Source organism: Oncorhynchus gorbuscha, linkage group LG01 (assembly GCF_021184085.1).
Source record: "Oncorhynchus gorbuscha isolate QuinsamMale2020 ecotype Even-year linkage group LG01, OgorEven_v1.0, whole genome shotgun sequence".
Taxonomy (NCBI): Eukaryota; Metazoa; Chordata; class Actinopteri; order Salmoniformes; family Salmonidae; genus Oncorhynchus; species Oncorhynchus gorbuscha.
This window is the reverse complement of record NC_060173.1, coordinates 65,876,779-66,020,957: the sequence shown is the minus strand read 5'-3', so window position 1 is coordinate 66,020,957 and position 144,179 is coordinate 65,876,779. Positions and strand designations below refer to the sequence as shown.

Below are 144,179 nucleotides of genomic sequence, written 5' to 3'. Positions count from 1 at the left end.
TCAAAGAGAATAGACTCAATGTTATTATTGTACTGTATTATTATTGTTTCATTTCTGACAATGCAACTGTTTGGTAGTGGTGGAACTACTTAGAGATACTACGGTATATGTAACAAATTATTTTCAAGTGGTGTTATATATTTGAGTCCCCAATATTTTGATAACACTACTTAAACTATCATTTATTATGGTGTGGCATAACAAGAAGGGAGGAATCATACCTGCTTATAAAGAATACTAGTGCATTACTATGGGTTTAAGTAAAGTGTTAGCAACATTTCCACTTCAATTTTGATACCATTCAATAGTACTTATGATTTATATACTGTAAACCCTGGATTGCTGATGCTATGTAATGGCCATTGAGTCTTTGAAGGCACCGGTCAGCCATATTGGCACTCCCCGGTAAGGAGTAGTCCTGCCTAGGAATGCATTGAATTATACAGTGTTTCAATTCAATGTTTCATGGACAAAATTACATGCATCTCTAAAAATGATACTTCAAAGAACATTTTTAAATATTTTTTAAATTTAAAATGTTTATGTTCATCTCATATAATATAATTTAAAGTTTGCATTAAAGTGTCTGAAAGAGTAAATATGGCAAAAACGAATGTATATATTAATAAATGCATATATATGCATAAAACATATATATATGATGGTGGGGGACTGCAAGATTGAGGCACAGTGTGTGCATGGCTTCAACACAGCACCCCAATTAGTCATCTAGTGTATATATAAATTATTGAATAGTACACACTAGCATGTTGATGAAAGAACATAAAACTAATGTGGAACACCAGTCACTTTAATAACGTTTACATACTGCTTTACCCATCTCATATGCACAGTTGAAGTCGCAAGTTTACAGACGCTTAGAGTCATTAAAACTCGTTTTTCAACCACTCCACAAGTTTCTTGTTAACAAACTATAATTTCAGCAAGTCGGTTAGGACATCTACTTTCTGCATGACACAAGTCATTTTTCCAACAATTGTTTACAGAAACATTATTTAACTTATAATTCACTGCATCACTATTCCAGTGGGTCAGAAGATTACATACACTAAGCTGACTGTGCCTTTAAACAGCTTGGAAAATTCCAGAAAGTGATGTCATGGCTTTAGAAGCTTCTGATAGGCTAATTGACATCATTTGAGTCAATTGGAGGTGTACATGTGGATGTATTTCAAGGCCTACTCAGTGACTCTTCGCTTGACATCATGGGAAAATCAAAATAAATCAGCCAAGACCTCATAAAAACAATTGTAGACCTCCACAAGTCTGGTTCATCCTTGGGAGCAATTTCCAAACGCCTGAAGGTACAACATTCATCTGTACAAACAATAGTACGCAAGTATAAACACCATGGGACCACACAACCACCATACCGCTCAGGAAGGAGACGTGTTCTGTGGCCTGGAGAGGAACGTACGTTGGTGCAAAAAGTGCAAATAAATCCCAGAACAACAGCAAAGGACATTGTGAAGATGCTGGAGGAAACAGGTATAAAAGTATCTCTATCTACTGTAAAAGGAGTCCTATTTCGACATAACCTGAAAGGCCGTTCATCAAGGAAGGAGCCACTGCTTCAAAACCGGCATAAAAAAGCCAGACTACAGTTTGCAGCTGCAAATGGGGACAAAGATTGTACTTTTTGAAGAAACATCCTCTGGTCTGATGAAACAAAAATATAACTGTTTGGCCATAATGACCATCGTATTGTTTGGAGGAAAAAGGGGGAGGCTTGCAAGCCAAGGGACACCATCCCAAACGTGAAGCACGGGGGTGGCAGCATCATGTTGTGGGGGTGCTTTGCTGCAGGAGGGACTGGTGCACTTCACAAAATAGATGCCATCATGAGGAGGAAAATGTGTATTATGTGGATATGTTGAAGCAACATCTCAAGACATCAATCAGGAAGGTAAAGCTTGGATGCAAATGGGTCTTCTAAATGTATAATGACCCCAAGCATACTTCCAAAGTTGTGGCAAAATGGCTTAAGGACAACAAAGTCAAGGTATTGGTGTGGCCATCACAAAGCCCCAACCTCATTCCTATAGAAAATTTGTGGGCAGAACTGAAAAAGCGTGTGCGAACAAGGAGGCCTACAAACCTGACTCAGTTACAGCAGCTCTGTCAGGAGGAATGGGCCAAAATTCACCCAACTTTGTGGGAAGCTTGTGGAAGGCTACCCAAACCGTTTGACCCAAGTTAAACAATTTAAAGGCAATGCTACCAGATACTAATTGAGTGTATGTAAACTTCTGACCCACTGGGAATGTGATGAAAGAAATAAAAGCTGAAATAAATAATTCTCTCTACTATTATTCTGACATTTCACATACTTAAAATAAAGTGGTGATCGTAACTTACCTAAGACAGGGTATTTTTACTAGGATAAATGTCAGGAATTGTGAAAAACAGAGTTTTAATGTATTTGGCTAAGGTGTATGTAAACTTCCGACTTCAACTCTATATACTGTATTCTATTCTGCTGTATTTTATTCAATGCCACTCCAACATTGCTCAATCTAATATTTATATATTTCTTAATTATTGTTGTGAATTATTAGATACTACTGCACTGTTGGAGCTAAGAACAAAAGCATTTCACTACACCTGCAATAACATCTGCTAAATATGTGTATGTAACCAATAAAATGTGATCTTTATTTAACTAGGCAAGTCATTTAAGAACAAATTCTTATTTGCAAAGATGGCCTGCACAGCCAAACCTAGACGACGCTGGCCAATTGTGCGCCGCCCAATGGGACTCCCAATCACGACCGGTTGTGATACAGCCTGGATTTTAACCAGGGTGGCTGTCGTGACGCCTCTAGCACTGAGATGCAGTTGCCTTAGATCGCTGCGCCACACGGGAGCCCCAAAGCCTCTTTTAAGTTTCAAATTTTGACTATTGTTCCCCTTCAATTAATGATAGATGCCCATTAGTTCTTGAATAATATAACATAGAAGTGCCTTATAAACTGATCTTGGGTGTTTCTGATTGGATAAGACAATTGTACTAAGATTATGGAGGCTAGGATTGCAATTGGCATGATAGTTTTAAGCATTTTGAATAGAGTTTGCTTACAATACTAACAGCCTTTGATCTTGGGTGTTTCTGATTGGATTAGACAATTGTACTAAAAGGCTGTTAGTATTGTAAACAAACTCTATTCAAAATGCTTAAAAATATCATGCCAATTGCAATCCTAGCCTCCGTAACTCTGTCAAGGAATATGACACTAGTTACAATTCCCCAGCCCCATTCTTTGGATTACCAAAAACATGTTCTTATTTGAACTTTAACCTCTGACACACCACAACTCCTTATAAAGAGTAGAAAAGAGAAGAGAGAGAGAGATAAAGAAAGAGGAGAAGCCAGGTCACCCATGATACAAGTCAGTATTCAACGTCCATCCATGTCTGAGGACATCGGGAGATGACGTGGAAACCGGCCACTTATTCCTAACCTTAAACATTTGACATTTCTGCCATATTGCAGACACCTATTTAAGTGGGGGGGGGGGAAACATTTCAAAAGCTTAGCAGAAATGTCGAGAGCCACTTTCACTTGATCCTGCCTTCGGCACAGAGCCAGCTCGGCTTCATAGGAATATCGGTGTAAATGAAGACACCTGTTCTTCTCTCTGAAAAATCCACACAACTAATCTACGCCTCATCACTTCTCACTGACACTCAACTTCAATAACAGCTATATGCAACTGCAGTCATTGACACAGAGGTACTGTATGTTTCTCTCAGACTAAATTAACCAATGTTGTTTAAAGTAGAAAGGACAAAAGTCATTGTTGTCTCAAGGGGCCCTCACAGTACTTTCATAGTCCATTGTAATTGTACAGAACACACCAGAACAATCTCAGCAAGGGCTGTTACCTCCCAAGAGGGTTGCTCTCTCTTGAAGGCCCCATACTCCCAGCAGGCTTTAGCAGAGATGCATTTTTCAGAGCAAATTAAAAAATCATTATCACAACTATAAAGGTCACCCTTCACACAGGGGAAGCCCCTTTGAAATAGCCAAGCATCAGAGGCTGAGTTAAATTTGTTGAAACCTCCGGGGGCCCAGTTGTATTGACATCTAAAAATCACTTTAGTATCGCACAACATCCCCTTCCTGGCAAAACACAGGATGTGTGGAGTCTGTGTGGAGGACAAACAAGCTTTTTTCTTTCTTCTGCTGTTGCCAGAAATGCTTTATAGAGCATGCTAATGTTGGAACTGCTTGCTGGAGAAAGATAGATTGCTCGATTCAATCAAGGGAGTAGCGAACGTTGTAAAGTCATTACCGTTTGTGCAATGTCATGCGTTCTGGTTTCTGGTGGACCTGCGTATTCTCCATTTGGGGAAGTAGCTAGCGCATGCTGACACTGACATCTATAAATAGTTATTGCAAACAACAGTAAATAGTGTAAATCAATTAAGGATGCAACCAAAATATGGTGCGCTGTCACAGACCGGAACAGCTTGAGTTATACCAAGAACAGTTTGAGTAGGAGAGCTAATTTCCTTCTCTCTGTGTTAGTTTCCGCTCGAACCCTGAGGGCCCGAGATTGTAAAGGCAGATGGGAAAGATGAAGATATATGACTGTGGAGAAAAGGTAAGATCTCTGTGTGATATCAGTTGGAGGGAGAAAAGACTGTGACCTCCCAGGTTTAATCTCCCTTTACCTTCCACTTTCAAAACATGTCTAATTCTGACGGGAACTGCTGGAGGGAGAACTTGAAACCTAGAAAGGCAGTGAAAGAGAGAGAGAGAGATAGCGAGAGAGAGGGAAAGAGATAGGGAGTAAGGAAGAGAGAGAGATCCAAAGGAGGAAGGAAAAAGGGGGAGATAAGGAGAGTCGCAGCAGTATGAGCATCTTACCTGCTCAGTTGACAAAGCGGGTCGGAGAAGTGAGGAGAGTCAAAGGGGTGATGGGAGGGGGGTCCTGGGGAGGTCCAGGGTCTATCCGACTGGAGGCAGGGTGGTCCGGGAGGGAGGAAGAACGGAATGACAGGGAGCAGGGAGACGGGGAGGCTAGAGGGGGAAAAGAAACACTGCTCGCCTCACTCTCTCTTTTTATCTCTTTCCCTCTCCAACACACACACTCCCAGACACACACACACGCGCGCGCGTTCAGAGGCAGACACCAATACCTGCAGTCACTCAAACAATGAGAGAAAGGAGTACTTGCATTCACACACTTTACCAAAGAAGAAGGAAAGGGAGAGCTACCCTCCCACTCTCTCCTAGGAGCCAATAGCGAGCAGCCAATAGACACCCCTGGCAGCAAATCAGAAACCCGGCAGCCAGTGCCGTGCACCAGCCAATAAGTGCAATTGCTCATATCCAATTGGAATTATTACTCAGGGAGCAGTGTGAAGGAAGCTTCCCTCCGAAGGACAGACAAACCAGTGCACTTAGCCATTAAGTGTGATTTAAGATGGCAACAGACATTAGAGTAATTAGATTTTGAGGCACTTAACCCAGCACAATAACACTGCATGCTCCACTGCAGACCTGGCAAAGGCTGCCTCCAGAAGAAAGAGCAGGTTTGTCGAAGTGGAGTGGAGTTAGGGAATGGATATCTCTGCACACTGACACACATGCACACTGACACACATGCATGGAAGCGCATGCATGCAGATATGTGCAGATGTACAGGCATGCATGCGCATGCGCATGCACATAGATGTATAAACACACACACTTGACCCATGCACTCTGTATGTCGGGGCTTATTTTATTTCTCCAGATCGATACCCCTACCGAGTTCTCAGCTTTATAAAATGATCAATGGCTTTGTCAAGCTTAATTTTCCATTAAACGCATGCAAAGTGAACTTTGATAGCGTTTTTGTATGTGAGCACCGATGTGTTGAAAGGTAGATTTTCTCTCTGTGGGAGAGAATTCTCGTGAGACTTCCCAGCTAGCCCCAGCTGTGAATGTCTGTGTCCAAAATGGTACCCTATTCCCTACAGTGCACTATTTTTTACTAAAGCCATATGGACAGCCCATGCACTTATTAGGGAATAGGTGTCATTTGGAACATTACCTATGTCTCAGGATTTAGGAAAGTTTCAGTGCATGGACTACCTCTGGACTCCCCTGTGTTGTCTGAGAGCTTCTCTAAAGATAATTATCTTCTAAATACTACACAGGGGGCCAGAATCGATGCCTGTGCCAATAGGGAGTGCACTATAACATGGTCTGATATGCATAGCCAAAGTACCATGTCCAGTGGTCAGTGCCAGACTTAAGTCCCCAGAGTTAGTCTTCCTCTGGAAACGATATCCACAGATATATCGGAAAATAACACCTTGTCTTAATGAAATTAGTTCTACCGTGTCTTGTTGAATTGCCACTGACTCAAAAGATTAAGATTACAGCACTATCAGGGGCAGTTTCCCGGACACAGATTAAGCCTAGTCCTAAAAAGCAAACTCAATGGAGAATCAAAACTATTTTTAGTCTGGGATTGGCTTAAATCGAACATAAAATGTTTAAAACATTGTTCAGACATTTCTGTTTTCTACCTGGTATTACTCAATCTGCGCAAATATTTGAATTGCATTCCATCGCAGATAACAAAATGTATATGGGCCGGACCTGGCACAGATCAGCCAATTTCTTCTGGCCCACATTTGGTTTGGAATTACGCTCCTGAAGTGGCCCAGAGGCAGCTACCGCAAATCAGCCAGAAATGACCCACTGTGTAACTGCATGTCAGCCAACAATTCAGGAAAGGTTCCCTAAATCTAGCCAGAACTAGATTAAATTAGTTTAATAGTCACATGTACAGGGTTACAGATATAATTATAGGGTACAGTGAGCTCAATTCTTGAGTTCCAAGCTTCCACATTGTAGGATAAAGTGAAAGATAACAATACAAATCAAATACAAATAATGATGTAATACATATTAACAACTGTGGCAATGATAAATATCCATTGAGGTGGGGGCAGAGTAAGCAGAGGGGGGTAGGAAGCCCGGGGGTCAGGAGGGGGACAAGGGGAGCATATCTCCCTCATTCAGCAGCCTGATGGTCTGGGGGTAAAGCTATTGGCCAGTCTTACAGTTTTTGCTTTGATGCTCCTATACTGCCTGTGTCTGAGTGTTGAAAAAGGAGAGAACAGGCCATGGCTTGGGTGTGTTGTTTTCCTGGAAGTGAGCATAAAAGACATTTAGCTTTTTGGGAGTTATTTGTCACTTGGCATCTCACAGCTGGGTTTCCCTTTATAATCAGTTATCATCTGCAAGCATTTAACATTTACATTTAAGTCATTTAGCAGACGCTCTTATCCAGAGCGACTTACAAATTGGGCCCTGCCACATCCCACGAGCATCGGTGACGGTGTAACAGGACTCCACCTTCCTCCAATATTGTCCTTTTGCATGTCTGATTTCTCGTCAGAGGTCGTAGCGGGCTTTCTTATATGCGTCCATGTCCGTGTCCCATTCTTTGTTAGCAGTAGCTTTAGCCTTTAGCCCAGCACGGATATAGCCTGTAATCCATGTTTTTTGGTTTGGATAAGTATAGTCACTGTGGGGACAACATCATCTATGGACATATTGATGAAGCCTCTGACTGATGTGGTAACATATCCCAGTTTGTACTAGCAAAACAGTCTTGTAGCCTCGCGTCAATTTAATCGGACCACATCTGTATTGAGCGCGTCACTGGTACTTCCTGGTACTTGAGCGCGTCATTGGTACCTAAGCGCATCACTGGTACTTGAGAACATCACTGGTACTGAGCTTTTGGTTGTAAACAGGAAGCAGGAAGATTCATGGTCTGATTTGCCAAAAGGAGGGTGAGGGAGGGCCTTGTATGAGTTTTATGCATCTGTGGGTAGAATAAATGTGGTTGACTTTTAGCATCCCTAGTGACGCAGAATAATTGTTGGTAGAAGTGAGGTAGAACAATTTCAAGTCTCCCTGCAGTAAAGTCTCTACCCACCAGAAACGATGCATTTGATTGTGCAGTTTCTTGTTTGTTTATGGCTCCATACAGTTTGTTGAGTTCCAAAGTGGTGCTGGCTTGTGGAGGGATGTAGACAGCCATGATCAATACAAATGAGAACTCGACTGGTAGATAAAAGGGTCTGCAGCTTACCATGAGGTGTTATATATCAGGTGAGCAAATGCTCGAGATTTCCTTCACACTGGAAGCAGTGCACCACTTGTTTCTTGAAAAGGCACACACCTCCGCCTTTGGATTTGCCCAAGGCTGCCGTCATCTGATCGTACCGCTGCAAGGTTTTTCAAGTCTATCTGAAAGGAGACTCTCGAACGAAGCTCATCCATCTTATTCTCGAGTAACTGGACATTTGCCAATAAAATAGAGGGAGTACCAGTCGATTTTCTCTACGTCTCAGTCTCACAATGATGCCAGTAATTCCAAGTCTATGCCTGCGGCGTTTTGGTAGCCCACGAAACAAAGGAATTGTTTAGGAATAGTGATCAGGAGAACAGCTGAGTCAGTGGTTGAAGTCGGATTTGATGTCGAAATCAATGTTAGTAATTCGCAATCTTATGTCCAAAAGTGCTTGGCGGTCATATGTGATAATAGTATGTGCTAACTTTTTTTGTTTGTTACAGTCTTGTCCCATCGCTGCAAGTCCCCTACGGACTCGGGAGAGGTGAAGGTCTAGAGCCACGCGTCCTCCAAAACACAACCCTGCCAAGTCGCACTGCTTCTTGACACACTGTTCACTTAATCCAGAAGGCAGGCACACCAATGTGTCGGAGGAAATACTGTCTAGCTGGGGACCGGAGTCAGCTTGCAGGCACCAGGGCCCGCCACAAAGAGTCGCTAGAGCACGATCAGACAAGGAAATCCCTGCCGGTCAAACCCTTCCCTAACCCGGATGACGCTGGGCCAATTGTGCTCCTACTCATGGATCTCCCGGTCACAGTCGGATGTGACAGAGCTTGGGATCGAACCTGGGTCTGTAGTGACACCTCAATCACCGTGATGCAGTGCCTTAGACCGCTGTGTCACTCGGGAGGCCATGTGATAACTTTCTGTACAAAAAAGTAAAGTTAAACACTATTTTTTAAATTAAATGGCAAAGTCGGGTTTGAATTTGTCAGATGTTGGCCTTGTCCATCGGCATCATCTTTATCAAAATTAGGTTGCTACTTAGCTTGACTACACACATGAATGGGAAAAAAACTCGGTTGTTTTTCACTCGGTCAAAACACTTAAATTATACATCAAAATGACTAGAAAACTCGGAGTCTAGGTAAACATGTTATCTCTAGATTTTGAAAAGGAAACAATGTGTACAAACCTGAAAACAGGATAAATAAGGAGACAGAGAGCTAGTTAGCTTCTCTCAGTATCTCTGGCTTTTCTTCCAACGGTTACAAACCAACATGAAGAAGAGAAAGTAACACTCCGAATGTCTCCCCCTAGTTGTAGCCTCAACGCCATAATAATGCAGGGGGTGGCTTATAAATCAGAAATAAATATATAGGTACATTTTACACACAAAAACAAGACTTGTTCTAATAAACAGACCGAGTTACACCTTTACAGAAGGGCATTACAGAATTGGCAAGTCCACATTTGGAAACATTGCTTCTGCAACATGTTAACACCACCTTTTCATATGTGAGGAGAATAAAATTATTAAACCCCCACATGTGAAACTGAAAATTCATTTCAATCTGCAATTCAAATGAAAACATGTTGTGATGTGCAAAAGACAGAATTCCTCTTTGATATTGTGACCAAAAATCTCAATTTGATCCATTTTAAATTCGGACTGTAACAACAAAATGTAGAAAAAGTAAGTGGTGTAAATACTTTCGGAAGGCAGTATACAGTGGCTTGCAAAATAATTCACCCCCTTGGCATTTTTCCTATTTTGTTGCCTTACAACCTGGAATTAAAATAGATTTTTGGGGGGTTTGATTTACACAACAGGCCTACCACTTTGAAGTCGCAAAATATATTTTATTGTGAAACAAACAAGAAATAAGACAAAGAACAGAAACCTTGAGCATGCATAACTTTTCACCCCCCCTCCCAAAAGGCAATACTTTGTAGAGACAACTATTACAGCAATTACAGCTGCAAGTCTTTTTGGGTATGTCTCTATAAGCTTGGCACATCAAGTCACTGGGATCTTTGCACATTTTTCAAGGCAAAATTGCTCCAGCTCCTTCAAGTTGTATGGGTTCCACTGGTGTACAGCACTATTTAAGTCATACACAGATTCTCAAATGGATTGAGGTCTGGGCTTTGACTAGGCCATTCCAAGACATTTAAATGTTTCCCCTTAAACCACTCAAGTGTTGCTTTAGCAGAATGCTTAGTGCCATTGTCCTGCTGGAAGGTGAACCTCCATCCCAGTCTTAGTTTTCTGGAAGACAGAAACAGGTTTCCCTCAAGAATTTCCCTGTGTTTAGCTCAATCCATCATTCCTTCAAATCTGACCAGTTTCAGATGAAAAACATCCCCACAGGATGATGCTGGCATGGTGTTCTCGGGGTGATGAGAGGTCTTTGGTTTGTGTCAGACATAATTTGTTTTTTGAAACAAGTCATTTTTTTTAATTTCACTTCACCAATTTGGACTATTATGTGTATGTCCATTGCATGAAATCCAAATAAAAATCTATTTAAATTACAGGTTGTGATTCAACAAAATAGGAAAAACGCCAAGGGGGATGAATACTTTCGCAAGGCACTGTACTTGTTCAGTGGTTGACTGACTAGAATAAACTGTAGTACTATGGATCCACCAGGAGGTGTTGTCGTAAACAATTATTAATGTTAATGCACTGTCGTGCCTAGAACATTACAACAATACAGTTGTAGTTCTAGTACTGTCAAATATTTCTGTGTATTTAAACAAACATTTTAACTTGACTATTACTCTGCATTTAATAACCAACTGTCTATTTTGCTTCTGAACAGCCTTTTGTTTTTAACAGTCTCTGGTTTTGGAACAGTCTTAATTTTTTTGTCTGTGAGACTACCCATTGTCATGGAGGTATGAGGCTGTCTCAAATCAAATCAAATTTTATTGGTTACATACACATGGTTAGCAGATGTTATTGCGAGTGTAGCGAAATGCTTATGCTTCTAGATCCGATATCCAACAAGTAATATCTAACAATTCCACAACAAAACCTAATACCTAACAAATTCCATAGCAAAACCTAATAAACACAATCTGGTAAAGGAATGGGATAAGAATATATAAATATATGGATGAGTAGTGACAGAGCGGCTAAGATGCAATAGATAGTGTAGTATACAATATACACATATGAGATAGGTAAAGCATGATATGTAAACATTCTTAAAGTGGCAATATTAAAGTGACTATGTTCCATTTATTAAAGTGGCCAATGATATCAAGTCTGTAGATAGGCCGCCACCTCTCTGTGCTTGTGATTGCTGTTTAACAATCTGATGGCCTTGAGATAAAATATTTGTTTTCAATTGCTGTCCCAGCTTTGATGCACCTGTACTGACCTCACCTTCTGGATGGAAGTGGGGTGAACAGGCAGTGGCTTGGGTAGTTATTGTTCTTGATCATTTTTCTTCCTTCCTGTGACATCATGTGTTGTTGGTCTGGAGGGCAGGTAGTTTGCCCCCGGTGATGCGTTGTGCAAACTGCACCAACCACCGGAGAGCCTTGCGGTTGTGGGTGGTGCAATTGCCGTACCAGGCGGTGATACAGCCCGACAGGATGCTATCAATTGAACACCTGTAAAAGTTAGTGACGGTTTTTGGTGACAAGCCACATTTTTTCACTCTCTTGAGGTTGAAGAGGCGCTGTTGCGCCTTCTTCACCACACTGTCTGTATGTGTCGACCATATCAGTTTGTCTGTGATATGTACACCGAGGAACTTTCCACCTTCTACACTGCTGTCGAGTCGATGTGGATACGGGGTGCTCCCTTTGCTTTTTCCTGAGTCCACAATCATCTCTTTTGTTTAGCTGACATTGAGTGAGAGGTTATTTTCCTGACACCACACTCCAAGGGCCCTCACCTCCTCCCTGTAGGCTGTCTCAGTGCCCCAGTGTTGTCGAACAGCAGAGTGAAGATGTTGTTTCCTACCTTCACCACCTGGGGGCGGCCCAGGGCCTCGAGCTTAATGATGAGTTTGGAGGGTACTATGGTGTTGAATGCTGAGCTGTAGTCAATGAACAGCATTCTTACATAGGTATTCCTCTTGTCCAGATGGGATAGGGCAGTATGCAGTGTGATGCCGATTGCATCATCTGTGGACCTATTGGGGCGGAAAGCAAATTGAAGTGGGTCTAGTGTGACAGGTAGGGTGGAGGTGACATGATCCTTGACTAGTCTCTCAAAGCACTTCATGATGACAGGAGTGCTACGGGGCGATAGTCATTTAGTTTAGTTACCTTGGCTTTCTTGAGAACAGGGAAAATGGTAGCCATCTTGAAGCATGTGGGGACAGCAGACTGGAATAGGGATTGATTGAATATGTCTGCAAACACACCGGCAAGCTGGTCTCTGCATGCTCTCAGGATGCGGCTAGGGATGTCGTCTGGGCCGGCAGCCTTGCGAGGGTTAACGCGTTTAAATGTTTTACTCATGTCGGCCACGGAGAAGGAGAGCCCACAGTCTTTGGTAGCTGTTCGTGTCGGTGGCACTGTATTGTCCTCAAAGCACGCAAAGAAGTTGTTTAATTTGTCTGGAAGCAAGACAACGATGTCCACGACAGGGCTGGTTTTCTTTACGTAATCAGTGATTGTCTGTAGACCCTGCCATATACGTCTCGTGTTTCAGCCGTTAAATTGCGACTCCACTTTGTCTCTATACTGACACTTTGCTTGTTTAATTGCCTTACAAAGGGAATAAATACACTGTTTGTATTTGTCCATATTCCCAGTTGCCTTGCCAAGATTAAATGCGGTGGTACGTGCTTTCAGTTTTGCACAATTTAAAAAAATGTTTTTACCTTTATTTTACTAGGCAAGTCGGTTAAGAACAAATTCTTATTTTCAATGAAGGCCTAGGAACAGTGGGTTAAATGCCTGTTCAGGGGCAGAACGACAGATTTGTACCTTGTCAGCTCGGGGATTTGAACTTGCAACCTTTCAGTTACTAGTCCAACGCTCTAACCACTAGGCTACCCTACCATCAATCCATGGTTTCTGATTAGGGAAGGTTTTAATAGTCACAGTGGGTACAACATCTCTTATACACTTCCTTATAAACTCGCTCACTGAGTCAGCGTATACGTCAATGTTGTTATCAGAATCTACGCAGAACATATCCCAGTCCACGTGATCAACGCAATCTTGAAGCGCGGAATCCGATTGGTCGGACCAGCCTTAGACAGACCTAAGCATGAGCACTTCCTGTTTTAGTTTCTGCCTATAGGAGAGGAGCAACAAGGTGGAGTCATGGTCAGATTTGCCAAAAGGATGGTGGGGGAGGGCCTTGTATGCATCGCAGAAGTTTGAGTAGCAATGGTCGAGCGTGTTACTTGCTTGTGTACTGCTGATAGAATTTAGGTAGCCTTGTTCTCAAATTAGCTTTGTTAAATTCCCCAGTTACAGTAAAAGCAGCCTGAGGGTATATGGTTTCCAGTTTGCATAAAGTCAAGTGAAGTTCCTTGATGGCCGTCTTGGTATCCGCTTGCGGGTGTGTATACACGGCTGTGACAATAACGGAGGAGAGTTCTCTTGGGAGATAATACGTTTGGCGTTTGACTGTGAGGAATTCTAGGTCAGGTGAACAAAAGGACTGTTTGTTGTCATAATTACGCAATGAGTCGTTAATCAGGAGGTTTTTTCCTGTCGGCGCGATGCACTGAAAATCCAGTTGGCTCTACTGACTCCTACAGCAGGTCCCAAGCTAAACCATGTTTCCGTGAAACAGTATATTACAATCCCGGATATCTCCTTGGAAAGCAACTCTTAACCTAATGTTGTCGACTTTGTTAACTAGGGACTAGACATTAGCGAGTAATATACTTGGAAGCGGTATGTGGTGTGCGCACATCCGAAACCTGTTTACTACTCACCTTCACAGAACAGCGCAACCAGAATAGAAAGAGGAGTGGGAGGCCCCAGTGCACAACTGAGCAAGAGGACAAGTACATTAGAGTGTCTAGTTTGAGAAACAGACACCTCACAAGTCCTCAACTGGCAGCTTCATTATATAGTACCTGTAAAACTCCAGTCTCAACATCAACAGTGAAGAGGCGACTTTGGGATGCTGGCCTATGGCACATATGCTGATCAGCATACTCCAGATACTCAACTTGTCTAAAGATGGATAGTTTTATTGCTTCTTTAATCAGGACAGCATTTTTCAGCTGTGCTAACATAATTGCAAAAGGGTTTTCTAATGATCAATTAGCCTTTTAAAACGATACATTTGAACTTGGAATAGCTAACACAACGTGGCATTGGAAAACAGGTGTGATGGTTGCTGATAATGGGCTTCTGTATGCCTATGTAGATATTTCATAAAGAATCTGCCGTTTCTAGCTACAATAGTCATTTACAACAGTAATGATGTCTACACTGTATTTCTGATCAATATGACGTTATTTTAATGGACAAAAACCATGCTTTTCTTTTAAGAACCAGGACATTTCTAAGTGACCCCAAAATTTTGAATGGTAGTGTATATGAAACGTTCCAATTTTAGACTACGTCACTGAGACCGCACTCGTGAAGGTGGTAAATGACCTTTTAATGGCATCAGGCCAATGCTCTGCGTCTGTCCTCATGCTCCTAGACCTTAGTGCCACTTTTGACACCATCAATCACCACATTCATTTGGAGAGATTGGAAACCCTAATTGGTCTACACACGGACAAGTTCTTGCCTGGTTTAAATCTTATCTGTCAGAAATATATACTTTCATCTCTGGATGGTTTGTCCTCTGAGAAATCTATAGCAAGTTTTGGTGTTCCTCAAGGTTCTGTTTGAGGACCATTATTGGTTTCAACTCAGTGTCCGCCCTGAGATGGGAGGGTTGGGAGTTCGATCCTCGGCCAAGTCATACCAAAGACTGTAAAAATGGGACCTGATGCGTCTCTGCTTGGCACTCAGTATTAAGGAGATAATTTGGGGGTAAGGCCCTGTCATATACTAGCATTCTGTCCAGAGGCTGTACTTGTACATGGAACTGCCTCATACTACAAAAACAGGAGATTGGCTCCTGCTCCTATGAGCTTTTACAGCTTGCACAACCCAAGGCTCATGCAAAGCTACTTATTGATTTCATCATATATTCTACCTCTTGGGGATGTCGTTCGGAAACACAATGCTATGCAGATGACACACAGCTGTACATTTTGATGAAACATGGTGAAGAAATGCCTCCTTGGAATCCTGCGTTTCAGACATAAGAAAGTGGATGGTTGCAGCTTTTGAACTCAAAACAGAGATGCTTGTTCTAGGTCTCAAGAAACAAAGAAATCTGCTGTTGGATCTGATAATTAATCTTGATTGTTGTACAGTTGTCTCAAATAAAACTGTGAAGGACCTCAATGTTACTCTGGGGCCTGATCTCTCTTTTGACGAATATATCACATTTTTTTCAAGAGCATATTTTTCCATCTTCGTAACATTGCAAAAATATGAAACCTTTTGCCAAAAAAGTATGTAGAAAAGCAAATCCATGCTTTTGTCCCTTCAAGATTAGACTACTGCAATGCTCTACTCTCCGGCTACACAGATAAAGCACCTAATTAACTTTAGCTACTGCTTAATACACCTGCTAGAATCTTGACTACAACCCAAAAATGTGATCATATTACTCCAGTGCAAGCCTCTCTGCACTGGGTTCATTTTAAGGCTAGGGCCGATTTCAAGGTTTCACTGCTAACCTACAAAGCATTACATGCACTTGCTCCTACCTATCTCCCAGATTTGGCCCTTCCATTACATACCTACACATACTCTACGGTCACAAGACGCAGGCCTCCTTATTGTTCCTAGAATTTCTAAGCAAACAGCTGTTGGCAGTGCTTTCTCCTATAGAGCTCAATTTTTAAAGAATGGTCTGCCGATCCATGTGAGAGACAAACTCGCTCTTGACCTTTGTCTTTATTGAAGACTCGTGTCTTCAGTAGGTCCAATAGCACTGGAGTGACAAACCGCTCTTGCTGTCTCTGCCTGGTGGGTTCCCATCTCTCCACTGGGATTCTCTGCCTCTGACCCGATTACCTGGGCTGAAGTACTGGCTTGCAGGTGCTCTCTCATGCCATCCCTAGGAGGAGTGAATGATGTCGTGCCAGACTTTTTCGCTATACTCGAACTTGAGTGTATTGAGTCACTGACGTGATCTTCCTGTCTGGCATTGTGCCACCTCGGTCTCGTGTGGAGGGGTAGATCTTTGTGGGCTATAGTCCACCTTGTCTCAGGGTAGTAAGTTGATGACCTGTTGAGATCCCTCTGGTGGTGTGGGGGCTGTGCTTGGAAAAGTGGGCGGGGTTATATCCTGCCTGGTTGGCCCTGTCCTGGGATATTGTCGGACTGGGCTACAGTCTCCAGTATTTATGCTGTAATAGTCTACTGTATGTGCGGGGGGGCTAGGGTCAGTCTGCCCTATCTGGTGTATTTATACTGTCTTATCTGGTATCCTGTGTGATATTAAGTATGCTCCCTCTAATTCTCCCATCTCTCTCTCTCCTCTTTTGGAACACCTGAACCCTAGGACCATGCCTCAGGAATACCTGGCTGTCCCCATCCCCAGTCCACCTAGTTGTGCTGCTGCTCCAGTTTATGCTGTTCTGCCTGCGGCTATGGAACCCTGACCTGTTCACTGGACGTGCTACTTTGTCCCAGACCTGCTGTTTTCAACTTTCCTTATCTCCCTCCCTCTCATGCACCTGCTGTCGTGACCGCTGAATGCTCCGCTATGAAAAGCCAAGACATTTACTCCTGAGGTGCTGACCTATTTCACCCTCTACATCCACTGTGATTATTATTTGACCCTGCTGGTCATCTATGAAGGTTTGAACATCTTGAAGAACGATCTGGCCTTGACGGCCATCTACTCTTATAGTTTTGATTTCCTCCAGTGTCATTGCTTTGGGTGTGGCGTGTGCTGTGCCATGAAGTTGACATATTCCTCTGCCACTTTCGCTGCTTGTGTGCTTTCAGCTCTTTGCTGGGAGTGGGTGACGGAACATTTAGTCTGCTGGGTTGTCGGCTCCACACCATTCGTTCCAAGCTTTGACCTTGGATTATTCCAGATCCTCTTCAGTGGTTTGTGATCTGTCACCAGATTGAATGGGTTTCCATATACTGTATGTACAAATGGAAGTGTATGATGGATAGTGGATATGATGGATAGTGGTTCACGTTCTGTTTGCGAGTAGCGTGTCTTTACATCACTGAGCATGCAGCTGGAGAATGGCACCCAGTCTCAAAGGGCTGGCGTCCACGATGAGTTCGGATTCCTTTTGTGGATTGAAGTATGACATGGTGGTGTCACTGCTTAGTCTGTCTTTTAGCTTCTTCAGCCCTGTTTCCTGTTCCTCACCCCACTGCCACAGAACGTCCTTCTTTGTGAGCTCCTGTAGTGGTGGTGCAGTGATGGTGGCATAATCCTGGATGAAATGTGAGCAGCAGTTGGTCATGCCCAGAAGACTCTTGATGTCACTTGCATTTTGGAGATTACTGGCCTGGTGAATGGCTGTGACTTTTTTCTGGTCAGCTAAGATACTGCCAGCAGAGAAGATGAAACCAAGGAACTTCAGTCTGGATTTGTTGTATTCACATTTCTTGCAGTTGAGAGTCGGTCCACTCTCCTTGAGCGTCTGAAACACTGCTCTGTTATCGTGGTCAGCTTGTGTTGCTCGATACACAATGATGTTGTCACTCAGGTTTTTCACAACTGCAATGCCTTGGGGTGTCTGACAGATAGCATTCTGGAACCCCTCTGCAATTGAGGTAGTGATGAGTGATTTAACTAATTGACCAACGTTGGTAAAATTATTTGAACTACATTTTGTTCGTTTTTTTCTGAGCTCAATGCATACATTGCGCTGCAGTTTCTCTTGAGAAAATGAGATCATGCCTGAACTGTATGATGTTGTAGGGCATAAAAAGTGATAATTAATTACAATGACCCTAATGCATTGCGTGACTCCTTGTTGGGTATGTGTTTATTTTATGCCTGCTACATAAGGGGAAAGAAAAAACATGATCAAGAGGGGATACATAGAGAGCAGTTTCTTTGAGGTATCTCTGCCTAAAATACATGATCTAAGTGATACATAGTTGTTATTCATCTGTCATAAAAGTATGCCTTATTTACGTCGAACTACTAAAATAGTGATTTTCGTCAGACAGCATAGACAGCAGCTCTATAGAGAGGAAGACTTGAAATGAAATTATAAAGTCATCAAATAAAACAAATGGATTATACACAACAATTTAAATATTTTATTATTTTTAAAGTAGTGTAAAATAACTGATGGTTAATAAGTGATAGGAGTAATGGGCAGTCACTACCATCATGGGACTTTTATTAATTGGTTTATTCTGTGTTTTTACAGTGTTCCCCCATACAATGTTCCCCAATCACTGCCCTGGAATCTTTTTTTCAGACCAGGTGAAAGAGTGCCTCCTATTGGCCCTACTACACCACTTCCAGCAGCACCTAATCTCCCATCCCACCAGGACCGACCCTGCTTAGTTTCAACAGCAAGCCAGCAGTGAGATGCAGGGTGGTATGCTGCCAGCCAAAATACTGGGCGACGACTTGTGGGCAGTGGGTTTTAAACAACAATGACAAAACATTTATTTTAAAAAATGACATTTTTTGGGGGAAATTATACCACCACCCAAAAGGGCACTTCGGAGATTGGAAGGGCAAAGGGGCATGTGCTCTGCACAGGTAGAGCCCTATCTTTGCACATGTCAAATGTAATTAAGTTCAAACCTGAGATATGAGTGTCTGTACATCTATCGTCAGAAGGCCTTTTCACATAAAAACTAAGATACATTTTATTGGAATAAAAAATGCTAGTCTCGGCCTCCTGAGTGGTACAGCGGTCTAAGACACTGCAGTGTTGCAGTGTCACTATAGCCTGGGGTTCAGTCATAAGGCGGTGCACAATTGGTCCAGCGTTGTCCGGGTTAGGGGAGAGTTTTGGCCGGGGTGGCTTTACTTGGTTCATTGGGCTCTAGTGACTCCTTGTGGCAGGCCAGGTGCCTGCAGGCTGACCGCTGTTGTTCAAACTTTGTTCCCTAGAAGCGCAGCTTGGTGGGTCATATTTCGGAGGACGCATGACTTGACCATCGCGTCTCCCGAGCCCGTTTGGGAGTTGCAGCAATGAGACAAGATCGTTATCATGAAATTGGGAAGAAAAAAAGGGGGGTAAAAATAATTTACAAAAAAAATACTAGTCTCACAAAATCAAAACTGAGGTGCATGATAAAGCTGAAATCCTTGATAGGTGCATTTGTTTTTGTTTTGAGGAAATCCAGCATTTAGTATCGTGGCAAAAATATATAATTGTACTCTGCTGTTCTATTGTCAGTGCAATGATGTCCGAGGTGGAAAAAAACTGTGTTGGTTGTTTGAAGTAACATCTTTGTTGTAATATTGCGGATGTGACAGTTGCACAGCTATGGATTCCAGTTTTAAGGAAACCTAAACCAGTTATGTTACTACATCTTTTTCACATGTTCTGAAAACAAAATTATTCAGCCCCTTTACTTTCAGTGCAGCAAACTCTCTCCAGAAGTTCAGTGAGGATCTCTGAATGATTCAATGTTGACCTAAATGACTAATGATGATAAATACAATCCACCTGTGTGTAATCAAGTCTCCGTATAAATGCACCTGCACTGCGATAGTCTCAGAGGTCCGTTAAAAGTGCAGAGAGCATCATGAACAACAAGGAACACACCAGGCAAGTCCGAGATACTGTTGTGAAGAAGTTTAAAGCCAGATTTGGATACAAAAAGATTTCCCAAGCTTTAAACATCCCAAGGAGCACTGTGCAAGCGATAATATTGAAATGGAAGGAGTATCAGACCACTGCAAATCTACCAAGACCTGGCCGTCCCTCTAAACTTTCAGCTCATACAAGGAGAAGACTGATCAGAGATGCAGCCAAGAGGCCCATGATCACTCTGGATGAACTGCAGATATCTACAGCTGAGGTGGGAGACTCTGTCCATAGGACAACAATCAGTCGTATATTGCACAAATCTGGCCTTTATGGAAGAGTGGCAAGAAGAAAGCCATTTCTTAAAGATATCCATAAAAAGTGTTGTTTAAAGTTTGCCACAAGCCACCTGGGAGACACACCAAACATGTGGAAGAAGGTGCTCTGGTCAGATGAAACCAAAATTGAACTTTTTGGCAACAATACAAAACGTTATGTTTGGCGTAAAAGCAACACAGCTCATTACCCTGAACACACCACCCCCACTGTCAAACATGGTGGTGGCAGCATCATGGTTTGGGCCTGCTTTTCTTCAGGAGGGACAGGGAAGATGGTTAAAATTGATGGGAAGATGGATGGAGCCAAATACAGGACCATTCTGGAAGAAAATCTGATGGAGTCTGCAAAAGACCTGAGACTGGGACGGAGATTTGTCTTCCAACAAGACAATGATCCAAAACATAAAGCAAAATCTACAATGGAATGGTTAAAAAATAAACATATCCAGGTGTTAGAATAGCCAAGTCAAAGTCCAGACCTGAATCCAATCGAGAATCTGTGGAAAGAACTGAAAACTGCTGTTCACAAATGCTCTCCATCCAACCTCACTGAGCTCGAGCTGTTTTGCAAGGAGGAATGGGAAAAAATGTCAGTCTCTCGATGTGCAAAACTGATAGAGACATACCCCATGCGACTTACAGCTGTAATCGCAGCAAAAGGTGGCGCTACAAAGTATTAACTTTAGGGGGCTGAATAATTTTGCACGGCCAATTTTTCAGTTTTTGATTTGTTAAAAAAGTTTGAAATATCCAATAAATGTCATTCCACTTCATGATTGTGTCCCACTTGTTGTTGATTCTTCACAAAAAAAACAGTTTTATATCTTTATGTTTGAAGCCTGAAATGTGGCAAAAGTTCAAGGGGGCCGAATACTTTCGCAAGGCACTGTATTTGTTTTATTTTTCAATTTTGTTTTATTATATGAAATGTTAAACATTTTCTTCCACTTTGACATTACATACTATTTTGTGTAGATCGGTGACAAACAAATTACAATTCATTCAATTTGAATCCCACCTTGTATCAAAATGTGGAAAAAGTCAAGGGGTGTGAATACTTTCTGAAGGCACTGTAATTTATTGACTTCCACTGAAACAGAAAAATTGAGAGTGGGATGTCTCGCTTTCCCTTCCATCTCTGGTGATACCATAGGGATACGAGGAGGAGTCACCCATTCCAAAGGAGAACTGGCAGTTACAACAGCATGCTTTCATAGAATGGGTCTGATATGCTGTACATGATCCTCTCTATGTGAGAGGGGTGGGATGAGAGGCCCATAAAAAATTCATGGGAGATGGAAGGAGATGTCACATTGGATATCCAGCCAGCTGGCTTTGCAGAGACAGGAGAGGGTAGTGAGCTATGTATGCAAGGTAACCGTGAACCGGGCCTGGGTAAATTATGGATTGACAGTACTTTAAGGGGTAGCTCACCCACGATGTGATGTTCTTAAAGGGATAATTCACTCAAAATGAAATTGGTTTCTTTACCTTTGTTTAGTCTACTGACAATGACAGAGTACAATCCATGCTTAGGTTGTTTTTACCTATCCACTTTCACCAACTGCTAACCTTAGCATCTAGCACCTATTTTAACTTGCCAATTCAAGGCTTTTTAACCACAACTATGGTACGTTTTGGATGGTCTGTCCTATACGTTTAAACTCTTATTGCATTCCTAGAGTGCCACTTTTGCCTTTGTCCCATTTTATATTGGTTTTGGCAGTTGTCCATTGGAAATCAGTGGAGCATCCGTTCTAAGTCAGAGTGGGAGAGAGAGAGTTGGAGTGATCAAGCAATAGCTGTGTATGCCAGGAGGAGCCACTCAAGATAACCTCATCCTCATCAAATATTTAAAGAATAAAGGAGTACTTAAATGTCAGATGGATCACTGTGGGATTTACTGTAAAGAGTAGGAAATTGTTGCTCATTATCTAACTAAATGAAAGGAAAAGTTAATAGTCAAACGTGTATTTACTGTTTAAGGGATGCCCCTCTTCAGATTTCTTAAAAATATAAAATACATTTATATAAGAGTAGCAAAAATTTATGTCCTCAACCATCCAGTAGATACACTAACTCCTCTCAGATTATGGAAAATAAACTGTGCCTCAGACCCGGCCAGAACATGCTTTACAATGATGCTATCCCACTTTTGATACCAATGGGTTCTTGACGAGGTCGCTGTTTTGAAATCGGGTTGATTTAGTATTTTTACACATTTTTAAATTTTATTAATTTAATAATAAAAATAATTAATTTTATTAATTTGCTTTTCAAATAATCAAATTCATTGAACATTGAATGAAGTTTGTATGGCATAAGTTTCAGATTAGACTATTAGACACTCCAATTTCATCGACACTGCCAGCATGGATTACACAATATGTCAATAAAATATATGATTACATAAACTGAATCTATAGTTTAATGTCTCTCCTTATGAACAGCTTTTGGTCAAGCTGAAAGAAAACCCTGCTTGTTAGCCGGGATATTGTTGAAATCGGTCGCGGGTGAGTCAATCGGTTAGTATAAACAGAGGCAGATCTTCTGACAGACATGGCTTTCGCTTCCGCCCCAAATGTAATTAAGCCCAATATCTAGTCATCTCGCTCTTGTATTATTACCGTCCGTGTGAATCATTTGGATGTGCTTAGTTATTACTTACCAGCTCCTAAATATAGCTCTCCCATGACAGCTGGGCTGTTGAGATGGTCAACAGGCATTTCAGAGCAGCCAGCTGCATGTTGTTCTAACACACCACTCTGTCAGGGAGACTTACGTGGATACTACATCACTCAGCAAATTATGTTCTTTTCCCTGAAATATTTACTCAATCGAAGACCTTGAAGTATAGCGAACAGCATGTAATGCTGGTTATTTCTCTTTCAACCAAAGACAGCCTCGACGACATTGAGCCCCCAGTCAATTAATATTAGCCCCATACAAGTCACACTACTGAAGCACGATGGGTTGAGACGCTTAAGAGAAAGCTGTGGATGAGATAAAATTTAGTAGGGTGCTATGTTTTTTTCTCCCGCTACTTTATTTAGAGGTTGGTTTGTATATATGAGCTGCACCCTCTGGCATCTTTTTGTTTTGAGCACTTAGCCGCTAGCAAATTGGCTTTCATAGTCATTATCAAAAAATGATGTCATCGTGGTAACTCAATGTTACCAATGAAGCCTTTTCCTATATTTTAGCAGAATCACCTGACAACCAGACACACCACTTTCAGCATCAGGAGCCCTCCTCTTTTCCAATTCCATCCTTCTCCATTGCCTCCGAATGGTCTTTTTGTTGTAATTTTGAACAAATCCAGTCTTGTCCGGGATGGCTCAAGAGGCCAGCGAGAGTCCCACCTTGTATGAATGTCAATCAAAGGTCACTGGAGCAACACATACCACACCATATCACTACAACTTCATTGTAGTGAACAAAATCATACAGATACACAGGACAGATACTCATCCATCTTTCACAACAATGTGTCGTTCTATAGAAAAATGTATCTAATTGAACAGAATGCACACATCACAATGACCAACAACAATGTGGAGGACCTGGACCACCAATCTGTATTGTGTGATTGTTCACTTTACAATCATCTGGACCTATGTGCCAATAGCTTTGGCACGGACCATCATCCTGTATATGCACTGAGGGCACATAATGCAGTATGCTTGAGCCCTACTCCAACGGCCTTATTTAAGGGACCACCTACAAGGAACCTTGAGCACCGTTCTCTGTCACCAAGGACATTGATTTGTGTTAAGAAGGTGCTTGCAAGGCCACACACAGCTAAATCCCATTGAGTGGGCCATAAAACAGTGCTGTTGGAGTAAAAGGTGCTGAGGTGGGATTGCAATCTCATCAAAAGGTGGTTGTCTGTGACAACCATGAATCTGGATAGGGAACTAGTTTCCTGGGGCACGGGTTAAAAATCTACTTTGGAGAAAACATAGAAGAGAAATTCCAAACAGATTAATATTCCAGTCATTACATTGAACAAATCCAATCTCAATTCATGGGACTATTAGTTCTATTCCTAGAACAGACAAATTATAATAACCACGTAATTGGATAAGAATATAAACTTTTGTATTTCTATCCATGTGATAGTAAGCAGAATATATTTCATGTCCAAGTGTTGGTAGAAATGGGTTTACATATTTTAAACCTACCGGCTCAGCACATACATTTTCCACAACAAAACCAGTCATAATGTAACACTACATTGAAATATTGGCCGCAAAAAACGTTGTATCCACAGTGTCATGAATTAAAAAACAATAACATTTATTTAGTGCCTCTGAGAAATGATACAGCACATACTGGTTACAAAAATAATGAATATCCACAGGTTCATACTGGTTCAGTCAAGACACAACAGTAGCACTATAGCCAAGATAGTCTCAGAAGTTAATTAACACAAGGCTGCTCTGGGTTTCCTCAACCAATACAGTCAGCAGTCACTCCAATAGAGATTAGCACCAAATTGAACTCAAAACATTTTCAAACCCCAATGGCAGGTTATTATCAACAGGATTATATATTTTTTGATTAAAAGCAAAATTGACCCTTACATCAAATTTGTCTCAGCATCTGCTTTACGGTTACCAAAGACATTGTAACTTGCGTCTTGGATATGAGTATGGTGAATTTAGTGTAGGCTATGCCCAATGAGGACATATAAAACAATGTTCACCAAATGTAAAATGGCAAGGAGACATTTACAGTAAACTTCTACAGATGTAGGAATTAGTCATATATATTCTAAGAGTCATCACATCTTACCTTAGTTTTATTTACTTATTTTTAAAAGTATCTTGACATCAAAGCATAATCTCTTTTGACATGCATTTCTAAAACCACACACTCCTTTTCGCAACGTACAGTTTTCCATATTAGGTTAGAAACACCCTCACCTGTGTAAATGTAGGAAATAGTCTGTGAAAAAGTGCTGACTACAATATGGATTAAGGCATTTTTCATGTGTTACTATTCCAAATCAAATTGTGTGTTCTAACATAACTTCATTTAAAAATAAATATCTATTATCTTCTTTAATTCTTAAAATATCATTTAAAAATGTTGCTGTACCCTACAAGCCTTAAATGGAATGAAAATAAAATGAAAATGTGGAAAATGGTACATTAAAATGGTTGAATATACCAAATTTAAAGACCACTTCAAAAGTAACATCAAATCAGGAATAAAATAAAACTCAAACAGACATATCATATACAAACAGATTTTTTTACGCACACAATTTTAAAAATGCTGCCGCAGTTAGCTTCTCTTCTCTTGTTCCACCCCTTGGAAAATATGTGCCAATGCCCCGAGAAAAAGGCAAACACCTCTCTGTTCGACCCGTCTCTTTGGCATTATGGAGGGGATAGAGAAGACAATGGGAAACTTCTCTGCCAGGCAAGTGCTGCAGACCCAGTTCGAAAGACGTCATATTTCTAGGGGCGGAGGGAGGAGGAATGGGCCTGTTTGGACACTTGTAATGCGTTTACTTGGACCAAAGTGACAGGGATGTTTTTGTAAATTATTTTTTGGAGTGTGAGAGAGAGCTGTTCTCGATACACAGCACTATGTAGGAGCTAGAGCAACTGCTGGGCAATTGTTGTAGGAGCTGGCCGGTCTGCAGTGAGGACGCTAGGCCTGTCACCTCACGGTCTCCGGCCCTCCATGTCTCGCAGTAGTTGTCAGTCTGGCGGTGACCCTCGTTGCTAGAGCCGTGCCAGACCATTTTTTCAGGCCTGAAAAAAAAAATTGATCCAGTTAACAGTGATAATACAGTGCCTTCATGTCAGTATGGCATAAGCCCTGGCATATCATACATATATAGACTACCACTTAAGCTACCACTCTTTATAAAACATTATTTTTGCTTATGGCGACACTCATTATGACTAATGAGAAAGTAACTATTTGCCATAATAAGAACGATACTGCACGGAAGATACAAAAAAAAGGCAAATTCTCTATAGCAGTCAAAAAGAGAATGTCCCATCGATTAAGGTACATTGATAAATTAAGCAGCTTTACATGTGCATAATTTAAGGTTAGACCATACAGTGTTGAAAGGTATTCAACTCTATTAGAGTAAAACTTTTCACAGAGAGTGTTGATATTCTAAAATTAAAGATAACACTCTACAGTGTTAAAAGGTGGTCAACTATTAGAATAAAATGATTTTTAACACGTTACACCATTGCGAATGAATGCAACAATGACAAGTGTTGGCAAACACTTTCGAAAGTGTAACATTTACTCTGTGTAGCATAATAATATAGATTTTTTTTTGCTAGCTAGCTTCAGGGACTTTAATAAACTTTGTAGATTTAACACTATTAGAGTTGATTCAACACTGGAGATGTTACTGTGTAGCTGTGTCTGAGAGGCAACCACTCACCATGCACTGTCCCTAAGGATATCTCTGCCATCAAAGGAGTAGATTGGTGCATTTTCCTTCATCCTGACCCCAGTCTTACTGAACATAGACTCCCAGCTATTAAACAGCACTTGGTCCTAAAGGGAGAGAGCATATATGTTCGTCAGCAAGAGAAACAAGGTTAAAATGAAAACCCATGGCAGCATTTCATTACTTATTTGATGCTGAACAGTGTTGGATTGAAACGATCTCTAGAATTTCATGAAATGCTAATGAATAGGTTACTTCACTAAATGCAATGTCAATTTGGTATCAGAAGTGGGATCCCACAGTCTAGACTTGTGTTTTCAGTAGTATGTTTACACACCTTCAGGTTTATGATGGGAATGCTGTCTCTGTCGGACTTGCGAACAATGCTGTAGAGGTCCTGGAGCTTGGAGGACAAGAAAGCCCTGAAGGTGCCCTTCAGGCCCACAGCACGAGCCTGCTGGAAACACAGGAAGTCTGACCCACGAATGCCCCGCATGTTGCCCACTTGGGGCATGTTTAGGGCGATCAGGTGGAGCTGATCAGAAAAGAGAGATGAGTTATAAAAACAGCTCAGGTCTACACACACTATTTACACACACCTTCTGTAGCTCAGTTGGTAGAGCATGGCGCTTGTAACGCCAGGGTAGTGGGTTCAATTCCCGGGACCACCCATACGTAGAATGTATGCACACATGACTGTAAGTCGCTTTGGATAAAAGCGTCTGCTAAATGGCATATATATATAGATGAAAACATTTGAACAATACATACTTTCTGGGAAGGCACATTAAATGATGATAAAGGTACTCACTCCTGGCCCTGATGTATGCAAGTGACCGCCAGGCTGGGGAACAGGAAGGGGAACGGGTCTTCTCTGGGGGGGTGACTGGGAATCGGCTTTCGGGCTGGTTGGGATACCTGTTCTCAGGCTGCACATGGCTGTAGCGGCCATCTGTCTGAGGGGGGTACCTAGCGTCAGTCTGAGAGGGGTATCTGGGGTCATACTGAGGGGGATATCTGGGGTCGAGGTTGCGGTTGTCGGGTCTGGCAGGCCTGGGGATCTCCACCGGCTTGTGAGGAGGAGGCTTGATGGGGTGGGTGGCGGTACCGCCTTGGGAGAAGTGTTCAGCTCCATTGTTGGCTGAGTGATCCTGGGACTGGGGATAGTTGACGACGGGGGGGGGCTGGACAGCCGCTACTTCATTGTCCTGAAGATTAAGAGCATTATTTATTTGACATGAAAAGTCATACTTGATTTTATGACCATGACCTTGTTTCCTCAAATATATCAATAGCTATTCATTAAATAAGTTGATACATTTTCTCTCTTTTATTTACACATTTGTACATTGATAGAACAACTTACCAGATCTCTGTAGAAGGGACTGTAGTCACCGAGCTGAAAAACAATAAGCATATGAAAAAAAGTACATTCATTCTTTGCTGAGTTGTGTTTTTCTAAGTTTCTTTTAGTCTGCACTTCAACTTTTTGAATGTGCATCTCCAGCTCCTTCCTACCTTACGAACCCATTTCTCATATGAAATACAAATGTATGACTGTACCAGGACTTGTTTAAATCCATTGCGGACTCGAATGTAGAGATCTGTTTTGTCGACAATGTAGATGAGGGTGCCCTCCGACTGGCGTCTTGCAGTAGCAATCATCGTGTCGTATGACCTCAAAACTGTCACCTGTGGAGACCAGTACCTATTATAGTACATTTACAAGACGACATATGTCAATCAGCCAAACAACCAGTGAATCATATTAGTTATGATGAATACATTCACTTTTGACCAATGCAAAATACAGTACACCTTTACAATCTTTGAATCTGCTTTTTTTCTGAGATTCTTCCACTTAACTGAATACATCAATCTCTGGTTTATGGTACATATACAGAGCCTTCAGAAAGTATTCCTACCCCTGGATTTATTCCACATGTTGTTGTGTTACAGCCTGATGCTAATGTTTTGAAAATGAAATACAGAAATATCCAATTTACTTAAGTATTCACACCCCTGAGTCAATAGTTTGTAGAAGCACCTTTGGCAGCGATTACACCTGTGAGTCTTTCTGGGTAAGTCTCTAAGAGCTTTCCACACCTGGATTGTGCAACTATTATTATTATTTTTTTTTTTCAAGCTCTGTCAAATTGGTTGTTGATCATTGCTAGACAAAAAAAATTTACGTCAAAACTGTAACTCGTCTAAACTGTTCATTGGTAAGCAAGTCCAGTGTAGGTTTGGCCTTGTGTTTTAGGATATTGTCCTGCTGAAAGGTGAATTCATCTCCCATTGTCTGGTGTAAAGCAGACTGAACCAGGTTTTCTTCAAGGATTTTGCCTGTGCTTAGCTCCATTCCGTTTATTTTTTATCATGAAAAACTCGCCAGTCCTTAACGATTACAAGCATACCCATAACATGATGCAGTCACCACTATGCTCAGTAATGGGTTGTATTGGATTTGCCCCAAACATAACACTTTGTGACATAACACTATAATAAAGTTAATTGCTTTGCCACATTTTTTTGCAAACAGGACGTATGTTTTGGAATATTTGTATTCTGTACAGGCTTTCCTCTTTTCACTCTGTTAATTAGGTTAGTATTGTTGAGTAGCTACAATGTTGTTGATCCATCCTCAGCTTTTGTCACGACTTCCACCAAAGTCGGTTCCTCTCCTTGTTCGGGCGGCATTCGGCGTCACTGGTCTTCTAGCCATAGTCGATACACTTTTAATTTTCCATTTGTTTTGTCTTGTTTTCCTACACACCTGATTTTAATTTCTCTCATTAATTGTTGTTCCCCCCATATCTTTGTGTGGAATTGTCTGTTGTAAGTGCTTGTGCATATGTTTACTGGTGCATGTCGGGTTTTGTACCCATGTTTGTTATTTATTTATGCCGTTGGATTTTAAATTAAACTGCTCCGGCTATTACCTAGTTCTGCTCTCCTGCATCTGACTTCCCTGCCACCAGTTACGCACCCCTTACAGAATTCCACACTTAACATATGGAGTCAGCAGGAGCAGGTGCCCCTGGTATAGGGGTCGAGGAGCGCGTCCAGGAGCAAGCGGCGATGATCCACCATCTCGGCGCCGCCATGGACCACATCGTCCAAACCATGGACCGCTGGGAGAGACAGGGAGTTCCTCCAGCGCCTCCACCAGCACAACCAGGGCCTCCACTACTCGCCTCCCATTCACCCGGTCCCAGTGGGATTCGCCCTTCCCCGGAGTACGACGGGACGGCTGCACGTTGCCAGGGTTTCCTATTGCAGTTAGATCTCTACCTGGCAGCCATACACCCGACTCCTTCGGGCCTTGAGAGGGTGTCCGCGATTGAGTCAATGCATGGGGCGCGCTTGCTTCTTCACCAAACTAGATCTCAGGAGCGCTTAGAACCTGGTGTGTATCCGGGAGGGAGACGAGTGGAAGACAGCTTTCAGTACTACCTCAGGGCATTATGAGTACCTTGTCATGCCGTACGGGTTGATGAATGCTCCACCAGTCTTCCAAGTCAATGTAGACAAGATTTTCAGGGACCTGCACGTGTGTAGTGGTGTATATTGATGACATTCTCATATACTCCGCTACACGCACTGAGCATGTGTCCCTGGTGTGCAGGGTGCTTGGTCATCTGTTGGAGCATGACCTGTACGTCAAGGCTGAGAAATGCCTGTTCTTCAAACAGTCCGTCTCCTTCCTAGGGTACCACATTTCCACCTCAGGGGTGGAGATGGAGAGTGACCGCATTTCAGCCGCGCGTAATTGGCCGACTCCCACCACGGTAAAGGAGGTGCCGCGGGTTCTAGTTTTTGCCAATTACTATTGCAGGTTTATCCGGGGTTTTGGTGTGTAACCACCAAGACTCTTCCTTGAGTTGGCCGCCTGGCCAAACTGAGCAATTGGGTGAGAAGGGCCTTGGTCAGGGAGGTGACCAAGAACCCGATGGTCACTCTGACAGAGCTTCAGAGTTCCTCTGGGAAGATGGGAGAACCTTCCAAAAGGACAACCATCTCTGCAGCACTCCACTAATCAGGCCTTTATGGTAGAGTGGCCAGACAGAAGCCCCTCAGTAAAATGCAAATGACAGCCCTCTTGGAGTTTGCCAAAAGGCACCTAAAGGACTCTCAGACCACAAGAAACAAGATTATCTCATCTGATGAAAACAAGATTGAACTCTTTGGCCTGAATTCCAAGCGTCACATCTGGAGGAAATCTGGCACCATCCCTACGGTGAAGCATGATGGTGGCAGAATCATGCTGTGGGGATGTTTTTCAGTGGCAGACTGGGAGACTAGTCAGGATCGAGGCAAAAATGAATGCAGCAAAGTACAGAGAGATCCTTGGTGAAAACCTGCTCCAGAGCTCTCAGGACCTCAGACTGGGGCAAAGGTTCACCTTCCAACAGGACAATGACCTTAAGCACACAGTCAAGACAACGCAGGAGTGGCTTGGGGACAAGTCTCCGAATGTCCTTGAGTGGCCCAGCCAGAGCATGGAATTAAACCTGATCAATCATCTCTGGAGAGACCTGAAAATAGCTGTGCAGCAATGCTCCCCATCCAACCTGCCAGAGTTTGAGAGGATCTGCAGAGAAGAATGGGCGAAACTTCCCAAATACAAGTGTATCAACAAAGTACGGAGTGAAGGGTCTCAATACTTATGTAAATATAATATATATTTTTTATATCAATTAGCAAAAATGATAAAAACCTGCTTTGCTTTGTCATTATGGGTATTGTGTGTATATTGAAAAGGGGAAAAAAAACGATTTAATCAATTATAGAATAAGGCTGTAACCTAACAAAATTTTGAAATGTGAAGGGGTCTGAATACTTTCCGAAGGCACTGTAGATTGCTAAATAGTTGGGAAGAGATTCCCATACCGATTCAATGGCATATGGTTAATGAGCTGATACACAAAACGACACCAAATTCAAATGTGTAATTATACAAAATTCTTGCAACCAATAGAACCTACTGTCAAGTTATCATGTTAGCTAGCTATGTAACATGATTAAAAAATAAACCAATAATTAGCGACTCGGGATTAGTTTAAAAAGTTTTGTCAAATAAAATAAAATTAGTGTGAATCCCAATAGAAAGAAAAAAAGGCATCTATGGAAATATGGGTCTTTTCTTCAAAACCATTTAGGCTAGAGACGAGTTCTCAAGAATTTTATATAATTTGACAAACCATGTGGCGGGAAGTGTCGCAGGCCGTTTTAAACTAATCCCAGGTTGCTACTTATTGGTTTGATAAACAACTTTGTTCAGTCATGTTACCTAGCTAGCTAACCTGGTAACTTGACAGTAGGTCTAGGCAAATTTGATTGCCACAGGAATATAGGAAAAGGGTCTTGTAGCGTGCCTGACTCAAAACATTGCCCCATTTTCACTCTCTGGCACTCAGAGGCTGCATGACAATGAACTTGGACAGTCTACTCAGATTGGCATGTACTCTTGGTTATAAAAGGTGATTAAATTACACAATGTACAAACATTACTCGCTGTGCGCGGTAATCCGATGTAACAAATGTAGAAATCTAACCACAGGAGATGCATCTGGGTCTACATTTCCCGCTGGCTGATTACAGCTGCCACACCTCATACGCGCATGAAAATGAAAAGGATATTATTGGACCTGCGCATACAAGAGACTAGTGGCTGTTGCTTAAATTCAACTGAATTTATAAACAACACTGTCTTTTTAAATTTTTTATAGCAAACGCCAGCGGGTTCTTTAGATCGGTAAGGGCTGAAAAATGTGGTAGTATCATTTGGAACAGTACTACCGCATTGGTATCATAAGTATCATGACGTTTTGGTACTGTGATGTTACCATGGTACTGGTTATACCGTGCAACACTAATAGAAAATTGTTATTTGTTCACTCGTGTTCCCTTAATCCAATATTAGGTTTTGGGTTGACGATCTGATAACGTTCAGTGTGAAAGATAAACAAATATAAAGACATTCAAATACTGTATGACAGACTGTGGGATGACCCCTTACCCCTGACGTGTGACCAGGAGTTCCAGGTGGTCCAGCAGGTCCGGGGGGGCCAGGAATATTGATGGCTGTGATGAAGAAAAAAATTAATGATGACGATACGATATGATATACACTGGGTGTACAAAACATTAGGAACAACTTCCTAATATCGAGTTGCACCCCCGTTTTGCTCTCAGAACAGCATACAAGGTGTCGAAAGCATTTCACAGGGATGCTGGCCCATGTTGATTCCAATGCTTCCCACAGTTGTGTCAAGTTGGCTGGATGTCCTTTGGGTGGTGGACCATTCTTGATACACACGGGAAACTGTTGAGTGTGAAAAACCCAGCAGCGTCGCAGTTCTTGACGTAAACCGGTGCACCTGGCACCTACTACCATACACTGTTCAAAGGCACTTAAATATTTTGTCTCGTCCATTCACCCTCTGAATGGCAAACATACACAATCCATGTCTCAATTGCATCAAGGCTTAAAAATCCTTCTTTAACCTGTCTCCTCCCCTCTTCATCTACACTGACTGAAGTGGACTTAACAGGTGACATACATAAGGGATCATAGCTTTCACCTGGTCAGTCTATGTCATGGAAAGAGCAGGTGATCCTAATGTTTTGTATACTCTGTGTAGTTGCTTGTACCTCACTCCAAACCACCACCAATGTAAAATTTACCTTGGGAGTATACCCTATTGAAGACTATTGTGTTTGTCACTGGTTAGGAAACTCACAGTGGTTAGGTCTATAGGCCCCTGGTTGTGAGGGGGACCCTGGGGGCCCGGGAGGACCTGGTGGGCCTGGGATTCCTGGACGACCATCGTAGCCGTTCCCTGGGGAGCCTGGTGGGCCCTGGGGACCAGGGAGGCCCATGATTGAATCTCCCTTTGGACCCTGTGATAAAAAAAAATGGACAATAACATTTAACTTTACTTGTGCCACATTCACCATAAGGCCCTCTTTCCATTTTTGTTAGCAAGACATGACAGATATTGTAAGGTGTCTTAATGACTGATATCAGGTTGTGACAAGTTCATTTTATGTCCTCTCAATTTCGTACCATAAGTCCTGGGTTTCCAGGGGGTCCTGGTGGGCCTTGTTGTCCTCTAAAATGGGGGTCATCATAGCCACCACTTGGCTCTCCCTTCTCCCCCTTCACGCCAGAATCCCCGCGCTCTCCTTTCAGGTCATTCTGCAAAGACAACCATCTATTAAATGCTCTGTCCTGTCAAACGTAGCCATCTTCTTAAGGATGATAGGATTATGTAGGTATAGGATAATAGCATTTCACTTTTTGTTAGGTTTTAGGTTAATTGAAGATGAGTGTGCAGAATCTGGACTGGCAGTAGAGAGCTCTTTACACCAAATCAGAGTGGGGAGAGAAATAGAAGGGCAAAATACAAAGAGATGAGTGAAATCCAGATACATTTTTATTGGAGAACTCTCTAAGGCCAGATTAAAAAATAAACAGTGATGTAGTGGAGGTTAAATGTTTGTAAACGCTGTTTATGCACCTCTTTATTCTGTGAATATCTTTTAACCACCTGTTCCGCCAAATTAGTGCTTTTTGCATAACTGTTTACGCCATCTCAACCAGTGTTCCAAATTGTACAAACCTACTATTTTAGCTACTAAATCCCTGTATGTAATGCATACTGTAGTACTATTAATGATAATACTGTACCTTGAATGCGAATATGTCTAAGTTAGAGGCCACACCTGGAAATTAAAATGTAAAAAAATCACTAAAAGCATATAGGTTGAATTGTAGCCTTAAGATAAATCCAAGTTGGTTGTTGTTATCCCCTATGCTGTATTGAGACATAAACGTCTTACCTGGCGTTCCTGGGAGACCTTGAGCTCCGTGATCACCTTTCTCCCCCTTTGTCGCTACAAAAAAACAGAAAACATGTGAAGAATATACACAGTTTAGAAAATAAATATGGAAACATTTCTATTAGTTTTAAATATAATTTGTATCACTGTATTGTAATGGTTGTTTGCACTACCATGCCCAATGGCAGTCAAATTAAACTTTTTTTTATGGGCTAATTGAATGGTTTTAAAACAGAATGGATTTCGAAGTCTAAATTAAACCTTGACAGCATTATTTGATGTTCCAGTTTTTTGACTGCTGGGTATGCTCATGTGCCAAATGTAATCCTCTGTCTTCAAGATGTATTATGTTTGAAGTAAAAACAACAAATCATTGTCAGCATACCTGGATAATTCCTTGAGGCGTCATATCCCTGCAACAAATGGGAAATTAAACATAAAATTATTCTCCAGTATGTTGCACACAAACATGATATCATATTTCTTATTCCTAGGTGAAGATGGCATTATAGACTTTTCTTGTGGCCAATGGCATCGATGGTACAGTTGAAGTCGGAAGTTTACATACACCTTTGGCCAAATACATTTAAACTCAGTTTTTCAAAATTCCTGACATTTAATCCTAGTAAAAGTTCCCTGTTTTAGGTCAGTTAGGATCACCACTTTATTTTAAGAATGTGAAATGTCAGAATCATAGGAGAGCGAATGATTTATTTCAGCTTTTCTTTCTTTCATCACATTCCCAGTGGGTCAGAAGTTTACATACACTCCATTAGTATTTTGTAGCATTGCCTTTAAATTATTTAACTTGGGTCAAAAGTTTCGGGTAGCCTTCCACAAGCTTCCCACAATAAGTTGGGTGAATTTTGGCCTATTCATCCTGACAGAGCTGGTGTAACTGAGTCAGGTGTGTAGGCCTCCTTGCTCACACACGCCTTTTCAGTTCTGCCCACAAATGTTCTATAAGATTGAGGTCAGGGCTTTGTGATGATCACTCCAATGCCTTGACTTTGTTGTCCTTAAGCCATTTTGCCACAACTTTGGAAGTATGCTTGAGGTCATTGTCCATTGGAAGACCCATTTGCGATCAAGCTTTAACTTCCTGATGTCTTGTGATGTTGCTTCAATATATCCACATCATTTCTTTCGTCATGATGGCATCTATTTTGTGAAGTGCACCAGTCCCTCCTGCAGGAAAGCACCCCCACAACATGATGCTACCACCCCTGTGCTTCACGGTTGGGATGGTGTTCCTCCAATTGACTCAAAAGATGTCAATTAGCCTATCAGAAGCTTCTAAAGCCATAACATCATTTTATGGAATTTTCTTAGCTGTTTAAAGGCATAGTCATCTTAGTGTATGTAAACTTGATATAAGTGAAATAATCTGTCTGTAAACAATTGTCGGAAAATGTCCTAACAACGCGTCATCCGGGTTAGGGAGGGTTTGGCCGGTAGGGATATCCTTGTCTCATCGCGCGGTGCCTGTAGCGGGCCGGGCGCAGTGCACGCTGACCAAGGTTGCCAGGTGCACGGTGTTCATTAGGGCATGCACTGGAAAATGAAAGTGATTGTTGCTTATGAGACAAGTCAAAGTTGTCAGTCTTCCATTTGGTGCTGAATGAACAAAACCCTGGTTGTGGGAATAAGGATTCTGATAAACTCACGTTGAAGCGGTCCACAGGCACAGCTGGTCCGGGTGGTCCTGGGGGTCCGGGTGGGCCTGGGACACCCTGAAAAGAGATGACATTAGTCAGTGCCCTTCCAGTGGATTGTAAACCGGCCCAGTGCAATGTTATATGCACATGTCACACTTACTGGGTAGCCAAATCCGGCACCTGTGGATGGCTCTCCTTTTTCACCCTTGTATCCGTTTACACCAGGACGACCCTGTAGGAAACAGACATGGACAGTTAGACACTACACAGGCCTTACAAAAGGAGCATTCACTAGAAATAATAATAGAGATAATACTAGTAGTAGTAGTATAAGTAGTAGTAGTTGTTGTAGCAGTCCGTACTTACTTTCCATAATAACACTCAAACTGGCAATAGATGTTATGTACATTTTGACTTATTCCACACCTGCTCAACAAAAGGAAACATCTGTATCTCTTAAATTGATGTCACACGAAGCAATCTGGATGCAATTTATGTTGCTTGCAACAAAGTTGCATCTAGGTAGCTCTATGTCTCCCTTCCAAAATTGCCTTCCAACTTAGCTGCATTGCAAGAGACAGAAATCAATCCTTTTTCGTGCAACTGACTGTATTCAATATCCAATCAGTGAGCAGAAAAGAGTTTACATGATTCGTTGATATCGTTCCAATCGGAAATCCGTCCAAGTTGCCATGTCAACACAGCTGTCAGACCTGCACCAATAGCAACAAAAAATACATGCCAAATGGAAAATGTATGCATCAGGGTTGTCAAACATAGGGCCCGCGGGTGGTTTGAATAAAAAAATATACAGTACCAGTCAAGAGTTTGGACACACCTACTCACTCAAGGGTTTTTCTTGAATTTTACTATTTTCTACATTGTAGAATAATAGCGAAGACATCAAAACTATGCAATAACACATACGGAACCATGTAGTAACCAAAAAAGTGTTAAACAAATCATAATATATTTTAGATTTTACATTCTTCAAAGCCACCCTTTGCCTTGATGACATCTTTGTGCACCCTTGGTATTCTCTCAAACAGCTTCATGAGGTAGTCACCTGGAATGCATTTCAATTAACAGGTGTGCCTTGTTAAAAGTTATTTTGTGGAATTTATTTATTTCTTAATGCATTTGAGCCAATCAGTTGTGACAAGGTAGGGGTTGTATACAGAAGACAGCCCTTCTTTAACTTGCACTGTATATATACAGTGGGTCAAAAAGGTATTTAGTCAGCCATCAATTGTGCAAGTTCTCCCACTTAAAAAGATGAGAGAGGCCTGTAATTTTCATCATAGGTACACTTCAACTATGACAGACAAAATTAGAAAAAGAAATCAAGAAAATCACATTGTAGGATTTTTAATGAATTGATTTGCAAATTATGGTGGAAAATAAGTATTTGGTCACCTACAAACAAGCAAGATTTCTGGCTCCTCACAGACCTGTAACTTATTCTTTAAGAGGCTCCTCTGTCCTCCACTCGTTACCTGTATTAATGGCAGCTGTTTGAACTTGTTATCAGTATAAAAGACACCTGTCCACAACCTCAAACAGTCAAACTCCAAACTCCACTATGGCCAAGACCAAAGAGCTGTCAAAGGACACCAGAAACAAAATTGTAGACCTGCACCAGGCAGGGAAGACTGAATCTGCAATAGGTAAGCAGCTTGGTTTGAAGAAATCAACTGTGGGATTAATTATTAGGAAATGGAAGACATACAAGACCACTGATAATCTCCCGTGATCTGGGGCTCCACGCAAGATCCCACCCCGTGGGGTCAAAATGATCACAAGAACGGTAAGCAAAAATCCCAGAACCACACGGGGGGACCTAGTGTATGACCTGCAGAGAGCTGGGACCAAAGTAACAAAGCCTACCATCAGTAACACACTACGCCGCCAGGGACTCAAATCCTGCAGTGCCAGATGTGTCCCCCTGCTTAAGCCAGTACAAGTCCAGGCCCGTCTGAAGTTTGCTAGAGAGCATTTGGATGATCCAGAAGAAGATTGGGAGAATGTCATATGGTCAGATGAAACCAAAATATAACTTTTTGGTAAACACTCAACTCGTCGTGTTTGGAGGACAAAGAATGCTGAGTTGCATCCAAAGAACACCACACCTACTGTACTGTATTAGCATGGAAACATCATGCTTTGGGGCTGTTTTTCTGCAAAGGGACCAGGACGACTGATCCGTGTAAAGGAAAGAATGAATGGGGCCATGTATCGTGAGATTTTGGAGTGAAAACCTCCTTCCATCAGCAAGGGCATTGAAGATGAAACGTGGCTGGGTCTTTCAGCATGACAATGATCCCAAACACACTGCCCGGGCAACAAAGGAGTGGCTTCGTAAGAAGCATTTCAAGGTCCTGGAGTGGCCTAACCAGTCTCCAGATCTTTCGAGGGAGTTGAAAGTCCGTGTTGCCCAGCAACAACCCCAAAACATCACTGCTCCAGAGGAGATCTGCATGGAGGAATAGGCCAAAATACCAGCAACAGTGTGTGAAAACCTTGTGAAGACTTACAGAAAACATTTGACCTCTGTCATTGCCAACAAAGGGTATATAACAAAGTATTGAGATAAACTTTTGTTATTGACCAAATACTTATTTTCCACCATAATTTGCAAATAAATTCATAAAAAAATCCTACAATGTGATTTTCAGGATTTTCTTTTCTCATTTTATATGTTATAGTTGAAGTGTACCTATGATGAATTGGTGGCTGACTAAATACTTTTTTGCCCCACTGTATATATATATATATATATATATATATATATATATATATATATATATATATATATATATATATATATATATATATATATATATATATATATATACATATATATATATATATACATATATATATGTGTATATATATATATATGTGTATATATGTGTATATATATATATATATGTATATATATATATGTATATATATGTGTATATATATATATATATATGTGTATATATATATATATATATATATGTGTATATATATATATATGTGTGTGTATATATATATATATATATATATATATGTGTATATATATATATATATATACATACATATTTGTGTTTTTTAAATCAAAAAAATTGTTGGGGGGACAACCTCTTAAGACTCTAGGGGCAGTAATTGTAAAGTTAGAAATTTAGCTCCAGTACTTACAGGTCTTCCAGGCATTCCAAATTCACCCTTTATCCCAGAAGGTCCATACTGCCCCTGCACAAACAACACATCAATCATATGTGACAAAAACACATTCACTAGAAACCTTTTTATCCGTTCGACAGGGGTGGATTTTTGTTTTGTTTTGTGTTTTTTTAAATGATGATTGTCAAATCATTTTCAAGGTATGTGATGTCACCGAGTAATAATTAAGCTCCACATATTATTCTAAATTCCTGAATTGCATGCAAAATCTGTTTTTTTCAACTACAAAAATAATGCTTCTTTGCAGGACAAGGAATGTCCTGACTTTCAATGCCTGAATTGTTTCATCTTGCTTTTCTGGTTGGCTGGCAAGTTTCACCATCCAATTATTTCATATCTACAGGAGTTTCACGTTGATGCATGACAATTATTAGAATATGGCAAATATGTAAGGGATACTCAACGAAGGGTTATGTGTTCATGGAACTATAATAAATGACATGGAAGGTGTGTGGAACTAACCTTCCACGGAACTGCATTATTTTCCAGAGAATGCATAGAGCCCCTCTTCTACCATGGCTATATTTGAACACATTTGTTCAACTGTGTTTAACATCCACTGAAGTAGCTAGCAAGTTTAATAGATAGCTACAGTAGTTTCCTTGGTAACCAAACAGACAGACTCGGTGGTCGTCGTCACCGTCCTACTAGCCGCTACCGATCCCTTTTTCGTTTGTGTGTTGGTTTTGTCTTATTAGTTTGACCTGTGTGTTTTTTGGTTTAATTAGCTTCCCTATATGTAGTAGTTTGACACGCCCTTGTTTTGTGCGGGATTGTCTTTTGTTACGTGTGTACATATTAGGTGGAGGTGTATTTTATTTTCTATACTGGACACCCTTTGATTTTGGGTTGTCTGGTATAGTGTCCTGCGCCCCCTGTATTGTATTGGGCTTATCAGTTTGGTGTGCAATCGTAAAGCACTTTACTCCGTTACTCTCTCTCTGCGTCTGATTCCTGCACACACACCTAGTCCCGCGTGACACAAACTTGCTAATTTAGCTAACCAAACCATCAGTCCTATCTCGCTATTATGGAAATCGAATTCAACAATGCCAATAATGTTTTTATATTTAGCTCAAACATGAACAGATGAATGTGCAAGTAGAGATACTGGGGTGCAAAGGAACAAAAAAATATATATATAACAATATGGGGATGAGGTAGTTGGGTGGGCTATTTACAGATGTGCTATGTACAGGTGCAATGATCTGTAAGCTGCTTTGACCGCTGATGCTTAAAGTTAGTGTGGGAGATATGACTCTCCACCTTCAGTGATCAGATATCCCAGTTTAGGTCACCTAACAGCACGAGCTCTGAAGATAGATGGGGGGCAATCAATTCGCATATGGTGTCCAGGGCACAGCTGGGGCAGAAGGTGGTCTACAGCAAGTGGCAACAGTGAGAGACTTGTTTCTGGAAAGGTGGATTTTTAAAAGTAGAAGCTCAAATTGTTTGGGCACAGACCTGGATAGTAAGACAGAACTCGGCAGGCTATCTCTGCAGTTGATTGCAACTCCGCCCCCTTTGGCAGTTCTAACTTGTTGGAAAATGTTATAGTTAGGTATGGAAATTTCAGTTTTTTTGTGGTCTTCCTAAGCCTGGATTCAGACACGGCTAGGACATCAGAGTTGGCGGAGGGTGCTAGCAGTGGAAAGAAAACTTCTGGGAGGAGGCTTCTGATGTTAACATGAATGAAACCAAGGCTTGTACGGTTATGGAAGTCAACAAATGAGAGCGCCTGGGGAATAGGAGTGGAACTGGGGGATACAGGGCCTGAGTTAACCTCTACATCACCAGAGGAATAGAGGAGGAGGAGGAGGATAAGGGTACGGCTAAAGGCTATAAGAACTGGTCGTCTAGTGCGTTGGGGACAGAGAATAAAAGGAGCAGATTTCTGGGCATGACAGAATAGATTCAAGGCATAATGTACAGACAAGGGTAAGGTAGGATGTGAGTACAGTGAAGGTAAACCTATGCATTGCGTGACAATGATGAGAGGTTTCATCTCTGGAGGCATCAATTACCCTAGGTGAAGACTTAGCATGTGTGTGGGGTGGGATGAAAAAGCTATCTCAAGGCATTTTGAGTGTGACTTTTGGCTCTACAGTGAAATAAAACTAAAACTAGCCAAGACTGCAGTAGACAAGGCATATTGACATTAGAGAGAGGCATAAAGCAATCACATGTGTTGATCAGGAGAGCTAAGACAACAACGGGTAAATGGCAATGAATGGGCAGAGCAGGTCAGTTAGGTACTTACAGGACCTGAGTTCAAGGCTGGGGCTGACAGGTAAACCAAATGAGGTACCGTGTTATTGAACCAGTCCAGGGGGCATCAGCTGTGTAGCCGAGTGATCATAGGGTCAAAATAGCAGCAATCGGTGAGTCAGGGTGCTGTTCAGTAGTCATTACTACGATGGGCGAGCAGGGGACACAGCGTTCAGAAAAGCTAGCGTGCCGGGGCCAGTAGATGGTCCTGCGGCGATATCGTAACAGAATAGCCCGTTGAGACCATATTGGGCGTTCACGTCGGCAGTCCAGTCGTGATGGATTGGCAGGGCTCCATGTCGACAATAAAGGGTCCAGGCCAATTGGCAAAGGAGGTATTGTAGTCCTAGAATTAGTTGGTATATGGGCCTAACTCGAGGCTAGCTCAAGGCTAGCTGATGTTGGCTTCGGGACAGAGGCGTTAGCTACCAGTAGCAGCTAGCTAGTAATGATCCAGTCTAAAGATCCAGAGCGGCAGAAATCCAGTGATATGGTAGAGAGAAGCAGTCCGATATGTTCTGGGTTGATATCACGCTGTGCAGACTGGCAGGTGATTGTCCGAGCTAAGGCTGGCTGATTCCGGGGGGGGGGAAAAGAAGAGGACCGCTAGCCGTGGCTAACAAAGACTAGTATCTGGCGAGCTCCTGATGGAAGTTCCAGTTATAAGGAATTAAAATATGGCTATAAGAATGTACTATAGCCACTGAATTCTACCATATAGGGAAATAACGCACGCTCTAGAATGCCCTTCAAGCCAATCAGAAATTACTATTCAACAATGCCATGGTATAATTAAGCAATAAAGCACTGCCACTATACTACGGCTAAGGGCTGTTTTTAAGCACGGCATAACATGGAGTGCCTGGATACAGCCCTTAGCTGTGGCATACTGGCCATATCCCACAAACCCGAGGTGCCTTATTGCTATTATAAACTGGTTACCAACGTAATTAGTGCAGTAAAAATACATGTTTTGTCATACCGTGGTATACGGTCTGATATACCACGGCTGTCAGCCAATCAGCATTCAGGGCTCGAACCACCATGTTTATAATGTCTGATATACCACAGACTTCAACCATTCAGCATCCAGGAGCCAAACTACCTGGTTTATAAAATTAAATTATTGCATTTTATACATGCTGGCTTTCGCAGGCTATACCTGAGACATTAAAATAATGTGGGAGGGCATACAGTCTGTCGGCAATTTATTAATGTGCAATTTGCCGCTATTTGCCGTTTTAGGTGTGACATCATTACATCCAGCTGTTTTTATCGACACAAGATAGTTCAATTGAAATGCACCCTAGCAGGAAATTGCTGAATCCATTTTCTATGCAAACTTTTAAAATGTTGACAATAAAATCACTAGACAAGTTAATGGAAACATAGCTATTGATATACATGGCAGCTCAATTTATTTAAGGTAGACTCAGCAATATGTGTTTACCACGAGGAACAGGGCTACTTCCGATACAAATTAAAGACTGCATGAAGCGAGTGGTTGCACATGTCAGCATTTTCTGTCATGCAGCTATCCCCTTGCAGAAGAGAGACGTGAACTGTCGTGCACATGCAAAGATGCAAAGATGCAGTAACAGTATCTGTGCTGGTGCTGACAAGTGCAGACTCTTGCCTCACACTCTCTCTTGACAATATCTCTTGCCCTACTGTCGCTCAATGCGACCGTGCTCCCATCCATTCAGGACATCTACACAAAATGGTGCCTGAAGAAGTCCCGCAGCATCATCAAGGACCCCACACATCCCAGTCACTAACTGTTCACTCCCTTACAGTTTGGCAGACAGTATAGGAGCATCTGGTCTCAGACCAACAGGCTCAGAGACAGTTTCTATCCACAAGCCATCAGTCTTCTGAACACTTGAAATGGACTGACCAACTGCACTGACTCTCTGCACCTTAGTACACATGAACACACCCACCCAAACACACACATCCACACTCATACTACACACAAATCACAACTGCTGCTACTATACTTTTCTATTCTACCAAGCCATTTACTTTTTATTCTTATGTGTAACCTGGTCATACGACTAATAAAACTTGAAACTCGTGACCACGTCATATCGCTGAGTCAGTTTAATTTAAGGCAGCTTCAAATAGTAAGAACGTAATGTAAAGTAATGAGCCTAAAAGTACTTACAGGAGGCCCGACGGGTCCGGCAGGTCCTCTGTCTCCCTATAGAAGACGAAGTTGGTGTTTAATGGGGCCAACAGACAGATAAGATAGAGGCAAACAGAAGTCAATAGTGAGACACTCACCTTCTCACCCGACAATTCTCGCAGGTACAAAGGACTCCCATCAGGCCCAATGATTAAGCCAGGCTCGCCCTTCTCGCCCTGAGAAGAGACACATATAAAGACAATCTGTTAACTTGTTAACCCCCACAGAAGAAACACTTGCTGGGAATAGTCCTTACATAGTGGTGCACTGTAGCACTAATGATAGGGCTATGTTGCTGTGCGGTCACATCACTGACCTTGATTCCATAACCGGGCTGTCCTGGGTCTCCCTTGTCGCCCTTTGATCCAATAGGACCCTTTTAGAAAATACAACAAAGTTGAAAATTAGCTGTTTATCACACATCAAACTAGCACACATTTTTGATTTCTTTAGTACTTCAGGGCAAATATCCACCACACTATGACATCCACATGTGTTAGAACACAACGTTAGAAGAACTGTAGGATAACTGTAGCAAGACAAAGTTAAGTGACCTGTAGGATAACATTAGGAAAATCAATGCTTACAGGGAATCCAGCTTGGCCAGGTAGACCAGTTTCACCCTACAGAAAAGAAAAGGAGAGACAACATAAAATCTGTTAAAATGATTTATCCATTTTTCATGACTGGTTAAAAAGTAAGGCCACACATCGTTCCAAATATTTGGTAGGGATGTACACCCATTAAGTCAAATCAATATTTAGTGGTATTGTAAAGGATTGCACTATCTCCCCCTACAAAATAGTTTTCCAATCAACTCAACTCAAAAGGACATGAATCATTACCATGATTTCATTGCATTATATGCTCTCAATAGGTTTTTGCAACAAAAAAACATTTGTTTCCTATGGGAACATTAATAAAATATCTTGATGAATGAATAATGTTAGTTATGAAAATGACCAAGGCCATTGGGAAAACTACTTCAAATGGTATTTCTTAAAAGTGGGTTGTGTAAATGTAGCTTTCGCCTAATAAACGGTACCAGTCAAGAGTTGGTCACACCTACTCATTCCAGGGTTTTTCTTTAGTTTGACGTTTTTCTACATTGTAGAATAATAGTGAAGACATCAAAACTAATAACATTTACATTTACATTTAAGTCATTTAGCAGACGCTCTTATCCACATTTGGAATCATGTAGTAAGCACAAAAAGTGTTAAACAAATCAAAATATATTTTATATTCTTCAAAGTAGCCATCCTTTGCCTTGATGACATCTTTGCACACTCTTGGCATTCTCGGCATTCTCTCATCCAGCTTCATGAGTCACCTGGAATGCATTTCAGAGTTAATTTGTGGAATTTCTTTCCTTATTAATGGATTTGAGCCAATCAGTTGTGCTGTGACAAGGTAGGGGTGGTATACAGAAGATAGCCCTATTTGGTGAAATACAGAGCATACAGGTCGCAGTGGTGTATATGGGGTGTATATGTGTATATGGGGCTTTGGTGACAAAACGGATGGGACTGTGATAGACTGCATCCAATTTGCCGAGTAGAGTGTTGGAGACTATTTTAGAAATGACATCGCCGAAGTCAAGGATTGGTAGGATAGTCCGTTTTACGAGGGTAAGTTTGACAGCATGAGTGAAGGAGGCTTTGTTGCGAATTAGGAAGCCGATTCAAGATTTAACTTTGGATTGGAGATGCTTAATGTGAGTCTGGAAGGAGAGTTTACAGACTATCCAGACACGTAGGTATTTATAGTTGTCAACATATTCTAAGTCAGAACTGTCCAGAGTAGTGACGGGCAGGTGCGGGCAGTGATCGGTTGAAGAACATGCGTTTTACTAGCATTTAAGAGCAGTTGGAGGCCACTGAAGGAGTGTGATCTGATACCCTAACGGTAGGAAGCGTGGGAGGGGGGCAAACTCAGCCTCTGCGGGGTGTTCAGAGAAACTGCACTATGCCAGCGATAGCGTTATATATGAATTAGATACAACAAATAGAAACAGAAGGTTACTGCCATCTCCGTAGATGTGTAGCCTAACCTTTGTTATAGAAGCTACACTTCCAAAGTGTAATGAGTGAATGACTATGACCCAAGGTTTTAAGTAGTGATGTGCACCGATATGGAAAATCTATATCAATATCAGCTGCTTTTTTCCAGAAACCAATATATTGGCTTGAATAAATAACATTGAAACTGTGTACACTCCCATTTCACAGCTTTAGTGTCTAGACAACTTCCAGCTGATTGCCCATTAGGGAAAGTGCGAATGATCTGGGAACCTACCCAACCAGTTTGAATACAATGTAACGCCCGTTGATGGCCCATCATCAGCCAGTTAAGTATGCTTCTTAGTTGAGAGCCTGCGAGAGGATTTTGTGTCTGGCACATGTATACTCTTTTACATAATAGTGTAGGCCACCAGCAAGGATAAATCGATATCAACATATGCCTCGCTCATATCAATATCAAATCGAATTATCAATATTGGTGCCCACCACTAGTTTCAAGTTTATAGTCATTGGCTCCTTTTTAATTGTGGCTTTTGATTGAGTCGCTGGTTGGATTTCAAACATTGACGAAATTACATCAAGCATAATGACTAGGGCTGTCAAAGTTAACATGTTAATAACATTACCAAGGCCAATGTTCTTTACACGTTAATAATGCATATAAAATGTTCTGCTGTAAAAAAAATGGACACATGGACACTGCAGTCGGTGGCAGCTGCTGTTATGTAGTGCTTACAGTCTCTTAAACACAAATTACGTGCACAGCTTTGAGCAACAATTTTCAAGGACAACGTACAGAAAGTTAAACCATAAGCTCTGGATAAGAGCGTCTGCTAAATGACTTAAATGTAATGTAAATGTAAACACATTCCCAGGCGTTTGTTTAGATAACAGAAAAAACATATTTGTACAGAAGTAGCTAGATATTTATGCTTATGCTATCTAACCAAACTAATGTTTATAATGCCATGGCTGAATGCCTATTGATATACCTATAACTTCCCACAAGGATTGTAAATCAGAACAGGACATCCATTCCATTTAGCTACTGTTTTTGTTGTAGTTTTCATGTCAAAGGTTTTAAGCAAATTATTCAAATTCTAGTAGTAGTAGCTTGGGACCAGTTCATGTTGAAGTAGCCTAGGCTAGATCTAATAGCTGTATTGCAGGAACTCAGACCTGAGGGACCTGTTGTTATTGTTTTCTGTGGAATTCATAACATTGTTAGACAGGTTCGAATGTTCTTTGTATCCTTAGAGCAAGTAATTGTTTTCCTGTAGTCAACCCTTCAATCAGAAATTGGGAGAACACTCATTTAGAATGCCTGAAGCTTTAACAGTATGTGTTTGTGAACATTGATTGGCCTACTTAAAAATTTGGGATTATTTTGTTTCTGATACAGATTATTTTGTGTTTCCGTCTCTTACAATCAAAGGATAGTAAGCCTGTAACTCAATGCACTGCTTTTTCCAATGGAAAAATCTTTCTTTAGCACCAAATTTGAGCAAATTCTCAAATGTACTACAGAAAATCATGCGATTAATCGATTTACATATTTAAATCGTTTGACAGCCCTAATAATTACTGCAACTGAGCAATCAAGTTTGGAAAATAAATGACCTAGTTCATCAATTAAACACTTAGTCGTATCAAAAGTGAGTGGAGTAACTTGGAACCACATAAATGGTAACAGAGTTTTCAAACAGGACAAATCACCTACCTGGGGCCCAGCTCCTCCAACGACACCATCATACTGCAAAGAGAGAAACTAAACAACTTAATATCAATGCACACTCAACCATCCATGTTGGAGGTGGAGATACAGAAGTGCTAAAGATGATCATGCAGAAGGATGGGTATGTTTATTTCCAGACCCCTAACCCACACCCCTAGGCACTTCATGTAGATACAAAATAGTCAGATAGAAATAAGCAATATGCTAGAAGCTAAACCTTGCCAATAGATATGCCAGGAATTTTGTAGTTGTAACATATTGCCGCAACTTTTTTTATTTTAACATTTTTTATTTAGCCTTTATTTAACTAGGCAAGTCAGTTAAGAACAAATTCTTATTTACAATGACGGCTTATTACGGCCAAACCCCGACAACGCTGGGCCAATAGTGCGCCGTCCTATGAGACTTCCAATCACGGCCAGATGTGATACAGCCTGGATTCGAACCAGGTACTATAGTGATGCCTCTTGCACTGAGATGCAGTAACTTAGACTGCTGCACCACTCGGGAGCCCAAGCCTTTCAGATAATATCCAAGCCTTTCAGATAATAACACATTTCTAGAGGGAATGGGGCAAGAGGGGTAGGGTCTAGAGGGGTGAGGGTCTAGAGGCGTAGGTTCTAGAGGTGTAGGGACTAGAGGGGCTAGTGTCTAGGTGGGTAGGGGCTATAGGGGTTGTTTCGGGAGTAGGCCTTACGCTGCTGGAGGTCTGGTAGATTATTTGTCCTGGTGGGCCGGGTGGGCCTGGTGGTCCAGGCTGTCCATTTCCATCGCGACCAGTTTCGCCCTAAAAAACAGACCGAATAGAACATCAGCGTTTAGTGACAAAAAAATGCTGGCACAGAATCCATACTTTTCATGGGACTAGGTGGAAGTTGCCCCTAATAACTGACAGAGGGTCAGAGATTTTCTCATCCGCCTGATGGTTAATTGCTAAACACATTGATTTCCTGGTAGCTAGTTCCATTTTTGGTACACAATATCTGTATTAAAATGTCTTGCTTTAGGCATGTAATTGTCCTTTTATTATGTCCCTTGAATTACATTTTAATTCTAGGAAAATGTGAAAAACTCACTCTTTCTCCTCTGTCCCCCTTTTGTCCCTGGAAAATGAAAGGGGAACCAAACAGAAAAACATACATTTCTGAGAAAAAGTCCATTATTTAGAAAAAGGATGTCCATAAATTCAATTTCAGTTCCTTCTCTGAGCTGACTTGCTTTTCAGCCCAGTTGCACCACAAACCAGTCACATGTAATCAGCTAATCATGACCTTCAGTCTGGAGGAGAAAAACCGGCACAACAAGCAGGTATCCAGGACCGACCTGAATTGGTGTTCCCAGATAGCTAGCTAACGCTAACTACATGGCTCAGAAACCTTATTTAGATATTGTGAGGTGGGTGGAGGGAAGCAGGTTCTGACATACATTAGGTCCAGGGAAACCGTCCAACCCTGGTCGGCCATCTCTTCCTTGTAGTCCTTCATTTCCCATCTCGCCAGGAGGACCAGGGAAACCAGGCTTTCCCTAACGAGTGAAATACAGACCACAAGTTAAATTGAAACTGATCACACAAGGAATTCATGTTAGAATATTTAGATGGATTGCATTGTATTGGTGTCTAAACTTTTTATTTAATGATTTGTATTTTTTCTTGATGAAATTATACCAAAGTAAAGCTCATACCGGTAGGCCAGGGATGCCAGTAGTACCCTGAAAGTGAACAGAATAAAGTGGAATCAGTGAGAGAATATATTAAAATGGCAGAATCAAAACATACAGTATATATTGCAGCTAAAATTGAATTCCAGCTGCAGAGGACACCCACCTGTCGTCCGTCTGGCCCTCGGGTTCCAGGAACCCCATTGGCCACTCCCACACCAGAGCCTTCCATGTCATCCTTCACACATAAGGATTGGAAGGAAGGAGACAGAGGTCATGAGCTCATTAACTTTTTCCAGAAATTTGTGTGATAAACCTGGATTTTTTCACATGGACTTACTCAGGAAACTGCCCTTTACAACAGAACCTTCAATCCAAAGAGAAAATTCAAGCGAACAACCTTGAATTTGGACAAAAATATTATTACCAAAAATTGCCAAGGGCCACCCAGCAAAACAACAACCAGCAGAAAAAGCCACCAAACCTACAACTGAGAGCTACTTCCAAGGCCAAGAAGTAAGAGAAAGATGTTACAATAATCTCTAGATATATTACTTTAATAAGATACCTTACTATATGAAGACTCAAATGCTAAGTTAGGACCGGACAGACATCCTGGCAGCAACGTCCATTTTCATTGAGGTGCTAAGTGAGAGGTGTGAATGCCCTTGAATATAACAATGCCAGCTGAACACAATCCCAACCCAAATGAAGAGGCCTCACACGCTTATGCAGAGGCCATCAATGTGCAGTTCCCCACATAAAAAAATTATCATGCACGTAAAAAGTACAAAGATTAAGCCCCTCCAGAGACACAATTCGCTGACTGTTACAAGAATCGGAACGTAAGCAACCTCATCTTCCACACAGACGAGCCCCTGGCATGGCACAGGACAATAAGAGCACACTAACCCTCTGTCAAGAGAAAGGGTATTAACCTCTTGAGACTCTAGGGGAAGTATTTCATTATTGGATAAAAAAACGTGCCCGTTTTAAGCGCAATATTTTGTCACGAAAAGATGCTCGACTATGCATATAATTGGCAGCTTTGGAAAGAAAACACTCTGACGTTTCCAAAACTGCAAAGATATTATCTGTGAGTGCCACAGAACTCATGCTATAGGCGAAACCAAGATGAAACCTCAAACAGGGAATTAGCAGAATTTTTGAGACTCTGTTTTCCGTTGACTCCTTATATGGCTGTGTATGTCCCATGAACGAGCCTAAGCTCTCTGCCGTTTGTCCAAGGTGTCTGCAGCATTGTGACGTATTTGTAGGCATATCATTGGAAGATTGGCCATAAGAGACTACATTTGCCAGGGGTCCGCCCGGTGTCCTTTGTCTAAATTGTTGCGTAATCTTCAACTGGAGACATTTTCCATTGAGATTCAGAGGAGAACGCACACTTCCACGAACGATATATCATCGAAGAGATATGTGAAAAACAAGTTGAGGATTGATTCTAAACAACGTTTACCATGTTTCAGTCGATATTATGGAGTTAATTTGGAAAAAACTTTGGCGTTTTGACGAATGAATTTTCGTTTTTATTTTGTAGCCAAACATGACGCAGAAAACGGACCGATTTCTCCTGCACAAATAATCTTTCAGGAAAAACGGAACATTTGCTATCTAACTGAGAGTCTCCTCATTGAAAACATCCGAAGTTCTTCAAAATTAAATGATTTTATTTGAATGTTTTTCTGGTTTTTGTGAAAATGTTGCCTGCTGAATGCTAACGCTAAATGCTAACACTAGCTATCAATAGCTATCAATACTGTTACACAAATGCTTGTTTTGCTATGGTTGAGAAGCATATTTTTGAAAATCTGAGATGACAGTGTTGTTAACAAAAGGCTAAGCTTGCGAGCTAGCATATTGATTTAATTTAATTTGTGATTTTCATGAATAGTTAACGTTGTGTTATGCTAATGAGCTTGCGGATAGATTTACACAATCCTGAATACAGTTTTTTTTAGTAGATAAACGTGACGCACAAAATGGAGCGATTTCTCCTAAACAAATAATCTTTCAGGAAAAACTGAACATTTGCTATCTAACTGAGAGTCTCCTCATTGAAAACATCCGAAGTTCTTCAAAGGTAAATGATTTTATTTGAATGGTTTTCTGTTTTTTGTGAAAATGTTGCCTGCTGAATGTTAATGCTAAATGCTATGCTAACGCTAAATGCTGTTACACAAATGCTTGTTTTGCTATGGTTGAGAATAATATTTTTGAAAATCTGAGATGACAGTGTTGTTAACAAAAGGCTAATCTTGAGAGCTAGCATATTTATTTCATTTCATTTGCGATTTTCATGAACAGTTAACGTTGCGTTATGGTAATGAGCTTGAGGCTGTATTCACGATCCTGGATCCGGGATGGCTCGACGCAAGAAGTTAACCCAGGGTGGAAACTCAGAATACTGCACATTGAGGACATCGAGACAGCCTGTGTCAACCTGTACAAGTCTGGAATGGTAATGGTGAATGGAAACCTCAAACCTTTTTAGCAGGACTTTTACAGGATCAAAGAGAGAGAGCACAGTATGAGAATCTCACCCCTGGTGACGACCCCCCATCACGAATAAGACAGATAACACCCCCTCCTCAGACAGAAGCAACCCCAATAGGAGAGTCAGCACCCACAGCACTGCTCCTGCATTAATATTAGGGATAAATTCACCCAGCTGGAGATCGAGCTGGTAGAGCTCAAACAGCAATTCAACACATTACAGACAGTACAGACCCCAACATACCAGCACAACAACCCCCCCTCAACCAGACCCAGAGAGCAGAAGATGGAGAGTAATGTCTGCACTCTGGACAGTGGTGACAAAATTCCAACAGGAGGGATAGGGAAAAACAGCCCAGCTGAAGGAGGAGGGGAGAGTGCTGAAGGAAGTGAGAAAGCTAAGGTCCGACAATGAACAACTCATGAGAGAGTAGGACTGTTGTCTTGTTGTCTTGTTTTTTTGCCAAAATTTTTAAGCATGTATTTTTCCATATATAGATTATGCATTAAGTTTATGGTTTGATGTGTCGTGACAATCATTAATCTGATCACTGTTATTTATTTTATCAACTAACAATGTTTAATTGTTACTCGATTAAATGAATCATGTAACACTTAACTCATTAGCAATTTAGGGCACCACGGGAAAAGTTGTTTAACGAGTTACTATCTCCCGACTTAAACTCTAGAGATATATAGGGATCTTGTACATCAATAACAGTCAATTATTAATTATTATTACCTCATATCAGTCTCTTCTGAATGTCGCATACTCCTTGATATCTGCAAGAACCCTAACCTCATTGATGAATCAGCAATACACAAATAAGCTTAATTATTTATTTACTAACTAACTCAATAATAACACAGAATACCCATACACACTTACATGAGATAAAAGACACCTCGTGGACTGACGTGTGACGGCTTGTTACACAATGGAAAGGGGGTGGGGAACGATAAAGAGAGACAAAGAGAGTCAACTTATCGTACATATATTTGGAAGTGGAGCAGCCTACTGGTCTGACTTAGAAGGCGAGCACACCATCCACCGCTTCCGAACATATTACTTGCCAATGTCCAATCTCTAGACAACAAGGTGAACGCAATTAGGGCACGAGTTGCCTTCCAGAGACATTAGAGATTGAAACATTCTCTGTTTCACGGAAACACGGCTCACTCGGGATATGTTGTCAGAGTCGGTACAGCCACCCGGTTCCTTCACGCATCGCGCCGACAGAATAAACAATATCTCTGGTAAGAAGGGCGGGGCTGTATGCCTTATGATTAACGACTCATGGTTTAATCATAACAACATAGAGGAACTCAAGTCATTTTGTTCACCTGACCTAGAATTACTTACAATCAAATGCCGACCACATTAACTACCAAGAGAATTCTCTTCTATTATAGTCACAGCCGTGCATATCACCGCTAAAGCAGATACCTTGACGGCCCTGAAAGAACTTCACTGGACTCTATGTAAACTGGAAACCATACATCCTGCGGCTGCATTTATTGTAGCTGGGAATTTTAACAAATATAATCTGAGAACAAGGCTTCCTAAATTATATCAGCATATCAAATGAGCGACACGAGCTGGTAGCCTTCTGGACCATTGCTTCTCTAACTTCCGCGATGCATACAAAGCCCTCCCCTGCCCTCCCTTCAGAAAATGTGTCACAACTCTATTTTTTTGCTCCCAGCCTATAGACAGAAACTAAAACAGGAAACGCCCGTGAGGTCTATCCAATGCTAGTCTGAAGATTGCTTCTATCACGTGGAATGGGATATGTTCCAGGTAGCCTCAAACAACAACATTGATGTATACAGTGAATAGGTGAGCGAGTTAATTAGCAAGAGCATCAGTGATGTTGTACCCCCTGTGACTATTAAAACCTTCCCTAACCAGAAACTGTGGATTGATGTCAGCATTTGCGCAAAACTGAAACCGCGAACCACCACTTTTAATTTTGGCAATGTGACTGGAAACATTTCCCTCCGCAAAGCAATCAAACAAGCAAAGCGTCAGTATAAAGACAAAGTAGAGTCGCAATTTAACGGCTCAAACACGAGATGTACGTGGCAGGGTCTACAGTCAAAACGAAAACCAGCCCCGTCGCGGATATCAACGTCTTGCTCCCAGACAAATTAAACCATTTCTTTACTCACTTTGAGGAATCATGAACAATATATTTGACTATCAGCTAACATATAACCATTTTATTCAAGCATAAAATCTAAGAATGAGACATGGTTTGATGAAGAATGCAAAAACCTTAGAAATGTCCAACCAAAAACACAGACCCAGAAAATCTTAGTTTACGCCTTCACTATGAGGAAAAACTAAAACATTCCAAAAACACACAAAGAAAAATTAAGGATCAGCATGTCAGAAAGCAGCTCAATGTGATTGAAGAATCCATAGAATCAAATCCATTCTGGGAAATTTGGAACACACTAAACAAACGAGCTACCTTTCCAAAAATGTATTTGTATGGATAAACCACTTCTCCAACTTTTTTGGCCATATAACAAAGAACCAAGAACAAAAACAAACCTTCACAAAATTATCCTCAACTCTAGGATCTTCCCCAATATCACCCCAATCCACAAAAGTGGAGACAAATTTGACCCCAATAATTAACAATAATCTAAAAAAAATGTCTGCAGTATCAACAGCAAACTCCAAAATGTCCTCAGTGTCCTTCTTACCAAAATACAGACCACGTATACACCCTGCACACCAATTGACAAACAAACCAAAACAAAATCATCATCATCTCATGCTTTGTTGATTTTAAAGGAGCTTTTTACTCAATTTGGCATGAAGGTTTTCTATACAAATTGATGGAAATCTGTGTTGGATGCAAAACATATGACATTATAAAATGAATGTCCACAAACAACAAGTGTGTGGTTAATATTGGCAAAAACACTCATTTATTTCCTTAGGGCCGCGGGGTGAGACAGGGACACAGCTTGAGCCCCACTCATGTCAACATGTATATCAATGAATTGTCGAGGGCACTAGATCAGTCTGCAGCACCCAGCCTCACCCAACTGGACTATGAAATCAAATGTCTACTGTTTGTTGATGATCTGGTGCTTCTGTCCCAACCATGGTGGGTCTACAGTGGCACCTACGTCTTCTGCACAGATTCTGTCACACTTGGGCTCTGATAGTGAATCTCAGTAAGCCCCAAAAAATGATCTGCCAGGACAACAAATACAAATTCTATCTAGACACTGTTGCCCTAGAGCATACAAATAATTATATCTACCCCAACCTAAACATCAACACCACAGGTAACTTCCACAAGGCTGTGAAAGATCTAAGAGACAAGGCAAGTAGAGCCTTCTATGCCATCAAAAGGAAAATAAAACGCAACGTTCCAATTACGATCTGGTTAAAAATATTTAAACCAGTTAAAGAACCCATTTCTCTATGGTTGTGAGGTCTGTGGTCTACTCACCAACCAATAATTCACAAAATTGGACAAACACCGAATTGGAATTCTGCAAAAATATACAACGCAAAACTCCAAACAATGCATGTAAAGCAGAATTAGGACTATACCCTCTAGTTATCAAAATCCAGAAAAGAAACAACGGAACAAATGACCCGTTGGTTTACAGCACAGCAATTTACAGCACAGCAAGTCAATTCAAGAAATAGGTTTAGATTATGTTTTACTGGTAAATGGGACATACATAAATGTCAATAAAATAACTTTTTGGTCAGTGTTTGTTTGTTTGTGTGTGTGTGTAACCTTTCTTTAACTAGGCAAGTCAGTTAAGAACAATTTCTGATTTAAAATGATGGCCTACCACGACCAAATCCGGACGACGCCGGGCCAATTGTGCGCCGCCCTATGAGACTACCAATCACAGCCTGGATTTGAACCAGGGACTGTAGTGATGCCTCTTACACTGAGATATAGTGCCTTAGACCGCTGCGTCCGTGTGTGTTAACTATTTAACTGTACTAGAATGCTTAAAAGGCAGCTAAAATTTTGAATATCGGTTATCGGCATTGTTTGTTTTGCCAAGAAAAATATTGGTAATCGGTATCGGCCGAAAATGTCATATCGGTGCATCACTACCAAAAACTATTGTTGAACTAAAACTGATAAATAAAATGTAAATATGAATGTTGATGCAGCAATCGTTTAACACTGGGTAATGTTTACAGCTCGTTTGACAAGCTAGTGAGATTCTTGTGATACTAAGAAACACTCAGTTTTAACATTGGGCATTAGTAATCATGCATCGTAAAGACCATTGAGATAAGGAAACCCATCTCTCATGGGGACTCACAAAGCCAGCGTGATAGCTTGGTCCGGGGGGTCCTGGTGGCCCGGGTTGTCCCACTGGTCCCATTGGTCCAGGAAGGCCAGCCAATCCGCCCAGTCCAGGCTGACCAGGGATACCAGTCAATCCCTGTGCGCCCTGTCGAATAGGATGAAGGTCAAGATTAAAAAACAGTCATTATCATATTGATGAGCCATTCAATCCACACACTACACTCTTTGAAAAAAAGTGTTCAAAAAGGGTTCTTCGGCTGTCCCCATAGATAACTATTTTTAGTTCCAGGTAGAACCCTTTTTGGTTCACGGTAGAAACCTTTTGAGTTCCATGTAGAACCCTCTGTGGAAATAAATACATATTTATAAAATGGGTTCTCTTATGGGGACAGCCAAACAACCCTTTTAGGTTCTAGATAGCACCTTCTTTTCTAAGAGTGTACTAGTAGGACACACTTCACATAGGTATTAATCACATTGTAGGGCAATCTAAGCAACATTAGGATAAACTGACCAACTGCAGATACAGTCATACGACAGTTGAAATAGTCCCCTAGCCTGAAACATGAATTAGAGATCATTAGGACTGTCCCAGACAACAAAACCTTAGTCAGAAAAAGTTGTCTGTTCTTTCAACCAATCGATTTGTCAAAAATGTCAAATGTGCATTTTTCCATATATAGACACTATATATAGACAACTATATGCACTGAGTTTGTCTGACGCTTTAAGATAACTGTTTGATTAAATAATTAAGACACACAAATGACTACAGCGAGTCCGACTACAATTGATTTGTGCCGGGCTGGGCTCAGACTTGCTGTGCTGTGTATTTTTATTTATTTTTACAGCGAGTGACTGTGTGACTAGCACCCGTTGTCTTTCTTCCCTGCTCAGGCGACCAGAGCAGAACATCGACAGTGTTTATTGCGCTGTCCATGTTGCTGAAGCTGCAATATAATTACAGCGATTTCTGACTGAAAGTTCTGTTACTGAAATCACCCGAAATCCTTGCTCTCTTTAGTGACACATGTATGTATCGCATGCACGTGACCAATAGGCCCTGACCTATAGCGTATCATAGTCACATCAATAAATTGGTTATATACTCCGATCACCATAACGCATGTGTCAGAAAAATGGAAAAACAGGTGCTGTTCGATTGCAATATAATTCTTCTGACCATTTGGAACAATGTAAACAACGCAAAATAAATTATACGCGTACCAGAGAGCCTGTTGTAATGCCTTTTTTTTGGAAAGTCTTTATTTCAGCAGACTAAAAACAGTTGCATATATTTGTGAACACAATTGCTGTCATGTAAGTCATGTCATGTTTATGTCATGTTTATTTATTGTTTACGCTAATTAGCCTATTCAAGGTCGCTTTGTTATTTTATTTTAAAACTAAAATGCTTGATTGCATCTCAAATCATGAATTACTCATACGCTGTGTGATGACATGAACAAATGAATGATTGATTGATACAGTAGCCTATATAAATACTGAAATATAGGCCTAAATAAGTGACGGTATTTAGAAATAAACTGGATGCGGTTCTAGGCCTACAGCACGATGGTGGTTAAATAAGAATAATTCTAATAATAAGAACAAGAAGGAAAAAGGAGTGTTAATATGATTATAAATATATATTTTTGGACAACTTGAACAGTGTAAATAACACAAAATAAAGTGTAAATAATAACAGAGAAGCTGTTAAAAAAAGTAAACCCTTTATCATAGCAAATATTAAAAACAGCCAAATTTGTGAAATTGTTTATCCAATCAGTAGGCTACACAAACAGGATTTGTCTTACTTCTGAAGATACAGAGTGCATTCTGAAAGTAGTCAGACCCCTTCCCTGTATGTACATTTTGTTACGTTACAGCCTTATTCAACAATGGATCAAATCCTCAACAATCTTAACACAATACCCATAATAACAAAGCGAAAACAGGTTTTTAGAAATTTGTGCAAATGTATTAAATATAAAACCAGAAATACTTTACTTAAGTATTCAGACACTTTGCTATGAAACTCAAAATTGAGCTCAGGTGTATCCTTTTTCCATTGATCATCCTTGAGATGTTTCTACAACTTGATTGGATTCCACTTGTGGTAGATTCAATTGATTGGACATTATTTGGAAAGGCACACACCTGTCTATATAAGGTCCCAAAGTTGACAGTGCATGTCAGTGCATGTCAAAACCAAGACATGAGGTCGAAGGAATTGTCCATAGAGCTCAGAGACAGGATTGTGTCAAGGCACAGATCTGGGGAAGGGTGCCAAAAACTGTCTCCACCATTGAAGATCCCCAAGCACACAGTGGGCTCCGTCATATTATACAGTGCCTTGCGAAAGTATTCGGCCCCCTTGAACTTTGCGACCTTTTGCCACATTTCAGGCTTCAAACATAAAGATATAAAACTGTATTTTTTTGTGAAGAATCAACAACAAGTGGGACACAATCATGAAGTGGAACGACATTTATTGGATATTTCAAACTTTTTTAACAAATCAAAAACTGAAAAATTAGGCGTGCAAAATTATTCAGCCCCTTTACTTTCAGTGCAGCAAACTCTCTCCAGAAGTTCAGTGAGGATCTCTGAATGATCCAATGTTGACCTAAATGACTAATGATGATAAATACAATCCACCTGTGTGTAATCAAGTCTCCGTATAAATGCACCTGCACTGTGATAATCTCAGAGGTCCGTTAAAAGCGCAGAGCGCATCATGAAGAACAAGGAGCACACCAGGCAGGTCCGAGATACTGTTGTGAAGAAGTTTAAAGCCGGATTTGGATACAAAAAGATTTCCCAAGCTTTAAACATCCCAAGGAGCACTGTGCAAGCAATAATATTGAAATGGAAGGAGTATCAGACCACTGCAAATCTACCAAGACCTGGCCGTCCCTCTAAACTTTCAGCTCATACAAGGAGAAGACTGATCAGAGATGCAGCCAAGAGGCCCATGATCACTCTGGATGAACTGCAGATATCTACAGCTGAGGTGGGAGACTCTGTCCATAGGACAACAATCAGTCGTATATTGCACAAATCTGGCCTTTATGGAAGAGTGGCAAGAAGAAAGCCATTTCTTAAAGATATCCATAAAAAGTGTTGTTTAAAGTTTGCCACAAGCCACCTGGGAGACACACCAAACATGTGGAAGAAGGTGCTCTGGTCAGATGAAACCAAAATTGAACTTTTTGGCAACAATGCAAAACGTTATGTTTGGCGTAAAAGCAACACAGCTCATCACCCTGAACACACCATCCCCACTGTCAAACATGGTGGTGGCAGCATCATGGTTTGGGCCTGCTTTTCTTCAGCAGGGACAGGGAAGATGGTTAAAATTGATGGGAAGATGGATGGAGCGAAATATAGGAACATTCTGGAAGAAAACCTGATGGAGTCTGCAAAAGACCTGAGACTGGGACGGAGATTTGTCTTCCAACAAGACAATGATCCAAAACATAAAGCAAAATCTACAATGGAATGGTTCAAAAATAAACATATCCAGGTGTTAGAATGGCCAAGTCAAAGTCCAGACCTGAATCCAACCGAGAATCTGTGGAAAGAACTGAAAACTGCTGTTCACAAATGCTCTCCATCCAACCTCACTGAGCTCGAGCTGTTTTGCAAGGAGGAATGGGAAAAAATTTCAGTCTCTCGATGTGCAAAACTGATAGAGACATACCCCAAGCGACTTACAGCTGTAATCGCAGCGAAAGGTGGTGCTACAGATTATTAACTTAAGGGGCTGAATAATTTTGCACGCCCAATTTTTCAGTTTTTGATTTGTTTGAAATATACATTAAATGTCGTTCCACTTCATGATTGTGTTCCACTTGTTGTTGATTCTTCACAAAAAAAGTACAGTTTTATATCTTTATGTTTGAAGTCTGAAATGTGGCAAAAGGTCGCAAAGTTCAAGGGGGCCGAATACTTTCGCAAGGCACTGTATATGTCTTTTTTTGTGTTAACCTTTAATTAATTAGGCAAGTCAGTTAAGAACAAATTCTTATTTACAATGACGGCCTACCCTGGCGAAAACCAAACAACGCCGGGCCAAATGTGTGCCACCCAATGGGACTCCCAATCTCTTGCACTGAGACGCAGTGTCTTAGACCACTCGGGAGAACATTCTTAAATGGAAGAAGTTTGGAACCACAAAGACTCTTCCTAGAGCTGGCCACACGGCCAAACTGAGCAATTGGGGGAGAAGGGTCTGATCAAAATCCTAAAAGGTTGCGATGCCCACACATTCCACCACAAAGCCCTCACCTACAAAGAGATTAACCTAGAGAAAAGTCCCCTCAGGCAGATGGTTCTGGGGCTCTGTCCAGAGTTCCTCTGTGGAGATGGGAGAACCTTCCAGAAGAACAACCATCACTGCAGCACTCCACCAATCAGGCCTTTATGGCCAATCAGGCCACTCCTCAGTAAAAAGGCACGTGACAGCCCACTTGGAGTTTGCCAAAAGGCACTTAAAGAACTCTCAGACCATGAGCAACAAGATTATCTGGTTTGAAGAAACCAAGATTGAACTCTTTGGCCTGAATGACAAGTGTCAAGTCTGGAGAAAGCCTGGCACCATCCCTATGGTGAAGCGTGGTGTTGGCAGCATCATGCTGTGGGGAGGGCAGGGACTGGGAGAGTAGTCGGATTGAGGGAAAGATGAATGGAGAAAAGTACAGACATCCTTGATGAAAACCTGCTCCAGAGCGCTCAGGACCTCAGACTGGGGCGAAGGTTCACCTTCCAACAGGACAACAACCGTAAGCACACAGCCAAGACAACGCAGGAGTGGCTTCGGGACAAGTCTCTGAATGTCCTTGAGTGGCCCAGCCAGAACCCGCATTTAAACTTGATCGAACATCTCGAGAGACCTGAAAATAGCTGTGTAGCGACGAGCCCCATCCAACCTGACAGTGTTTAACAGGATCTGCAGAGAATGGGAGAAACTCCCCAAATACAGGTGTGCCAAGCTTGTAGCGTCATATTCAAGAATACTCTAGGCTGTAATCGCTGCCAAAGGTGCTTCAAAAAAGTACTGAGTAAATGTTCTGTACTGAGGAGTGGCTTCCATCTGGCCACTCTACCATAAAGGCCTGATTGGTCGAGTGCTACAGAGATGGTTGGGCTTCTGGAAATTTCTCCTGTTTCAACAGAGGAACTGTGGAGGTCTGTCAGAGTGAACATCAAGTTCTTGTTCACCTCCCTGACCCAAGCCCTTCTCCCCAATTGTTCAGTTTGGCCACCTGTAGGAAGAGTCTTGGTGGTTCCAAACTTCTTCCATTTAAGGATGATGGAGGCAACTGTGTTTTTGTGGACCTTCAATGCTGCAGAATTTTTTTGGCACCCTTCCCCAGATCTGTGGCTCAACACAACCCTGTCCTGGATCTCTGCGGACAATTCCTTCGACCTCATGGGTTGGGTTTTAATCTGACATGCACTGTCAACTGTGGAACCTTATATAGACAGGTGTGTGCCTTTCCAAATCAAGTCCACTCAAATGGATTTACCACAGGTGGACTCCAATCAAGATGTAGAAACGTCTCAAGGATGATCAATGGAAACAGGATGCAGCTGAGCTCAATTTCGAGTCTCATAGGTATGTTTTCCCTATTTTTATAAATGTGCAAAAAATGTAAACCTGTTTTTGCTTCGTCATTATCAGGTATTGTGGGATAGATTGATGAGGTGGAAATAAAGTTTTTACTCATTTTAGAATAAGGCTGTAACGTAACAAAATGTGGAAAAAGGGAAGTGATCTGAATACTTTCTGAATACACTGTATGGATGATTTATAAAGCCAGGCACATTGAACAGTTAGGCTGTTGATTATAGACTTAAATAAATTGGGGTTCTCTCTCTCCTTTAATTTTGTTAGACAATTAAGGCAAGGGCTGTTTTCTCATCTCCTAATGCAATGTCAGAGTGTCAGAGTGATGGACAGGCACGAATCAGACAGGTGTCATGTACACAATGAAAATAATATATTTTTTGCTACTCCTCGACTAAAGAAATCTCAGTTAATCAACAGCCTTTTGACCAAACAATCAACTAAATTGGGTCAGCACTACAGTTCATACACACACGCTAAATTGATTCATTTTAGCCATTCCACATTCTTAACATGGTTTTAAAATTTTCATTTAGTACAGCACAACATCAAGGGTCACCACCTCTGGTCTTGGAGAGATCCTGGGTGTGCAGGCATTTGGAACAAAAGCCTGCGCACCCAGTAGCTCTTTAGGGAAGTGTGAGTAAGATAAACCTGGGTCGTGTTCATTAGGGAACCCAACATATTTTTTTTATTAAGCTTTTACAAGTAAAGTTCAGGAAGCCCCTCCCTGTTTCCGTCTGTTTGGTGCCTAATGAACACAACCATGCCTGTATGTTTTCAAATCTGACTTCTGTGTTTTCAATGGAGTCTTTGACAAGGTAAAGTAAAAGGCTCGGTACCCACCTTTACGCCGACTGCTCCCGGAAGACCGAGTTCACCTGGGTCACCCTGTAGAGGGAGAATTTTTAAATATTTTAATTTCACATTTATTTCACCAGGTAGGCCAGTTGAGAACAAGTTCTCATTTACAACTGCGACCTGGCCAAGATAAAGCAGGGCGACTAAAACAACAACACAGATTTACACATGGGATAAACAAACGCACAGTCAACAACACAATAGAAAAATCTGTATCCAGTGTGTGCAAATGAAGTAAGGAGGTAAGGCAATAAATAGGCCAATAGTGGTGAAGTAATTACAATTTAGCAATTAACACTGGAGTGATAGATTTGCAGATGAGGATGTGCAAGTAGAAATACTCGTGTGCAAAAGAGCAGAAAAACAAATATGGGATGCGGTAGGTAGTTGGTTGGATGGGCTATTTACAGATGGGCTGTGTACAGCTGCAGCGATCGGTAAGCTGCTCTGACAACTGATGCTTAAAGTTAGTGAGGGAGATATGAGTCTCCAACTTCAGTGATTTTTGCAATTCGCTCCAGTCATTGGCAGCAGAGAACTGGAAGAAAAGGAGGTCAAATAAGGTGTTGGCTTTGGGGATGACCAGTGAAATATACCTGCTGGAGTGTGTGCTATGGGTGGGTGTTACTATGGTGACCAGTGAGCTGACATAAGGTGGAGCTATACCTAGTAAAGACTTATAGATAACCTGGAGCCAGTGGGTTTGGCGACGAATATGTAGCGAGGACCAGCCAACGAAAGCATACAGGTCGCAGTGGTGGGTAGTATATGGGCTTTGGTGATAAAATGGATGGCACTGTGATAGACTGCATCCAATTTGCTGAGTAGAGAGTTGGACGCTATTTTGTAAATGACATCGCCGAAGTCAATGATAGGTAGGATAGTCAGTTTTACGAGGGTATGTTTGGCAGCATGCGTGAAGGAGGCTTTGTTGCGAAATAGGAAGCAGATTCTAGATTTAATTTTGGATTGGAGATGCTTAATGTGAGTCTGGAAGGAGAGTTTATAGTCTAACCAGACATCTAGGTATTTGTAGTTGTCACATATTCTAAGTCAGAACCGTCCAAGAGTAGTGATGCTAATCGGGCAGGGGGGTGTGGGCAGCGATCAGTTAAAGAGCATGCATTTAATTTTACTTGTATTTAAGAGAAGTTGGAGGCCACGGAAGGAGTGCTGTATGGCATTGAAGCTCGTTTGGAGGTTTGTTAACACAGTGTCCAAAGAAGGGCCAGATGTATTCAGAATGGTGTCATCTGCGTAGAGGTGGATCAAGAAATCACCCCCAGCATTCGAAGCAAGTGCAGTACGCCACAGGATGTTTTGTGCTGGTCAAGGGGAGTCAAGTCTGGAATGAACCAAGGGCTATATCTGTTCTTAGTTCTACATTTTTTGAAAGGGGCATGCTTATTTAAGATGGTGAGGAAAGCACTTTTAAAGAACAACCAGGCATCCTCTACTGACGGGATGAGGTCAATATCCTTCCAGGATACCTGGGCCAGGTCGATTAGAAAGGCCTGCGTGCAGAAGTGTTTTAGGGAGCATTTGACTTTGATGAGTGGTGGTCGTTTGACCGCGGACACATTACGGACGCAGGCATTGAGGCAGTGATCGCTGAGATCCTGGTTTAAAACAGCAGAGGTGCATTTCGAGTGCAAGTTGGTCAGGATGATATCTATGAGCATGCCCATGTTTACGGATTTGGGGTTGTACCTGATAGGTTCATTGATCATTTGTGTGACATTGAGGGCATCTAGTTTAGATTGTAGGATGGCGGGGGTGTTAAGCATATTCCAGTTTAGGTCACCTAACAGTACGAACTCTGACAATAGATGGGGGGCAATCAATTCACATATGGTGTCCAGGGCACAGCTGGGAGCTGAGGGGGGGTCTATAAACAAGCATTAAACAGTGAGGGACTTTTTCTGGAGAGATGGATTTTTAAAAGTAGAAGCTCGAACTGTTTGGGCATAGACCTGGATAGTATTACAGAACTCTGCAGGCTATCTCCACAGTAGATTGCAACTCCGAATGTAGAGGAGATCAACTTGAATGGATCCCATTCAAATCCCATAGGTACTTATCTTCAGAAAACAATCAATGATGCCATTTGGTAATGACACAAGAAGCCATGATGAAGAGATGGAAAGAACTTGATCGTTAGAATCATTTGTGTTTTTTCAGTCACCTTCTCTCCCCTGGCCCCTGCAACTGCTGGGCGACCATCTGTACCAGGTGGGCCGGGTAACCCCTACAAAGCACAAGTTTAGGACTTAATATTATGTTTATTAACTTAATCATCATCATAATCATTACACTTTGCACACTATCAGCAGTGTGGTGGGTCAATTGATTACGCATATGGTCCTTTCAATGCAGATAGGTCACCTTCCCTCTTACATGATGATAAAGCACAGCACATCCATTCCAAATAATCATGGATAAAAACACAATCAAACGCTTATGACTATTATGGTTCCACTGTGGTATGTTACATGAAAGGCAAACAAACGGAGAGAAGGGTCCATCTCCTGAGGACCTACCGGTTGACCAGGGGCACCATCTTGTCCTGGGGGACCTTGGGGGCCAAACGAGCTCGAGAGCCCTGTACCAACAACGGCAGGACCTGGGGCCCCGGGGAGTCCAGGAGGGCCAGGCAAACCAGGCAGTCCCTACCACCCCAGAAAATACACAGAGAATACATCATGAATCAGGACTATTGCATATTTCATTTTTGCGCATTCAACTCCTCTCCTCCTCCTTCAACTGTTCTCCTAGTTTGTTGCTGCAAAAAATAAGGTACAGTTCTCAGTCAATTTTGTCTAATAAAAATAAATAAATGAATACATTTTTGTCAGAGTAAACTGCTGACGGAAATCCATGAACCCTAGTTTGTAATAGTTTCAGCTTGACATCAGCTAAGTAAATCAAGGCCTTTCCAAATTCCTTCAAATGCATTTCACAGCTCAAGACGGGATCCAATGTGAGGTAGGACGCTGTGCGCTCCTTGAGTTGGATGTTTTGTCAGGCGAATACATAAAACAATATGTACTGAGTTTGGGTTGTTTATACAGGTGTAGTGGAGCCCTAACAACGCTCTGGGATGAAGTTTCCCCTAGGTGCAGATCTAGGATCAACTTCCCTTCCTCCAATCCTAATCTTAACCATTAGTTGGGAAAATGCAAAAAAATACCAAAGATCAGGGGCAAATTGACCCTACACTCCTAACAACTGCACCTGAACCAGTGTTGGATGACAAGGCAATCTATGGCCCTTTTGCTTATAGAGTGGAGCCAATATAAGAAAAGTGGACCTACCCGAAGAGCCTCCAAGTCAGGGAACCCAGAGCCTTCCATGTCCACAAAGGTCTGAAACAAAGAAGGTGAAATAGCTCACAGACGTCATAGAAGTCATGTGCTCCACAACTACAGTAGCTCTCTTGGCCCCTTCTTCCCATCTGAAATAATTTAGCTAAAATATGATTTGTTGATCTCAACTGACAATTTTTGATATCAACAACCCTGTTGTGTTGGTTTCAGTGTCCTTTGCTAGCTGCAAGTGGTTGTAGAAAATACATAACTAGAACTTTGGCTCAAATGACTGAGGTCAATGTGGACTCACGGGCCGGTCGTGACTGGATGGCGCTGGGAGTCCTGGGGGTCCGGGAGGTCCACTGGGGCCCGGCTGGCCCTCACCACGGTCACCCTGTGGAGCAGACACACATGAACGATTGACTGCATTAGTAATTAGCTAGTAATTGCCCTAAGGGGACAAATAAACTTGTATTGAATAACCTAGCCATGGGCTGCGCACCGAATGGCAGCCTATTCCCTTCATAGTGCACTACTTTTGACAAGAGCCCAAGTAGCGTACTATAAAGGGAATAGGGTGCAATTCGGGACACAAACAAGGGGTACATCTCAATATGGTCATGTGTTTATTTACACAAGATCTGAAGCAGTGTTTGAAACATTTCAATCAATAAGGCTTCTTTGACTTTTTCTGAACTGGATTGATCCCCCGCTCATGCTGACACTGGTCTTTGACTCATTGGGGAGGGCAATCCACAGATAACAGACTGCAACTGATGACTGCTGCATAATGCCTAGCCTGGTCCCAGATTTGTTTGTGTTTTCTTGCTAACTCCTATGTTCAGTGTCTTGCCAAACGACCATAAGAGTTGGTTATACAGCACAAAATGATCTGGGACCAGGCTACATTATGCCAGCTTCTCAAAACAACAATGTCATGCCATGACAGCATTTAGTACCTTCTCTCCTTTGAGCCCAGAGTCTCCTGGGGTTCCAGGGAAGCCTGGCGGTCCAACAAGGCCCTGGGTAAGAGACAGACCAGAGAGCTGACTAGTATCTTGAGAAATACAAGTACTGGCAGTTAAAGATGCTAAACCTCGGCTGTGTTTGAATACCCATAATAACATACTGTATACTACATATTTAATGAGTATATACTACATACTATTAGCTAATTTTAGTATACTGTAAACGAGCGTTATCCCTTCAGTTGAGCGTACTAGCGCTTCGCCTGTCTACCAGAAGTTGATGCTGTTGCTATGCAACCTCTTGCTAGCTTGTTTGCATAACAAATAACTAGCTAGACATCTTACGATTTCGGGTGTGTTCCTAAATTCAAATCTGGAGTGCCAGAGTGCGCTCATAAATTCAGAGCATTGTCAGATTGTCAGTTCGTAAATTCAGAGCGTTTCGCTTTCGGAGCATTCAGAGCACACACTGGACGCTCTGGCCGAGCAGTAGGGTTGAACAGAGCGTTCTGACCGTATAACAGCAGTCAAGCACCCAAGCTAACTGGCTAATTTGCTAACTACTGTACTTCCAGATACAAATGAGAGAACACCTCACTCTAACCATTTTACTCACCCTAGCAGAGCTGGTTAGGCTGTTTTCATGTTATCCAGAGCATTAGTGACTAAAGGTGCTGCTGGCAAAAATGTAATTCCGCTATTTTTTGCAACTTACTTGAGAACCATCTTCACCAGGATCACCCTGTGAAGAGGGGGAAAATAAAACATAATTAAAAGTATGGTCTACGACACTGATCAAAAAGGAAATTATTTAAAACTTGAAGACACAACAGGTTAATTGCAACCGCTGTTGACCACCATTTTATCTCCAGGTGATCTCCAGGTGTTAAACCATCAATACGCACTAAGATCACCTGCACAGGTCGTACAGGTTATATGAATGGAAAACTCATGGTAGTACACGCTTACTTTATATTTTCCAATTTATGCAATCCATTAATTACAACTTGTCTTATAAAGTATGGATATTTATTATCAAGAAGAGAAAAAAATATATCCTGGTCTAAGATGTCACTAAATAATTTAAGTTCTGCCTGTTAGTTGCACTTGGCTATAAACGCTAAGCACTATTCCAGGTAGAAGTTGTCCATAGGCACAGATATAAGATTACCCATAAGGCTTAAATAATCCTACTGTGGCCACGTTCCGATTCTCAATACTTCTCCCGAAGAGACCATGAGAGCTGTAACCTTCCCGAAGCGTTCGAGGTTAGGTTGGACACAGTAGGATATTTTCCCTCTAATGGATTTAACAATGGTTGAAACTCCATTGGGCCAATGTTTACCCCAAACCAATGCTTTTAAATCCATGACGGGGAGTGTGCAAGTGCAGTGGGATAAATATGGAGAATCAGATCACGGCTGACTAAATAACTTTCTTATTGATTGCCCTCTGCTGGTATTGAGGTGGAAGGGCAGGGCAGACAACTCACAGGCTCTCCGTCGGCTCCTGCGGGCCCCTCAGGGCCTGCAGGTCCCGGAGTTCCAGCTGGTCCTCTGGGACCCGCAACCGTCTGAATCACGGAGCTGTCGCCACGTGATACCACCTCAGCCGCGGGCCCCGGGGAGCCTGGTGGTCCGGGGGGACCAGCGGGGCCGGGGTCGCCCTTCGACCCAGGGTATCCGAAGCCTGCTTTTCCCTAAGGAGACAATAGGACATTCAAACAGTTATACATCTTTATTGTTTCCAAAGAATACCCTCTTGATATGGAGACGGGAAAGCATTATGTTAGCTTCAGAAACAACCTTTAAAAAATAAATCTGGTTGTGTTGTTCATAACAATATGGGTAATTAGTACATCATGCTACACATACTAGTTGTAAATGTGACTTTAAATGAAGATAATAAAGAATGTGATAATGGTGGGAGTAGTCATAATTTGTTGCAGCTCAGGAGGTGAACTAATTTCAACATTCAGTCACTCCATCTTGATCAAAATGCATTGACTGATCATAATGAGGTTATATCAAAAGGTATGGAGGAGACTGATAATAAAATACAAAAGACCAGCATGAACGAGACAATTGGAGTGCCATTCACTATTATGTGGTTATTTGGACAACAGGTTAAGAAGTAGTGTACACACACATCCAGTAACTTGCAGTTTTATTGTGCAACGTTTCAACCTTAAGGTCTTCGACCAGACAATAAATAATAAACCTGATGGAGCATTCAACGGTATTTGGGACCACAACAAGATGATAATAATAGATCATTTGAACATACCTTCATTCCCTTTTCTCCAGGCACTCCCTGCAGGAAAAAACACAAAATAACATTTTAGTATCTACGCATGTATATGACCATTCAAAGGCACTTAAATATTTTTTCTTGCTCACATGCACAAACACATACACAAACCATGTCTCAATTGTCTCAAGGCTCAAAAATCCTTAATTAACCTCTACAGGTTCGGTGTCCTCCCCACGGTATGGTTGAGCTAACATAGGCTAATGTGATTAACATGAGGTTGTAAGTAACAAAACATTTTCCCAGGACATAAGCATATATGATATGGGCAGAAAGCTTAAATTCTTCTTAAACTAACTGCACTGTCCAATTTTACAGTAGCTATTACAGTGAAATAATACCATGCTATTGTTTGAGGAGAGTGCACAATTATGAACTTGAAAATGTATCAATAAACCAAATAGGCACATTTTGACAGTCTTGATACAACATTTTGAACATATGCAATGGTTCATTGGATCAGTCTAAAACTTTTAACATACACTGCTGCCATCTATTGGGAAACATCTACATTGTGCATGTGCTGGAATAATACATTATGGCCTTTCTCTTGCATTTCAAAGATGGTACAAATAAATAAAATAAAAACATTTTTTTTTTCTTTGAATGATCTTTAACAAGATCTAATGTGTTATATTCTCCTACATGAATTCAACATTTCCAAAAACTTAAGTGTTTCCTTTCAAATGGTATCAAGAATATGCATATCCTTGTTTCAGTTCCTGAGCTACAGGCAGTTAGATATGTAATTTTAGGTGAAAATTGAAAAAAAGGATCAGTTCCCTAACCGGTTTCCTCCTATTCCTCTACACTGATTTAAGTGGATTTAACCTGGATTCACCTGGTCAGCCTATGTCATCGAAATGTTTTTTGTTACACTCAGCGTTTATCCTGTATTCACTTCACTATATGGATATTGGACTCAGGTTCTAATGCACCTAGAGCATAGGAAGCTTCTTGAGCTGCTTTCGTATATGAAAGGTGCTGTAAAAATAGACTTCAATAGAAAATGAATAGAAAATGAATATACATTTTGAACACACCATAATGTTTTTTCATTGAAGTTTAAGACCAACAATGTTGTTTCGTGGAATTTTAATTAGTACACTGTATGAATGTGTCATCTATTTTGGTTGTTTAAAATGATTCAATAAGTCTGCACCTTCTCTCCACGTGCCCCTCCTCGTGTGCCCGACTCAGACCCAGAATCTCCCTTTGGACCGAAAGGACCCCTGACTCCTTTCTCTCCTCTGTCACCCTTCTCTCCTCTAGATCCACCTGTGCCTTGAAAACAAAAGAAAGATAGAGAAAAAGAAAGGCAAAAGTTATTACCTCCTGAAAAAAATGTTTACAAAATGATGAACGGTTGCATCCTTATCCTAAACCAACATTTCCTTCCCCAGTTTACCGGCAGAAAATGGCTTTCTCGTTTGTTGGCCAGAGCATCCTTGTGTCCTTACTACCGACTATAATTTATAGGTTGTTGAGAAGCCTTGGAGGATATGGTCATAACCTTCTTGACAGAGTTAAAATTCCACAACTGCATGCACATCGTTTCCCATCATCTTTCCTGGTAAATCCATGTTTGGCCTCGTCCTCATCCCATCATTTTTTTAACCTTTATTTAACTAGGCAAGTCAGTAAAGAACAAATTCTTATTTTCAATGACAGCCTAGGAACAGTGGGTTAACTGCCTGTTCAGGGCCAGAACGTATGCCTCTAAACAGCTTGGAAAAGTCCAGAAAATTATGTCATGGCTTTAGAAGCTTCTGATAGGCTAATTGACATAATTTGAGTCAATTGGAGGTGTACCTGTGGATGTATTTCAAGGCCTACCTTAAAACCCAGTGCCTTTTTGCTTGACATAATGGGAAAATCGAAATAAATCAGTCAAGACCTCAGAAAAAAAATTGTAGACCTCCGCAAGCCGGGTTCATCCTTGGAAGCAATTTCCAAACACCTGAAGGTAACACGTTCATCTGTACACACAATAGTATGTAAGTATAAACACCATGGGACCACGCAACCATCATAAAGCTCAGGAAGGAGACGCATTGTCTCCTAGAGATGAATTTACTTTGGTGTGAAAAGTGCAAATCAATCCCAGAACAACAGCAAAGGACCTTGTGAAGATGCTGGAGGAAACAGGTACAAATGTGTCTATATCCACAGTAAAAAGAGTCCTATATCAACATAACCTGAAAGGCCGCTCAGCAAGGAAGAAGCTACTGCTCCAAAACCGCTACAAAAAAGCCAGACTACGGTTCGCAACTGCACATGGGGACAAAGATCGTACTTTTTGGAGAAATGTCCTCTGGTCTGATGAACCAAAAATAGAACTGTTTGGCCATAATGACTGTCGCTATGTTTGGAGGAAAAAGGGGGCGGCTTGCAAGACGAAGAACACTATCCCAACTGTGAAACACAGGGGTGGCAGCATCATGTTGTGGGGGTGCTTTGCTGCAGGAGGGACTGGTGCACTTCACAAAATAGATCATCATTAGGTAGGAAAATTGTGGATATTTTGAAGCAACATCTCAAGACATCAGTCAGGAAGTTAAAGCTTGGTCGCAAATGGGTCTTCCAAATGGACAATGACCTCAAGCATACTTCCAAAGTTGTGGCAAAATGGCTTAAGGACAACAAAGTCAAGGAATTGGAGTGGCCAACACAAAGCCCTGACCTCAACATAATTACAAAAGGGTTTTCTAACGATCAATTAGACTTTTAAAATGATAAACATGGATTCGCTAACACAACATGCCATTGGAACACAGGAGTGATGGTTGCTGATAATGGGCCTCTGTACGGCTATGTAGATATTCTATTTAAAAAAATCAGCCGTTTCCAGCTACAATAGTAATTTACAACATTAACCATGTCTACACTGTATTTATGTTCAATTAGATGTAAAAAAAACTGTGCATTTCTTTCAAAATCAAGGACATTTCTAAGTGACCCCAAACTTTTGAACGGTAGTCTCTATATATTTGCCTGTTTTGCATGTTATTTTGTCATTAATACATCACAAATCAGTTTGCAAAACAATATAAATAAAAATGAATTGTGTTATTAAAGCCGCATAAATAATGCTCTCTTTTTTGCTTTCTTGAGTAAGGCAGCACCAAAATGCAGGTGTTTCAGCTAGGGATGCATGATATATCGGTGAACATATGCCAACATCGGTATCGGCCTGATATCTAGTTTAACCCCGATGTCAAAGCTACCGTGCATACCTTTACAACGTAGGTACATGACGTAATGACGCCACATGAAATGTTGCGCTACAGGTGCAACACAGCATTCCTAATATAGCCCTCAAGATCTGCTGTGTGGACGGAGCAGTCAAAAAGTCGAGCCGTCAATTGAAAGAGTAAGAACATTTCAGCGAGACAACTCAAAGGTGAAATCCATTAAAGTCAAGATAATGGAACTCATTGCCCTTGACAGTCAACTGTTCTCTGTCGTGGGTGATTTTTTCCAGATGTTGCCCTACCGGAGATACACAGTAATACCGTCACTGCTTTTAGCTTCATGACATACATACACTTTGAAATGCCATTTGGGTCGTTGCGTGTCAAAAAAGATACAGTAGCACTGTCAAAGCTGTACAAAAAAAAGAAAACAAGCAAACGCAGTTCGAAAACAATGACCAGTAGAAACTGCAGTCATTTTCAGTATTCTTAGCAATGACATAGGAATCCTTGTGAGTAAGTATTAGCTAGGTTGCCACTTGTTGTTCGCCTATTGAAATTGAACTTCAGTTCATGAAAATAATAAATAATGAATAGTTAGACAGCTACTTAACCCCGTTGGCCAAACCTAAGGTTATAAGAAGCCAGTTAGCTTCAAATGGCTAGTGAGGCTCGATTTGACCGGGTTATGTATTGTGAAGCTAGCCACAATAAGGGATAAGGCACAATAGTGGAATTTGCAGTTTGCCTTCAAAATAAAAGTATGTAATTGACAGTGATGCAAATATATACAAATAGTAGAATTGTGCCATACTTTTAGTCCACTGATGTGGCTAATCCTTATTGTGGCTAGCTTCACATAGATGGGTCCAACCACCGTTAATCAAATAAGAACTGTCTTATAAATTAGGGTTATTTTAGATTATGAAACCTAGCTATAACTACAGAAAAAGATTGTCGTTTTGCCATGTTTTGGGGGAAGAAAATTGTTTGCCTCCATGAACTAGCTAGATTTTTTTTACGACCATCACAGTAGGTGCGCGAGACAACTTTACCACCATCACAGCATACGTATCGATGAATCGTTGTGACACATGATATACGAGTGATGGTGTAATCAATGTGTAAAAACTACGGCAAAAGTTAATGAAAGCTTTAAATTATTATGTGACGTGCAGTCAAGTTCAGGCCTGATTGGTCAACAAGCTTGTGTGACACGTCAAAAGGTGTTATTTGACACATCAAAGAGTGTAATTTGACATGTCTAAGTGTTATATTTTTTGACATGCAAAGACCCAAACAGCGGTCCATAGAAATCCTGGTTGAGTTTGAAATGACTGAACAAATGAACAACCAAACAGCACAGCAAGTAAGTGAAAGAAATAGGTTTTGATTATGTTTTACTGGTAATGGGGACATACATAAATGCCAACAAAATAACGTTTTGGTCAGTGTAGTGTGTGTGTAACCTATATTTAACTAGGCAAGTCAGTGAAGAACCAATTCTAATTTACAATGACGGCCCGGACGACGCTGGGCCAATTGTGCGCCACTCTATGGGGCTCCCAATCACGGCCGGATGTGATACAGCCTGGATTCGAACCGGGGATTGTAGTGACACCTCTTGCACTGAGATGCATTGCCTTAGACTGCTGCGTCCATGTGTGTGTTTTTAACTATGTAACTGTACTAGAATGCTTAAAAGGCCGTACATTTTTTAAATATCGGTTACCGGTATTGTTTTTTGGGGCAAGGAAAATAACGGATATCGGTATCGGTTAAAAATGTCATATCGGTGCATTACTAGTTTCAGCCTAGCTCAGTGCTTTCTGTGGTGGTGAGGCAGCCAGCGGAAAATACAGAGCGTAGGGGTTGGCAATATTCTCTAGTTGCGCCGTGAGTGGCTCATGTCACTCATGGGGACACCACGTCACCGCAAAATCTACAGGGAGAGCACGAAAAATCAAGCCCCTTGGGTGCTCCCATAGATTTACATTAGAGTGCCCATCCAAGAAGGCTCAAAGTCATTGGCCACAGAACATGTCGCTTTGCTTGAACTGATCATGTCAACATCATACTTTAAAATCTTAGCTAGCAAGCTAGACAAGCAGTCATCGCCATGAATCAATTCGACAATCTACTGGCAAATCCTTTTCAATCCTTGTCATCTGAAGAGGAATTATAGATAAAACATATCAGTGCTCATCGGCCATTGGACATAAACATTACACAAGTTGGAAATCACAAATACTGGGAAATCTCAGACTTCACTAAGTTTAAGACAACTGGCGGGGGGGGAAAACAGTTTTGAACAGTCATCGAACTCGTTATTCCAAGTCGGGAACTCGTGCCTCTTTCTAGAACTTCGACCTGAAGATCACTGATGTCAAATTTCCACCTTGTTTTTTCTGAGTTCCCTGTTCTCTTAAAAGCACCCTTAAATCCAGAGAATGCCAGACTTTGATGGCAAAATTTGCCCACAAGACAGCCGCGTCCCCTTCCCGTTCAAGTGAGCACCACACAACAAGGTCCAGAAATATATTTTATGCTGCTGCATAAATGATTTAATATGCGAGGGGGATACGTATACTGTAGCTAAGAAAGTAATACTAACACAATACCCAAACCGGACGTGCGCAAATTAATTTTGTCCCTCCACACCAAACACGGTCACGACACGCAGGTTGAAAAAAAAAAAAAAACTCTGAACCAATAATATTAATTTGGGGACAGATCGAAAAGCATGAAACATTTATGGCAATGTAGCTAGCTAGCTTGCAGTTGCTAGCTAATTTGCCCAATTTAGCTAATTTGCTGTTGCTAGCTAATTTGTCCTGGTATATAAACACCTAGATGTTATTTTACCTGAAATGCACAAGGTCCTCTACTCCGACAATGAATCCATACATAAAATGGTCAACCGAATAGTTTCTTTTCATCTCTCCTCCTTCCAGGCTTTTTCTTCTTTGGATTTTATGGCGATTGGCATCTAACTTTCATAGGTGTATTACCACGACCGACCACCCTCAGTTCATCTTTCAATCACCCATGTGGGTATAACCAATGAGGAGATGGGAGAGGCAGGACTTGCACCGCGTTCAGCCTCACAAATAGAACTGACTTCTATTTTAGCGCTTGCCAACACAGACGCTCGCCCGAGCAGTGTGGGTGCAATGATTGAATAACATGTATGTGTACATTTATTTTGGTGTGGTCAGCATGTTGTGTAGTAAGCTTTTAGTAGCCCATGTGCCTCACCCTAATAATTTGGTCCCTTTCCCCCTTATAACTTAGCCTACTGTTCTGACTTGGTGGTGCACAGCCTATAGCCTGTTTCAGACAAATGTCATCATCGAATATTCATTGTCTGCTTATATGCCTCTTTTATTTGTCCTACGGTTCTGACTTGGTGTAAAAGGAGATTACTGTAAGAACAGCCCATATTCTGAATTATGTCGCTGTACATTTCAAAAGTGCTGAACAAATAATTATATTGACTATGTCCGTATTAGCTCGCTCATTAATGTCTTCATCGAAATTATGGGAGTGCCTTTCATCCGCTCATCGTTCCCTTATGCCATACTTCGTACATCTTAATTTTCAGTAGAAATCATATTTGTTTAAACAAGTCAGCCATATCAGCTATGTTTTAAAAAAAGGCAGCAAATGAGACCAAATGAACTCTTTCGCTGCCAGACTAGGCCCCGATAATAGCCAGGTGTAGCTGTGGTAAGCATTCACTCCATTGTGCTGAAAATAACTCTGTGGTTGGACAGCTTTATGTAGACCCTAACAGATTGTGGGCACCATTTGACACCGTTATAGTGGAATTAATGTATTGTTTATTGTTGTGTTGGGTGGTGTAGTTGATTTTCTGGCATGCATCTAAAACATTCTGGGGAGTTAGCCCCACCAAGATTTACATACTACACTGTCCATTTCAGACTATTGAGATGACACCCCAGCTCTTCTGTTGCCCTCAGTAACCCACCTTGAGGTCCTGGATCACCAGGATTGGACTCAGTAAACCGGCCAGTGTCATCAACATTGACTGAAACGTTATTTTTTACACTATTTCTTGGTACATGGGTCAATATGCATTGTTGTGGCATGAACTACAATACCAATTGTAGTCTGAAAATAAATAAATATAATGGCCCCAATAGTTGGCAAAGCTAGTTTCATTGTTCTTTATTGATTGGATAGGGGCAAGGAAGTGAATTGAAATTTTTGTTCTCACTACTTCAGTTTAGGTGACTCACTTATCACATTTATGGTATGTTCTAAATGTCTAAATGCAGTCAATGTAAACACGATTGTCTTCAGTCAGGAAAGTTAACCCTCCGGAGTAAATTACAGTTTAAATACCACCACAATAACACATTTCGTTGTGTTACAGCCTGAATTTAAAATGGATTCATTTGAGATGTTTTGTCACTGGCCTACACACAATACCCCATAATGTCAAAGCGGAATTATGTTTTTAGAAATTTTCACAAAAAACGAAAAAAGGAAATGTTGTGAGTCAATAAGTATTCAACCCATTTCCTATGGCAAACCTAAATAAGTTTAGGAGTAAGCTTAATAAGCTTGGTATCACTGTGTGCAATAATTGTGTTTAACATTGTTTTTGAATGACCACCTCATCTCTGGACCCCACACATACACTATATAAACAGAAGTATATGGACCTCCTTTAATTTTGTTACGGCTCTCGTTGGTGGCAGGAAGAGTGGACCAAAGCGCAGCGTGGAAAGTGTTCATGATTCTTTTATTTCAACAAACACAAAATAACAGACGTGAAAACGAAAGTGCACAGTTCTGTCAGGCATAAACACTAAACAGAAAACAAGATCCCACAAAACCCAAAATGAAAATGACAACTTATATATGATCCCCAATCAGAGACAACGATAGACAGCTGCCTCTGATTGGGAAACACACACGGCCAAAAACAAAGAAATAGAAAACATTTTACGCGCGTAAAATCAGGCAAACCTCCATGCAATCTCCATAGGGAAACATTAACAGCAGAAAGGTCTTGCTGAAGAGCTCAGTGACTTTCAACATGGCACCGTCATAGGATGCTACCTTTCCAACAAGTCCGTTGTTAAAATTTCTGTCCTGCTAGCGCTGCACTGTAAGTGTTGTTATTGTGAAGTGGAAACTTTTAGGAGCAACAACGGCTCAGCCATGAAGTGGTAGGCCGCACAAGCTCATAGAAAAGGGGCCGCTTAGTGTGAAGTGCGTAGAATATAAAAATCATCTGTTCTCGGTTGAAACACTCACTACCGAGTTCCAAACTGTCTCTGGAAGCAACGTCAGCACAAGAACTGTTCTTCGGGAGCTTAAAGAAATGGGATTCCATGGCCGAGCAGCCACACACAAGCCTAAGACCACAATGCCAAGCATTGGCTGGAGTGGTGTAATTCTCCCCACCATCGGACTCTGGAGCAGTGGAAACGTGTTCTCTGGAGTGATGAATCACGCTTCACCATGTGGCAGTCCGATGGACAAATCTGGGTTTGACGGATGAGAGGAGAACGCTAACTGGCCCAAAGCATAGTGTCAATTGTAAAGTTTGGTGGATGAGCAATAATGGTCTGGGGCTGTTTTTCATGGTTTCGGGTGAGGCCCCTTAGTTCCAGTGAAGGGAAATCTTAACGCTGCAGCATACAATGCCATTCTAGACGATTCTGTGCTTCCTTTGTGGCAACTGTTTGGGGAAGGCCCTTTGCTTTTTCAGCAAAAGTGAGGTCCATACAGAAATGGTTTGTCGAGATTGGTGTGGAAGAACTTGACTTGCCTACACAGAGCCTTGACCTCAACCCCATCGAACACCTTTGAATTGGAACGCCGACTGCGATCCAGGCCTAATCGCCCAACATCAGTGCCTGACTTCACTAATGCTCTTGTGGCTGAATGGAAGCAAGTCCTCGCAGCAATGTTCCAACATCTAGTGGACAGCCTTCCCAGAAGAGTGGCGGCTGTTATGGCAGCAAAACTCCATACCCATGATTTTGGAGAGAGATGTTGGATGAGCAGGTGTCCAGATAATTGTACACTACATGACCAAAAGTATGTAAGGTCCCTCAGTCAAGCAGTGAATTTCAAACACAGATTCAACCACAAAGACCAGGGAGGTTTTCCAATGTCTTACAAAGAAGGGCACCTATTGGTACATGGGTAAAACAAAGTACACATTGACTATCTCTTTGAGCATGGTGAAGCTATTAATTACACTTTGGAGGGTGTATCAATACACCTAGTCAATACAAAAGGTACAGGTGTCCTCCTTAAGGAAGGAAACCGCTATGGATTTCCCCATGAGGTCAATAGTGACTTTAAAAAAAAATGTATTTATTTTATCTTTATTTAACTTTAACTTCATTTAAAGCAAGTCAGTTAAGAACAAATTCTTATTTTCAATGACGGCCTAGGAACAGTGGGTAAACTGCCTGTTCAGGGGCAGAATGACATGTACCAGTAGTCTACCTGTATAAAGATACATTTCTGTTTTATAAGTTAATGGTTAATAAAGTACATCTTATCTTATATTAATATTACTATAAAGTGCTACAAACACATCTACAATAGTCAACCAATGTGACTAGTGGTCTTGCAAACCCATACAACATTCTGTCTTGTCTAGACCAGGACTCTCCAACTCTGTTTCTGGAAAGCTACCGTCCTGTAGGTTTTTGCTCCAACCCTAATCTAGTGCAGCTGATTCCAATAATAAGATTGTTGATAAGCTGAATCAAGTTATTTACAACTGGGTTTAAAACCTAAAGTAGGGTAGCTTTCCAGACACAGGGTTGGGGAGTCCTGATCTAGACTATGGGCTTATTGAACTCACCAGTCTCTTTCTTGGGAGACACCTCTGGTTGTTGCCGGGTCACTGGGGGCTGCTGAATCGGGCGTGACGACGGAGGGGTAGTCTGGAGAAAGACGTTAAAACAGCATTGAAAAACAAACATAAAAATATATCTAGCTGAGCTCCAAAGGGAAAAAAAATGTGCATATTGATCCCACATGAGTATTTGTAGATCTTAAACAAAGAAAACCATGTTCATGTTTTTGTTGTTATGGGGTAATAATATGACCTAATATGACCATAAAAATACATCCAGCTCCAAGGACAACTCAAAGTTGGCTTCCCAACTGGGTCAGGGTCAAAGACCATAACACCAAGACATGATAACCTCTCACCATTACCAATAACAGGGGAGATTAGCCTTGGGGGTATGATGTCAATCATTTCAGACTCCACTGTATGTACTATATGTTTTGTGTTTTATTTTTCTTATGGCGTAACCATACGTGCTAATTGTTGGCAGACTAGCACAGTGCTAATGGTTGGCAGACTAGCACAGACTAGACGGTGTCCATTATGTAATTTCCTCTCGGGCTAGCTTACCCTAAACAAATTGATACCGATTACCAAGCAAAAACACTCTCTCTTCCCCTCTGTGAGGTAGGCTCTACAGTGGTGTTGCAAAGAGCTGTGATGGTGGCGCCAAGTTTATGTGCGCCCATTATGAATATACAACAGTGAGTTGGTCCAGTGAGCGAGATGGTGGGTGTACTTTCTCCCACTGGGAGCGGATGGGATGGCGCCAAGCAGCAGGTATTTTGGTTGGGAGGAACATGTCTGGCAACAGGAATGTGACCCGTTTTGGGTTCCAGCTCTTAAGATAGTGGTCAGAGAATAGAGTGGAGGAGATGGTGTGTGTGTGCACATGTTTCAGTGTGTGTGTCTGGGTGTAAGTGTCAGGGTGTGTGTGTGTGCACATGTTTCAGTGTGTGTGTCTGGGTGTAAGTGTCAGGGTGTGTGTGTGTGTGTTAGTGTGTGTGTGTGTGTGTGTGTGTGTGTGTGTGTGTGTGTGTGTGTGTGTGTGTGTGTGTGTGTGTGTGTGTGTGTGTGTGTGTGTGTGTGTGTGTGTGTGTGTGTGTGTATACATGTTTCAGTGTGTGTGTCTGGGTGTAAGTGTCAGGTGCTGTGTGTTGGGGAGTAGAGACAAGGCAGGACTGCCAAAGATCTGTCATCACTGCTAGCGCTCTACAGATGGGACAATCTGCAGAGGCGAAGAGGGGAGGCCATTTCCAGACTCACCCCCCTCAGTGAGAGGAAGATAACACCTAACACCCCTGTTTTCGAAACTCATTCTTCACCAGGTGACACGCCACACATTGTCACCTGTGGAATCTGAGAGGGGAGTACTGGGTGGGACAGATGGATGGATAGATGGATGGAGGGGGGCAATTTGAAATAAAAGTATGGAATTCTTCACAAAATTAAGCAGTTTCCTCTGTGGGCAAACATTCTTCTTCCTGAAGTTGATGAAGAATTTGACTCGTGACTGTTATATGACAGATCCAAGGGGATGTATATAATAAAACAGACCTGCAAGTATACTCCCATGCATTCATCGTTTCTGAGAGGTGGGAGTGAAGAGGGTGGGGACAGACGAGGCACTTGGTGGTGATGGATTTGAAAAACACAACTTAATTTAACCATAGAAGGCACAAGCCCAATTTTGCCCGATGCAGATTTAAACTTGTCTGCAATATGTTCTATGAACAGAACTATTTAGGCCATAAAGCTGATGCAACAAGGTAAAGTTGGCACAAGGACCAGATTCACACACCGAATACACACACGCCTAATCCCGGACTCCACATGACATTCGAGACACAATTGTGTGAGAAATGTAATGAAATAAGAAGTCTGTTTACTTCACTGTCACGAGCTGAGTCTTAAAAGAAAACAAATCTCACACAATATTAAATTATACGCACTTTCACCCAGACAATTGCGTAATGGGAGTTTCCAAGTTTTCTTAAGCTTGATGGTAGGTAACTCATTCTACCAAAAGCTGTTTAATGGAGCAGAAACGATGTTGTCGCTTTTTTCTGCAGTGCGGATTTGAGTGAAATCCTGCCCTTAGTGCACTGTGTAATGATGACAACTCACAAGTCCTTCAATCACACACAAATCCGCCGTCAGTCGCACGACAGAAAGTTTCCTCAGATAACTCTGCGTTTCCTTCTTTGCTTTTCCAAGCTTGAGCGGGAGTCAGACAGGCTAAAACTCAGACAATCTGGTCAGACAGGCATTATATGTTGCAATGAAACAACTTGATGGAAAGTCAACAGTAAAAAGTCAAAGTCAACAGTTGGGTAACAACTGTTCCATACGATGCTAATAAACACGTCGGGAGGATGGAAAGCCCGTGTGAAGTGGCACAAGGCTTCAAAGTTGGCCTGTGCACCTGGAGCCCTGAGGAACCTACGAGGTCTGGCAGGCCAAATTCCCCCGTCATCTCTTTCCGTTACCTCCCTATTCCTGTTCTCTCAACTTTTAAGTCTGATTGAGAAACCAGTCAAAATAACAAAACAGGAACTTTGGCGATATCATCGCCCTGAGCTGGATCAGACACATCTGGCTGTCTACCTAGTCTTCCACTGGAATTGGACCGGCGTGCCCGACAGTGCCGTTGTATGGAGGCTCAAGGTTGTGCTGCAACATTTGCTTATTGTAGAGGGTATTGTAATATCATAAAATGCATGGTCCACGTCTGTGTGTTTGTGTGGGGGAGATGATGCACATGTTAGTTTAGGACATTGTCCACAGCCAAACCGGCCATATACATTCCCCACTTACCCACCCCCTCCCCATACAGCTCCCTACAGTTTGAAATAGCCAGATAACTCGGGTTTCAATGTTGACCATATGTTAAAAGTACATGACTGTGGATGGTTACATCTCAAATTGCACCCTATTCCCAACATACAGTAGTGCACTATAGTAGTGAATAGGGTGCCATTTGAATAGCGTGCCCTACATAGCTTTACAGAGTTCCCTATATCGCTACTAAATAATGCATAGTCACTTTAATAAATCTACCTACATGTACATATTACCTCAATTACCTCGACTAACCAGTGCCCCCGCAATTGTTATTTTACTGCTGCTCATTCATTATTTGGTACTTTTATTTCTTACTCTTTTTTTAGGTATTTTCTTAAAACTGCATTATTGGTTCAGGGCTTGTAAGTAAGCATTTCACTGTAAGGTCTACCTACACCTGTTGTTTTCGGTGCATGTGACAAATACAATTTGATTTGACTTGTGTCCGCCGCTCACGAGAAGGGAGTGAAGTCCTGACCACATCAAAAGGTGAAATATTCACATGCTCGTGAGTGAACGGCAACATATACAGATAAAATGGATTTCAGGGCACATACCGTAACGGTCGGTCTGTCGTCCTCAACCCACATATATTTTTGTACCTCCTATGGAGAGAGTAAGACAAAGGAGGCTCTACAACCACTGAGTAAAAATACAAACACAACAAAAAAAAAGATTTTACTGCATTATAAGGAAATCAGTCAATTGTAATTCATTAGGCCGTAATGTATGGATTTCACACGACTGGGAATACAGATACGCATCTGTTGGTCACAGATACCTTAAAAAAAGGTAGGGACATGGATCAGAAAACAAGTCAGTATCTGGTGATATCACCATTTGCCTCATGCAGCAGGGCACATCTCCTTCGCATAGAGTTGATCCGGTTGTTGATTGTGGCCTGTGGAATGTTGTCCCACTCCTCTTCAATGGCTGTGCGACATTGCTGGATATTGACGGGAACTGGAGCATCCAAAACATGCTCAATGGGTGACATGTCTGGTGGGTATGCAGGCCATGGCAGAACTGGGCCATTTTCAGCTTGCAGGAATTGTGTACAGATCCTTGAGGAATGGTGCCGGGCATTATCTTTCTGAAACATTAGGTGATGGCAGCGGATTTTTTAAATTTTTTAAATGTATTTATTTATTTATTTTATTTCACCTTTATTTAACCAGATAGGCCAGTTGAGAACAAGTTCTCATTTACAACTGCGACCTGGCCAAGATAAAGCGACAATGCGACAAAAACAACAACACTGAGTTACACATAAACAAACGTACAGTCAATAACACAAAATAAAAAAAGATGAATGGACGAATGGCACGACAATGGGCCTCAGGATCTGGTCACGGTATCTCTGTACATTCAAATTGCCATCAATAAAATGCAATTGTGTTTGTTGTGCCTTGCAAATGCCTGCCCTTACCATGAACCCACCGCCACCATGGGGCACTCTGTTTACAACGTTGACATCAGCAAACCGCTTGCCCACATGACGCCATTCACGTGATCTGCGGTTGTGAGGCCGGTTGAATGTGCTTACGGTAGAGAAATGAATGTTACATTTTCTGGCAGCATCACTGGTGGACATTCCTGCAGTCAGCATGCCAATTGCACGCTCACTCAAAACTTGAAACATCTGTGGCATTGTGTTGTGTTACAAAACTGCACATTTTAGAGTGGCACAGCAAAAGGTGCACCTGTGTAATGATCATACTGTTTAATCAGCATCTTGATATACCACACCATTCAGGTGGATGGATTACATAGGCAAAGGAGAAATGCTCACTAACAGGGATGTAAACAAATTTGTGCACAAAATTTGAGAGAAATATGCTTTTTGGGCATGTGTAAAATTTCTGGGATCTTTTATTTCAGCTCATGAAACCAACACTTTGCATTTATATTTTTGTTCAGTGTTGTAAAAACCCATCATGTGGTGACATTACCAAACCTACAACCAGTACATAGCCAAGCCATGCTGCTCACACTCTCTGACCTTTGAAACATCACGGATAACCTGGTTTTAACCTTAATTTTAAACATAAAAATGTCAAACGAACATACCGAGCCTTTCCTCTTCCCGTCCAGTTTCCCTTCCACATCGCCGCTTCCGCCATCTCCTGAAGCCTGGGCGGGGAGAGACCAGGGGTGTATTCATTAGTGCAAACCCGTAGCAAAACATTTTGCAATGAAAAACTCATGTTTCTTCAGGTAGGTCCCTTCCGATTTCAGCCCCTTTGCTTCTGTTTGGTTGCTATTGTTCCCTCTAATTTCCCAAGTTCCCTCTAAGTTTAAGCCACCCCATACCCTGCTAAGGCAACAACTGTATAAGCGCTACGCTGCCCCACCTATGTTAATGTATGGGTGGCGGGTCAAGGGTCACTTACCACATCCGAGTCGTCCCCTTCCTCCTCACACTGTCTTTCAGCAGCCCGGGGGTTTCCAACAACCCTCAGCTCCCCAATCACCCCCTATGAAGGAAAACACACACAGGCAAGCGCATGTACGCAGGCAGACACACACACAGACAGTTGTCAATACATGGCCTTTGATGTCTGGTGTCTGTATGTGTGGGGTGATGTAAAACAAGGCATGTTGCGGTGCTGCTGCACAGCTGGTCCTCTGCCTGTACACGTCTGCATTCTTCTCCCACCATTAAGCCCACAAGCCATGGCCCTGCTCTAAACATAAACAAACACAAATCTTCCCTCTGAAGTCCTGTGTCTTCAAACATGTGTACCTGATCTGTGCGGTGGATTTGTTGTGGAATTCCCCCCTTGCTGAAGAAGCTGAGGGGTTTATTACAGTTCTCCCAGTGTTGAGCAATGAAATGGACGCATGTGATATGACACTCTCCTCTTCCACGGTCCCAGTCCATCAAACTCTCCACCACAGGAGCTTCTTTCCAATGTATCACATTAATAGCATCTTTATCAAGTCAATCAAAAAGCCAATCATGTGATTCAGGGGAATGTGCTTTTAACATGTTTTAAACATGGTTATGTAGTTAGTTATAGTTAAATATAGTTAAAATAGTTATGAAGAGCTTCTCTTTCGATGAATGTCCACAAATGTGTTCACAATGTCCCTAAATAGCTATCACATATATTTATTTAGTTGATTTTATGAGGACTTTTTCAGTAAGCTGTAGGCACCCTATGTGCCTTTTTGTTTTCCACTGTTCCTTCCAGGCCTGGGAGCAGGTGCTATTTTACCCTATCATAACCAAAAATAACAGGTCATATTACTCTGTTATTTATGTTTCTGTTGTCATTTGAGTATGTGTAAATGAACAATGTATAGCTTTATTTTAATTTTAAATATGTTAAAACTATCATGTCAATCTCATGGACTATCTATACATTTGACTTGAGTGGTTACATGTCTCTGGCTTATACCTCCTCAGTGCAGGCATAAGGGTTCAACACCCTGCGTTGAGTCAACAGATAATGCAATGATACGTGTCTGAACTCGGGCAATGCCTACCGGGGTCTATGTAAACAAGCATTGTTTGCCTCAGCTGTCTCTAAGAACTGTCTTTAAAAAGATGAAAACCTCCCTTCCACACAGCTTGGAGAACAAAAGAGACAATGCCCTGACATTTGGCCAAACCCTTTTGTCTAAATCCCCTCATTTGGTCTTGTCAAGATAGGACAGACCGACTGAGCTGTCTTGAACCCAAATGAGAGCTATTTGGGATTCTGCTCTGAGCATTCCGAGGCCCTGAGTTGTACTTTGCTTGAAGACATGCCCAGAAAATGCCCAGCAAAATCAGTCAACAGTGGGTAGAACTACACACATTCACATATTTTAAAGGATATGCCATGGACATAAAACGAACCCACGTCCGTCAATCTTTTTCTATGTCTACCTCGGGGTTAATACGCACAAAAAGACACCCTCGAGTTGCCTGTTAATGCTTTATTGGAATAAAGATATCATTGCTTCCTCTGACCATGTTTTAAATCATCCAAGTATCTTGGTTTAGTCAGACAGGGTTTACCATCTCTAAATGTATAGACAGAAAGTAAAACAATAATTACAACGCTGTCTGGGAACTAATGAATCATTGCAGAAATATGTAAGTTAATCAAGCAATAAAAAATATTCAATGCTGCGTTATTTATCAAAAGGCAGGTCAAATGTCTTTCTCTTTCAGTATGTCTTCATACCTGTTCTCATTCTGACATATGATTGCATGGCTTACCATGTTGAGTACTCTCAACAGCACATATTTTTGCGAATAAGGTGTGCCTGTCCAGGGCTACAATAAAAATTATTAATGTATGGGGTACTCAAGGACTGGAGTTGGGAAACACTAGCTTACGATACTGACTTGAATCTTATTATTGGAGCGGGATCAATTTAAGTTCAATCTCAACTTTTGCTTTATCCTAGCAACATTGTCCCAGCGCAAGCCAAATATCCTGAAATAAAATGTACTCAATTTCATTCATTCATTTCAAACAGGGTTCATTCTCAGAATGTTAGGTCTTAGTCTTTACAGATTTGAATGTACAACTGGTAACACTTCAGTATAGGAGAATGACATTAAGCCACTGATTTGCAATATAAGTAGCATATTCATTGTTTCCTTATTCACACAAGTAGAAAATAAAACAGTGAATAAAGTCTTGATGAATAGCTTATAGCACACAAAGACCTAACTAGCTACTTATTTCTACACTTTTAAACTGCATATTAGTGACCACTATGTGATTCATATGCTTAAATATTACCCTACAATCTACTGAATGAGGAGATACAACAAATTCAGATGTCAGCAAAAACTAAACAAAGGGCACCGTCAATAGACACCATCTTGCTTGTGCTTGGAACATAAGGCCAATTGTCCTGGTCACAGAAGCACCTGTCTGCTTGTGCCCTCTGCTTACAGGGAGACCTGTATTTGTGTGCTGGGTGCTGCAGAGCGACAGTAGGGTCAGCTGCAGCACTTACACAGGGGGATGGAGGGGAGGGCCAACTGGAGCTAATTGACACCCCACCATGAAGTCCACCAATTATACTTCTGTGTTTCCCCTGGAGGAGACAGGGGATGGTCGGGGTCAGACCACATTTATGTTTTGATTTAAAGCAGGCCAATTAAAGGCAATCAAATCATAAAGGGGTTGCCAAACACGACGGTTTCGGTTTCACGTGTCTGAATCAGCCTGACTAGGAGGGCAACACTGACTGGTCTGATTTCCGATTCCACTTGCCCCTGACACCGATATATTTCTCAAGTAGGAAATGTTATAAGGATAGTAGGGCTTGAGATAAGTGCACATAAGTCAAAACTATGAATTGATCTTGGACTGCATAGGACGTTCTGATTTCTGCTCAAGTTTGAGCCAGAATTGCAGACTACAGATCCTAATCTTATGCTATTATTATGCCATAGGCTAATAGGCTATTCAGGATAGGGCCCTGAGTAAAATATAAGAGAGTTTGGGGTAGAATTGCCTTTCAAGTCCTTCAATCCAGGAAATATACAATGACACATTTTCGCATTGACCAAGTTGAAACGCAACAGACCCCAACTCTGATATTAAAAAGTCCAGTCATAGCATGATACCTACCAGGAACTTATCGGGATCGGCCCCTCCGGCTTGGCCCACGAACACCCCGGCTCCGGCCTCCAGCTCCATCTCATCCGGGGACCTCTCGAAGCGTACCACCTGGGGTTGGTCGTCGCAGTTGATGTAGAAGGTGACCTTGTCGTCCAGCACGGAGATGGAGAAGCGATTCCACTGGTCGGCCAGGTTGTGCACGGGGAAGGTGGCCGCCACGTACGACACCTGCGAGTCGGGCTCCGTGTAGTAGAAGATGACATTCTGCTTGTTCGCTTTGACCGGCGACAGCTTGACGCTCACATACATGATCTTCTGCGAGGCGTCTGTGACCGAAAAGATGACTCCGCCCTTGGTGGACTGGGGCTTCAGGTTGAAGAGGAGGGAGAAGTCCCGGTAGAAGGGGCTGGGAAGATGGGCACGTGCCAACTGGCCCGTGTTGGCGTCGGGACCGAAGACGTAGCCGGGGCTGTTGTCGGGACCATAGATCTTGGTGATCTCGTCTGGGGGAGGGTCCCCGATCAGTTGCAGGAGGGAGACACCGATCTCATCTACAGTAGAGAAACAGGAAGTTAGCACACAGCACACAGGAAACGCCGATGACGGGGTGGGCTGCATGGCGAGATTGGGTTAGCGTGCTCTATTAGTGTGTTGGGGTTTGACACAGTGGGTTTTGGTCTGCGAGGTAAAAGCAGACCGCCAACACTTTCTTTGTAGTGTTTTGTGAGTTTTTTGGGGGAGGGAAGGGGGGCAGCAATGTTAATGAACCCAGTGTCCAGAGTCACTTGAAGATCTGCATTAATGTAATGATATTTCAATGATTCCTGGTCTAATATTTAAGAGAAATATGACCTGACATGGGAAACTTCCTTGGACTTGTAAAACATACATCACAACTTCAAGATAAATTGTGCATTGCATATCAACGTGTGAATCAACTCCACACGATAATGGTAATTAGATATCAGGGAAACATTACAAACAAATACATTATATGGCTGAAGTTTATTGCAACTGACACACAGCCAAACAAACCACTGTGCTAAAATACTTTGCAAAGCTACAGTAAACAATGACCTTTTGCTCTTAACTTTTGAAAGCCAACCCTATATGTGAGCATTTCTCAAAGGACCCAATTCAAACAAGCCAACTCCTATTGTCTGCCTTCAAATAATGGAGTGGGTTATAAAAACTAATAGCAACTATGACATCCACCAAAAAGCATGGGGAGAACACTTCTCCTGGGACCTACAAGAATCTAGATCCCTTCAACAGATGGAGTTATTTTAGCCCAAAGCCCCTTGTGAATGCATGCCGACATGACATTCTTCCCTCACTGACATTGGATAAGGGGAACTCCATGCTAACCAGTCTAAGATTGGTTTTAACATGGGGTCAGTTAAGGACAGGCACCACACGCAAAAATGCCATTTTTGCAGCTCCTTATCAATTTTGACATTTTGGGGGTATTTTGGTCCATTTAAAATAAACATTTCAAAAAGTAGATGAAAATGTATATTTTTGTTAGTTTATCATATTAGCATTATCAAAATGTCATGAATTGTAACCACTTTTAAATAGACATCCATCCATAGCTCACTTCATTGAATCACATAATATAAAAGTCATTTTCATAGATAATATATATATGGAATATATGTAGTAACTGACTTTGAAGAGTTGGTGATTGGGTCTAAATAGTTGTTTGGCATTTGGTAGTCTAATTTCAGTGTACTTTTCCCGAAAGTCAGACTCTTCCTGCATGCCAACACATTTTTCTCAGCCTCTCAGAAGCATCTGCATTCATCACAATTTGTGTGGTTCTTGAAAAATTCTTCAGACTTATACATAGGGAATTGTTGATATGTTGTCAGAAAAATTCTAGAGGACATTTTCCTCAAAAGTATTTACAGATATTATGAAATAAATATTTATCCACAATCTGCTGTGTGTAAGTCCAGAGTGTCTTAACAAAATTAAACAAAAAAAATGTAGGCTGACTTCATACAATGTCCAGAAAAAATGCTTGTGTCACATGCAAACACAGTATGTGCATATTTAATGCATAAAAATGCTATTAGGGTGTGGTGCCACTTATTCCTATAATTCCCAGTGTGAGAAAAAAATATTTTTGTGAGCAAATGTTTCATTTTGTCCTTATAGGTTGGTAGCAACATGTGAAAATCTTTGCGGTGATCTGTTGTAGCTCAAGTCGACTACGAAGCCCACAATGCAATGCTCTCTCTATATGGGCTGGCTGGACGAAGCTACAAAGTCAATATCAGCATGTGAAATAGCTATTTAGCTGTAAAATCGCCAAACAAACTGCTCCATCAATATAGGAGAAATGGGTTAGTCCCTCTGTTAAATTACAAATTCCTTGAGGTTGGAATATCGCAAAAGCATGATCAATGGCTCATTCGAGAGAAGACAACCTCCCATGTTATGAAATCAGCCAGTATTAAAATCTGACATGTATGATAGACATTTTCGCGATATAAAAGTCATACTCCTGTTAACTTCCAGTGTAGTGGGAGAGGCTTTATATTATTTAACTAGGCAAGTCAGTTGAGAACAAATTCTTATTTTATAAAGACAGCCTACCCCGGCCAAACCCTCCCCTAATAACCCAGTAGACACTGGGCCAATTGTGCGCCGCCCTATGGGACACCCGATCACAGCCGGTTGTGATACAGCCCGGGATCGAACCAGGGTCTGTAGTGATGCCTCTAGCACCAAAAAGCAGTGCCTTAGACAGCTGCACCACTCGGGAGTCGTAAATGCTATGTCATACCGGCCAAATGTATGTATGCTTGAACGGGAATAGCTCAGATACAGATGAAATCATGAAATGACCCAGGTAATCGACAGAACATCGCTGAGATGCGCAAAAACAACATAGCATTCAAAATGGGTGAATCATTACTTTAAGTGACCCCATACTTCTTTTGATTTCAAACGACAGCATTTGAAATAGATCCAAGGGGGATATGACTGACTGTATGTAACATCGCATGGCACAAAGTGTACGACCAGTGTCTGTGGACCTTTTTCGTTGTCTGTATAAATTTGAAGTGACTAGGATCTTACAAGATCGTTAACAAAATTCGACACAGCTGAACAGAAAACGTGAAGTCTGATTGAATAGTCTTTGTAAGCTTTTTCTAACAAGTGCCTCCGGCTGCTTTTTCCTTTGTGTTTCTAAATTTGAATCACTTCTCACGCAATCATGTTTTGGAAAAAAGTGAATCTAAAAAAGGGAGGATGGTCATCCTTGATTGTACCTCAATTGGAAACAGAGTTAATTAACACTGTATGCTTCAGTTAGATCAGATGCACTAAATACTGAAAACACTTCCTAAGACCATTGAGATATTACCACCCAGATTCTTGTTCTAGGGGTATACTGTAGATGTACATGTAAACCGAATGCTTATGACACTCATCACAACACATAATTATGATCACAAGATTATCACAAAGAAACACACAGTACCAGTCAAAAGTTTGGACACACCTACTCATTCAAGGGTTTTTCTTTATTTTTACTATTTTCTAAATTGTAGAATAATAGTGAATACATCAAAGGTACACGTCTTAAAGTAATGATGGACTGTTATTTTTCTTTGCGTATTTGAAGTGTTCTTGCAATAATATGGACTTGGTCTTTTACCAAATAGGGATATCTTCTGTATACCACCCCTACCTTGTCACAACACAACTGATTGGCTCAAACGCATTAAGGAGGAAATAAATTCCACAAATGGACTTTTAACATGGCACACCTGTTAATTGAAATGCATTCCAGGTAAATAACTCATGAAGCTGGTCGAGATAATGCCAAAAGTGTGCAAAGCTGTCATCAAGGCAACAGTGGCTACTTTGAAGAATCTCAAATATAAAATATATTTTGACTTGTTTAACACTTTTTGGGTTACTACATGATTCCATATGTGTTATTTCATAGTTATGTCTTCACTATTATTCTACAATGTAGAAAATAGTCAAATAAAGAAAAACCCTTGAATGAGTAGGTGCGACAAAACTTTTGACTGGTACTGTAAGTCTAAGATTTTTCAGGCTGTAGTTTTGTAAGTAGAAGAAGATAATCATGCACTGCATTATCTGCATGAGGATAAATTCTGCATGAGAAATTAATTCCATTAAAAAAATACAAAATAATGATACATTTCTTAAATTCCATCAATTCCTGAATTTGACCGAATGGAATCGGTGAATTCATTCATTTTATGGAATTTATTTAAAATAATTCCTGACTTCTACTCTAACACCTTTCAGCACACACACAACAGTTCCCCTTTAATTCGGTGACATCTGTTAAATGCCATCATGTCAGTGCAACAGGAAACCTACAGCTGTGTTCCCCAAATATCTGTGCTCCCTCTTCCGTCACCCCGGGTGAATGGTATGGGATCAGTGTATAATAATGGGGGAAGTTTTGGAAAGAAACAGAGAACACAAAGACGTGTGTGTCCTCTCGACCTCAAATCCGTATCTTGTGATTTGTAGTGAGAAAATGCACCTCTATCGCATGGAGATAAGCAAATAACCTTGCACAAATTGTCCTATTTCATCATAATTATAATTCAAAATATAAATCAATACATCTTTATAAATATTGAATTTATGGGAGATAAAAATCTTATCAGACACCTCAAATGGGAAGTAATGCAAAACAAATGTTTTTTTTTCTACAAAACCTCTACAAGTTTGTTTGATCACTTTTTGAGCATCAGCTGATGTTTTTCCTCCTTTACAAAACATTCTGTGAGAACCTTCAGATGACAGATAAACAAGTTCTATGAGTCATTACACAAGGTTCAAAGTCCTCCTGGGGATCTATGAGAAGTGTAAGCCATTAGGGCCTGCAGGTGGTTAGGTTGAAAGGTAAAATATATGAGGTAATCTACTTAACCCAATGCCAAAGCTACGGAAGAGCACTCCTATAAACTTCATTTAATAAAGGAAATAACAGGGGGTCCTTCCTGTGTCTTGCTTATTGCATTGCCAATCTATCAGTGTGAGAGAGATTAGAACATCATTTGACAGAACGGAAGAAAAAGCCAAACAACTCTCAAGTGGGTCATGTTCTGTTTTCCAACACAGCTAGACACTAATGTGCGATACCAACACTATAATGTTGGATTTGAAAGTTCAACATGCATAATACTGTATATGTGACTCGTTTCAGGAATCTAGGCATATGTCACACGTCACTACTTTACAGGAGAGGCAGAAATGCCTTCTAGAACATGTGAACTGTCATCTTGTATGCCATCTGTAAATAGGAATACAATAGTTAAATCATGAGCAAAGTTGGTTTAGCAACAGAAAAAGAACATCCTTCCCGCAAATCATGATTGGCTGAGATAATGAGTGGGCTGGATATGCCGAGAGATGAGTTCAGAATGGTCTGCCATGTAGCGCGCTTCTGTCTATTTGAGTTGGTCAGTACGTGTAGGTAATCCTGTCTAACGAGTTAAAAAAATATATATATTGCGTAGTAGAAGTGCATAAGTGTTGCTCTCCACTTTCTGTTGGATCTAATTTTGTAATCAGTGGAATTTGAGTATGACAGCTAAGGAGATGGAGAAAACACCTGTCTCCGGATTACATCTTCAAACTAAGGGCAACCATGGCATCTATGACAGAGGGAGAAGCAGCCATCCATGTATAACGGGTATGAAAGTCTACCTAGCAACATTTTAAGACATTACACGTTTCTAATTTTGTTAGAAAGTAATTTTCATTTCAAATTAAAGTGTACTGTTAGCTAGCTAGCAGTACATTTTAAAGTTTTTAACAAAAAGTACCAATTAGGTTTCATCTGACCATATGACATTCTACCAATCTTCATCTGGATCATCCAAATTCTCTCTAGCAAACTTTAGACGGCCCAGGACATGTACTGGCTTAAGCAGGGGGACACGTCTAGGCACTGCAGGATTTGAGTCCCTGGCGGCGTAGTGTGTTACTGATGGTAGGCTTTGTTACTTTGGTCCCAGCTCTCTGCAGGTCAATCACTAGGTCCCCCCGTGTGGTTCTGGGATTTTTGCTCACCGTTCTTGTGATCAGAACGAGGGAGATTATCAGAGGTCTTGTATGTCTTCCATTTCCTAAAAATTGCTCCCACAGTTGATTTCTTCAAACCAAGCTGCTTACCTATTGCAGATTCAGTCTTCCCAGCCTGGTGCAGGTCTACAATTTTGTTTCTGGTGACCTTTGAGAGCTCTTTGGTCTTGGCCATAGTGGAGTTTGGAGTGTGACTGTTTGAGGTTGTGGACAGGTGTCTTTTATACTTATAACAAGTTCAAACAGCTGCCATTAATACAGGTAACGCGTGGAGGACAGAGGAGCCTCTTAAAGAAGAAGTTACAGGTCCGTAAGAGCCAGAAATCTTGCTTGTTTGTAGGTGACCAAATACTTATTTTCCACCATAATTTGCAAATGAATTCATAAAAAATCCTACAATGTGATTTTCTAGCTTTTTTTTTTTCAAATTTTGTCTGTCATAGTTGAAGTGTACCTATGATGAAAATTACAGGCCTCTCTCATCTTTTTAAGTGGGAAAACTTGCACAATTGGTGGCTGACTAAATACTTTTTTTTGCCCCACTGTACATGTCTTAATAAAATACTCCACTATGCAAGTAACCATTTCAATAGAATATTAATGATGTCACTGTGACAACTGTTGATAGATGTAGCTGGTAAATTCATTATTCTGCACTCTGGCACACTCAAACGAAAGAGAAATCAGAAATCGGATTAGATCGCCAGAGCGCAGAATAACGGACACATCTACGAATGCTCAACACCCATTGAAAATGGCCGGTGCCAGTAAATGTTGGCAAAAAAAACGTAAATTTTTCCCAGCAGCACAGTTGCAGTCAACAATGTTCTGGATAACATAAAAACAACCTAACCAGCTCTGCTAGGGCAGAGGGAAATAGTCAGAGTGAGCTATTCTCTTAGCAAGCTAGCCAACGTTAGCCCGTTAGATTGTGTGCTTGACTGCTGTTGTTAGGACAGAACGCGCGGATCATGGGTGGGGCTAAAGCTTAAGAGGGTGTAAACAATGCTGAATGGGTGTAGACAAAGAAGAGCTCTCAGTAGGTGTACCAAAACATTCAAAGGCCAATTTCTCAAAAGTGAGGTGACACGTTTATCAACTTTCAATGCGGAACTACTTTCCTATTGTTCCTCAACTGAAGTGTAGGACGTACCATTTTCTAGCTCTGGGTCTCTACTTTCATCCAATGTAAAATACACAATTTCAAATTTTGCTACATAAGACCAAATCGAGCCGGTCTGTCACATATGACCGAATTAAGCAGACATATGACCCTAAACAGGACTAGGGATTTGTTGCTGCAGGTGAGAGCCCCACTCAAATCACCAGAGGGAGTTGTGGGTTCATGACTGTTGAACAGAAAACAATAAATCGTCAATCGCACTGTCCTACAAGATGTTAGTCAGGACAAAGTGAGAATGACAGCTCGAGGGGCCACAGATGGACGGGCAGGCCTGCGCTTGCAGGTCGACACAGGAACCCCCTGACTCTCTCTGCCAGTTCTCAATGGTAAAAAGAATGGTGGGGAGTGGGCCGGCAACTGGAGGGTTGCTGACATCAAGGTCCTAGTCAGAATTTCCTGTGCTTGTGCAAGGCACCACTTTACCCCTAAACGTCTGCAGGGGTGTTGCACTTTGGCTGACACGTGGGGGTGTCTCAGGGTTTTTGGGATAAAACAAAAAGACAAAAGATCTGTGTCTTGTGACAATAGACAAACAGAGCCTTGTCCCTCAGTCTGCGATCATAACGTTCCATCTGGAGGGAAAGTTTGCCTCCTCTCCACCTTCTTAATGCCCTTACCTCATTCTCCTATGATACGGTCATCTGATCTTTCGATGTGCCTTGCCAATCCTACGACACAAGTCCTAATTTTCCCGGAACTGTGTGCTCCTACAGCTTTCTGAGTTTCCCAAACACAAGCCCCCTCATTATGGAACAGTTCACCTATTAATGCCGACCAGATCTAGTTTCACCCACAGGCATGGCCATAAACAATATCAAGGGAGACTCAGTTGATATCTTAGGCACATATCTGACAGTTCATGGCAATGTGTGCTGCTGAGTGACAAGCATCCACAGTGTGGTTCTTTCCATAGTCCCTAAAATGACCTATGTTGTTCAGCATACTGACATATGCTGGGAGATGTTGCCGTGCCTATTAAACAATGTAGAATCAATCACTCGTCAAAAACAACGGCAAACAACGAGAAACGGAAGCCAATTGAATTACCGGCTTTATGATTTATGATTATAAGGCTTTCCCCTTCAAATGTAAAGCTAAAGGAATGCCTTTGCTGATGTCGGTGAATGCACCCGTAATGTGTCGTCTAAAAGGCAGTGAGTCATTTGAAATGATGAAAACAAATTGGTCTGTGTGCAGGGGTTGGGCGATATGGCCCAAATATCATATCACGATATGTTTCACATTTTTGACGGTCTTTGGTGGTCTTTTATGTTTATTAATAATAAAAGTTTTACGTTTGCTCTATGAGTTGTGCATGACCCTAGAGTGGCAACACATACATTCTACGTGATTTTAAATGGGGATTTCTCAATTCAGGTTGTTTTATTCTGTTCAAAGAAACTTCAAAACAAAAGTTGATATCATTTGAGCCAATTTACACACTGCCACATAGGGCTGCGCGATATGGGTAAAGAAATCTATGACTTATTTTTAACAAAATATTGCAATTCCGATATAGATCAAAACTAGCCTAGGCAGCCGATAGTGGCCTCTAGATCTGCACTATCGTCTAAGGTTGATGTGCATTCCCGGTAATACAGTCGTGTCACTTGTGGACTGGCTCATATATTAAGTATCCTCCATTCAGGCTTAAAGGGCATCATTTTCCTCTTTAACTAGCTTTAACACAATTTTCCACGCCCATTTTGGTATTTTCACACCACTTAGGGCGTTGCACACCCTTGGCTGAATGCGGTGTGCAACATCCTAAGTTGTCTGAAAATCCAAAAATGGTGGTGGAAAATCTGCTGGCTCGCCAATACAATTAACTAATGAGGAAAATTATCCCCTGAATGGAGGATGCTTTATGTATGAGCCGGATTCACGGGCGACACGAGTGTATTACCGGGAATACACATCAATCCTAGATGATAGTGCAGATCTAGCTGCCACTATCGGCTGCCTAGGCTAGGTCAAAACACTTAGGTGAACTGTTGGAATCAGTTGGAAATATAATGATTATTCAGAATGGAATAGTGGGCACTTTGAATACAGTGTTGTTTGACATGACACCAAATTAAAAAGCCAAGGAGGCATTCATTGAATTAGGAATTTGAATTCTAGTAGGATCTCTATCGAGGCGTTATTGTCACAGGGTAGGAACCAAAGTGTTGGTCAGTGTTTCCCAGGGGAGTCGGATCCTATCATCTTTGGCTACATTAAATGTTGTATCTTACTTCATGTCACTAAGCAGCATCTATTCCTCTCTGATTTAGAAGATGCTGTTGCACAAACATGCTGATTTAAGCTTACACCAGCACAGGTATTAGGCTTCATTAGCTAGCTACATTTATCTGACTCAGTACATTTATTAGCTAGCTAACTAGCGATTAGTGACTAATGATTTATTTTAGCCACAATTTGCTATGAAAAGACAATTAGCTGTTTGTAGATGGTAACATATTGCACACAAACTAAGTGTAATTATATAAGTTGCAATTTTATATTCAGAAGCAAAGTGGAAAGCAGCATCGTTGTCATCAACATATTGTTGCATCTGCTGCAATGACCATGCAAACTGAAGAGTGAACGGTCGGCAAACAATCTTGTGGCCGAGCAACAACAACTGCACTCCTTGAGTGACAGGGGGAGTTTGGTGAGAGAGACGGGAGAGAGAAGACTCAAGTAGTGGAGTAAAGTATAAAAATGGAGTGCCGTATCACATTTAACAAACCAAAACATTGAAATAGGAGGTAAAGAAAAAAACTAAACCGGTCCATGCATCAATACCGGTATACTGCCCAGCCCTATAATATTAGCATTTTATCTAGGATCTCCATTCAACCCCCAGAAAAGCTTTTGTCATCCACTGACAGTTTAACAAGACTTGATATATGCTAATCAGGCAGAAAAAAGTGCAGCTTCTGAAAGGGTCCTGTTGGGTTGGTTCCTAAATATTTGGGGAATAAGAGATTTGAAAATCTAGGGTTGAAATAAAATACATAAACAATTACCATTCCAAAGGGATTTGTTTTTTGTACAGACATTTTTTTCTCATATTTCTCATATATAGTGGCACAAATGACAATAAAAAAAACATAATAATGTAACCTTTATTTAACTAGGGGAAACCCATCGAGACCACGGTCTCATTTACAAGGGTGCTCTGGAAAAAAATGAATCAACATTTACAATTAAAACAAATCACATTCAAAAGCGACAGATAAAATTACAAATCAATCAAAACAAGTGCAGTTCTCCTTCACCACAGAAATTCAAGGCTCAAAGTGGCCTGCGGGTCATTCAATGCTCTAGGGGCACAATAACTAAAAGCAATCTCCCGGACTCATGGAACTTCTACAACCAGCCAGTCTTGAGAGCAAATCTGATGGTGGCTGGATTTCCAATTAAGAAGTGGTGAGGTAGTATGGGAGTGTCTGGAGAACTGCTTTATATACAAATATCAGCCAATGTTGGGCACTTCTGGTAGTCAGAGACTCCCAGCTAACAGAACTACTGTATATGTATGAAAATTGTCTCCTGTGATAAAAAATGCAGGGCTGAGTAATAGACTAAATCTAAAGGTTTTAAAACAGAAGCTGCTGCGTGCATGTAGATTATATCACCATAGTCAAGTACTGGGAGGAGCGATGCTTTAACAATCTTCCTCCTGTTTTCAAAAGTAAGGCAGGATTTATTTGTATAAAGGAAACCGATCTTAATTACCTATCTTTCTCAGTTATTCAATGTGTGTTTTAATAGACCGTTTTCATCAATCCAAATGCCTAAATACTAACGAGGGTTTGGCTTAATTTAGGCTCTCTTAAAGGTGCCGCTACGCAGATCTTTAGGTTAAATTTGACAAGACCTGGAGAACAACAAACTTGGTTTAATCAACATTTAACACTAATTTAAGATATGTAAGCAATACTTGAATTGAATCATAACTGAAGGTTGTTAATGGCCTGCTGCACTGAGGGGGCATCCGGATGGAGATGTAGGCCCCAGTTATAATTCAGGGACAAGCTAACATTATTAATGTAATCAACAGTAAATGGCTTAATTCTGAGCCTTGTGGCACTCCTTTGGTTATATTAAGAAAATTAGACTGAAATCCATCAGCAGAACGCCAGGGTAGTGGGTTCGATCCCCGGGACCACCCATACGTAGAATGTATGCACACATGACTGTAAGTCGCTTTGGATAAAAGCGTCTGCTAAATGGCATATATTATTATTATTATACAGGACTTCTATCGTGCAGGTAATTTTTTAACCAGCCGTAGGCCACTCGGTCTAGACCAATTACGGGTAGCCTCTGTAGCAGGACTGCAATGCTTTCGACAGATCAATATAAAAGGGCATCGCAGTGCGGTTTCCTGTGTAGTCCGTTAACTATGTAATTTATAACTTGAGAAGCAGCCGAGATGGTGCTGTGTCCTGTTGAGCATCCAGAGTACAATTTCATTCAGAATACAATTCAAAATACAATCTTAAAAGGTCCACACCTGAGAATTTACCAAGAGTTCTACATTTTTTGCTAAACATTAATGTTTTGAGATTGGCCGCTAATTATTATGATCGCAGGGATCACTACCTTTGTGGAGTGAGAGAACAAAGGACTAATACCCAAGAGAATGGATAGATAAAAAAATATGTGTCAAGGGCTCCACAATCAGAGGTGCAGCAAGCCGTAGAAGACACGGGTCAAGCATGTCTGCCCCAGTGGACTTTTTAAACATCAATAACTAAATGAGCGTCAAGAACTTTCTTAGTAGTGACTTGCTGAAGAGAGAACAGTTGGTCAACATTTACAGTAGCAGGCATGTCTGTGATTGAACAGGGGTGCATCAGAGATGCATGTATCATGAACAGTCTTTTCAGAGTTGTCCTTATTGCCCCTTTCAAATAAATGGCCTGCTGCTATAAAATGTTGGTTCAACTCGTTGGTAATTTGAGTTTTGTCTATTATATTACTGGAGTTAAACAGAACCTCATTGAGTAAAGAGGTGTGACTTACTTCATTTAAGCAATTTAGAAGATCAGATGTGTCTGGTTTGATCTGGTTTGGCTAGTACCTCACTGCGAAAATGTCTGGAAGGATTTTTCTGATATCTTAAAATGACACTAGCGTTTGGGACTTCTGTGTTAACAAGTTGTTCATTTAAATAACAAACAGACAGTCAAGGAAACTTCCAACTTATTTTCCTATTCATTTTCCCCATTGGAAACAAGTGAGAAAGTTCAATGGTGCATATGGAGGATGCATTCAAGGTAAAGTCATATTCAAATGTGGATGGAAAAGAAATGCATTGCACTCTGATGACCACCAGGCTGTACCCTTTCCATGCATCCAACATTTTTGCACTTTTGGTGACGAGGCCTAAATTGCATTCTCTTTGAATATGACCATAGCGTTCTAACGACATCGCCAGTAGTAAGATTTGAGCACGATTTCCAAAAAGACAAGTGCTGACGGAGTGGGTACCACTTAAGCTCTGCAGACTCGGTACCGGGCCCTAATCATATCACCTCAGAAAATGACGAGATGGGAATGCTATGCCTTGAGCAATTTGCCAGGGTGTTCCTTCAATGCTTCCATAAATAGCTCTGGATAAAACTAAATGGCAACCAAAATTACAAAAAGTAATTGAAAACTGTTTAATCAAGAGGTACTCTGCATGGTCATACTCCAGCTGAAAATGACTTCTGTATCTCTACTATACTAAGGACCATTTAATTGGCCTTCCCATTGTAACAGAAACCAGGGAGCTAGGAGCTTCTGTCAGTGAACGATTGAGAACATTGTGCCCATAATTGGAACCCTCAGAGTGCAGCTTAGAAACGTTTTTCCATGGCGAACACCTGCGTGAGATCTCTGCCAGCTTTAAGCCTTCCTGTCATGGGATACAATATTAGACTCCCTGCATGGAACCACTGCATTGTGGATAATCAGTGTCAGACACAGTATAGTATGAACCCCTGGGAATAGAAACCGCAAAGCCACAAAAACACAAACACATACCCTAATATATACATGATCCCACTGCCAGAGTTTGTCTGGCAGTGGGGAAGACATAGGGACCACCGTAGCAGTTAGAGACGTTGGGATTAACTATTTAAATCCAGTCAATTCCAGAAATGTTAAATTAAAGTTAAACTACATGGGCAATTGTGATTTTTGGGCTATTACACCAATTGATTCTTTAAGAACATAACTATATAAATGCCTCATGAGCCTAGTTCAACTGTCGTACCCCACTATAACCCAACATATAAACTCGTTTTACTCGTTTGTTTGTAATCAATGCAATTGTACACCAACACTGTAGAGCCTTAAAACATTGTTCAAACTATAATTTTGATATCATAGCTGATTAGTCCTTGCATCCAGTCAATGAATTTAAGAGTGATTACATTTTTCCATCCCGCAGAGGCCGGGTGACTACTTTGTTATTGTTTGAACAGCAGACTGCCCTTTTATGAAGCAATGTCTCCTTTTTTATATAGTTTATTTATTCAGATGAGACCAAAATAAACAAACAAGACACATACACATGCACAAACATATACAGCCTGACATCAACATGACTTTCCTATCTCTATTCCCACCCACCCTATCCCATCCAGAGGTAGGCAGGCATGTAGCCTATGAAATGGCCAATAGGCCTACTGAATGATGTCAGTGCATACAAAGCAACACAAAACAAAAAGAAAACAATGCATTGGAGAGGTGCCAACAAATATTACAGGTCATTGTTCTTTTCCATTTTTACATGGTCATAAGATTCACACGGAACATTATGCTATATATAGGCCAATGTATACACAATTCAGGGAGACAATTTCATTCATCACCAGGTCATAATCTGGTATGGTACACATTGAAGGGAGAATATCATTAATGATATAGAAATGTGGGGGCATCTAAGAGCATGGATAACTAGGTACTAGCTCCACCTGCTGACCACTGCAGGAATGGACCCCATACTAGGTCAGTCAATGCCCTTAACCAATGTCTCCTTTTCAAAGAGGACTTTCTTTGACATTTCTCCAATTTGCCACGTTAAAACAAATCAAAATGTAAATGCAATTGACCCCAACAACCCTGAAATCTGTAACCGCTTATCTTTCAAAGGAAAACAAGTGACCATGACAAAACCCTAGACATTACTAACATGGCTAATGAGTAAAACCATTTGATTTCATGCCACTGAGGTGCTCCCAGTTGTTGAAGTGGTTGAACTACCCACTATCTGATCCACTCATGCACAAGGGCAACAGCAGTGCAATGTTCCCATGGGCAGTGACCCTCCCACACATCTCTCCATATATAAAGTGTGTAAACTGCCTCATTGTACTCTGCTGTGCAGGGCCCTGATGAGGCCAACATGACAACCCCCTGTGAACCCACTGAGCACCCGCCCAAATTCCGGCTCAGAATTATGAAGGGAAGCGATGAGAGACTCTTCCATAAGCGGCCCATCACCATTCAAATGACAAGTGGGGGCATGAGGGGGTACAGATAGGGATAAAGAAAGCGCTACAGGAACTGTAGATAGTGGGAAGTGTCTGAAATAGTAGCCATGACAAAGCACACAAACACAACACCATTAAAGTATTTACCAGCGAGGGAAGTATTTGGTGGAAGAGTGTTGGGGGTTGGGAAAATACCCATATTGAGTTACCCTGGGCTAATAAACAACGAAACAGACCGATTTTGGCTTTAGGGTTGGTCTTTACAGGTTGTGACACATTAGCTCGGCTATTCAACTGTGACCTGCAGTCTAATGAAAGCTGAAGCCGTCAACCTGTTAACATTTCAACATTGAGCTGCACCACTGCAGTTCACTTCAGAAAATCAAGCAATTTTGCTATCGTAACAGGTACCACATGAGTAGCGTACTATACAGTATGACCAAAAATGTTTACAAAAGTAAATCACACATTTGTGCATGTTTTAGGGAAATTATGTTAATGTGGCATACTCAGCATCTCAGCGATCACCCAAAAACAAAGTAATATGAGAGCCATTTGTTACACCCAAAACCCATTTGTTTTGCACAGGCTGATGGACTTCAACCAAGGGACCATGATGTGGGTGAGTGCAACCAGATGGTCTGACAGGAGGATTTTTTGTTGTTGTTGGTCTTGACCTAGATGATTGGCTGTAATGGATAAATAGAGCTGTACCTCAAGGCAGCTCTAATAGACAATACCAAGCACAGATGCCTCAGCCTCACTGCTGAACTACTGCTCTTAGATATCGGCAATAAAATTCCTACCCTCAAGGACTCAATTTATAACATGAGTGCAGAGCATGACTTGCCCTGAGGTCATTTACAATGTGACTTATTTCATTTAGCCTGGCACATACTCTGAATGTTTCAGAGAATCACATGGGTGTTTCCTACATTTCTGAGACTTTTCAGATTCACTCTACAGATTCACTTAGTGTCGGATCAGAGACATGTTGTCCACTAAAGCCTGTCAGTGGAGCAAGCTGTCTAGAGATAGCAGTGCCGTAAAAATAGATAATGTAAAGCCGGATGATATGAATGTGAGCACTGAAACTCCAAATACACCACCCCGATCAGGGTGAAATGGCATCACTCTCCACCACTATATTTATTTGACAACTTCGTAATCTGGAGCCATTTTCAGTACCTTTAAACAACTACTTATTGTAAACATTTATGGGTCTTAATAGGGCAAACAAGGTGTCTCTTCTTTTTGAATGACTTATTCATTGAAATGTACACTATATATACACAACAGTATGTGGACACCCTTTCAAATGAGTGGATTCAGCAATTTCTGCCACAACCGTGCCAGACATGTGTATAAAATCGAGCAAACAGCCATGCAATCTCCATAGACAAACATTGGCAGTAGAATGGCTGCTCAATGACTTTCAACGTGGCACTGTCATAGGCTGCCACCTTTCCAACAGTCAACTGAAAATGCTGTTAAGCTCGACGCCATTGACTCTGGAGCAGCGGAAACGAGTTCTCTGGAGTGATGAATCACGCTTCACCATCTGGCAGTCCGATGAACAAATCTGGGTTTGGTGGACGCTACCTTCCCGAACGCATAGTGCCAAATGTAAAGTCTGGTGGAAGAGAAATAATGGTATAGGGCTGTTTTTCATGGTTCAGACTAGACAAGAATGTGTCTACATACTTTTGGTCATGTAGTGTACCTACACCACTTCCTCTCCAACATTGTAAGAATAGTTTTATGTTTCATGTTTTTCCATTTTAGGAAATGTGTCTGCTGAAGTATTTGAAAAGGTATGTGCAGATTCAGAAAAACGCCTACAAAAGCAAATGCACTCATTTGACATAGAAACCATAAGCATATGTGTTTCCACATTACTACCTGGCAAAGAGAAGAAAGTCAATTGGAGCGCAACATGTGGTTTAGAGATTTTGCCACGGCATGCTTAGGCCAAAAGTGAATCCTGAGAGCCCCCTCTCACTGTACCATAACAGCAGGGTGGGATCTAATCATGAGATCGGAGGCTAGAAAGGTCAGTGACGGCTGAGAGCTGACTTAACTGAATATAATGAGCTACCATCCTGGTACACTGATGGCATAGGCAAATTATTGCTCAACCCAACTTCTACCCAACTAGCAGAAGAAAAATGTTGCATGTGCACCCAGTAGCATCCAAAACAAGTTTGATGCTGAAAGCAATTTTCCCACTTTTATATGCAGACTGAACAGGGTTTATGTTGGACAGGGAAAGGAACATTTTTTTCTACCAGTATCTTTCCCCCCATCATGCTCAAGGCCGTTGAAATACCTGCAACTGGTGTCTATATGTCTCCAAGTTGAAACAGTCACCAAGCTAAAATAAGATCAACTGTCATGCAAGTATATTCACACACAAAGGTTGGCTTGTTGAATGTATCACACCAAATCACAAAAATAAAATAATCACTTCCCTTGTGCTCAATGTAACACGGCAGCTCATTTGACCATGTAGAGAGCAGAATGCACAAACTTTGACAAGCAATTCATACAACCAAAATGTAATCATCTTCATTTCAAAGTTACCATGTACTGCTTGTAATGTGTATTGCAATGGTTTATTCTATGAATACATGTGACAGCTTGTTGATATAAAGATGGCATGCCAAAAGATTATGTATAGAATGTACACTACATGCTGGGGTGTCCTTCACTCCTTTAAGTGCACATGAAAGAAATTAAATATCTCTATAAATACTCCATTTAAGTCTGGGAGGGACAAATCATATAACACGGAATCCAACTGTGACCTTTAGCCCCTTACTCTGGTTTTATTACATCTCAAACTCTATATACATCCAACTTCAGCTTCATCAAGTCCCTCTCCCTCAAAAGTAGACTACTTATCCTGCACCTAACTTACATTATGCTAAAGTCTATAGCTATCCAAAATTAAAAATATATATTTTACCTCTGGGGAATGTGTTTGCGTTCATGTGTGTGTGTGTGACACATTCTTATACATTTTAGTTAGTCACTTGCCAACCGGGAGACTTGGGACATACATTGACATGCGACCGGTTTGGGTTGTGAGGAAAACACTAGTGCCATGCTTGTTTAGTCTTTGCACACACCATTGTTGCTGCCGAAGGGTTGAGTTGCAAACAGAAATACACTGGTTAGTCCCCTGAACCTTCATATAATGCACTTAATGCACACTGTGTCAGGATTAGCCCAAAAAACATCAGATAAATGTCCAAGGACTACTGGGTGACAAGAAAAGACAAACAGGGGGTGGGATTGGGGATGGTTGAAAATGGATTTCCAAAAAGGGAATACATTTTTACCAGGGATTACCTTTCTGGTTACTAACTGACAAGCACTGATACCCATCGTCCTCATCAGGCAAAGAGTGGCACTCCATAGGGAGGCTGCCCTCATCGAGGACTGTCCAGCAGCTGTCCTGCAGGACCTCGCAGACGCTGCGGCAAGGCAAAGGCGGTGGCAGGCCCCGGGGGCACCTGGGCAACAGCAGCAGGCAGAAAAACCACTCCAGGCTATGGTGGCAGCGCGACCTCAAGAGCCACGCCCAAGAGCCCAAAACAGCCCGGACCTCCTTCACACTGCTGTGATTGAAATAGTTGGGCAACACGAAGCTGTCGCCACCCATGGATTTGCAGAAAGGCAAATGGAAATCTATTGGCCAGCAACGTGGGGATTCCGGGGCTGGTGTATCACTAGTAGCTAAGAGAGAGTGGTTGCTGTCAAAAGGGGTTCGAAAATCACCTGAGACAGTGTATTCATCAGAATACTCTGTCAAGTTAAAATTATTGGCGGTCCAACTAGAGCTACTGTCAATTACTCTGTTGCTACTTCTGTTACTGGGAGTTGTCTCAAGAGAGACATTAACACTTGGGACGGGCTGACTGTCTATGGGGAAAACCGTAGCATTCCACTCAGCTGTTCTGTTGTGCTCATCCAAAACACTTTCTGCTAGGTCCACCTTGACAATACCCAGCATCTCATTCTCTTTCCCTGCAAGCACATTGACATTCTCTGCTAAACCGATGAGGTCTGTGGGTAAAACTGTTCCCTCCTGGCTATCCCACATAGAGGCTCCTGGTTCAGATGCAGATTCAATGCTAGATCCAGATTGAGACCCAAACCCAATTCCAGACACAGGTCTAATTTGAGACCCATGTCTGATTTCAGACTCTGAGTCAAATTCAGAACTAGATTCAGATTCAAATCCAGACCGAGATCCGAATTCAGAACCAGACCCAAATCCCGACCAGGATCCAAATCCAGACCCACTCCCAACCCCTGACCACTCCCAGAGATCAGATCCCATACCCTGTACTGTGGACATGTCATTACCAGGTTTGCTTCCCCTTGACGTGGGCCGGCTGGCACCCTTTTCCATTGGGCGCTCATTTCTGGCTTTTGACCTCACAGTGGTCAGCTTGGGGGCCTCCGTGGCCTTTGCATTCTGGTTCCAAGTTTGCGCAAACTTATGTATCCCGCTTTCTATGTCAATGATATCTGCCCCCACTTCTTCAATGTTCTCCGCCGTTGGTGATTCATTGCTAGTCACTGGGTTCCCAGATCCCTCATTGTCAAGCGATGGGGCCTCAGTGGTGCCATCTGTACTGCCCCAGGAAAACCACAACGCCTCACAACGGCCCACCAATACTACCACTAAAAGGGTGATACTCAGCTGGAATCCAATCTTGCAATCCATCCCGCTGCTGCCCAAATGTACTCCACCAGCAGTGTTGATAAGGTTCCCAGAGTGAACTGTGACATGCCCACTGCCACCGATTCACTCCACATGCTCCATTCTCCTCCAGCACACTGCAGACCACCAGACAGAGGGGGAAAAGTGAAGAGAAGTGCCTTAATTCGAAGGCGGAGATAAGGAGGTCTCATCCTTATTGGTTGCCCTTGTAACTTTTCCCTCCCACAGCTCCTCCTCCTCCTACCCTCCTTTTGTCCCAGCAGTGAAAAGGATCTCTTTAGAAAGGATACCTTTAGAGAAAAAAGCTGGTTGACTTTCAATGTAAATGTTGGTGCTTTTCAATGTTTTACAGAAAAGGGCCATTTGTTCCCCCTGAATTAACCTCTTTGTACAAACATGAAAAGTAGAAAGTCCACCAGTCTATCTTAAAAAACTAAAGTATGTGAAAATTGTAGGCGCATGATGGCAGGGCATAGAGAATGTGCAGGGTTTTATGGTCTTGCTTGTTAACCTATGTCATTTAATCTGAAGTCTAGAGGGTTATAAACGTAAACTGTAAATGCATTACATACTCCACCATTTCTGTGAAAGATAAACATATGTGGTGAACATTCACTTATTAATTTCACCAGACAAATTATAAAATAGCCTATTAGCTATCTGTCATATGACAGCGGTAATGCAAAGATCAATTTTGGCTAGGAAGAAACACTGTCAAATTTGTATATTATGATCCAGAGAATAGTCTAATAATACAATTTCTTAAAGAGTGAATGACCCTAAAAAACAACTAATCCCTTTGAAAATGGGCTTATGTGCCATTGTTAATGTTGTAAATGACTATTGTAGCTGGAAGCGGCTGATTTGGAATATGGAATATCTACAAGGCGTACAATATCTACAAGGCGTACAGAGGCCCATTATCAGCAACCATCACTCCTGTGTTCCAATAGCACATTGTGTTAGCTAATCCAAGTTTATAATTTTAAAAGGCTAATTGATCATTAGAAAATCCATTTGCAATTATGTTAGCACATCTGAAAACCAATTTGGTGGCATCATTTGGTGGCATTCTCTCTGAGCCTCTTTACTGTGTCGCCACCATGCTCGATGCTAGGTACAAGGACCGCTACTTTGATGTAGACAAGAAAAAGGGTTTACGTGAAATGTTACATACACAGCTGGACAAGATAGAAACGGACACAGTGACAGTGATACCATCGATCACCACATTCTTTTGGAGTGATTGGAGACCCAAATTGGTCTACATGGACAAGTTCTGGCCTGGTTTAGAGCTTATCTGTCAGAAAGATATCAGTTTGCTTGAATCTTGACTAGAACCCCAAAAATGTATCACATTACTCCAGTGCTAGCCTCTCTACCCTGGCTTCCTGTGAAGTCTAGGGCTGACTTCAAGGTTTAACTGCTAACCTACAAAGCATTACATGGGCTTGCTCCTAACTATCTTTCCGATTTGGTCCTGCCGTAAATACCTACACGTACGCTAAGGTCACAACACGCAGGCAAAGAGCTGGAGGCAGGGCGTTCTCCTATAGAGCTTAATTTTTACGTAATGGTCTGCCTATCCATGTGAGAGACACAGACTCGTTCTCGACCTTTAAGTCTTTATTGAAGACTCATCTCTTCAGTAGGACCTATGATTGAGTGTAGTCTGGCCCAGGTGTGTGAAGGTAAACGGAAAGGTACTGGAGTGACGAACCGCCCTTGCTGTCTCTGCCTGGCCGGTTCCCCTCTGTCCACTGGGATTATCTGCCTCTAACCCTATTACAGGGGCTGAGTCACTGGCTTATTGGTGCTCTTCCATGCGTCACTTGAGTGAGTTGAGTCACTAACGTGATCTTTCTGTCCGAGTTAGCGCCCCCCTCGGGTTCGTGCTGTGGGGGAGGTCTATACCCAGCCTTGTCTCAGGGTAGTAGGTTGGTGGTTGAAGATATCCCTCTAGATATCCCTCCAGTACTTATGCTGCAATAGTTTGTGTCGGGGGGCTAGGGCCAGTCTGTTATATCTGGAATATTATTCCTGTCTTATCTGGTGCCCTATGTGAATTGAAGTATGCTCCCTCTAATTCTCTCTCTTTTTCTCTCTCTCTTCTCTCAGAGGACTTGAGCCCTAGGACCATGCCTCGGGACTACCTGTCCTGTCTCCTTGCTGTCCCCAGTACACCTGGTCATGATGCTGTTCCAGTTTCAACTGTTCTGCCTGCGGATATGGAACCCTGACCTGTTCACTGGACGTGCTACCTTGCCCCGAACCTGCTGTTTTGGACTCTCTCTCTACCGCACCTGCTGTCTCTAACTCTGAATGATCGGCTATGAAAAGCCCAACTGACATGTACTCCTTAGGTGCTGACCTGTTGCACCCTCTACAACCACTGTGATTATTATTATCTGACCCTGCTGGTCATCTATGAACGTTTGAACATCTTGGCCATGTTCTGTTATAATCTTCATCCGGCACAGCCAGAAGAGGACTGGCCACCGCTCAGAGCCTGGTTCCTCTCTAGGTTTCTTCCTCGGTTCTTGCCTTTCTAGGGAGTTTTTACTAGCCACCGTGCTTCTACATCTGCATTGCTTGCTGTTTGGGGTTTTAGGCTGGATTTCTGTACAGCACTTTGTGACATCGGGTGATGTTAAAAGGGCTGTATAAATACATGTGATTGATTGATTGATTGACAGTGCACACTGAGAGAGGCCACATACAGACAGAGCTGAAACTTCACTGCTTGACATGTATGATGAAATCCTGGTTGAGAATGAAACGACTAAACAAATGAATAACGAAGCAGCATAACAAGAAATCGAAAGAAATATGTTTTGTTTACGATCTAATCCTAATGGGGACATACGTAAATGCCAACAAAATAACTTTTTGGTCAGTGTGGTGTGGTATCTGTGTGTGTGACCTTTAACTAGGCAAGTCAATGAAGAACAAATGATTATTTACAATGACGGCCTACCTCGGCCAAACCCGGACGACGCTGGGCCAATTGTGCGATGCCCTATGTGACTCCCAATCATGGCCGGATGTGATACAGCCTGGATTCGAAACAGGGACTGTAGTGACACCTCTTGCACTGAGATGCAGTGCCTTAGACCTCTGCGTCCGTGTGTGTGTTGTGTAATTATTCAACTGTACTATAATGCTTAACAGGCCACTAAAATGTTTAATATTGGTATTGTTTTTCTTGGCAAGGAAAATATTGGATATCGGTATTGGCCAAAAATGTCATATCGGTGCATTCCTAGCCTGCAGTGCTTAAGGACAGACTACACTTAGTCTTAAGTTTAAAAAAAATGTAAGTGTACAGTAAGGCACGGAAAATTTGCAGACACATCCAGCGATTTAACTAACCTGGTATATTGTTCTCATGCGTTTCTCCCCAGTGGCCACATGAGGTTCACAATTAAGAGCAGAAAGGATGATTTGGGACTGTATAATGATCACTTGTAGTGGAAACAAAGGCTAATGGACTCATAATATAATTTTCCCTCACTGGAGAGGATATTGGCACAACACTGTCAAAATGAAATGTCCATTGTTGCTGATTGTTTGCTCAGTTTCTAAGGAAATGAACAAGTCACTCCAAACTAAGTTGACCACAACCACAAGAGATAGAGGAGGTGCTGACAACTTGAAGCAGTTTATTGATTTATTTCCATTTGCAGTCCAAGTGATAACTCTTTCATTGTGGTCACAACGTCATAAAAATCCACAACACCAATCTCCCTTAGAACGCTCTTTGATTATCATAGTTTAGGACAGGGTTCCCCAACTGGCAGCCCACGGGTCCTCTTATTTGTCCTCCCCCGAGTCTTCTATAAATCAATCAAAAATAAATTTTTCATTTGTGAACAAAATAGACTGTAATAATACCAGTTAATCAGATCCAAGTGATTTTAATTTAGTCTTCCCACTCATAATAGAGAGACACGTGATCGTATACAAATGTAAGCAAGGTTTGAAATGATTATGTCTTAGTCAAACATTACATCTGTGTGGGCTTCTTGAGGTCAATTTGCAGTCTAAAAATGATTTGTAATTATGTTTACATTTTAGTCATTTAGCAGACGCTTTTTATCAGAGCGACTTACATGAGAAATGAAGGTCAAGTGGCTTGTGGAAGAGCACATCTAAAGATTTTTCACCTAGTCAGCTCTGCGATTCAAACCAGTGACCTTTTGGTTACTGGCCCAACACTCTTAACTGCTAGGCTACCTGCCGACCCTGCTTTTTCCAGCCCCCAGACCATCCGCTGAAAAATAAAAAAAATCGGCCTCCGGCTGAATCTATGTGATTATCCCTGGTTGAGGTGAAGGACTTGATGTGTTGTCCTATGCCTGTCACATAAGCAATGTGCATTCCCACCAGCGTGATCACAGAGCTAGCTTCCTATGCTAAATTAATGAGTAAACTCCTCAAAATAGAAAATGGGCTGTAATTAGATTGACAAACTATATATAGGCTCCATGTACAGAGTACATTCGATTATTTAGTGTTCCTTGAGCAAAAACAAAAGGAGTTCTGTTCTAAGGCCTACTTCTCTCTGAACATCTCTCTGAGCATGCTGAACATGCTGTTCCATTTCGTCAGGCACTGATTGTCAAAGTGAATCAAGTCGATCCTGGCTCGCTTTGCAGTGAAGAGCAGTCCGACACGGCTAAGAATTTCACAGAGGCAGGCAGGCCCTTGTTCATTTTGAGGCACAGCTTCTTTATGTATGGAAATGAATGAAGCAAGTCCATCTTGTCTGACACACAGGCATGGTACCCATCTAACTCCCCTGTACCTTGTGACCTTTTTGGCATCAGTGATGAGAAGAAATCATCTTCATATGATGAATGCTGCTCTGTCTCGTCCTCTGTCATTGTGCCAAGATTATGTTTCGTGTAGACCAAACCTGTTTAGTTGTAAATACACAACATACAAATATGGAATATTTCAGCAAATAAATTCTGCTTTATGTGGCAACTAAGTTCATCATATCACGGACATTACAATAGCAGACATACTTTCCACACTTATTCTCAGATACTGGGACTGTAGTGAGTTCATCACGTTCTCAGACCTAACAAGTTGTCTAACGTTGCGATGAGTCCATGCCTAGCTGTACCTATTGTACAATTATATATATATATATATATATATATATATATATATATATATATATATATATATATATATATACAGTTGGACTAACTGAGTCTCAGGCTTTTAGATTAACGTTATCCTAATTTACAAAGACAATTTACAGTACATAGCAAAACAATCCTAGGTCTCTCTAAATACTGTGTCATGAAAATTAGATAGCTATCTATACTAGCGAGCTAGTTATCTTACCTCTACAATATTTCCTGAAGTTCGAGGCAGAGTTTGTGTAGGCTGCCACCTCTGACATCCTGGGTAAGCAAAGCTTGCATTGCATCACCTCTCTTGTGCTTGAAGAACTGGTCACAGTCTCCTCCGTCTCCATTGTTTTCACACACACCGCTTTGATATAAAAAACATTCCTCTCTTTCATGACACGTCTCAAACTAAACTAAGTTATTTTTGCATTTTATAAAATCTCCATTCACTTTGTGCGCACAGCTTGATATGATTGGCCTATATTGGTGTGATGCGTGACATTTTGTTTGATTGGTCACAGACTAAACAACGATTACCTTTTTTTGGAGGGGCTCAGTAAGCAAACTTTCCTTTCCCTCATGATCTAATATTATGGATAGCCTACAAAATATTGTACTCTGTAACGTATGGTTTTAATAAGGTAGAGAAGTACAATACTTCAGTCAAAACATACTTAAGTAAAAGTGAAATGATCATCTTTGAAAAATGCTAAAATTGCATGGAAAAGCTAGTCAATAACAGTAACAAGAGTATTTTTAATTAGTTACTTCCATCTCTGACAACCAGACACAACCTGACCCTCTTCTGCTCCATCTCCTGTGGGTGTCCCTCACTCCCTTCCGTCACTGCATCAGATGCCAAAGCCTTCTGTCTCCCACAGTCCCCAAAGAGAGAAACATACTGTAGAGAAGAACAAAGACTTTGCGTGGGTGCAGTCATCTGGAGAATTCAAACGAGTGTTGTTATTGCAGCTATGAAATGAATAGGCAGGGCCTAAAGGTGTCTTAATGTGAAACGTAATGTGTGATAAAGAAAGCTCACAGGGTTTGCAATGTTTCATAGGTCTGGGAGGGGCGGAGAAGGCCAAAAGAGTGGGTGCCCAAGAATATCCTTTGCTTGGCGTGTTCTCTGCTGGAGTCTCCTCCGCATCAGGAAATTTGCTTATTCCTGGCCGTCCCCAACGATGTAGAGACAAAATTCCATTTAACTGATGCCGTGTAAGTCGCCTTTTGAGTGACAGCGCCAGGAAGTTTTCAACACAGGAAATCTACACGAAACAAAAGTACCTTGAGTGCAGTTGAAAATTAAAGGCAAATGCCCCAGCTTTTCACCATCTATTTCACATCCTCTGTAAAGATAACGCAGATCGAAAACATCCTGTCGTCTTCTTATGTTGAGGCATGTTCATTTGTAACTGGTAATTATTTGTGAGGATGTGTGAGGTATGCACTGTTATGTCTAACAAAGACAACAAAGTTCAGTTTTAAGAAACTTGGACACCATTCTTTAATTTATTTACATTTTCTACTGAGGGCCCTTGGCATGTTGGGAAAAGGTTAGCAGTACTGTAATAAAGGTTGTAAACTGCATTTTGTAACTTGTATTTATACACAATGGAATAATAAAACTAAAACAATTTCTAATTTGTGGATCCTTTGCCTTTCAACGACTTTAGTGGTGTTGTTTTAGACTTTCATACACACAAATTCTCAGTAAATTGGATGGAACCATACTTGAAAATGTACTCCTTTAACTAATGATATCTGGGTGACATAGATCATAAAATCCTGTTCCAGTATAAAATAAAAGAATCACACTGTAGGTAAAGCCAATCAAATGAAGATATTTTGAATAGCTCTTGATGAAGTGTAATACACAAATTACAGCATTTCAGAAGAACCGTCTCCCACCAGTGGAGAGAAAGATAAGAAAGTAAATGCTGCATAGACTGTATATAGATCGAAACGAAACTAAAACAGTACTATTCCAGCAGCAGAGGAAGTCAAATGACTGTCCTGAATAAATAAAGTCCTACATTAATTTAAATTCCTTTTGGGGCATAATTCTGAAAGTGTCCAGATATTAGCTTGGGATATTACAGGAGAACGTCCCAATACCACATCAGACAGAGACACCTGGATCATGTTCATTACGGCATGCAACGGGAAAACTTAAAATCTGCGTTCCTCCCTGTTTAAGGGTGTTTTCACATATAGTCCTCTTTGCATTCATATTGTTATGTTTAGAAAGGAACCAACAGGTTTTTCCAACATTCACTCAATGCACTCTGGGTTTTTACCATGTGGAGGACAATCCATTCGATCAGAATGTGTTATCAGACAGCTAGATGTACGTACTTACATTTTGGAAGCTAATAGATTGCATTTAGTTAAAAGATGAGTAATTGTAATCAATTACTATTAACAAGACACTATGAACATGTCAATATTATTAGTAACATAATACATAGCAGAAGAATAACTGCGGATTAAATAATGCTAGAATTGAACATTGTACACCCCATGTAGGCCATTGCCCTTTTATGGCTGCTGTCCCTGTACAAGGATCAACATCAGCAGAAATTTCAGAGTGACAACTAATAGTACTCGATACAACCCAAACTTTCATTAAAACACACATGCAGGGTACTCAATTAAAGCTACACTCGTTGTGAATCTAGCCAACATGTCAGATTTTTTAAATGCTTTTCGGCGAAAGCATGAGAAGCATGAGAAGCTATTATCTGATAGCATGCAATCCCCCGAAATACCTAACCAAAATAATTAACGTAGCCGGCGCTACACAAAACGCAGAAATAAAATATAAAACATTCATTACCTTTGACGAGCTTCTTCGTTGGCACTCCTATATGTCCCATAAACATCACAATTGGGTCTTTTTTTCGATTAAATCCGTCCATGTATACCCAAAATGTCCATTTATGAAGCCCATCTGATCCAGGAAAAAACTGCTTTCCAAAACGCAACGTCATTTTTTTAAATAAAAAAAGTTGCCTATAAACTTTGACAAAACACTTCAAACTACTTTTGTAATCCAACTTTAGGTATTAGTAAACGTTAATAATCGATCAAATTGATCACGGGGCGATCTGTATTCAATAGCAGCAAGTCTTGAAATCATGGTCCATATTCTCTCTTTCAAAACTTCCTCCTGTGTACTCGATGACAGGAAGTGCCTATTTCTCATTTCACCAAGGATTAACTTCAACCCAATTGCCAAGACCGGCGACATCGTCCTTCTGTAGCTCAGTTGGTAGAGCATGGCGCTTGTAACGCCAGGGTAGTGGGTTCGATCCCCGGGACCACCCATACGTAGAATGTATGCACACATGACTGTAAGTCGCTTTGGATAAAAGCGTCTGCTAAATGGCATATATTATATATCGTGTGGAAGCTGTAGGAACTGTAAACTGGGCCATATCTATTTTGCCTTGCCATAGACAAAACAGAGACTGGTGGAGGGATATTTTTGTTGGTGTTTTTTGTGAACAGTTTTCCTTGGGGTTTTGACTGCTACACACATTCTGTTATAGTCACAGACATGATTTAACCAGTTTTAGAAACTGCAGAGTGTTTGCTATCCACACATACTAATCATATGCATATACTATATTCCTGGCATGAGTAGCAGGACGTTGAAATTTTGCGCGATTTTTAACAAAAAGCTGAAAGAATTCACAGCCTCTTTAAAGAGAGCTAGAATTTAACATTGTACACCCCATGTAGGCCATTGCCCCTTTAAGAGCTAGAATTGATTTTGTACCCTATATTGTGATCCTCCCCAAATATGTTGTCTTCTCACACTATTCAAACCCCCCAATCAAATAAATAATTTACGAAGCACTCAAATCCTATAGAGAACATATTACAAACAAATAATCTGAACAAAAAATTCCACACATTTTGGAATGTATGTGCATCCTTGACAGACGCTAAATCAATATCCATAAACGGCTCACGTTTTTCCTGCGAACCTGCATCATCATCTTCCCTCTTTTGTGTCACCAATGTGAGAATTTATGGCACTGGCAGGGGAAATGGTGTTGTAGTAGTCTAGTGTGTGGTGCAGGAATAATAACAAGGGAACCTGGGGAACTTTATGTTCAATTTTGTCTAAAAAAAAGGGAAGTCCACAGGGCCAAAGGGAAGTCCACAGGACCAAAGGGAAGTCCACGGACCACACCTCTCGAGATGGTCTCAGTTCAGTTTGCTCCAGGGGCTCTTTTGAGGTGTCTGAGTTCCTTTGGTGTGTTCACACTTCACATAAAATTGGCTGAAAGGAACCAAGTGTGAAATCCCATGTCTGTTTTCTTCAATTTGGAGCATACTGAAATAGGCTCAGAGGTTACTGTTGGAAGGAATCACAGTTGAGCTGAGTCACAAGGGATCACCACTTAACACCATCAAGGAACCGACATTTGCACAGATGGCAAATTAACTACAAAGAAACCCTATGTGAAAAGCACCCAACAAGGACCTGGCCTGAGAATGCTTGTTACACCATGCAGTAACTATTATTGGATGTAATATCTTCCTTGGCCAGAGTCCAAAACATTTTGGGAAGTCGTGATTGTATACCAAGTCTGAGGGGTTCGTGGAGGCATGGTGAGGCAGATATGAACTTGGCATTGAACCTATTCTGTGCAATCAGGAGGTGGTTGTTGAATGACTGGCACTGGAAATATGTATAGTGGACAAGGGCAGTTGGATGCCCATCGACGTGATAACTTGAATGGAAAAACTGGGACAAGAAGCAGAAAATGGTTGAATTGCATGCTTATTGTCTTTTTGGCATCACTCGTAAAGCCCTGTGCGCTGAAATCACAGACAATCTCTGCGTGGGTTTGAAACATCCGCTTCCTCTTGTCCAGTTCACATCCAACCCACCTCTCCTCCACAGCTGCTACCTATTGTGAGCAGAACACTCTTCCCACAAACAGGAAGGTGGGAGGACATCTTTCCAGAAAAGTACTAGTCAAAAGTCAAAAGAAACCTGAAACATTTTTAGAGGCACTCGTTTATAAGAATACATGGAGTTCATTGAAGATGAATTTGACCCATAAAAAAACGACATATCATGTACAAAGAAAGAGACATCAATAGGCTATAAAGCAGTAGTCTCAATAAACCTCTCCTGGAGTTTGTCACTCAAATTGTGACTGGAAATTATGACAAAATGGTATGACTGTTCATATTAAGCAGGAGTGATACCAAAGCACTGTCTCCTAACCTGCTTCCCCTTCTTCAGACAATACCTATGTAATATAACCCGAGGAATGACTCGTAAGGCTGCCGTTGTCAATGGGTAAATGAATGGACTTGCCTAATTAAAAACGGCAACAAAAACAGGGTAATCCAATAGGCCGAACGCCGTCCAATCATCTGCCACTACGCACTACTATTCACAATACACAACCTCTGAGATTAGGTGTCTTCTTAAATCGTACAGCAAATATACAATGGCTAGGCCTAAATATAGCTTGTGTGAATCATTTATGGGTATTTGCAACTCTATTTACAACCTCAGACCTAGCTCTCATTCATATATTTGATAAAGCAGAATGGTGAAAAAAAGACATTGAAGTAGACTGGGGGCAATAAGACTGCAGCTAGTTCGAAGTGTGCAACATATCTGGGTCCATTTCAAGAGGGTGACCGTTAGTGTTGGTGCCTTTTTGACTGCAGGCCAAACAAACAGAACATGGAAATAACTCAGGCAGGATCGACGGCGACAATAAAGCAACTTGAAATGAGAGGATCTATAGTAACACTCCACACACCCAGGGGCCTTTTGGCAGCGCCCCTGGCCCTTGTTGTTACAGCTAGCGAGGGTCATTGGCCTCTTACTGGAAGTCACCATGAAGACAGGGCAGTAGTGAATAAACAAGCACTGGTACGTGGACTCCAGACACGGGTGTATCAAATGACACACACTTCTCACTTTACCAACTCACATTCATATTCAAATTTACATAAAAACCACACTTCACTTTTCTGTCATTCACTCATACAGTGAGGGAAAAAAAGTATTTCATCCCCTGCTGATTTTGTACGTTTGCCCACTGACAAAGAAATGATCAGTCTATAATTTGAACAACAAAAACGCATGTCAAAAATGTTATAAATTGATTTACATTTTAATGAGGGAAATAAGTATTTGACCCCCTCTCAATCAGAAATATTTCTGGCTACCAGGTGTCTGTCTTTTATACGGGTAATGAGCTGAGATAAGGAGCACACTCTTAAAGGGAGTGCTCCTAATCTCAGTTGGTTACCTGTATAAAAGACCACTGTCCACAGAAGCAATCAATCAATCAGATTCCAAACTCTCCACCATGGCCAAGACCAAAGAGCTCTCCAAGGATGTCATAAACTACTACTTACCAAGAGTGTTTCCATGTATATTTTTCATAGCTGTCTATTTACCACCACATATGTATGCTGGCACTAACACCGCACTCAACGAGCTGTATAGGGCCATAAGCAAACAAGAAAATGCTCAACCAGAGGAAGCACTTTTCCTGGCTTGTGATTTAATCCAGTGAAACTGAAATCCGGTTTCATCTCATTACCAGCATGTCACCTGTGCAACTAGAGGCAACACAATTCTAGATCATCTTTACTCCAATCACAGAACTGCATACAAGGCTCTCCATCGCCCTCCTTTTGGAAAATCTGACCATACCTCTATCCTCCAAATTCCCGCTTATAAGCAAAAACTGAAATAGGAAGTACGAGTGACGTATTCAATACAGAAGTGGTTCAATGAAGCAAAAGATAAGCAACAGAACATGGTAGCAGACTGGAATACAGTACCAATCTAAAGTTTGGACACACCAGCTCATTCAAGGGTTTTTCTTTATTTTTACTATTTTCTACATTGTAGAATAATAGCAAAGACATCAAAACTATGAAATAACACAAAGAATAATGTAGTAACCCAAAAAATGTTTAGATTTGAGATTCTTCAAAGTAGCAACCCTTTGCCTTGATGACACTATTGGTATTCTCTCAACCAACTTCATGAGGTAGTCACCTAGAATGCATTTCAATTAAAAGGTTTGCCTCGTTAAAGGTTAATTGGTGGAATTTATTTCCTTCCTAATGTGTTTGAGCCAATCAGTTGCGTTGTGACAAGGTAGGGGTGGTTTACAGAAGATAGCCCTATTTGGTAAAAGGTCGCAAAAAAACATCAAGAGCTATGATGAAACTGGCTCTCATGAGGACCGCCACAGGAAAGGAAGAGCCAGTTACTTTGCTGCAGGGGATAAGTTCTTTAGAGAAATTGCAGCCCAAATAAATGCTTCACGGAGTTCAATTAACAGACATCTCAACACCAACTGTTCAGAGGAGAATCAGGCATTTATGGTCGTATTGCTGCAAGGAAACCATTACTAAAGGACATGTAAAAGAATAAGAGACTTGCTTAGGCTAAGAAACACGAGCAATGGACATTAGACCGGTGGAAATCTGTACTTAGGACGTCCAAATTTGAGATTTTTGGTTCTAACGGCTGTGTCTTTGTGAGATGCAGAGTAGGTGAGCGGATGATGTCCGCATGTGTGGTTCCCACCGTGAAGCATGGAGGAGGAGGTGTGGGGGTGCTGATTGGCTGTGATTTATTTAGAATTCAAGACACACTTAAGACACACTGCATTCTGCAGCGATACGACATCCCAGCTGGTTTGCACTTAGTGGGACTACAATTTGTTTTTCAACAGGACAATGATGCAACACACCTCCAGGCTGTGTAAGGGCTATTTGACCAAGAAGGAGAGCGATGCTGAGTGCTGCATCAGATGACCTGTTTTCCACAATCACCTGACCTCAACCCAATTGAGATGGTTTGTGATTAGTTGGACCGCAGAGTGAAGGAAAAGCAGCCAAGAACTGCCCAGCATATGCAGGAACTCTTTCGAGACTGTTGGAAAAGTATTCCAGGTGAAGCTGGTTGAGAGAATGCAAAGAGTGTGCAAAGCTGTCATCAAGGCAAAGGGTGGCTAGTTTGAAGAATCTCAAATATAAAATTAATTTGGATTTGTTTTACACTTTTTTGATTACTACATGTACTATTTCATAGTTTTGATGTCTTCACTATTATTCTACAATGTACAAATTGTTAAAATAAAGAAAATCCATTGAATGAGTAGGTGTATCCAAACTTTGGACTGGTACTGTTTGTTCTGGGATTCATCCAATAACATTGAGGAGTTTACCATACAAGAGATCGGTTTCATTAATAAGTGCATCGATGATGTACATATCCCAAGCAGAAGCCATAGATTACAGGCAACATCTGACTGAGCTAAAAGCTAGAGCTGCCGCTTTCAAGGAGCGGGACATTAATCCGGACGCTAAAATTAAATCCCGGTACAACCTCCAACGAGCTATCAAAGAGTTAAAACAGCAATACAGGACTAAGATTTAATCTTACTACGCTGGATCTGACACTCGTCGGATGTGGCAGAGCTTGCAAAGTATCACGAATTAAAAAGGAAAACCCAGCCACTATCTACCCAGTGACGCAAACCTACCAGACAAGCTAAGGCAAGCAAAGGAGAACCATGCATGAGAGCACCAGCTGTTACAGATGACTGCGTTATCTCGCTCTCTGTAGCCAATGTGAATAAGACCTTTACACAGGTTTACATTCACAAGACTACGGGTCCAGACAGATTACCAGGACGCATACTCAGAGCATATGCTGACCAGCTGGCAAGTGTCTTCACTGACATGTTCAACCTCTCCCTGACCCAGTCTGTAATACCTACATGTTTCAAGCACACAACCGTAGTCCTGTGTTACTGTGACCAACAACGCAAAGGTAACCTGTTTAAATGACTAACTCCCCGTAGCACTCACATCTGCAGCCATGAAATGCTTTGAAAGTCATGGCTCACATCAACACCATCCTCCCAGACACCCTGGACCCACTCCATTTAGCATGCTGCCCCAACAGATCCACACTCTTTATTACACTCTACACTGTCCTCCCCCCACCTTGACAAGAGAAACACTTATGTGAGAATGTTGTTCATCGACTACAGCTCAGCGTTCAACACCAAAGTGCTCTCCAAGCTCATCACTAACCTCATGACTCTGGGACTCAACAACTCGCTACGCAAATGGATTCTGGATTTCCTGTGTGGTGCCAGGACAACAACCTCTCCCTCAATGTCTGAAGACAAAGGAGCTGATCGTGGACTACAGGAAACGGAGGTCCGAGCACACCCTAATCCACAGACAGGGCTGTAGTAGAGCGCGTTGAGAGCTTCAAGTTCCTTGGTGTCCACATCACTAAGGAATAAACATGATCCACACACACCAACACAGTCGTGAAGTAAGGCACGACAACGCCTCTTCCCACAGGAAGCTGCAAAGATTTAGCATGGACCCTCAAAAAGATAATCAGTTGCGCCTTGGAGACCACCTTGACTGGCTGCATCAGTACTTAATATGGAAACTGCTTGGCATCCAACCTCAAGGCTCTACAAATGGTAGTCTGGACGGCCGAGCTCATTGCCACCCAGGAATTCTATACCAGGCAGTGTCAGAGGAAGGCCCTAAAAATTGTCAAAGCCTCCAGCCACCCAAGTCATAGACTGTTCTATCTGCTACTGCAGGGCAAGTGGTACCGATGCACCAAAGGGAGCCTGAACAGCTTCTACCCTCAAGCCATAAGACAGTTAATAGTTAACCAAAACCCGTCCTGGACAATCTGCATTGACCCTTTTTGCGCTGACTCTTGACTCATAACATACGCTGCTGCTACTGTTTATTATCGATCATGTTGAATAGTGACTTTACACCTACCTCTATGTACATACAGTGCCTTCAGAAATAATTCATAATCCTTCAATTATTCCACATTTTGTTTGCCTGAATTCAAAATGTATTAGATTGTTTTCTCACCCATCTTCCCACAATACACCTCAATGACGAAGTGATACATTTTTCTGCAAATGTATCGGAAATGAAATACAGAAATATATTTTTTAAATAACTTTTGCTATAACACTACAAATTGAGCTCAGGTGCATCCAATTTCCTTTGATTATCCTTGAGATGTCACTACAACTTGATTGGAGTTCACCTGTGGCCAATTCAATAAGTTGGACATAATTTAGAAAGAAACACACCTATATAAGTTCCCACAGTTGACAGTGCATGTCAGAGCAAAAACTATACCATGCAGTCCAAGGAATTTCCGTAGATTTCCAAAATAGAATTGTGATGAGGAATACATACTATATATACAAAAGTTTGGACACCCCTTAAAATGAGAGGATTCTGCTATTTCAGCCACACACGTTGCTGACAGATGTATAAAATCAAGCACACAGCCATGCAATCTCCATTGACAAACATTGGCAGTAGAATGGCCTTACTGAAGAGCTCAGTGACTTTCAACATGGCACCGTCATAGAATGCCACCTTTACAACAAGTAGTTTGTCCATTTTCTGCCCTGCTAGAGCTGCCCCTGTAAGTGCCGTTATTGTGAATTAGAAACGTCTAGGAACAACAATGGCTCAGCCACGAAGTAGTAGGCCACACAAGCTCACAGAACAGGACCACTGAGTGCTGAAGTGCGTAACGCGTTAAAATCGCCTGTCCACAGTTGCAACACTCACTACCGAGTTCCAAACTGCCTCTGGAAGCAACGTCAGCACAATAACTGTTTGTCGGGAGCTTCCAGAAATGGGTTTCCACGGCCTAGCAGCGGCACACAAGCCCAAGATCACCATGCACAATGCCAAGAACCGCATGGAGTGGTGTAAAGCTCACCGCCATTGGACTCTGGAGCAGTGGAAATGTGTTTTCTGGATTGATGAATCACGCTTCACCATCTGGCTGTCTGACTGACAAATCTGGGTTTGATGGATGCCAGGAGAACGAGAACCTGCCCCAATGCATACTGCCAACTGTGAAATTTGGTTGAGGAGGAATAATGGTCTGGGGCTGTTTTTCATGGTTCGGGCTCAGATCCTTAGTTCCAGTGAAGGGAAATCTTAACACTACAGCATACAATGAAATTTGAGAAGATTCTGTTCTTCCAATTTTGTGGCAACAGTTTGGGGAATGCCCTTTACTGTTTCAAAATGACAATTATAATATAATAATAATATATGCCATTTAGCAGACGCTTTTATCCAAAGCGACTTACAGTCATGTGTGCATACATTCCCCTGTGGACAAAGCGAGGTCCATATAGAAATGGTTTGTCGAGATCGGTGTTGAAGAACTTGACTGGCATGCACATAGCCTGACCTCAACCTAGCACTTGGGCACATAAAGCCCACCAATCTGGGCTTTATGGGAGAGTGGCCAGATGGAAGATCCTCCTGAAAAAGGGCATATGACAGCACACCTGTAGTTTGCAAAAAGGCAGGTGAACCAGGCATAGCTCATCACCTGTCTAACAACATCACTACCGTGAAGCATGGTGGTAGCAATATCATGCTATGGGGATGCTTTTCAGTGACAGGGACTGAGAGACAAGTAAGGTTAGAGGGAACAATGAATGGAGCTAAATACAAGAAAATCTTGATGAGAACCTGCTCCAGAGTGCAAATGACAAAATGGTGCGAAGATTTACTTTCCAACAGGACAATGACATCAAGCATACAGCCAAATCAACGCTGGAATGGCTTCGGAACAATAATGTGAAAGTCCTCAAGTAGCCCCGCCAAAGCCTAGACTTGAATCCCATTTCAAATCTGTGGAAAGACTTGAAGATTGCTGTTCACCGCCACTCCCCATCTTGAGAGAATCTGCAAGGAAAAATGGGAGAAAATCCCCAAATTCAGATGTGCAAAGCTGACACAGACATACCCAAGATGACTCAGAGCTGTAATCACCGCCAAAGGTGCTTCTACAAAGTATTGACTCAGGGGTGTGAATACTTATGCAAATGTGTAGATATTTATGTATTTCATTTTTCTATACATTTGCAAAAATGTTCAACTTGTCATTATGGGGTATTGTGGGTAGATGCAGGAGAACTAAATGAATGTAATAAATGTTGAATTTAGTTCTAACGCAGCTGTATCTACTGTACCTCAATTACCCGTGTGAATATAGCCAAATTATTGTTACTCAGTGTGTAATTGTTATACTTTTCTTTCTGAATTGTTGGGAAGGGTCTGTAAGTAACCCCCTTTCATTGTTAGCCTACACGTGTTGATTACGAAGCAATTTGAGATAATAAAGTAAACGTAAAAATAATTGAACACCTTAAACACACACACACATACTTAAGCTTTACACAGTTTCATTCAAATAAAATAGATTTTGCAAGAGACAACTGATTGTCTCAAGAGATAAAGGGGGAGATTATAGGATTTAAGATTAATTAATTAAAGGTGGTACGTTTGAGAAAATGTATAGTATTATTTTCCTACACCAGGAAACTGTGGAAATTAATTAATATAAGTCCTATAATAATAATTCAAACCAGTTCAGGAAGTCTAACACAAGCCAAACATCTTCCACTACTGTCCATGACAAATATCCACAACATAAAATAAGATTGCAGGAGATAGGAGTATCTTCAACCTGTCCAACAACATACACCCCTTCATCTGACAAAAATGTCTAGTAGGTGAGTACTCCCAAAACACTGCATAGAGAAAAATACACAATTCAGGTATAGCTTCCCTCTCAACTCTCCTCATGTCCTGCATGAAAGCCAAGGATGTTACCGTAGCTATGGTGTCATAAAAACATCAGGGGTAACCCATTCCAGCAGATGGCAGCACTCAAAGGAACATCTCAAAACGCCTTCAAGAAGGTAATCATCCCAGAACTGCTATGCCTATAGCAGTGTTTGTCAATCCATAACTAGGGGACCCACAGAGGGTGCACTTTTGTCTTCTAACCCAGCACCAACACAAAGAATAAACAAAGTTGAATTGGGTGTGTTGGTGCTGGGCCAGAGCAAAAATGTGCACACCGCGAGGAGCATTCCAGCAATGGATTAGTTGTTGAGTACACAGATTAGCAGGGGTGTAATGCTTATGTTACTAGCTCCAACAGTGCAGTAAGTGTCTAACAGTACAGTACAATAATAATACACAAATAATCAATGACAAAACTTAAGAAATATCAAAACTTGCAATGTCAGACAGAGTCTGTAATATAATTATTATTATTTATTTTTTACCTTTATTTAACTAGGCAAGTCAGTTAAGAACAAATTCTTATTTTCAATGACGGCCTAGGAACAGTGGGTTAACTGCCTGTTCAGGGGCAGAACGACAGATTTGTACCTTGTCAGCTCAGGGGTTTGAACTTGCAACCTTCCGGTTACTAGTCCAACTCTCTAACCACTAGGCTACCCTGCCGCCCCGGTGTGCATAGACGATATGGCCAATTATGTGTGTGTGTGTGTGTGTGTGCACAAGTTCCCCGGGGCACTATCGCAGCACCTGAAGGAGTATTTGAAAAGGCTATAACAAGGAGAGACATCACAAAGCCATTTCTGGCAGATAAGGAAGGAGAGGCCTTTCGCAGATGCTGTTAGAGATGTGTCGCAGCTCAGCTGCATTTATGGAGATAGAGGAGAGGAGGACAAGGAGGGGTAGAGGGGGCTCCAACCAAGGAGTGAGGGAGGGGAGTTCATTTGACAGACATCTTTCATGTCTGCTCTCGGCGGACTCGTTCTTCGTAGACAAACCCAACCTGTACAGACAAACCCAAGATCCAGCTCAGCCCTACGTGGTCTTGTGGTCCTGCTCAGGCAAGCAGAAGCAGCATCCCCCGCCTTCATTGCTACATTCCTGAACAAGAGGGGAGAATGTAGCCCATAGTGCTCAGCCCAGTCAAATAGATACAGTCAGAAGAGAGAGAGAGAGAGAGAGAGAGAGAGAGAGAGAGAGAGAGAGAGAGAGAGAGAGAGAGAGAGAGAGAGAGAGAGAGAGAGAGAGAGAGAGAGAGAGAGAGAGAGAGAGAGAGAGAGAGAGAGAGAGAGAGAGAGAGAGAGAGAGAGAGAGAGAGAGAGAGAGAGAGAGAGAGAAGAGAGAGAGAGAGAGAGAGAGAGAGAGAGAGAGAGAGAGAGAGAGAGAGAGAGAAAGACAGGATGGATGGAGGGGAAGAGAGAAAAGAAAAGGATGGGGAAAAAGAGGCAGGGAAAGAGAGAGATTGGGGAAAAGATAGAGAGGGGGGAAGAGAGAAAGAAAGAGGGATAAATAAAGCGAGGGAGGTTAGCCAACTTTAGAGCTGGGACACTATGTTCTTGCCACCAGGCATTCCGCTCAGTAAATGATGAGCAACTGGATTCTACTTCTAATCCTGGAGGTGTCTCAACCAATGGTGGGCACAACACAAACACCTCGGATGTCACTTTCTGACAACTTCTACCATCAAAAGGATGTGCTTTTAGAAAGTGGTTGAATTCATATAGCACAACCCTGAAATTATGAAGTTTTCTACACTATAATTTTGAAACCACAATGGCCAAACTCACTCTCTATGGTTCTAACTAATCCATGAATGGCAGGACCATCACTTGTTGATCCAACAAAGTGAAATAAGGAACTGCTATAACTACTCAATTTATTTACACTAGTAACTAGTTGAATTGTGTTATAACATGGATACAGTATGATAGCTATAACATATCAATGAATTCACACGTTCTCTACAGCTGCCATATACACACAACCATGTTCTGACTCGTTCCTAAAACGATGATGGTATTATGAAACCAATAAGTGTTAGAAGCTGTTGTGTAATTCTAATAATAATAATAAATAATAACAAGAACACACGCAGTACAATGTTACACTGTTCCATTCAATATGCACCCAGGACAGAATCACTGCTAGAATAATGCCCTGATGTATGGATTTAATTAACAAAGCAGTGGATGAAAAGTCAGCTTCATGCAAGTGGCTCTCTGTGCTGCCTAATGTATGACCAAATAACTGTACTCTACAATACATTTTGAGAAAGTGATACCTTTGCCATACTTAATCAAATGAGACTAATGTTAATATGTGTTATGGCTGATAGATTAATCCTTTCTATAACTTTATAAGTGGGGCTGACTGTAATCCAACACAAACCACTAGGGATCCGATTGCTTGCAAATATTGAAGGATATCTGCATAAAATTGTATTTATGGACCAACAGTTCCTCCAATTGGTAAAAATGTAGGTTTTACCGTAATACATACGATATAGAAGATACATAAATGTAATAGAATAGAACATTAGTTCAATTGATTTGAAGTGGTCGTGATGAAAACCCTGACATAATTGGGCCTTGATCCAAACAGATAAAAGAACATGTGCTTACAATATAGAAAGAGAGAGTAGAGTGAGTAGAGAGAGAGAGACAGAGAGAGAGGTAGAGAGAGAGCAAGAAGGGAGAGAGACATTCTCCGAACAAAGAGACACCTGTGGAAACATAAACATGCGCTGTATGTGTATTAAGAAGGCTTGTCAACAGTGAACCCGCTGGCACCTCCTGTCAGATAAAGCATGTGATTGTGCAGGTAAACGAACAGAGGGATTGGTAGGTACGTGCACAACGACAATGCAACTGCTGACTATCCTGGAGCTCAACGCCTCTCATCCAATGTCAATAAACGAAGTGGAGAGGGGGCTTTCTTCAGGAGAGGGGATGAACAGAAATATCCACCAGTAGGCCCATACACAATGTTTACTGAGATAAATTAATTATTATTCCCCATTTTTTCTTAATAAACGTCTAACAAGTCAGCAGCCAACCCCAGAGCGAAAACATTTCAACAATTCTGCAATATTGATCTCATAAGCACCCGTCAGACCACAGGAACGTGTTCTTTGTTACAATGTATCTTGAATGATGCGATCAAAAAACTAACACGCTGTGTGAGAATTCTGCTTCAAAATGCTGCAAAATCTACATAACATTCTGAAATAAGGCCACGAAACATATTTATACAGTGCCAAGATGTTTGATAATACATCCTATTTTAAAACAGTAGCACAAGCCTACTCACCTGAGGTACAAAAACTAATCGTGAACAACAAATTCTATCCAATTCACCAATGCAATGCAATACAGCCCTTCTAACACAAGAGGGAGTCCTCAACTCCTGGAGAGCTCTGCGGGGTGCCACAGCCAGCCACAGAGTCTTGAACCTCATTAGAAGTGGAGAGGCTCAATCACAAGACTATTAGCAGGGCTTAAGGGGAAGCCCGCAGGACGAACCTGTTCACACAGTTCAGACGGAACATGGGCAGGGGCGAGGAGCAGAGGCCAACCAAGATCAGGGGTCATAGGACTTCGGGACATGGGCCATGTTCGAATACCTATTTCGTCATGTGGTTGAACTATCCCTTTTAAGAATGCATTCTTCCTTCCTCTGTGAATGGCCGGATCAGTGATCACTTTGAGCAATGGCTACATTAAGGGGATATTCAAACACAGCCATGGACAAGACTGAGCTCAAACCACCATTCCATCCACAGAGGGCAACTGAGCATAGGAGGAGCTCTTGATGGATGTGATTTATAGTTTATTTTCCAGTTGCTCAAAGCGCTTTGCGATTTGAGGGGGAGGAAATTCACCACATCCATGTCACCAATGTGCAGCAACATCCATTTGTGTGATGCCACTGTCGCCAGAAGCCATTTTTTATTTTATTATTATTTTTACCCCCCTTTCTCCCCAATTTCGTGGTATCCAAATCAAATCAAATGTATTTATATAGCCCTTCGTACATCAGCTGATATCTCAAAGTGCTGTACAGGAACCCAGCCTAAAACCCCAAACAGCAAGCAATTCAGGTGTAGAAGCACAATGCTTATCCAATTGTTCGTAGTTACTATCATGTCTCATCGCTACAACTCCTGTACGGGCTTGGGAGTGACGAAGGTCGAAAGCCATGCGTCCTCCGAAACACAACCCAACGAAGCCGCACTGCTTCTTAACACAGCGTGCATCCAACCCGGAAGCCAGCCGCACCAATGTGTCAGAGGAAACACTGTGCACCTGGCGACCTGGTTAGCGCACACTGCGCCCGGCCCCCCACAGGAGTCGCTAGTGCGCGGTGAGACAAGGATATCCCTACCGGCTAAACCCTCCCTAACCCGGACAACGCTAGGCCAGCAGTGACAGAGCCTGGGCTCGAACCCAGAGTCTCTTGTGGAACAGCTACCACTGCGCCACCCGGGAGGCCGCCAGTAGCCATTTTGTGCCAGAAATCAGTGGAGTGTAAAGGTGAGGAGTAAACCAACTACTGCTAATAATTTACCTGCTTCCAAGACCCAGAATGAACAAACTGGCACTCCCCACCAGGAATCCAGATGTCTGCTTGTCTGTGACTGACTGGACAGGGCTGGGCAGGTGGGATTCACAGAGGTGAAGAGGACCCTGTGGGTTCAGACTGACTGGCTAAATATTTACTGAGAGTGAAGGGTGAGGTGGTTTAAGAATTGGGCTTATTTCCAGCTAGTGTAAAAATAGGGAAGAGGATGGTTAATTGATTAATCGAATATACGAACAAACTTTAATATTTGATAACTTGTGAGAGTATTATAGCCATATTTTAACAATGAAAATTCTTTGCCGGAATTAAATAGAATTATTCATGTGACATCACTACATACAAGTACTGTTTGTACCACGACTTTAACGTTGTTTTTTATGTTGTTTTTTTAAAAGGTGTGCCTAAATAAAGACACCAGTAGCCTGCACATGTTCCATGCCTGTAGCTTGTTATTGTCGGGCAATCAAAGAGGCACGACAGTCAGAGTCTCCATATATAGCCTAGCAGATGAAGTGGGATATTTCTAATCAATGCCAAATGGAATTAAATGATGGAATTAAGTTACCTTAATGAAAGGAGTAGACTAAAACGAGTAACCAACAGGTAGGCTGTTTTTTAAAATCTGGATGGATATGAAGAGCAGCATAAATTGCCTCCAATTAGCTTTGCTAGCTAGCTAGTTGGCTAACTCATCTGGCTGGCACAGATATCAAATCAAATTGTATTAGTCACAATGCTTACTTACGAGCCCCTAACCAACAGATAAATACAGATAAGAATAAGAGATGTATGTAACAAGTAAATAAAGAGCCGCAGTAAAAAAGAACAATATATACAGGGGGTGCCAGTACAGAGTCAATGTGTGGGGTCACCGGTTAGTTGAGGTAGTATGCACATGTAGAGTTAATTAAAGTGACATAGATGACAACATAGATTGGCAGTGGTGTGGAGGGGGTGGGGGATACAAATAGTCTGGGTAGCCATTTGACTAGATGTTCAGCAGTCTTATGACTTGGGGGTAGAAGCTGTTTAGAAGCCTCTTAGACTTGGTGCTCCGATACTGCTTGCCATGTGGTAGCAGAGAGAACAGTCTATGACTAGGGTGGCTGGAGTCTTTGACAATTTTTGGGCTTTCTTCTGACACTGCCTGGTATAGAGGTTCTGGATGGCAGGAAGCTTGGCCCCAGTGATGTACTGGGCCGTTCGCACTACCCTCTGTAGTGCCTTGCCGTCGGAGGCCGAGCATTTGCCATACCAGGCAGTGATGCAACCAGTCAGGATGCTCTCGATGGTGCAGCTGTAGAACCTTTTGAGGATCTGAGGACTCATGCCAAATCTTTTCAGTCTCCTGAGGGTGAATAGGTTTTGCCGTGCCCACATCATGACTGTCATGGTGTGCTTGGACCATGTTAATTTGTTGGTGATGTGGACACCAAGGAACTTGAAGCTCTCAACCTGCTCCACTGCAGTCCCGTCGATGAGACTAGGGGAGTGCTCTGTCCTCTTTTTCCTGGAGTCCACAATCATCTCCTTTGTCTTGATCATGTTGAGGGAGAGGTTGTTGTCCTTACACCACACGGCCAGGTCTCTGTTGTGTCATTGGCAAATGTAATGATGGTGTTGGAGTCGTGCCTGGCCATGCAGTCATGAGGGAACAGGGAGTACAGGAGGGGGCTGAGCACGCACCCCTGAGGGGCCCCTGTGTTGAGGATCAGCGTGACGGATGTATTGTTACTAGAGGTCAACCGATTAATCGGAATGGCCGATTAATTAGGGCCAATTTCAGGTTTTCATAACAATCGGTAATCTGCATTTTTGGACACCGATCATGGCCGATTACATTGCACTCCACGAGGAGACTGTGTGGCAGTCTGACTACCGGTTACGAGTGCAGCAAGAAGCCAAGGTAAGTTGCTAGCTATCATTAAACTTATCTTATAAAAAACAGTCAATCTTAACTAGTTAACTACACATGGTTGATGATATTACTAGTTTAGCTAGCTTGTCCTGTGTTGCATATAATCGATGCGGTGCCTGTTCATTTCTCATCGAATCACCTATCAGCCTACTTCGCCAAACAGGTGATGATTTAAAAAGCGCATTTGCGTAAAAAGCTCTGTCGTTGCACTAATGTGTACCTAATCATAAACATCAATGCCTTTATTTAAAATCAATACACAAGTATATATTTTTAAACCTGCATATTTAGTTAATATTGCCTGCTCACATGAATTTATTTTAACTAGGGAAATTGTGTCACATCTCTTGCGTTCCGTGCAAGCAGAGTCGGGGTATATGCAGCAGTTTGGGCCGCCTGGCTCGTTGCGAACTGTGTGAAGACCATTTCTTCCTAACAAAGACCGTAATTAATTTGCCAGAATTGTACATAATTATGACATAACTTTGAAGGTTGTGCAATGTAACAGCAATATTTAGTGTTTGGAATACCACCCGTTAGATGAAATACGGAACAGTTCCGTATTTCACTGAAAGAATAAATGTTTGGTATTCGAAATGATAGTTTCCGGATTTGACCACATTAATGACCCAAGGCTTGTATTTCTGTGTGTTATTATGTTATAATTAAGTCTATGATTTGATATTTGATAGAGCAGTCTGACTGAACGGTGGTAGGCAGCAGCAGAAGTCTCGTAAGCATTCATTCAAACAGCACTTTTGTGCATTTGCCAGCTGCTCTTCGCTGTGCTTCAAGCATTGAGCTGTTTATGACTTCAAGCCTATTAACTCCCGAGATTAGGCTGGTGTAACCGATGTGAAATGGCTACCTAGTTAGCGGGGTGCGCACTAATAGCGTTTCAATCGGAGACGTCACTCGCTCTGAGACCTTGAAGTAGTTGTTGGGTAACAATTGGTAACATGGAGCGATGGGTAACAATGCTTCGAGGGTGGCTGTTGTCGATGTGTGCCTGGTTCAAGCCCAGGAAGGGGCGAGGAGAGGGACGGAAGCTATACTGTTACACTGGCAATACTGAAGTGCCTATAAGAACATCCAATAGTCAAAGGTATATGAAATACAAATGGTATAGAGAGAAATAGTCCTATAATTCCTATAATAACTACAACCTAAAACGTCTTACCTGGGAATATTAAAGACTCATGTTAAAAGGAACCACCAGCTTTCATACGTTCAGAGCAAGGAACTTAAACATTGCTTTTTTACATGGCACATATTGCACTTTTACTTTCTCCTCCAACACTTTGTTTTAACATTATTAAACCAAATTGAATATGATTCATTATTTATTTCAGACTAAATTGTTTTATTGATGTATTATATTGTATATATATTGTAATTACTTCGCCACCATGACCTGTTTATTGCCTTAACTCCCTTATCTTACCTTATTTGCACTCACTGAAAATATACATTTTGTTTTCTTTTGTTCTACTGTATTATTTTTCACTATGTTTTGTTTATTCCATGTGTAACTCTGTGTTGTTGTATGTGTCGAATTGCTATGCTTTATCTTGGTCAGGTCGCAGTTGCAAATGAGAACTTGTTCTCAACTAGCCTACCAGGTTAGATAAAGGTGAAATAAATAAAATAAAATAAAAAATACATTAAGTTAAAATAAGTGTTAATACAGTATTGTTGTAACTGTCATTATCACAAATATATATGCATATAAAAATAGTCTGATTAATCATAAATCTGCTTTTTTTGGTCCTCCAATAAATCGGTAAAAAAATCATAATCGGTCGACCTCTGGTTGTTCTCTACCTTTACCACCTGGGGGCGGCCCATAAGGAAGTCCACAATCCAGTTGCAGAGGGAGGTGTTTAGTCCCAGGGTCCTTAGCTTATTGATGAGCATTGAGGGCACTATGGTGTTGAACGCTGAACTGTAGTCAACGAATAGCATTCTCACATAGGTGTTCCTTTTGTCCAGGTGGGAAAGGGCAGTGTGGAGTGCAATAGAGACAGCATCATCTCTGGATCTGTTGGGGCGGTATGTACATTGGAGTGGGTATAGGGTTTCTGGGATGATGGTGTTGATGTGAGCCATAACTAGCCTTTCAAAGCACTTCATGGCTACAGACGTGAGTGCTACGGGTCGGTAGTCATTTAGGCAGGTTACCTTAGTGTTCTTGGGCACAGGCACTATGGTGGTCTGCTTAAAACATGTTGGAATTACAGACTCGGACAGGGAGATGTTGAAAATGTCAGTGAAGACACTTGCTAGTTGGTCAGCACATTCTCCCTGTACACGTCCTGGTAATCCATCTGGCCCTGCAGCCTTGTGAATGTTGACCTGTCTAAAGGTCTTACTCACTTCGCTGCGGAGAGCGTGATCACACAGTCTTCCGGTACAGCTGCTGCTCTCATGCATGTTTCAGTGTTATTTGCCTCGAAGTGAGCATAGAAGTAGTTTAGCTCGCCCGGTAGGCTCGTGTCACTGGGCAGCTCTCGGCTGTGCTTCCCTTTACAGATTACAATGGTTTTTATTAAAAAAATTATTTCACCTTTATTAACCAGGTAGGCCAGTTGAGAACAAGTTCTCATTTACAACTCTGACCTGGCCAAGATAAAGCAAAGCAGTGTGACAAAAACAACAATACAGAGTTACAAATAAACAAACGTACAGTCAATAATACAAAAGAAGAGAAAAATAGACAAATCTATGTACATTGTGTACAAATGTAGAAGAGTAGGGAGGTAGGCAATAAATAGGCTCTAGAGGCGAAAATAATTACACTTTAGCATTAATGCTGGAGTGATAGATGTGCAGATGATGATGTGCATGAGAGTGCAGAGATACTGGGGTGCAAAATAGAAAGAGGGTAATAAGTAATAACACGGGGATGAGGTAGTCGGGTATGCTATTTATAGATTGGTTGTGTACAGGTACAGTGATCGGTAAGCTGCTCAGACAGCTGAAGCTTAAAGTTAGAGAAGGAGATAAGACTCCAGCTTCAGAGATTTTTGCATTCGCTCCAGTCATTGGCAGCAAGGAACTGGAAGGAAAGGAGGCCAAAGGAAGTGTTGGCTTTGGGGATGACCAGTGCAATATACCTGCTGGAGCGCATGCTACGGGTGGGTGTTGCTATGGAGACCAGAGAGCTGAGATAAGGCGGGGCTTTACCTAGCAAAGACTTATAGATGACCTGGAGCCAGTGGGTTTGGAGACGGATATGTAGTGAGGGCCAGCCAACGAGAGCATACAGGTCGGAGTGGTGGGTAGTATATGGGGCTTTGGTGATAAAATGGATGGCACTGTGATAGACTACATCCAGTTTGCTGAGTAGAGTGTTGGGGGCTATTTTGTAAATGACATCGCCGAAGTCAAGGATCGGTAGGATAGTCAGTTTTACGACGGTATATTTGGCAGTATGAGTGAAGGAGGCTTTTTTGCAAAATAGGAAGCCAATTCTAGATTTAATTTTGGATTGGAGATGCTTAATGTGAGTCTGGAAGGAGAGTTTACAGTCTAACCAGGCACCTCGGTTTTTATAGTTGCCCACATATTTTAGGTCATAACCGTCCAGAGTAGTGATGCTAGTCGGGCGGGAGGGTGAGGGCAGCAATCGGTTGAAGTGCATTTAGTTTTACTAGCATTTAAAAGCAGTTGGAGGCAACAGCAGGAGTGTTGTATGGCTTTGAAGCTTGTTTGAACGATGGTTAGCACATTGTCCAAAGAAGAGCTAGATGTATACAGAATGGTGTTGTCTGTGTAGAAGTGGATTAGAGAATGAACCAGCAGCAAGAGCGATATCATTGATATATACATAGAAAATAGTCGGCCCAGTTTGCAGGCCCTGCCACATCCAACGAGCGTCTGAACCAGTGTAGTACGACTCTTAGTCCTGTATTGACGCTTTGCCTGCTTGATGGTTAGTTTAAGGGCATAGCAGGATTTCTTATAAGCTTCCTGGTTAGAGTCCCGCTCCTTGAAAGCAGCAGCTCTAGCCTTTAGCTCAGTGCGGATGCTGCCTGTAATCCATGTTTTCTGGTTGGGGTATTGGGGTAAGTTTCCCTGCATTAAAGTCTCCGGCTACTAGGAGCGCCGCCTCTGGGTGAGCATTTTCTTGTTTGCTTATGACGGAATACAGCTCATCCAGTGCTATCTTTGTGCCATACTCTGACAGTGGTGGTATGTAAACAGCTACAACGAATATAGATGAAAACTCTCTCGGTGGGTAGTGTGGTCTGCAGTTTATCATGGGAAACTCTACCTCAAGTGAGCAAGAGCGAGACTTCCTGCACCAGCTGTTGTTCACAAAAAAAAATACATAGACCGCAGCCCCTTGTCTTACCAGAAGCTGCTGTTATATCCTAGATAGCCTCTTTACATTTACAACTGACTTGTCCGGAAGGGCCCGTACAGATCCAAACGCAACTGCTGCAGTAGAAAGAGAAGTAAAAAATGCTATAATTTATACTGCAGCTCTTAATTTCACGAGAGTGAAGCGTGGTGAGTGTAGCTTGTTGTTGGCCAATCAAAACCCATCAAGGCAATAGGTTACAGTCATATAGCCTTGCTCTGTGAGTGGCAAAAAGTATAGTGGTCCTTCTGTAGCTATAGTGGTCCTTCTGTAGCTCAGTTGGTAGAGCATGGCGCTTGTAACGCCAGGGTAGTGGGTTCGATCCCCGGGACCACCCATACGTAGAATGTATGCACACATGACTGTAAGTCGCTTTGGATAAAAGCGTCTGCTAAATGGCATATATTATTATTATTATAAAAGTTCAAATTAAAATTATGTAATTAAAAGTTAAAGGAGAAGGACGGGCTAGGAAGGAAGGAAGAGCCAACAGGCAGGCTGCTACTTCATAATCTGAATGGAGTTGTTGTTATTTGTAACTGAAGGATGAGAAGGCCTAGCTAGCTAACATTAGCTAGCTTACAGTATCTAGCGTCTCCCGGTACTACGTAATCATATTTGATGATAAATAACCTAGCTATGGCAGCTATTAGTCTACTATTGCGCAAGTCGGTTTGGTTGGTTGCTCTCCCATCTCTCCCTCCCTATGTCACTCACTCATAGTACAGCCACTTCCGTACCTGCTAGAGCAGCACCTCTCTCCTTCCTATTGCGCTTAATAAGCTCCAGGTAATAAAGTAGCTTTAAAAAAGTATTTTCTTCCCTCACTCTGATTGAACCGGAACTAGATCCGTCAAGGTCTTCACAGAACAGGTCTAGTTGTCCTCGTTCCATTCAAAACGTGTCTCTATATTTAAAAAAAAACTTTATGCATTTTGGGTCGAGGTGGGAAAGCCCCAGGTCCATTTCGGAACAGGTGCAACTTTTGGGACCCATGAAGACCTCTACCTCCCTCCCCACACACAAAGGCCCCTGCCCTTCCTCTGCCCTGCTGTGCAAGCAAAGCAAAAAGAGTCGAGATATATTAAATATTATTATTAAATATAGTGAAAATATTTCAAATGCCCATCTCAAGGGTAAAAGGGTTGAGCACACAGAATTGAACTAGCAACTGTCACCAAGAACTACACAACACAACTACTGCTTTTACAATACAATGAAATGACAGGCCAATGGCACACACACACACACACACACACACACACACACACACACACACACACACACACACACACACACACACACACACACACACACACACACACACACACACACACACACACACACACACACACACACACACACACACACACACCAAGGTGCTGTGCAAAGCTCAGCCACTTGACCCTAACGCAACCCCATTTGGGATCAGCCTGGTTCGATTGTGATTAGATGGGAGTAACCACCAATGTCAAGTAGCTGAGTTGAAAGTCGTCCGTTCCAGTGTGACCCAAATGGAGAGCCCGGGCTTTGTGCCCTGCCGTCGACGACCACATCGGAGTTGAACCCTGACCACAAAATCCACCTGTCACTTTGTTTGTGACCAGTCTGTCTTTTAAACCACCATCAATCTTGCAAACTGAAAGAGAGCCTTCCCCTGCTCTAAATCTCCATTGAAAAGGAACAAGGGGAGCGATTAGGGTGGTGGTGGGAGATGGGTGGGGGACATTGCAGACAGCAGCTGGTTTGCTGGGAAGGGAGGGTGGGGTACTTTGAGGAACAGTGCAAGGGCAGCTGCCCAAGAGAAGTAGACCTGTGCTACATACAAGCACTCGGAGGAAGTCGAGGCTTCTTTTTGATAACATCAGACACAAAAATGAGGGAGATGGTCCCTATTCAGAGACCAAATGTCAAGCCCTATCCTGTCCCCTCAGAAAAATGGGTTGGATTCCAGCCAAAGTATTTTCCTTTCGGTGAGCTGTAAACTTCAACCTTCTGGCAAAGCTTCACCTCACAATTATTGTTCCAAGAATTCTATCGTTTCAGTGAAGGCTCGCAAGACACAAGCCAGTGGATTCTGACAATGAGCAAATTGTCAGTAAGCTGAAATATGGACTGTACTCACTGTGGTCTGTCTCGCCCTGAGTCAGACAGGAGAATAGGGCTTTGTGGTTTGATAGCTCAATGAGAAAGGGTGGGGGTGTGCGGTGGGGAGGGGAGGGGTTGGCTAGGTGATGAGCTGTCATTTGGATGTGAATGAACGGAGCTGGCACGCAGGTCATGTCATCCGCCTCACTCTCACCTCAGTGAAGAGCGGACAGAGCAGAGGCGGAAGTCAGGAAGTGGAGGTGTTGACTTCTGGGATCATAACATCTGGTTTGGAAGGGGAAGAACTGGAACAAAATCCATAAAAGTTCAAAAAGACAAAATAAGGGTTCAATTTAAAAAACTGTAAAGAATAAAGAACCCATTTCCAGTATGGAAAGACAAGAAGGCCATCCTTCAAATTTGGCCTTGGTGTTCTTTTAACAAATGCTCCATTTGCAACAAAGTGCATCTGACTGTTTGTCCCCTCGGGATTTGCAGTGTACATATTTATCTTGGAAAAATTGCTTGTTGCTATTACAGATTATTTTCCCAGAAAAAACTAACAGAAAAGGAAAGAGAATGTGGGGTGAGGGGGTGGGGGTTGGACGTGCATTTCTGAGGAGGACATCGGAACAAAGGGCCCCCATCAAAATGATGAAAAGGTGGAAAAAATGCAGTCTGTCAGAAACATTGGAGTGGTCACGCGAAAGGAACTTCATGTCAGTTAGCAAGCTAAGCTCCCTTTAGCATTTTAAGCTAGCCCTACTTTGACGACAAACATTAAATTACTCATAGACTTATAATACTGGGTACATTTGAAGGATGGCAGTAAAACAAAACACAATGCACACCCCAACTGAAGTGTAGTGAGGTCTGCACAACGCATCACTGGGGGCAAACTACCTGCCCTCCAGGACACCTACACCACCCGATGTTACAGGAAGGCCATAAAGATCATCAAGGACATCAACCACCCGAGCCACTGCCTGTTCACCCCGCTATCATCCAGAAGGCGAGGTCAGTACAGGTGCATCAAAGCTGGGACCGAGAGACTGAAAAACAGCTTCAATCTCAAGGCCATCAGACTGTTAAACAGCCACCACTAACATTGAGTGGCTGCTGCCAACACACTGACACTGACTCAACTCCAGCCACTTTAATAATGGGAATTGATGGGAAATTATGTAAATATATCACTAGCCACTTTAAACAATGCTACCTTATATAATGTTACTTACCCTACATTATTCATCTCATATGCATACGTATATACTGTACTCTATATCATCGACTGCATCCTTATGTAATACATGTATCACTAGCCACTTTAACTATGCCACTTTGTTTACATACTCATCTCATATGTATATACTGTACTCGATACCATCTACTGTATCTTGCCTATGCTGCTCTGTACCATCACTCATTCGTACATCCTCATGTACATATTCTTTATCCCCTTACACTGTGTATAAGACAGTAGTTTTGAAATTGTTAGTTAGATTACTTGTTGGTTATTACTGCATTGTCGGAACTAGAAGCACAAGCATTTCGCTACACTCGCATTAACAGCGCTGGAACGTTTTTGCAGGACATTAGCCTACATTTACTGATAGATGAATTAATTAGCCTATATGGCTATCAAGCAACACTATCATATTTCGAGTTAGCAATCTAGCTAAGTGTTTAAAGTTCCCACTTTCTTAGGTGGTGTATAATACAGCCTATAGGCCAATATGCACAAAGATGTTGGGAAATATTCTGAAGGGCCAAAAAGAAATCGGATAATTCTGGATTCTATTTTGACTGGTTGCACATCAAAATATCAATCATGAATTTCTTGGATAGTTTAAATGAAATAGCCTATGATTAAAAAAGTAAACTATTATCTAGAGCCCTGCCGCTAATGTAATGTAACTGACCATAAATGGGTTTTTCTTATTGTATTTGTTATCGAGCAAAACATTTTTTTTTTGAGGTGTATCGTTATCGCAAAAATGGGTCAATTTATCACGTTATGGATTTAAGTCCACATCGCCCAGCTCTATTCTACTATATATTTGGAGATAAACAGAATTCAACAACAGTGGCGGAGAGATGTCATTTTCACCCTGTTCACCCTCAAGTCTGTGGACGGTCTTCTGTCAACATTTCAGTGGAAGATAGGAAATAGAAGGCTTCTAAATACAGGTGCAATGAGACATTCCCACTGTAAGGTCCTCATGAAGGAGCCAATGTTTGGTTAGTTATTTATACTGGCCCTGCGTGTTATAGGAAAATGCCCTCATGAAGTGAACAGATATATATATATAGTGTGTGTACATGTATCCACTTTGTTAACCCTCTTCAAACATTGATATCAAGCAGATAAGACGTTTAGAAAAATCGAGATTTGGTGCCAAGTGTCCTTTTACGCCGCTTTAACGTTGGTTTTTATAATATTATTATGACTTGGCTTGACCTAAACTGTTGCATTGTGTGTCTTGCCCTCATAGCAAGTGCCGTTTCTTTCCGCTTACACAGAAAGCCTTTCCTTGACTGTTACTATTTTTAATGGGTCCTGGCTACCATCATAAAATGACTGTTTCACCCCAAGGAATAGATTCAGAAAAAAGCTGATACACTATATATACAAAAGTATGTGGACACCACTTCAAATGAGTGGATTCGGTTATTTATAATAATATAATATATGCCATTTAGCAGACGCTTTTATCCAAAGCGACTTACAGTCATGTGTGCATACATTCTACGTATGGGTGGTCCCGGGGATCGAACCCACTACCCTGGCGTTACAAGCGCCATGCTCTACCATTTCAGCCACACCCACTACTGACAGGTGTATACAATCGAGCACACAGCAATGCAATCTCCATAGACAAACATTGGCAGTAGCCTTACTGAAGAGCTCATGGACCATCAACGTGGCACCATCATTGGATGGCAACTTTTCAACAAGTCAGTTTGTCAAATTTCTGCCTGGCTCGAGCTGCCTCGGTCAACTGTAAGTGCTGTTATTGTGAAGTGGAAACATCTAGGATCAACAATGGCTCAGCCATGAAGTGGTAGGGCACATAAGCTCACAAAACAGGAGTGCGGAGTGCTGAAGTGCGTAGCACATAAAAATAGTCTGTCCTCCGTTGCAACACTCACTAGGAGTAATAATGGCCTGGGGCTGTTTTTCATGATTCGGGCAAGACCACTTAGTTCCAGTGAAGTGACATTTTAACGCTACAGCATACAATTACATTCTAGACAATTCTGTGCTTCCAACTTTGTGGCAACAGTTTGGGGAAGGCCCTTTCCTGTTCCAGCAAGACAATGCCCCCATGCACAAAGCGAGGTCCATGCAGAAATGGTTTGTCGAGATCGGTGTGGGAAAGCTTGACTATCCTACACAGAGTCCTGACCTCAACCCCATCGAACACCTTTGGGATGAATTCGAACACTGACTGCGGACCAGGCCCAATCGCCCAACATCAGTGCCCAACCTCACTAATGCTTGTGGCTGAACGGAAGCAAGTCCCCACAGCAATGTTCCAACATCTGTGGAAAGCCTTCCCAGAAGAGTGGAGACTGTTATAGCAGACAAGTGGGGACCAACTCCATATTAATGCCCATGGTTTAGGAATTATAAGTTCAACGAGCAGGTGTCCACATACGTTTGGTCATGGTGTGTATGTCAAAACAGGACTTCGCAAAAGCGTAGCTTTTTTTTTTTCATGACCCACAGGATGAGGCGTCATTAGGATTGGACATTATATTCGTCTCATTGCTTGAACAGGCCTACCTTTCCATGGCTCGAACACATTTTGTCCGGCTTACTGAGCAGTCTTACCCTCTCAGCCAATGCAAGGTGAAATTACACTTTAGAGTCAAGTAACAAAGTGCAGTATTTGACAAAGGAGTATAGATATGAGAGAATGACATGAAATGGAATGACTGGTGTTTTGATACAGGTATAAGTCGCTTTAACGACAACTATGGTTCATATGGCATGTCTTGATATCCCACCAAAAATGTTCACAGACTCACAAAAGTAATTCCTACGAGTGACTCATGCCAAAACAAATAAAGTTCCTCTGCAAGCAAGGCAGTGAGTCAGGACAAGCAGACAGCTGAATCGGAACTCTTCTACCCCCGCTAAGTAAGAGGGGGGAAATCCAGGCGCCTGGGTGGTGCATACATTTCAGAGGACCTTGTTCTCATTTTCCAATGCAAAAAGTGTTGCTATCGTGTGCTTAATGAACGCAAATCTGTTGTATCGCCAGGGGTTTCTTGCATGCGAGAGCCAGCTCTATAAACATTTATACCTTATAGTCTGGACAGTTTACATTGGGACCTCTGTTTTCTATTTGATTTCTTCAGCTTGAGGGAGGAAATCAGAGACACAAACAAGCTTGGAGTAGGACTATCCTGAATGCAAGTATTACGTGGAACAACAAGCCATTGTCCAAGCTCTAACTTTTTTAGTCTCAGATACAGAAGGTGAAAGCCTCCCGGGGTATTTAGGACAACTCGGTGGCTATAAGTATCCCTCGCATGCATTAAGGATAGAGCTGGGACACAGCAGTTGATAGTATATTTTATTTATAACATAGGTAAAATATGGCAACTGTCTACAAACTAGATTCCTGTCTACTAACTAGTTTCCTTCAGTGGTAGGATTTTTCAAGAAGGTTTGCCAAACACTTGTTACTCAGCCTGTTTTGAGAACACAAGGCAGTGAAGGCATTTACTAGGGTCTATCCATCAACCATCCATGCCTATCTCTGACCTCTTAATCCTGAAATGAGACTCAACAAATGGTCACAGGTTTGAACATCGAAAGGCCCATGGGACCGTGGCGTTTGGGGTGCATTCTTCTGCAACCATGAAATTGAAAGGGAGTCATTTTCAGGAGCTTTATTGCACTTCCAAATGATAACCAACTGATGAATTTGCCCGTCAGACAGGCTTCAACATGCCATTTTCCAATAACAGCTTACAAAGTGAGAGAGTCAGGCCCCATATTTAATCAAAACCTAAAGCTTTATTTGGAAGTTTGCTGCAGGACAGTGAAAGATACTTTAATTCACACAGTTTCATGTCTGGAACTAGACAAAACCAGACTGGTGCAGGGAAACGGTGGAACAAAGTCTTGATTTAACTTGATTTACTTTTGATTGAATATGGCCCTTATTCTGCTGACTGTGCACACATCATTGCTTCTATTCTTAACTAAATGTTCTTACATGGTCCACATCTAAGTCAAACATGCATAGAATGTGCCAAATGGACCGTGACGTACATTCAACTAAACTGACATTTCAGCAGAAAGGTCCATGACTGCGGTACGTGCATCAGAGTTAAGTTGGACTCCAGTGGCCAGAGAAGGATAAGTCAAGATGGCTGACACTTCAGTGTCAGCTGACCCTGCGGTTCAAGCAGTCTGCGACCTCGCAGCATGACTCACTTTCTTAGTTAATTCTAAGGCATTTTCCCTTTGTTTAAGGTTATGGAATGTGTTCCGGAAAGGCTAACAGAGGAAAAAGAGGACATGCTGTAGCTTTTCATGTTCATTGAACTAATTTACATAATCCTCTGTAAACAAAGGAAAGTCATTGTGTTTGTAGAAGAACAGCCTCTACACAAGACCGGACAATAAGCATGCAAAGGTGGCGGTTTAGGAAATGCTAGTGTCTTGATGAGTAACAAAGACTGCTGCACGACCTCAAAAATTCCGTGGGTAAAAAATTGTAAAGTGGAAGACAATGGCTATAACCGCTGCGACAGTGTTGGAATTAGTGTTTAGGAAATGCTAGTGTCTTGATGAGTAACAAAGACTGCTGCACGACCTCAAAAATTCCGTGGGTAAAAAATTGTAAAGTGGAAGACAATGGCTATAACCGCTGCGACAGTGTTGGAATTAGTGTTGGACAGATAAGACCTTAACTCTCCCAGGCCTGTCTGTCTCCCCCTCTCTCTCTTTCCTCTCATCCCCAAACACAAGCCCCCCTGATGGGAATTACATTCCAACTTAATTATCCTGTTGGAACAAAAGAGCCTTTATACAAAAAAAATATGTAAAAAATTAATTGAAAAAAGCATTCCAATCATGTTCAGGCTGGGTATTACCAAAGTGCTGCATGTGAAAGAGGCTCCCAGGCAGACCGACACAAAAAGCCTGTGTGTAACTAGAAGGTTCCAGCAGTGTAGGGGACCCAAAATGCACCTTAACTGGCTAAAGCTATGCTTATGGAAGATAAGAGAGGGGAGGGGTCTTTTCATCCCAAACA

General features: G+C 41.7%; 1 protein-coding gene and 1 pseudogene across 7 annotated transcripts in view; both read right to left on the bottom strand.

The window, feature by feature from the left end:
• The window catches only part of pcbp3 (poly(rC) binding protein 3), a 177,050-nt gene extending 171,831 nt beyond the window's left edge, over window positions 1–5,219 (bottom strand). For 2 of the 6 annotated variants that reach the window (XM_046358357.1, XM_046358375.1), the window contains exon 1: window positions 4,895–5,211. The gene's annotated coding sequence lies outside the window, so the exon portion shown is untranslated. Of the gene's footprint in view, window positions 1–4,894 lie in introns of all 6 variants that reach the window. The other 4 variants (XM_046358403.1, XM_046358402.1, XM_046358385.1 and 1 more) reach the window with 4 other exon arrangements.
• Window positions 5,220–24,486: 19,267 nt separating this feature from the next.
• Window positions 24,487–107,221, bottom strand: LOC124041126 (annotated as a pseudogene). Its single transcript, XR_006839852.1, has 41 exons — window positions 106,745–107,221; window positions 87,626–88,167; window positions 84,434–84,517; window positions 84,111–84,173; window positions 79,206–79,287; window positions 70,315–70,436; window positions 69,129–69,155; window positions 68,335–68,541; window positions 67,558–67,584; window positions 66,834–66,896; window positions 66,185–66,268; window positions 65,881–65,931; window positions 65,107–65,235; window positions 64,752–64,814; window positions 62,552–62,596; window positions 56,084–56,215; window positions 49,416–49,487; window positions 49,274–49,300; window positions 49,016–49,114; window positions 48,667–48,693; window positions 48,288–48,377; window positions 47,576–47,608; window positions 44,419–44,454; window positions 44,148–44,207; window positions 43,930–44,007; window positions 43,811–43,846; window positions 39,331–39,384; window positions 36,308–36,379; window positions 36,157–36,222; window positions 34,875–34,902; window positions 34,490–34,543; window positions 34,338–34,372; window positions 33,714–33,845; window positions 33,388–33,547; window positions 32,664–32,728; window positions 28,205–28,333; window positions 28,008–28,040; window positions 27,453–27,849; window positions 26,979–27,176; window positions 26,633–26,748; window positions 24,487–25,976 (listed from the first exon to the last, which is right to left on the bottom strand). The product of XR_006839852.1 is annotated as a collagen alpha-1(XVIII) chain-like (transcript).
• Window positions 107,222–144,179: the final 36,958 nt, after the last annotated feature.